The following is a 144,179-nucleotide window of genomic DNA, read 5'->3' as shown; positions in this document are numbered from 1 at the left end:
CGGTTTCCTTCACTTTCCCCATCAATTACATTTGCATAGCTTTCAGCTTTGTGTATTAGAAAGCAAGGCAAATTCACTGTCACGAAAGACAAATTGCACATGGTGTTTCAAACTTAGCCAGGGAAATGAAGGATCGGGCAAATGGCATCAGACCATAATACCCTCATCATCATACATGCAACCAAGTCTGGTTTCATCTCATCTAATAGTATGTTGGTACAGTGGCATGAAGAGAACAACTTCTGTAGAGTGGATTCAATTTGAAGAAAATGAGAATGCTCTTCTTGCATTAGATTATGGAACCAAACATCAACCTTTTTTATAGAGAGAATCATAGACTTCATATTCTAAAATCAAAATTTTTAAAAAACAAGGATATTTTCGTAATTGCCACTTATTTCCCCATCTATATTTTACCTCAAACCAAGTATAGACTTTATAAATCTTACCTAATTTGTTCGGTAAATTTTTTTCCAACCAAATAATTTTTTTTATATTTTTCTACCAAACTCATTTTCCTACCAAACTCATTTTCCTATTAATTACATTTATCTAATATTCAAAAAATTTATGCTCAACCAAATGTAATAAACCAATAAGTTATTAATAATTAACTACTATAATTAATTATTATAATAAATAATGCTTTCAAAACTTATTAATTAAGTGATGCTACATTTTATCTGCATTCCTCCATTCCAGAAATAAGCATTTGTCAAACCTCACGGCCCCACCCCCTCTTCACGCGTGCTCTAATCCAGCGGTCATCATCACACCCGCGATGAACGGAAGTGCATTTCCAAGTGCCATGCGGATCCGATCCAACGGCTCAGATTCTCTTTCATAATCTCCCTCACGCCTTCAAATCACTCCAAACGTATCTTCTTCGCCAAAAATCCATGCGTCTTCATCACAGCTCTTCTCAAATTCATCTTCAATTTCGTTTCTCATCTTCCTCTTCTACACAAACCCTAGGTCTAGCTCTGTCACTGTATTTTTTCCCCATTTTTCTTCCATTTTATATCATCAATTTTGCAAAAGCTGTTTGTTTTTTTGTTTGTTTCGTGCTCAGTGATTCCAGTTTGAAGATCTATTTCTTAAAGGGTCTTTTTTTTCCAAAGCAAAACATATGTATATGCTGAACTTTGCTTTACTTATAGCTCGGGTTTTCTTTTTGAATTTGATTCACTGATTTGGTATTCTGTTAAGTTTTGATGTAAAGTTTGGAACTTTGCTATGTAGTTGTCTGTGAAAACTCATTCAAGTTAATGGGTATGAAAGTTGAATATTGGATTCTGTGCTTGAAATTATTATTCAGGATTTTTTTGAGATCTCTTCGCTGTGTTTTTTTTTTTTTTTTTTAATTTTATTTTCAATTCTTGCAAAATGTGAACTAGGATAATAACTGTTCCTTATCTTTGTTCTTTTTTCTTTATTTTAATTTCTGGGAGCTAGATTGGAGTGAGGTACTCCTCACTTCTCTCGGTTCTTTTGTTATTGATGGTTGCTTTTGCATTTCAATTGAAGCGTTACTTTGACATTTTCAGGGCAGAGTTTTGGGTTTTTCTTTTCTGATAATCTGGAGTGGAGCTAAATCAAGATGCCGTGGGTTTCCTTGTTTGTGGATCACAATAGAAATTGTGTTAGCTTGGTGGTGTTTTTTCATGTGATTCTATAATTTAATTGGCTCAGGTGAGAGATTTTGTCCTGCCAAATCTGCTGCTATAGTTTATAGAATTTTATCTGTAAAATTAGTCCAGGTCATAGATTCTATATTCTAATCTAAATGTAATTAGAACTGTATTATTTTAATGCTTATTTCTTGCTTGGAAAGCAGAAATTATGGAGTCAAGTACAATTATTTTTGATTGATGGAGAACGTCTTATGGGCTCCTATGGCTTATAATTACTGTATATGAAACAATACACTGAATACAGCTGCTATAGTTTCATACTCTGAACATTATGTCTCCTCTTTCTATGCTGAATATCACTTTCACATTAACTCTGATATTCTTTGATGGTTTCTTGCTGCTGCAGGTGAATTCCCATTAGGTTATAAAGAAACTCCTTTATTAGTGTTTTTCCCTTTCATTACCAAAACCCTCGGGGGGATTGAGATGTGCTTTGAAATAGCGATAAAGAGACATAAAGCTGTGGAGGAAGTTGGGCACATTAAGATGAGTGTTGGAGTCATTGCGTACAATCAATTGATGTTAGTTTGCCAGGTAAATATTATTTTCTTCCTTTTTCTCAATTACCACGGAGAAGGTTGTGGGATTTGAACTTCAGATTGCATTTTGTAACTTCCCTCTGATGTTGCCTGGAAGACATTTGACTCTGTACCTTTAGCATGATATAAGAATATTGTGAGAAAGAGGATATATTTTTCTAGTTTCTAAAAGTATTGAAGGCTGAGCTCCATTATCTTGTTATGGCTAATGGCTTTATTAATCAACATGGATTGGAGGTTATTGATTACTTTTTGAAAATACATACTTTTTGAATGGGATGGAGGTTTTCTCTGGTCATATAAATTGTGTCTCTTATAGATTTGACAGTATTGAACACCACTGAATTCACTAATTGTCTCTATAACAGCCAAATCATTTTTGGTTTTTTCCCTGTACTATTACTACTGTTTATACCACATCATTTTCTTCTGCAGGCTGAGTATTTCCGTCAGTTGCTTAAGCCTGTTACGTAGTCTAGCATCGAGGGACATTGGTTTAGGGAGGGTTTACCTTGAATTGGACTCCATCATTAGAAGGCTGCAGAAAAGATGAAGTTTTAATTTGAAAAAGTTTCCATTTCTCGTTAGATGGAAATTGGAATCACCTTAGTACCTGCTGTTTAGTGTTTTCATTCCTTTAGGAACTTCCATCCAGCTTAAGTACAGAATAATAATTACCAGTTGCAGAGGCCAAAGCAGCATTGCTTGCTAGGATCTTAGTGTGGGTGAACAGATATTATAATGCAGACTCATGAATATGTTCTTGCGGGAAAGGTGGTACTTCCTTTGGCAGATGAAGCTGTTGATACTTGTATGCATGCTCCACTTGCTTCTGCCTTTGATGAAGTTTTACCTCCAGGTGTGAGGCAGATAAAGGCCGTTGAAAGATTTAAATTGCTGCCATCTGAGGTTTGCCCTAAGAATTTCATTATTTTTGATCAAACAGATCAACGAAGCAGGATTATGTTCCATCCTGCAATGACCTACAAATTCAATAATCATAACTTAAATGCTCATGCTACTTGTACTCAAAATTTTGAAAAGAATAAACTTAATCAAATGGAAAGAGCATTGTCATCTCATTTTGAAGAGGATTCTAAGGACATTGATGCATTGTTGAGCTTAGAAGTGGATGAACTAGAAGATTTTGATGAGGAAGAAGTTAGCACAGCAAGGACTCATGAAAATTATGAAAGTACATCTGATACTTGTTCCAGTTATTGCTCAAAATCAAGGAAGAAGAGGTTGTCATCGTCTTCCGGACAAAAGTCTTCAGGGACAAGGGGTTACTGCAATAGTGAAAGGAAACACCAGGAGATGAAGAGGATGATGAGGATATTGAGAAGTATTGTGCCTGGTGGAGGTAACCAAATGGATGCTGTTACTGTTTTAGACGAAGCTGTTAAATACCTGAAGTCTCTCAAGGTGGAAGTGGAGCAATTTGGAGTTGGACCATGACAATTTAAGTTGGACATACAAATGCTGTGGCTACAAGTTTAACTCCATTTCCCTCAACTCCATTTGTTACCCTCTTTGAATTATGAACCTTTCCAGCCTCGCTAGCCTACCTAGTTCCCTTTTATGGGAACAGGCATTGCAATGTAATAAGCTGCCACTGACATTTTACTTATTCAGGTCATGTAAGAAAATGCCATCGCAATTCTACTTTCGGTTTGTGTTTGGCAGTGTTGCTGCTTTATTCGTTCTCTGTATGAATGCTTCCTAAAACTCGTAATTTTTATTATGCATGTCATGGGCTATTTGATCATTTTACCCCTCGTTAATTAATTAATAATCATTTTGCTCCTGATTCGAAACTATCTACTAATCTGCCTCTCTTTAATCGACTACCTTGCATTTTTAATCGACTAAATAGTTGTTGGGAGATTTAATCGACTAAATCTCCCTACTTAATCGATTAAAAAATCATACTGACTTGTTTTCTTTTGTTGTCTGTTGGAAGATTTAGTCGATTAAATCTCCCAACAGTCATTTTTGTCTGTTTTGACCATTTAGTCGATTAAAAATGCAAGGTAGTCAATTAAAGAGAAGCAGATTGGTAGATAGTTTCGAATCAGGAGCAAAATGATTATTAATTAATTAATAAAGAGCAAAAGGGTGAAAAAGCCGCATGTCATGTCATGTCACGTATGCTCAATACATTTATATGACCGATAATGTCCTCTGTTTAATCCTTGTTCTCTCAATGTCTCACAGTAACCTTGGTTACATTTAAATTTTTGTAAGATGCCTGCGTGCTACTTTCATTTTTGCATTGGATTTCATCTGACGAGTGCACTCCGTTAAAGCATACTTCTTGCAATGTTGACCTCATCGAGTATTTATAGTGGTCTTAGACCACGTTACCAAGCTAAAAGTTATTATTTAGAAAGAACCCCCAAATTTTTATTGATACTTTACCGACTTAGGCACATTTGGATGAGCTTTCCCAAAAAGTGTTTTTTATATCTTGTTTATTTTAGATGTGTTTTTTTTTTTTACAAAAACTAAAGTTATTTAGATTTTAAAAAAAATATTTGGCTTTTGCCTTTTACTTTAAAAAAAAAAAAACAGATTTTTGACTTTTTTTTATTACTTTTGCTTTAAAAGCAGCAAACAAATTTTTTCTAAAAATAAAAAAAGCTTTTGGAGGGAAAAAATCTTTATCCAAACGGGCATGAGCATGAAGCAATGATAAAATTGCTTCACTTTGACTAAAAAATCATCCGTCCAAATTTCAAAAATAATTTCATTACAGATATACAAGAGTAAGATTAATTGATCTCACCCTGGTCGAGATTTAATAGGAAATAGTTATTTATTTATGCTCAAATTTCTGTTTTAGGTCTGGTCATCCTTTATTGTAAGAAACACAGATCATTGTAATGCATGCATTGAATGTAAGTTGCAATGCTCCTGGCCCCAATTTTGCAGTGTTAGGGACGCATCCCTGAACACTTTTTTCAGTGCTAACCACAGCCTTACATTCAAATTCCATCTAGTTGCCTAACCATGGCCTTACATTTAAATTCCAAACAATACAACCTTTATTTGGCTATTGTTTTGTGATTTACTGAACAAATTATTATTATTTAAATGGCGATTCTAGCATAACTTGAAAATCGTGGATCTGATTATGCATCTAAATGTAAGCTTAATAAGCACCAGCTGAGATAATAATTGAGAGCTAAACAGAAAGGTACAAGCATCTCTTATTTTGGAATTGTAGGTGCCCTGACAAAGTTGAGGGTAGGAGCTAAAGAACATCTCACCCACTACCAAGCACATGGATCAATTAGTATAAAATTGTTCCAACTTAATAAGTCTCGAATTCGAGTCCTGGATATTCAATTGTGTTAAAACTTGATAAGAAAGAGCTTTATTACCCTTGTAATCGTGCTCGGTTCAAATCCAGATTAGTCGATGCCCATTGTCAACTAGATACCAGATGATTTATACAAAAAATAAAAATAAAAAAAATCCATGTGGCCTAATTAAATCTAGGTAATCAAGTAACTAGTAAGTCAGAGCATGACTTTACTCAGGGTAGAAAAAGCTGATCTCAGAACATTGATTCAGCTTGCAAGCAGGACAGAAGAACACGCTCACTTTGCAACACTTACGTTCACATCAGACAAGAGTTCTTCAAACTCTATAAAATAACCAACCACTGCCATAGTAACATTCCAAAATTTGTATAGAAGGAAAGAATTTTTCATATATCAAATTGCTACTATATACATTTAGATTTAAAATGTATATACTGTGGGAATTAGCAACCTTAGGCCCTAAAGCGTTTACATCCACCAGCGTCATTTTCTCTCATCTCCGCTCCAGGATTAAACATATTCTGAATAAATTCCAATACGCTGCCCAAGCTTCAGCAGAACAAGATACATTTGCAAAGGTTAACACACAGTTATATAGGACTCGCTCTTGATGTCTGCAACAATAACAAAGCCTATGTCACTAACACTTCATTATGTAAGTTAGTCTGCAACAAAGTCACAGGTACGGAGAAAACAAGAGAAAATATGCATAGAAAAGATTTGAATTAACTCACAGGAAGCTAGCTCCAACAGGGGAATAAAGGTACAACATGTGTTATAAAGATAAAGAATGACAACAATAAAAACCGGCAAGGTGCGACAAACACACACACATGCGCACGCGCACTAATAAATGAACTAGCAAGAGGTTCACTAAACAGTTTTTTTTTGCCTAATTTATTGACATCAAATATTCTGCATAGGTGTACTACTTATGTATTATGCTCAATCATCATTTAAGTTCACCTTGTGCGATGACACTCATCAGAAACAAGAAGATTGTGTATCTTAAAGTGCTTGAGCAATACATATAAAAAATATATTTTTCTGCTGATGAAGGAAAAGATAAGGAAAGAGAATTCAGCAAATTATGTGAAAGAGTTTGCACATTGTAAATCAAGCTTAAAGACTTCATCATATATGTGTAGTCAGATCAGCAATTGAATACTGCATAGATAATTTATCCAAAGGGAGACTGGGAAGCATGTGATGTAGGACCTGGTTTTGCATGCTTGTTGCCGTAGTCCAGCGCTGAGGATGATCAATTGCAACTGAACTATCAGCAACAAAAGCTAATGTCCTTGATTCTTCTACTATGTCAGCAGCTTCTATAGGTGGTAATTCTCTCATTACCCACAGTACCACTGCTGAAGGTATTGATGAGCCTGGAAAAAGTGTCAGCCTCATTTAAAGGAGATGAAACCACTTCAGAAAGCAATTGCCAATTGTATACTATGTTAACGTTGAATGGAAAACATAAACCAAGTTTTAGACTGCAAGCTATGTAAAACTATTTCAAATACTGTCATCACTCCTGAAAGTGAATGAATAAAGATTCCTGTAACTGAACTATGAGAACTGATAACTACATTAATAGCACATACCTACAAAATAATACAAAATGAGTAAAAGAGAGGTGTAAACATCATTCAGAGGCCGCTGACGCCAGTTATACAGCATCTGTAAGAATAAAATAATAATGTGATGGGAAAGTTCAGGAAATCTCAAACTTTTTATCAAGAAAAAGGACAAAGAACAACTCTTGCACCCAGTTAAATCATACATACAGGAATGTCGGTTAAAAGTTCTACACAGGAGCTTGATGTGAAGCATAGTACAGAGATAGTAGTTAAACCTGCAACCTGAAAATTGAATACTTCAATTATATATTTAAATTTAATGCACAGACATGTAAAAGAGCACAAGCCTGTGTTTCTCAGTCTCTCTCTCTCTCTCTATATAGATTCAAATGAAGCACCTAATTGACGCTTCAGATGAAAACGTAGATAAAGTGCTGGCAGCCGTGGGTGGGCACCCAGCAGCTGGCAGACCACCATGCCCTTAAAAAAAATTAAGGTCACCCAAAAATGCTATTTATTTTTTAATACTCCAGTGGAAACAGCAATGCAGTACCTTCCACATTTCAGATGAAGGTTTCTCTGCTCTAACTTTGCTCATCTTCAAGCATAATAGGATTCCTGTAAGAAAAACACCACGAAATAAATGAAAGGTTTGTCTAAAAAGCCAGGCATCTCACTACTCACTATTCATCAACACTTCAACTAAAAAAATTAAAATTAAAATCGTGACTTGTACTTTTTCAAATTTCCCAAAGCTTGTCATGTAATGAAATTTTATTTTCAAATGGAAATTTCCTCTCCGTGATATTAATGTAGGTTGAAAAAGAGATGAAAACCTTTTCTTTCATCTGTATTCAAGCTGAGTGTAGTTTATGCATTAGCCTAATTTTGCTCAATTGGAGGTAGTGAATGACCATAACTTTAAGACAGCTTAGAGATGTAACATTAGTATGTTATTCTTCCTGTGCTGTTATTGTGTAATTGGGAGCAAAACATTCAAGACATAAAATTCTGTCACAGAACAGAAAGCAACTTTTTGGGTTGCAGGAACCTCAGCCTCTCAGAAGATGGAAAGTTCACCAGCCCCCATTATAGACTGGAGTTTGGAATTTTTCACTCCGTACGATACTATGATATGAATACTAACCAAGCTAGAGCTATCTGTAGATGGTTCAAAGTGAGTATAGATAATGCTTAAAAACTTTTTTTCAACCTGGCAACTAATCTATATTTCCTATTTTCCTTATATTAGCATTAGCTATATAAATTAATAGGCCTGACACATGCCTTTTGACTTTTTAAATAAGCCAGGCCAAACCTATAATGTATCCTATACCAGGCTAATAGGCCAGGCCAGGCCAAAACATTTTGTATAGGTTTGGCCTATTTAGAATAAAGTCTAACCCGACCCAACCCATTTACACCCCCTAAACAAACAAAGTATGTTACCACAACAGCAACCATTTTTTTTTTTTTTTTTTTGATAACATTAAGGGGCGAAGCCCCAGCAACCATTTTTTTAACTGCATATGTTGATTATACAGGGAGACGAACCGGAGCAATGGTAAAGTTGTTCTTTCATGACTGAAAAGTCACGGGTTCAATTCCATGAAACAACCTCTTTGCAATTATGTAAGGGTAAAGCTGCGTACAAGGATTGCCTCCACCTCACACTAGCTAGTTGGGTTTAATGGGAAGTGAATTTTTTTTTTTTTTTATATGTTGATTATAATTTTTGTCTTCTATATTTTTGTTTTTGTAAATAATAAGGAATAATAATCCAAATATAAAAGGAGAGTTTAAAATTGTAAAATGCAGTGTCACATGGCAAGAAACATATGCATTAAGTGGAATCTAAATTCATCTGATTTGACAATAAACATGCCTTCTAGATAATCAGCTGAATAGATTTCCAGGTTCAATAATCGCTTAATAGTGATGCATTTACACATACAAACGCATAAAGTAGTACATTCACCCAAGCAAAAGAATTTAATCAAACTCAAATCAACCGGAACGTAGAATGGAAAACTACTAGAATGGGAGCTGCTCACCATAACACGCTAATGCTACTCCCAACAAAAGCATTCCAATAGCAGAAAGATCTAAATAAACCTGCATAATATTTTCAGTCACCAAACCATGCTTGAAAGCATTTTGAAAGACTATATCAAAGGAACATCCATAATTCATGAACAATCACCATATTTAAAAGACAGATTCTCACACATCTGAACAACTATGGTAGCTAAGCTTGAGTACACTCTAGGCTAATTGAACTGATGATACTAATACGTAAGCACCAGTGCTTCGCCAATACTAGCATTTACTTCATCCAATACTGTATAATGTATTATGTCATGAATTAAATCCTCAGGAAGTCCCTTTAGATCTAAGTCCTATTTAATGGATAGATAATAAAATAAAACGAATATTACTGTGCCCATACCCGAGCTGCCACTTCAGAATCAATGGGATTACTTCCCAGCCCAATCCAGATTGTTACAGCAAATGCCATCACGATGATGAAAATTAGCAATGTAACCTGGTGAATCATGCCTGAGTTATTTGAAGGAAATAATATGTACAGTAAATAGATGACTGTCAAAAGAAAAGTATTAAAATGATACCACAAAAATCAGGACTACATGAGAAGAAATTCAAGAAGAAACATTCATTGTTTCCCATACCAAAATCACAATCTTTTGCCGATTTCCTATACGAGCAAACCGAACAGGAAGGCACTTTCTATGCCTATCCATGCTTCCTAAATTTGATTCGTTTGAAGTCTTTCTTAGCAAAGGTATCTCAGAAAAACTTCCTTCATAGTCATCGTCATCATCTGGTTGATGGCAAAGGTCAACCCTGTAAAAGGGAACCCATGTGCAATGTAGAAATGAATTCATATTTGGCAGAAACAATAATGCAATAGCTTATATAATATAGCACTGCAAAAGGGTACTTTTCAATTCTCATTCAATAAAGCACTGCATTTTCATGTCAATGTTAGCAGGTAACTTGTAGAGTTAGATGATCAAATATATATGCAAGCTGCCAACGGGCTACCACCTCCTCCCTATCCCCCAACCACCACCACCAAAACATACATCTTGACTGCCTTGAATTTTCACAATTTTTTAACTTTTGCATTGTAAAGAACCAATTCAACCCAAAAGTTTAAGCTATTAGCTGAAGGCCATATTAATGATTTTATATTTCTCTAATACACTCTCTCACACGAGAGCCCATTGGACTTGAAGAGTGGACAATGCACAGACCCACCTTTCTGTGCTGAAAAAACTCCATTATATTTTGTTTATTAATAGGATAGGGGGGCGATAAGGATCAAATTTGTGACCACTTGGTCATATAGGCTTTGATACCATGTAAAGAACCAATTCAACCCAAAAGCTTAAGTTGTTAGGTAAATGCCACATTAATGATTTATATTTCTCTAACATAAAATCATGCATGCATCCACAAAAAAAATTACAATAAAGCTTTTGTATCATTAATGTCACTGTTAGTCGTTCTAAGGTTGTGATTTATTTTGTAGCCAAATTTTTTTATCCTAACATGATTTTACATATAGAAAAGGAAATAATAAAATATTAAATTTTCCACCAAAAAAATATTGAATTTTAATATTAGTGTATACTATTTTGGTTGCATAGTATTTATTTGGTGGAGTCTAACATATAATTTCTACTTTTGACGGTATACATATCATATTATACTTTTAAGTTTAACCAAGTTTATGTATAAGTAAACCAACTCTAGAGTCCAGTTTAACCTCTAATTATAAATAGTTAACACAGAATAAAAGTGGTTTGATTCACAAAATGCCAGCAAAAGAAATCAGACACCAACACTACCCATCTCATAGAACCAAACATAAATGACAGTCTGTAACATCTAAGAGGCTATGTAGCTCATACAAAAGTATGCATATGCCATTTTAAAAAAAGCATGCTTGTTTGTGGGTATATACTAATAATAAAGTAGCCTGAGTTGCAGTCTTTTTGCCATAAACAATAATTCACTACTACAGTTGTAAGAAGATGGAAAATGAAAGAAAAGTGATAAACAAACAACATAAGTAAAGACAAATATGAAATCGATAGCAATAGACGCCTAAAGAGCCATTGTAAGTACTTGTTAAATTAATTTTTTTCTAGCAAATACTGTTTAGGTGGTAAAACAAATTTAAATATCTTAACAATAAGCAAGATTACATACCAGAAGGATAAAAGAAGAAGAAATGCTGCAAAAAAAAGTACTTTGGGGAAAGCTGCAAAACAATTTTCAACAGTTCAAACATTTTAATCAAGGATACCACTGCTGTCTAGTCAGTAAAGAATGGAGACATACCCATAAAGATAAAACCACAAGAATGTGACCAACATGTCCATCCCTTGCAAGCAGCAACAAGTGTCAATGCCAAATAAACCAAGTAACCTGAAATTTGAAATTCCAAATTGAATAGCTTGGAAATCAAGAGAAAACAAAGGGGCAGGGGTATATGAATTAGTGCTAGCTCAAAGTTCATTCAGCAAAGCATGCAACTTGCCAAAAGATTATTATCTTTTCTGCATAGAATAACTGCATGCATAAAACAAGGTGATTTTAAATTAGGCTCAACCTACTCTTAGGCTAAAACAGACTTAGACTGCTTGGGTGGGCAGGCAAGCAACACATGAGATCAGCCTTAACAACATTGGAAGGCCAAAATACCAAGTTTTCAATTATGATGAAGAAGCCTAAGCAATGAACTCACCCCAATAAAATTATCTCAAAATTGGTACACCATTTTAATTGCACAGTCAAATTTGTCACAACCTAACCAAAGATACTCAAAGCATATTTTTCTTAGACGAGCAAGATTCTCAATGAACTCCGCCTATGTATGTATACATGCATGCATGGCCCGTCTAGAGGTGGCAAAGTGGGCGCCCCGCCTCGCCCCGCCCCGCCATCAACCCGCCAAAAAATGAGTCAGCCCGCCCCGCTCCGCTTTTGAAAGTGGGCTGAAAAACTCAACCCGCCCCGCCCCGTTTGGCGGGTTGGCCTATGCCCGCTATCAACCTGCCAAAAAATGAGCCCGCCTCGCCCCGCTTTTGAGATGGGTTGAAAAACTCAGCCCGCCGAGCCGAGCCCGTTTTGCCGGCTCTAGGCCCGTCCCAAATCAGGGTAAAGGAGGAGGGTTGACGTCAGGTGTAGTTAGCTGGCCGCAAAAGAAAATAGCTATCTATATGAGCAAGATTCTCAATTGGCTCTGCCTCTCATTGTGCAATAGATAAGGGGTGGGATTAACTGAAACAAGTCTAACACTCGAGTAATTGACCTATTCCATTTATAAATTAACTTCTAATTAATATGAAATAGCATGATTTCCATTATGTAAGTTTTTAATCCACAAGTAGTTTTGGTGAAATATTTATCCTACAAAAAGTTATTAAATGATGAAATTTCAATTTAATTTTACACTATATACTCACAGACATGGAGAGGGGGAGAGAGAGAGATATATATATATATAAGGGAAGTTTAATACTTTGTTGTATTTTTAATTTATTGTATCATTTTTCTTTTAACGTCCTTTTCTTACTGTATTAGGTGTATAGTTAATAATGTAGTACTGGATACAGTGTATAATTCCTTGAGTGGTTGTTAGCTGTCAACCACTCTCTGTTTAGCTTGTTAGGTGCTGAGCCATCATCTCAGTCACCTTTTCTTCTTTATACATATGCACAGAGCCTTTGTACGATTCATTATGACAATTCAATGAAAGTATGGAACTTTCGCAATCTTCTCTCTCTCTCTCTCTCTCTCTCTCTCTTTTCCAGTGACACTCGAATGGTGTCAAGGAAAACAGAAGTCAAGTATCAAGCATATCCGATATCATCCCTCAAAACTTATGCAAATAGTATAAGACGTAATAGAACTACAGTGGAAGTCCTACAGTGGAAGTCTGGTAGAGTAACTCTTAGAAATAAGACCATTTCTGACAAGGTATTATCCAAAACAAAATGCAATAAAATAATGGGCAAAAAATCAAGAACATAATTAGGAAAAACAGGTCAAACTGTTTAAGTACAAAGCTACCCTCAGGCAATTCAAAACTTCAAAATCAGAAGTACTAAAGAACATGAAAACAATTAAAAAGTTATGAAGCTTTCTGATGAAATGGCATAGTTATGTAAAAATCTATCTAAATCCAATCATTATCAACTGTAACAAGAAAGTAATTAATAAAGAATCAGGATGGACTCACATATTGTTTCAAACTATGAAATGCTAAAAGGGTAAACTTAACCATAAAAAATTGAGGAAATGATAATAAATAATTAACACAACCTACACTATGTATATCGTGTTAAGCACATAATAAAAACATTTGAACATCAAAAGTAAAATATAACTAACCCCAATTAGAAGAGCCAATCAATAGATGGAACACCTGCAACCCATCATATTTATATCTCATGAGAAGTTAATATATATAAACAGAAGCAGGTATTGTAGCAAGCAATATGCCTTGAGCAATGAGTGAATGAAAACTAAACATCCATAAAAAATTATATATTCATAAAAACTCAAAGAATAAATAATAGAAGTAACATATTCCTATGCACAATATACAAATTCCTAGCTGTATTGCAATATCCTTCCCCATGTCTATCCTTTCTTGTTATGGGGACAGCTCTAAGATTAGCTATTTCAAAGACACATGGACATTACATTTGAGACCATAATTTGTTGCATTCACCATTTAAGATTCAAATATATATATATAGAGGCAAGATCCTTTGACACCGGTGTCAAATTTGAAATTTGACACCTCATGTGAGAGCCGTTAAATCAAAAAAGATCAATGGTGTCACATGCTTACAAATCAGAGTCGTCGATCTTTTTTGATCTAATGGTTCTCAGATGAGGTGTCAAACTTTAAATTTGACACTGGTGTCAAAGGATCCTATCTCATATATATATATAGGGAAAAACTACTCTTATGCTACATGTGTTACACACCCTTCGATAACTGTGCCACCTTTTTCTTTTCTTTTCTTTTTATTTCTCAGATGGTGGAGCCCACAAATTTATCTCTATGACATGAGATAACTTATCTCCTTTAACATAAGATTAATGAAATCCATATATATGGGACAGGTTACGTTTACAACTTTTTTTGTTTACAACTCTTACAACCTCAACTATGTTCTCCCGGGGGTACACTACCCAGTAGTGTACTCCCGGGAGAACATAGTTGAGGTTGTAAGAGTTGTAAACAAAAAAAAATTGTAAACGTAACCCTCCCCTATATATATATATATATATATATATATAATGCCCCACACCACCAGCAGAATTTATAAAGGAAAAATGGTGAAAAATAGGGCTTTTGAACTCTGAAGCAAGGGTGCCAGATATTTCCTTCTGGGAATTACTAACAGATAGTTACTTTAGTAGTTATAAAAGCATATTCCTCAAGCCTTTACTATAAACACACTGGATCATCGATTCATATTCTAATGCTCTAATGAATGTTGAACTGAAAATCCTCTCAAATCTTGGTAACTGCTGTAGCAAGGACATAATTCTAACAGAAAAGCTATATGCAGTGAGACTAAAGTCCTAACCACTAAGTGTTGGCCATTCATTTATTACTTATTACATTTATAAGTTATAACTTAAACAAGTTCATCCATTCAGAAAAGCTCAGGTCATTGTAGCAGTCTCACATGTATTAGCTTGGAAAATGCACTTACTTTTTGCCGAGTCCAGCCAAGCTGTAAATTCCTCAAGTGAATCCTCAGCAACTAAGGCACCCAAAAATAAAAATAAAAATGACAATGAGTAAAGGCAAAGAACTTCAGTACTTCACACTTTAGCACAAGGAGCTTAATATCTCAAATCAATGTTGCGAGTATTATCCCAAACTCCTAAACTGAATGTTGATCAAGTGCAACTACACAAGTCAACTAGAAAATAGAAATACAATTAAAATTAAGTTAAATTTAACTATGACACCAAGCTACCCAATTTTTCCATGTCAACAGAAATCACTGCTTATTAAACACAGTATACTTCCTATGCTAATTCTTCCTTACTCAAATGGTGTCAATGAAGGTAATCAATTGAATATTAGAAATAACATTTTAAAGTAAAAAAGGCCCAATTGTTAGGCCAAGTACTCAGGGGATTAGAAAACAATATAAAGGCTCAGAATATCAAGTGATTGAATTTGACAAACTGCCATCACCAGCAACATATGGTAAGACATGATAATAGAGAAGTAGTAGTCAAAATTTTCATAATGCATGTTTCAAAATCTCAACCTATTCTCCCAAATTCCACACATTTTCGCACTCCACAATCACCCATTACACATTCCTATTTCCCCACGAATTAGACGAAAAACCCAAATTGCCTAGAACAAAGAAAATGCAAATGCAAAACGAACCTGAAAAGAAGCAAGGAAAGCAATAGTTGCGGCAACAAGAGCGAGACCGACATTGACAGCAAGCAAGAGCCGCGGAAAACAGTGGCCGACTCTGAATTCCGACATGGTCCCAAGTTGTGAGCTGTTTTTTTTTTTGTCCTACCAACCACCAACAACGTGTTTGCGTTCGAAAGACACGGAAAATAGAAGCAGATTGTGTTTCAGTTTTACTCTCATGGAGATCTATGCATGTACGAGAGATTCAGAGTAACAACACCAACGACAACAACTGTGTGTTTGGGTTTCGCTGATTTCGTGGAAGGGCATTGATGGTAAAAATAAGATGAATCTGTGATAAGAGTGAGAGGAATTAAGGTTGTGTTTGTGTGGAGAAAAAACACCTTCCTTCCCTTTCTCTCTCTCTATCTCTCTCTCTCTTTTTTTTTTCTTCTTTTCGTTTTGTTATCTGTCGCTTTTTCAGGCCTTTAAACCCTCATCCCTCCCTTTCTTTCACTCCATGCTTTGACTCTATTAATGTCACGTGTTTTTGTTTTCTTCTTAAAAACACTAATATAAAATAGTGTACCACTTCTTTGCCCGATCAACTATGGTAATCGTAATCGGTGTGCAAATTGACTCAACTCCTTTAGGTGTTTGGTTCAAGTTTTTGGAGAGGATTACCGGTAATCCTTCTTTGGTAAATGTAATTACTACGTTTGGTAGAAGGAATAAATTACGATTCCCGGATATCTAAGGATTACCGGTAATTTGATTTATAAAGAAAAGTCACTATTCAGATTACCAAAAATAATATGGTAATTCGGAATACCAATCAAAATACCAAGTAAAGGGAAAGCACAACAATAAATTTTGAGACAAAAATACCCCAATACACATAAAAATCTAGACCCAATCTATCAATTACAAAAGTAAAAATAGTTTGGGGTTATTTTTGTAAAATAACCTCATATTCCAAGTCATATTTCGTTCTAAACCAAATATGGAATCAGTAATTTTTACCCCATATTCCCGGTAATATTTTGGCGAACCAAACACATCTTTCGTAAGATTCCAAGTAAACTCAATTTCTACTGAATTCCCATTAATCATGATTCCCGGTCACCAAAAAATTTCTCCTGTACCAAACACACCCTTAGGGTTGTTTGGTTGAGGATAAATTTTTTGAATACTAGAGAAATATAATTACTAGGGAAATGGTTGGAAAATGAGTTTAGTAGGAAAATGTAAAAAAAGTTATTTGGTTGACCGAAATATTACCAGGAAAATTTATTTAAACTTGCAAAATCTATGTTCGAGAGAAACTTTGCACCTGTTTTTTCACTTCCCCAGTTATCTCAAAATACCACATCTCAAGTGGTATTCTGTAATAGTGAATTTCATCCAAAAATCAACACAAAAGTCATTTCTCCATCTATCCCATTTGCCTAGTATTTTTTGAAAAAAACTTGAACCAAACGTGGTATTCTCGAATATCCACTTACATTTTCCCATCAATCCCAAAATAGTCCTTCAACCAAACACTACCTTAGGAGATTATAACATACATATTATTAGAATCAAATAATATTACTACCAATATCTTACTATATAAAAAGGAGAACCAAACTTTAGAAAGTTTGCTGACGTGTCACTCTTTTCTTCATTTTCAGTTTTGTGTTCACGTTTGGAGGATAGTTTAAAAAGTTACTTCTTTTGAAAAAAAAATTATTTCGTAAATAAAAAATTTTAAAAAAGAGGGAGAGTCTCTAAAATTATAAAATACTTACTGGCAGACAGATGTATTAATGACCTTCGAAATTTAAATTTGAAATGGGTGGAAAAAATAATTCAAAATATATAGTGGAAGACACATGTATTAATGATCCACTACTTTCTGCATGGGTAGGTGAAAAAGTATTAATATCTTATTGTAGGTGAAAAAGTATTCAAATTCAAAATTTAAACTTAAAGGTGAGAAAAGAGGTCATCATTAATATCCCACTACTTTCGGCATAGGTAATTGTTAACCCCATTAATATCCCACTATTGGGCTTAATTATTAAAAAATAAAATTATTTTGTGTATAAATAGGTTATGTGTTACCGGGTCTTTTCATTTGGTAATTAGCTTTTGTGCATATGTTTCTTCTCTTCTCTGTCTATTTATCTTCCTCATCTTATCAAGTTGTTCTTCTATTAGATGAACATGTAATATTTTTCATTTTTTTTGTAGTACTATTGTAGAATAAAGCTGACGGGATGATTTGGAATCACTAGAATATGTATTTCTATTAAACTAAGATAGAATCACATATACAATATTACACTCTTGTCTAAATATAAATGTAAAATATCAAAGAATGCAAGTCAGTAAAAGTTTTAAATTCAAATTTCAATTATAAATATATTAATTTTCCTTTAAGCAATAATTTACATCTTATCTCCTTGAATAATACCATAAGTAATACCATTTTATGAATTTAAATTAATATAAATATTACTTAATTAAGGGTACCTGAAAATAACATAGCTGAAAACATTAATTTTAAAATTCCCATAATGAGAGTTATACGCTTGAGTTGCACATACCTTGTCTTAGTAAGAAAATAAAAAATATATCATATCATTTTTTTGAATTCAATTAATGGTTAAATTTATTTTCTATTAAACTAAGATAGAATCACATATACAATATTACAATTTTGTCTAAATATAAATGTAAAATATCAATGAATGCAAGTCAGTAAAAGTTTTAAATTCAAATTTCAATTATAAATATATTAATTTTCCTTTAAGCAATAATTGACATCTTATCTCTTTCAATAATACTATAACTAATACCATTTTATGAATTTAGATTAATATAAATATTACTTCAGTTAATAACAAGATAGTTATTCAATTTTTAAATTTTAACTGAATCTTCTTAATTTACATTAATGATCATTTATTACATGGTTGTTAAACTAATTATTTGATTTTTTAAAATTATATTAAATGTTTAGTACTCTAAATTATTATTTTAAAAATTTATTAACAAAATAATCTTCTCAAATCTCAAGATTATAGCATATCTTCTCAAAATATTTCTTGAATTGAAACCGCGTACGAGAGAGAACAAGAAATCCCATAAAAGCACTTAACCCACACTTTTCTAAAAACCCTAACGTACGTTTTCTTTGCTTTGAATCCTTTATTTTCCTTTTCGCTATTCTCTGTTCGTTCCGAAAAAATCACAAGAGTTCGAATTCTGAAAGGATTTCTCTGCGTTTTCACAACTCAGGTTTGCTTCTTCTTTGCACCCCAAAAACTTAGAATACCTATTTTAGGATTCCCCCTCTTCTATGATGGATTATCTGCGAGAGTCTATGTTTTGTGTGATTATATCGATCTTGGTGAAGTTTCATGCGATTCCCTACTGCGAATTAGTGGTTTTGATTTTAGGGTTCCTTTCAATTTATTTATTAGGGTTTTTGGAAGGATTCGCGATACGCTAATTTGGGGATTTAGGGTTGTCGCGATTAACGTGGCAGAACAAGGTTTAATTATTGGTCTTTCTCCCAACTCTGTTATGGGTTTTGTCGTTGACGGACCGGGATCGAGTCGTTCTGCCTTTATCTTTTTCCGTGTTCATCGTTTGCTTTATAGTTATAGGTATTTGTAAGTTTGGTTATGGAAAATTTGGGATGGAAAAGTGTTAGGTTTTTTTATGGGAAAATTATTCCGTGGCTTGTTGTTTATCGATGAGTTAATGGAAGAAAGCATGAGCTATGGAGGATTTTATTGATGGGATTCATTTCTGATTTGGGATGTCATTGGAATGTTTGTTTTTTAGAGTATTATGGCTTTAAAACTGGCGAGGAGGACTGAACGAATCAGTGGTACAACATGTGTGTATTGGCTAGCTGGGAGATGCAATAGAAATCCATGCAGGTTTTTGCACAGTGAAACCCCATCGCCATCAACTGTTTATTATAATGACAATACTGACTATTCTTATCCAAAGAAACCTAAGTATAACTCGAATACGGCAATGGTTAGGAAGAGTGCAGATGGCACAAATGAGGTTTCTAAGAAGCCACCGGGGAAGACCCCTACGTATAACTCCAAGGCAGTCTTGATTAGGAAGAGTGGAGATGGGACACATGCCACTGAGGCTTCTCAGAAGCCACATGTGAAGACCCCTGCGCATAACACAAAGGAAGTGCTGATTATAAAGAGTGTAGATGATACAAGTGTGGCTCAGGCTTCTCAGAAGCCACCTCAGAAGACCCCGAACTATGACTCAAAGGCTGAATTGATTAGAAAGAGTGAAGATGGAGATGGGACCAGCATCCCGGAGGCTTCTCAGAAGCTGTCACGAAGTGTCTGTACGTACTGGATGAATGGAAATTGTGTACACGGTGACCAGTGCTGTAATTTACATTCATGGTTCTATGGTGATGGGATTTCTGCACTAGCAAAGCTTCATGAACACAAGAAGGTACTTTCTTTTAATACCAGCTTTTAGTATTCAATACAACAAACATTTGCATGCATATCTAATTAAGTGCTTCTATAAAAGTCTTTTTTACTCGCCTTGGCTTATGTATTTGGATGGTATCAGAATTAATTAGATTGAACTGGATGTGGCTGAATTATTTTGACTGATATTTTTAATAATTGCTAATTAGAATGTAGTCTTTAATTTTACTATAAGCTATTTAATTCAGGAACTACCTAATCAACCAAGTGTTTGCTGGAGTGTTTTTTTTTTTTTTAGTTTATTCTCCAAGTTTCCTTGGAATGCTAGGAATTGCGTGGCTTCCTTTTATGTTAATATTTTTGGAGTACTTAAACTAAAACTTTTGACAACAGGTTGTCACTGGAATTGCTCTTCCAGTTGGATCAGACAAACTTTATTCTGGCAGCACTGATGGGACAGTTCGGATGTGGGACTGCAATTCTGGTCAATGTGCTCACGTTATAAATCTCGGTGCCAAAGTTACCTCTTTGATCACTGCGGGTCCATGGGTTTTCGTTGGTATCCGGAATTCTATAAAGGTAAGCTCATAGTTTTCAAGTTGTTTCATTTTGCAGTCATGTCTTATATGTATAAGCATTACATGTAAGCTGATTATGCGGTCATGGTTATTGTGAAGGCTTGGAATATCCAGACTGCTTCAGAGTTCACTCTTGATGGACCTAATGGGCAAGTCCTTGCTATGACTTTTGTCAATGATACACTTCTTGCCGGAGCAGAGGTAACTTCCCATGCAGTGGTTTGTTGTTGTTATTTAATACTATTCAGACCTTTTCTTTTTTTCTGTAATTAGTAACTGGATAGATCTGTTCTTTGATGAGGCTTCTATCACACTTATTAACAATTCTTTTATCTCATCTATCAATTCATGTATCATATGATGATTTAAATTGCAGGATGGTGTAATCTCTGCATGGAGATGCAGCTCTGAAAGTAAGACCCCCTTTGAACTGATTGCATCACTAAGAGGCCACACTGAAGCTGTGGTTTGTCTCTGTGTTGGTCGGAATATGCTCTACTCAGGGTCAAAGGACCATAGCATAAAGGTATGTCTGTAGTCTGGCAGTGAGGACTTTCTATTTTTTTTATTAATATATGCATATTATAAATATATTAATAATTGTACTTCGTAAAAATAACTGAATTATATATATTTTAACAATATTTGTACAATAAGTAAAGTATTGAATAAATATTTATTATGAATAAATAATTATAATAATTAATAAATGAGTAAGACTAAAAAACTGAATCAAATAATGTCAAAATGAATGTAGCTCCATGTGGATTTTGTTAAAAAGATGTGATTTCACTAGACTACAGATTCACAAATTTAAAAACGTCTGATGGTCAGTTCTTCATATTGATGTAGACATTGCTAAAATGTTCTTGGTCTTTATGTTGTGTGATGTTCAAACTGACATTATGATGTGTTTTCTTATAGATGGTTTTATATATGTTTGTCATTATAAATCTTAGGTGGTATGCTGTTTTCCTTTGTTAGCCACAATTGCTTGTTGCTTGTTTCTACATGTAGCTTGTCTGAAAGAATTATTTGTTATCTTGTTTTCTTCAGGTGTGGGACCTTGATACATTGCAGTGTGAAAGGACACTCAATGGACATACTGAGGTAGTCACATCCCTTATTTGTTGGGAGCAGTTTTTGTTATCAAGTTCATCCGACTGCACAATTAAGGTTTGGGGTTTCACTAAGGAGGAAACTTTGGAAGTAATATATACACACACACAGGAAAATGTAAGTTGCGTTACCACAATAACATCTTGTGCATAAGTAAATTTTTGATTCTATATCTACATTTAGTTGTATTTTCATTTGTGGAAATCAAGCTGAAATTTTGTTTATAATGGCCATGGAGTTAGTTGATTCACACAATCAATATTTTTGTTTTTGTTATAGGGTGTTCTTGCACTTTGTGGGAGGATTGATGCAGAAGCCAAGCCCATACTGTATTGCTCTTGCAGAGACAATTCAGTTCGCATGTATGATTTGCCATCGTAAGTGAACTTAAATCTGCATCCATTTTTTTTTCTTCTGTAACTGTCATTGTTATGTTATTGTGTTGGGCAAATGTTGCAGCCCCTGACCATGTCTACATTTACAGATTTTCAGAAAGGGGTAGGCTATTTTCGCAAAAAGATGTTCGGTCATTACAGATAGGTCCTGACGGGGTTGGGCTTTTCTTCACGGGAGATGAAACCGGTTTGCTAACTGTCTGGAAATGGTTGGAAGAGCCCAAGGTGCCATGAGAAATGCCCATTTTTTCCCATCAACTGGTCTCTTTTTTACATCAAATGCCCAGTTGCTGCGAGTGATATTTTGCAGGAGGCAGAACAAGATTTAATTCACTTTTTCCTGTACAGTGAGCAATAGTGATTGTAACAAAGAAGTATATAATGAATGAAAATTTCCAATTCCGATGTTCTCTTTCTTCTGGTAGTTAGTTCATTCTTACTAACGAATGTTATTGTCTCCTGCTCTTATAAATAAAGAATCTTTTATGGCTTTTAATTCCCAATTACAAATCCCTTTCTTTGGCCAAGTCAATTACATTTTGGGTGTTGCCACGGATATTATTTGGCACCCTTCGAGCACTTGTTTTATCACTTTTATGTTGCTGAATATTTTCCATTTTAATTATGTGGGTCGTCCACTGTGTAATTCATTTTTAATACAGTGCAAGAGAAATCTCATACATTAGGACTACTTAAAATTAAAACAGTAGCGTGAACCTAATCGGAAGTCATAAAGAGCATAAAAACCTAAAGTCCTTATCTTCTATTAAGCTACCAACCGACTGGGTGTTTGGTATACAGTATTTTTTTGGATTCTCGGGAAATTAAATTTTTTAAATTTTTGGATATTATCATAAACTGAATGTAAATATCATATATTTGAAAATCGAGATTTCTGGACAATTTTCTTTTTCCCTATACCAAACGCTCCCTGGGGGCGTTTGATACGCGGGATTTTGAGGGATTCCCGGGAAACTGAATTTTTCTAAATTTTAAATTTTCAGATATTATCGTAAACTGAATGCAAAAATCATATTTTTGAAAATTGAGATTCCCGGACAAATAAAAATTTCTCTTGTAGCAAACGCCCCCTAAAAGATTTTTAGACGCACAATCCTTTTAGACTAAATGGGGAAGGCCATCATATCAAGCCCTTTTCTTTGGGTCATTCACTAAATTAACAATCACTCTTCACTATTTGATAACGAATGCTCATTAAAAGTATGTCCTGCTTATCCACTCAAGTATATAATTTTTTTTTTCAATTAATTTATCGATCATCTGACTAATTTTTTTTTCAAGTATCGAATATATGGCTTTAGAAGTAAGTGTATGAAATTTTAAATCACAAAATATATTTCTTCAGTGGTAGGAACCGATCTAACGATCACAAATTCTATCCATGGCAAAGGTGTAGATGAATACTTTATATGAATCACTTACAGTAATGCAATCCGGAGTATGTGATGTAGAATAATTGATAATTCTAAAAAATACCTATAAATTTTCACTTAATTAACCAATGATGGATCCTTTCTTGGCAAGGCTCAAGTGAGCTAAGGTAAGGTTAGATCCAATTTTTATGCATATTAATGGAGTTAAATATAAAAAGTTGCGTCTTTGACTCATATCAATTTAAATAAGAAAACAATATACAATTGCACACTATAATAATTTGGAATTAATTTCCTAGGCTAACTGAGTCCTAAAAAACTAAAGAGAGAATTTGAGAAATGACTGTGGTACTTCTGGTTAAAGTGGGATTTACTGGATATTTTAAGAAGGGGTGAAGCATACCCCACTTTCCATGAGGCTGTAGACTTTTTGGCTTCTCTTATTTGATTTTTTTTTTATGCCAAATTGCTTTCATAATTTTGTGTGTGTGTGACGTATCTGCAGATCTTTAAACCTCAGATAGAGAAAATAAGACTAGAATGTATAACACATGATGATTTAATATTAAGAATATTTCAAAGAGTTGAAAAGCAAACTCTGCTAAAGAAATTATTTTATTTGATAGTTAAAATAACAAGTCTCAACTATAAATAAAAAATAATAATTATAAATTGATAAAAAATATAGTTAAATATATTCCACAGAAAACTTCTTAGTAATTTTATTTGGTAATTGTTTCCCTCGTGCAGTATTAGTTGAAAACTTGATTACCTCATATCAATTGAAAACTTGAAGTTGTGTATATATTCTTCCATGATATAAATAACAAAAACTTACATATCTAAAATAGAATATAGTGCTTCGAGTTTAGTTCATATTTTACCGTGTACATTATTATGTGCTTGAGCTATTTTTAATATTTTTGTAAAATTTGAAATATTTTTAATAAATTTTTTTTTTTTTTTTTTGTATATATTATATATAGAATAGGACGTAGCATTTGCTGTCAGTTGATTATGTCTAATACTCCAATTGGTATGTCATATATTACATACAAGTGGTGCAATGAGGATATCACTTGCTAATTAATATACCTTTAATTTTAAAATTTTTTTAATGAAAATCTTAGGCAAATTATAAGAAGTCGTGTATCATTAAATTGTATTAATTAATATAATATATGGGATCAAATGTAAAAGTAATTTTTTTTTGAAAGAAGTACCTATTATGAAGACAACTCAGATATCTCCGTTTCTTCATTTAATTAAATAATTTATACCCATTAATTGAAATTAAATTCTAAATTTATTTGACATGGAAAACTTTAAAAGTATTGATGGAGCAAAATAAATTTAAGAAAAACACATTTAATTTGTGTATTATAGCAATAAATAACGTATGCTTTCTTACTCTATAAAAACTTCTCAAGTCAAATAAAGGTGCATCGCTCTAGAGCTTCCTTACTCTCATCTCTTAGTATAATCTTCGCCAGAATGGAGGGTAGAAAAATCAAAGGAAAACAAAATGAGGGATCAAGAAAATTGAGAAATCAGGCATTCACAAGAAGGGACAGAGTTGAAAACAATTTGTGGTGCTAGTGTTCATATACTCATGTTTTTTCCTTCACTAATAGATTTTCCTGATGGAGAAAACATGACTATATCAAATTTATCCCCACAAAGTGTTTTCAACTCTGTGGCCTTTTTTTGAATGTTGGATTTTTCGCTTTGTGAAAATGATTAAAAAGTCTTCTTCATTCCTTATTTTTTTGATATCCTTTTTTTGTTTTCCTTTACTTTTTTTATCCTTACTACTTTTAGGTCCATGACAAGTCTTGTTCAAAGAACAACACCCTTCAGTTGGTGGCATCCATCATAAGCAGTGGAGGATCACGATCAAACATATGTTGCTAAAGCACGACGGAAGGAACAAATGGGGGCTTTGAACACATGGAATAGCTACGTCTCGTTGGAAGCTGAAATGCAAGATCTTAGTACTGAACAAAAAAAAATTGTGGCACCCCTAGGGGAACTCCAAATGAAATTAAAAACAATTAAATTTCAATTAAATATGGAGAGAATGTTTTTCATGCCTTTGTTGGGAGGAGGATATTTGTGATATGTGAAAATATAGAAAGACTTAAAGGAAAAGATCACTTTTATTTCTACTCAATTATCTTTTTTTTTTTAATTTGAAGCAAAATGGTGGAGAACACACCTATCCTTAACCAATGACTAAGATTATGCCAACACATTTCTCATCTAAAGGCTACAAATAATTTAGAGAGTTTTCCATAACCTCCTAGTCAAAGCATTAATGATGTTGGTGCAACTGTTTCCTATAACACTCATAAGTAGATTATTCAATAAAATGGGCTAAAAACCTCTTAAAGATAATTTTAGAGGTTGGGCCAAATAACTTTGAGTCCAATGAATAAAAAACAAGTTCATTATTCAACACCCCTTTAAATTTGATTTTATAACTCCAAGGAGTTTTCTCACAATGACAAAATTATCATTCATGAGTGGCTTGGTAAAGATTTTTGAAACTTGTTCTTAGGATTTTGCAGACTATGGATGTATGTCTTTTTTTGCAGTGCATATTTGCATTACCTTATATAATGATGTCGTGTATGAATATCCATCTATCATGAAAGACAGACTTCTTTGCTAATGCTTTTACAAATTTATTAATGTTATAAATTTTGATTGGATATTCTTTATGTCTATACAAATCCTTAGAAGATTTCTACGTCAAACAACATGACATACACATTGTATAGCTTTGCCCAAACAACTTCATAAGAGAAATGGGTAGCAGTAGGTTGTTTCTTTGGAATCAATGTCAACGCAGTGTCTCTAATGGATAACACATATCTGGTGGTGCAGTGGCGATATTACTGACTAATGAATAAGCCATTAAATTTTCTTAAGAAATAAATCTAATGAAAATCCAAGGTAAAATGTAACAGGTCGACAATATTGATTAATATAATTTAAATATACGTATGATAAAATATAATAGTTATTGCTTTAAAAAAAATTACATACTATGATGACAACTCAGATGTCTCGAATTCCTCATTTAATGAAACAATTTATACTCATCAATTAAAATTAAATTTTTTATATATGCATATTCAACTCCTTCAACTAGTTCCAAAGGCAAACAACATGATAGACACATGATATAGCTGCGACATAACTGATTTCATGAGTGAAAAGGGTAGGAATGCATAGTGTTTTTGAAATCGAAGTCAACGCAGTGTCTCCCATGAAGAACACATACCCGGTGGTGCCATGAGAAATGTCCATTTTCCCCCATCAACTGGTCTCTTTTTTACATCAAATGTCCAGTTGCTGCAAGTGATATTTTGCAGGAGGCAGAACAAGATTTAATTCACTTTTTTCTGTAGAGTGAGCAAACAGTGATTGTAAAAAAGAAGTATATAATGAATGAAAATTTCCAATTCCAATGTTCTCTTTCTTCTGGTGTTAGTTCATTCTTACTAACAAATGTTATTGTCTCCTGCTCTTATAAATATGTTAAGAAGAATCTTTTATGGCTTTTAATTACCAATTACAAATCCCTTTCATTGGCCAAGTCAATTACATTTTGGGTGTTGCCAATTGCCACGGATAGTATTTGGCACCCTTCGAGCACTTGTTTTATGTTGATGAATTTTTACCATTTTAATTATGTGGGTCATCCACTGTCTAATGCATTTTTAATATCATAAGGTAATACATATAATACAGTGCGAGAGAAATCTCATATGAAGTCATAAAGAGCATAAAAACCTCAAGTCCTTAAGATTTTCAGACGCACAATCCTTTTGGACTAAATGGGGAAGGCCATCATATCAAGCCCTTTTCTTTGCGTCATACACTAAATTAACAATCACTCTTCACTAATTGATAACAAATGTTCATTAACAATATGTCCCTGCTTATCCACTCAAGTATATAATTTTTTTTTCAATTAATTTATCAATCATCTGACAATTTTTTTTCAAGTATCGAATATATGACTATAAAAGTAAGTGTATGAAATTTTAAATCACAAAATATATTTCTTTAGTGGTGGGAACCGATCTAACGATTACAAATTTTATCCATGGCAAAGGTGGAGATGAATACTTTATATGAATCACTTATAGTAATGCAATCCGGCCCTGTAATGTAGAATAATTGATAATTCTAAAAAATATTTATAAATTTTTACTTAATTAGCCAATGATGGATCCTTTCTTGCAAGGCTCAAGTGGGCTGAGGAGGTAAGGTTAGATCCAATTTTTACGCTTATTAATAGATTTAAATATAAAAAATTGCGTCTTTGACTCACATCAATTTAAATAAGAAAGCAATATATAATTGCACACTATAATAATTTGGAATTAATTTCCTAGGATAACTGAGCCCTAAAAAACTAAAGAGAGAATTTGAGAAATGACTGTGGTACTTCTAGTTAAAGTGGGATTTACTGGATATTTTAAGAAGGGGTGAAGCATACCCCACTTTTCCATGAGGCTGTAGACTTTTTGCCTTCTCTTATTTGATTTTGTTGAGACGAATCTGCAGATCTTTAAATCTCAGATAGAGAAAACAAGACTAGAATCTAAATTAAAATAACTACATGAATGCAACAAACACATCATGATGTTTGTAGTAAGTATAACTCCTCCTAAAAACTTTTTAATATAGTCATATACACAATTAACATGTTGAGATGTTGGTTCCTCCTACATAAAAAATAAAGTCAGATTTTTATTAAAATATAATCGAATATAATTAAGTTTTAAATAATTGCAATTGATTCAATTTATATTTTTTGTTTTTTGTTCAAGGCATACTTATTCTATTTTATTTTATTTAAAATAAATAGTACAATATAGGCCGGCTTGTAGGCTTATAGGCCAAACCTTGTGCAAGTGGACCTATGACCTTTTTATTAAACAAGCTTTTTCTAGGCCTAAGTCTGGCATATTTTACGAAATATACTAGGTCAGGTCTGGCCTGAAGTAGGCTGAGCCATAGGCCCCTGTAGGTCGGTCCGGGCCAGTTTCACCTCTATGTGTGACGAATCTGCAGATCTTTAAACCTCAGATAGAGAAAATAAGACTAGAATGTATAACACATTAGGATTTAATATTAAGAATATTTCAAAGAGTTGAAAAGAAAACTCTGCTAAAGAAATTATTTTATTTGATAGTTATAAAAATAACAAGTCTCAACTATAAATAATAATAAAAATTATAAATTGATAAAAAATATAGTTAAATATATTCCACAGAAAACTTCTTAGTAGTTTTATTTGGTAATTGTTTCCATCATGCAGTATTAGTTGAAAACTTGATTACCTCATATCAATTGAAAACTTGATGTTGTGTATATATTCTTCCGTGATATAAATAATAAAAACTTAGATATCTAAAATAGAATATAGTGCTTCGAGTTTGGTTCATATTTTACCGTGTACATTATTTTTTGCTTGAACTATTTTTAATATTTTTGTAAAATTTATTAAATTTGAAATATTTTTAATAAAATTCTTTTTTTGTTGTTGTATATATTATATATAGAATAGGACGTAGCATTTGCTGTCAGTTGATTATGTCTAATACTCCAATTGGTATGTCATATATTACAATCTTTATCCTTGGCAAAGCGAACAAATACTTCTTCATTTAATTTTTTTTTTACTTTATCCAAAAGAATATTTGTTGAAGGGATAAAATATTTGTTGAAGGGATGCATCTCTTTCAAAAATGCTAAGGTAAGAACCTGCACCGTTAATTAAGGTATTTAATTAATTAATTATGCAAAATGAGGAAATAATTCTATAATTGACTCTAGTAATTATTAAGAGGCTTAAATAATTATGCTAAGTGATTAAGAATGCTGAAAGTCGCTTTTCGGAAGAAAAATGCAGATACCGGTTCTGCTAGTCGGTATAAATGCGTGCCGAAAAAGTATCCCGGAAAATTATAATAAGTGCATGATAATTACTAGAATGATATGTAGGACTTGTAAAACGAGTTTCAAGCCCAAATAATGAGAACTGGTGCTAGAAACCAGTACTGGCTTGGAAAAGCGCGTACCGGAAAAGTGCTCAGAAAATTATAAGAAAAATATGATAAATCTTAGAAAATTATGTAGTTTCAGAATCCAAAGTTTGGGATTAAAATGCTAAGCGTAACAATTAAAGTTAATATTGTGTGTTAATTTTTAAGTGGGCCATAAATACTCTTCTTTAGGGCACACAACCCTAGAAAACTGATTCCTACGTGGGTGCATTGGAGGCTGGTCAGCTGGTGCTCTCTCCTTGAGTTCTCTTCTCCATTGTGAGCCAAGTTGTCATCTTTCACTTGGTTTCTTCCTCTTTTCTTGGTAAACACTTGAGGGCTATCATTGTGAGGGTGTGAGAATGCATCATCTGGGTTTGTGACCTCTGGTTGGGGAGTGTTTGTTGCTGACTTTGGAGGTTGGGGGTTGTTGAACCATTGTAGTGGCATTGTGAAGCTTCAAGAAGCTTCTTTGTGAAGAAAGGACCAACCTTTGTGTTGCATTTTCGTACACCTTATTTCCAGAACCTGTAGAGGCAGTGTGGTGAGCTCCATGAGCCATTGATCCTCTGTTTTGAGCTTTGGTGAGTTGTACCTACCTTGAGCTTGTGTTTTAATGGGTTAAAGGTGTGATCTTTGCATGTTTAATGGGTTAATCAAGTAACCAACTGGGGTGCAGACCTTAATCAGTATAAAGATGCATGCTTTAACATAATTAAGTGTTAAAATGGAACCTTGGAAGGATATCTTCACGAAATGCATTTTCTGCATTCTGTCGTGAAATATCCGGATATGTGCCCGATGAATATCCGGATATGTGATATCCGGATATGGGTTTTGAGTATCCGAATATTAGATATCCGGATATGAGATTCTGGATATTCGGATATTGCATATCCGGATACGTCCAGTGAGATATCCGGATATTGCATATCCGGATATGGTCCCGAGGAATATCCGGATATTCTGGGATTTCGAAGAACAGTAGTTGTGCTGTGAGGACAGTAGGCTATTGGGGGTTTGTGGACCCTAGAATGATGAAGTTGAACTTCTGTTTTAATTAAACTAAGTCAGAATCAAGTGATTAAGGACTTATGACTTAGTATGGAGCCTTAAGACGTTAAACGTAAGGAAAGACGTTGTCTTTAAGTTATATGCTTGTGTAGTATTTTTATTGATATAGTATTGGTCCATAACAGATTGTGAATCTGCTGTGTTTGGACCTTGAGCTGTGGACTCTTGGCTTTTGGAGTTAGCTTGCAAGGTAAGCTTTCGTGTCCTCGGTTTAGCCATGTTGTGGTTCCACCATGTCCCATGGGGGTATGGTTTATGCATGCTGTGTACATGCTTTTGGATATTTGATATGTTGATTGAACTTTACATGTAATGGCTTTTAATATGCATGTGTTGTTTCATCTTGACGGGAAGCCTGAGTATGTAGCGCCATACAAGACGGTGTACCGGGGTGAATGCAAGTGGTGCTTGCATGGTGTGTAGGTGATAGATGTATACCTGCACTGTCTCTGGCCAGTAGATTAGTATTGACACACATGACATGATTATCTGCTGCATTGCATGGTTTTAGAAATGATAAATGATAAACTGCTTTTGAACTTATATTGCACATGTAAGTGAGCTTAGGGTGGAAGATCCTTGAGGACTCACTGACTAACTGAGATTTCTAGATTAGAGATCTTACCCCACGTTTGGGGAATGCTTATTTCAGGATCAGGTAGTATGGGTATTGATGCCTCAGGCGGCAGGAGGCCGGAGCTTAGCTGATTATGTTGTTTCTGCTTATTTGCTAGCATGACTGGTTATTGATGCTGATTATGTTTTCCGCCTTTTATCATTATGTTGATGTTGTTAAGACTGATGTTGGGCTTTGATGCCTTATTTGGGTGAGCATGAGACTTGTCCATGTCACTATGCTGTTAGTAATTTTAGATTAGAGTTGTATAAACTGTTAGACGGTCCGGTCTACATTGTTGTAGTTCCGTGACTAGAGCCACACTTATATTATCTATGTTATGAGGTATTTCAGTTAGCTGTTTTATTGCAATTACATACAGACGATGTTTTATTAATTGATTATTAAGCAAGTTGGTAATGTTAATGGCATCATAATTGAAAAGAAAAAGTAATTCCGCATTTTTAATTAAGCGCAGCTTAATACGATATTATGATAACATTACCGGATATATACGGGGTGTTACACTAAGAGAGAAATCTATATTTTAATAATCCAATACAAAATAAATTGTTAAAACTTTTTGGAAAAATAAATGCCTATATATGTTTGTTTCAATAATGGGACACCATATTCTTAACAAATGTTTGTGCATACTTTTTGTGAATGGAAATTTGTAGTGCTTTCTCTTGTAACAAACAACCATACAGAAGTTCGTTCAAAAACCTTCTAAGCCAGATTGATAATAGTAAAAGTTAAAGCCTAATGCCATGCTGTAAAATGGTCTTAATTTCATTTTTAATAGTCTAATTGGTAATATTCATATTAATCTTTAGCAAAGGAACAAATACATACTTCTTGATTTGAAATTATTTTTCCTTTATCCAAGAGAATATTTATTGAGGGGATTAACTTTAATAAGGAAAATACATAATTAATTAAAGCAAACATATTTTTCTGGTTACCTTACTCAATCAAACCCAGAACACCAGCCTTTGTAGGATTGAAACATTTTCCTCCCTCATTTTGAATAATATCTACACCTTCTTTTTCCAGTGAGACTGCAAGTTTGAATAATAGTTTTGTTCCTTTCACTATATATGGCAAGTAGTTGTTCTCTTGTCAATGTTTGCTAGTTACCCGTGAAAACATCAGTAGATCATGTGAAATATTTTTGTCTCATATACTCGGCTTTATCACATACTTTTACAGTTTTACAGGTGCTCGTTTGTCTTTTGCATTTGATTCTCCGGTATATTTATTAATAAATATACTTATTATCAAAAAAATTTAACACTCTTATAATCAATTTAATTATTATTGATTTCCTTTTATTTAACAGTTATAATTTATTGAAAATTAATAATTAATTAAAGGGAGATTATAAATGATAATCATTGATTGACGGAAATCAACGGTGTTAAGATATTGTTGTAATAGGTTGTAAAAAAACAGTTATAAGTATAACTTCCCTCTTAATTAATTATTAATTCTCAAAAAATTACAACCGTTAGATTGACAGAAATATAATATTAAACTTGTGGTAAGTGGATCCGTTCTCATAAAATATAATGTTATTTAATTATTTAAGAAAAAAGTGTTTGTCATTTTAAATGACATAAAATTATGTCATTTTAAGAGAGAGATAGACACAGAATAAATTTTTTATTTAAATTTTAAATTAAAAAAACCACCTATTTTCTCTTTCATGATTTACATTTTCTGTGTCTATCTCTCTCCTAAAATGACATAACTTATGTCATTTAAAATAACAAACATCAAAGCTATTATTTAAGGGATAAAGAAATATCCTTTCGAATGACACAAGCTTGTGTCATTTTAAGTGTTTTACACAAAATACAACCGGTCGTACTTTGCGTAAAATTGAAAAGTTATTTTTTTTTTCTCTCCCCAGTCACATTGTTGACGTGTAAAGTGAAAAAAAATAACTTTTCAGAATTACACAGAATACGACCGATCATACTCTGTGTACGACCTTTCGAATGACACGCACTAAACCCGTTATTTAATTTCATTACCTAATATCTGGGAAGCCACACAAAAAAAAGAAAAGAAAAGAAATTGTGTTCACGTGATTCTCCTGCCTCCATCTATAAAAGGGAGGCTTTAGCATCAAAGGCACCCAAAACACAAATATCAGATCCAATTCTAGGTCACCATGTCTGGCACCATTGGCAACATCGTGGACACTGGTAAGCAACAAAGGAAACAATATATGAAAGCATGTTGTGTTTTCACTCCCATTTCACAAGGTTCGAAGATGTTGCTTTAGCTAAATGGATGTCACTCAATTCACTTCCACTTCAAATTTCATATCATTTTGAATAGTGAATGAGCTTAAAATCTGAGGATTTCAGGGATCCTGAAACCACATTGACCCATTACACATTATCCAATTCATAGCCATACTGCTTGTCTGGCATGCTATCACACTGATTTGTTACTCTGTACTCGTGACTTGTGCTTTATTACCAAGTTTGTGCTTGTCAATTTCATAAAATTTTGCGTTGACGTCTGCCTATTGTATACACCTGGCAGATGCTGAATGGTGATGAGGAAATTGGAAAGCAAGCAACGTGAAGGAAAGTAGTTATAGTGGAAGTGAGAGCAAGGGTGAGGTGTGAAGAAACTCAAAAAGAGAACAAACTGTTATTATTCACATGATATCTCAAGCTCTTTTACATTCTCACATTTATACTATTCTACCTAAAGCTATACACAATCGTCTAACAAAATATGCAACTTCCTAACAAACTCAAACATCATAACAACTAACTCTAATATTCAAATAGCTCCTTCACTTCAGGCTGAGCTGTAACTACCTCCTTCACGTAACATGGTGTGAGAGGTTGGAGTCTATTGTTAATTTTTTGTAATTAGGAGATGGTGTAATGGAAGAGATTAGGAGATGGTGTGAGAGGTGAGATTTTTCCTTTTTTGTATTTCAGAAACTACTGGTGTTCATCTTTCTGTCATAATTCTGCTTACATTTGATCTATTGCTGAAAAACAAGTAGCTAGTTACTCTAGGGTACCATCAAATTACTTGCCAACAATTGCTCATGTGCAAATTAACAAGACTTGTCATATGGTATTAGTTGGCTGCTTTTGTTGACTTAGTGCTTGTAATTGTAAGATGTTTGCAGTAGTATAAACTTTCTCAGGTGAAAACAGTTCAGTGAATGAAATTAAGGTCAGAATAAAAAAAGAGAGGTTAGGTACTGATGGGAAATAAAGTTTCATATTATGGATTGGACACTACACAAGAATTGGATTAATCAATTAAATTGTCCAACCTGTTCTGCCGTATCAATTCTAGTAAGAGGACTAGGCCCAAGCTTCTTTCCTCCTCATAAAACTCCTCCTAATAACTTCCATTTGACTTCTTCTTATACTCTGCATCGTTGCCTCTTCCTCAATGGCAAACCTCCTCACTAGAACATCATCAGTCAAGGACATACCCAGGAATACTCTTCTTTCCTCTGTGCTAAGCCTAGCTTTAGTAATTCTTTCTTGTGCAGTCTGTAATGGTTTTGCCGTGTGCTCAGCAAAGTTAATTTGCCAAAGGCAATCTGTCATAGATCAGTGCATGACATTGAAAGAATGTTGGATTTCTTGGAACCATTAAATGGTAGTTATTTGATTGTAAGGCACCCTACAATTCTCAGTAGGTCTTTTGCTGGCTTTGATAATAAACAAATACTTAAGATACTACTTTTGTATCCGGCTATCATTATGGTGAGCCTATAAAACATGTGTATTGGAGAATAAAAAAATGGCAAGGCTATGGTTCATGGGCCAGACCCAATAGGGGTTCTGATGGTACCTATGCTAAATCAAGGATAAATGAGCTACCTCTGTTACGTTGAGAACATTAAAAGAACAAGAACTTCAACATCATTCTCACAAAGAATAAAAACGTCAATTCATTATTCTCATAAACTCGTATAAGTTACAGCCTCCTAATTACAGAAAAATCAAATAGCAGACTCCAACCTATCACACACTGACAGGGAAATACAGATTCGATCCACAGCACAACAAAATAACGATGACAGTCTCCAAGAGACATTACTAAGGACCCCAAAATGACTCAATAACTATATGTAATGAACAAATTCAATCCAAAAGTTTAAGCGGTTAGGTGAGGCTACATTAATGATTTTATATATTTCAACACGCTCCTCACACAAGAGCCCACTGGGATTGAAGGGTGGACAATGCACAGGCCCACCCATCTATTCCTCACACAAGAGCCCACCACTGGGATCGAATCCGGTACACCGAGTCTCTGTTATCATGTAAAGAACCAATTCAACCCAAAAGCTTAAGCTATTGGGTGAGGTTACATTAATGATTTTATATATCTCAACACTGTACAAACGACAGATTCAGCAACCATTACCCATAGCCAGCTCCCTCTACAAACGATTACCTGTCTGCAGAGTTCCCAATTTCCCTTTCCCAAATTAATTCATATTTTCTTCCCCTCCCTCCCTTGCTCCCCCTCCACTATAACTACCTTCCTTCAAGTTTTCCTGCTCCTCAATATCCTCCGCTCTATTCAGCATCTGCCAGCTGTCCACTCTCTCTTTTCTCATAACTGACTTCATTTTCCTATTGTCTCTCAGGATCACTTCATCTTCTTCACCACTGCATTGGGCCTGACTCCTCTTGGTTATCCTTATGTCTGTTGGGCCTAACACCTCATTGTTATCTTGTTGGATTTGTTGGGCTGAACTTTGTTGGTTTGGACTTTTCTTGAATCTCCTTCTTTTATAACTTCTCAGCGACGGTTGTATTAGCCTATGATGCACGGAGACTGACACGGGACACGATACGACATGCCGACACGTTAATTCTAAAAAATGTCATATTTCGACACGTTGGGACACATTTTGATATTAAATAAAAAATTTAATATATATAATATAGTTTATATTTAATACATTTAAGAGTCCATAATAAGTCATATAACTAATCAAATATTTAAATTTCATAACATAAATATAAATAAAAATAATTTTTGTACTTTGTTAATTTTTCATAACAGAAAAAAATTAATTTATACTTTTTTTTATTTAGTTAATAAAATAAAATTAAGATTTAAAAAAAAAAACGTGTCTGAACGTGTCCGAGCGTTGACTGCGTGTCGAAAAAGGTTGACTGTATGTCCGAAAAACGTGTCAGAACGTGTCGGAGAGTTGACCGCGTGTCCTCAAATGTTGACCGCGTGTTGGACGCGTGTCGGAGCGTATCCGTGTCGGACACGTGTCCGACACTCAAAATTTTCAAAAATTGCTGTGTCCGTGTATTGGAGGTATTAGCCCATCAGGTTCCAATAATGCATGAGGTGTAAATGGTTCTAGGGGTGTTCGCGGTTTGGATTAGATCGGTTTTGAAAGTAAAAATCACCCGATCCAATCCTTTTGGTTTGATCATGTAATCATCCATGCGGTTTAGATTTTTTTTCAAATCCGATATGATCTAATCTAATTTTTTCGATTTGGATTGGATCGGTTTTCGGTTTTTTGAAAATCCTAATATTTGTTTCATGCTTATTGTGCAAATAACATTTTTTTGTATATATTAGCTTTGTAAAAAAAATAAATTTTGAAATACAAAAGCATCAGTAAACGATAATATAATTTTTTGGGGCAATGAGATATGAAGCTCTGCACAGATGAAATTTTGTTGAAGAAATGTGACTAGGTTTTTTCTTGGGTTTAGTTGATGGGTTAATGGATCTTGAGTTTAGAAAATTTTGGGCTATAATTGGGGAAATGACCAAATAGGTAGAGGGAAATTAATATATTGGATCGGTTTGGATTGTATCAGTTTTCATCAACAAATCCGAAAACCGATCCAATCCAATTAAAATTTGCGGTTTTTTTTTTCATTTTTCGATTTACGATTTATTCGGTTATTGATTTTTCGATTCGGTCACCGCGGTTTGAATTGGTTTGGATCGGTTGATGAACATCCCTAACTGGTCCACATCAGAAGAGAGTTGAGGGTTCAGGAAATACACAACAGAATGAGGGAGAGGTGAATCAATGAGTTAGAGGAGAGATAATTTGGCTAACAAACTAGTGAGGGGTGGTTTTTGTATAGTGAGTATGAAGATGGGGTGTTTTAATGGAGAATTTTATATAATAAAGTGGGTTGGGAATATTGGAGGAGCTGATGACAGTTCTCAAGGTAGGTGAAAATTATGTATCGTAGTGTTTTCGTATAACTATAGGAACCAATTTGTACAGTCAGTGTTAGGATAAGATCACCTTTGATCTTATTCTTCAACTAATGAAGACCAAGTCTTTAGGAAGAGTTTGTTAATATCTTGTATCTGTATAGTTTGGTTAAGATAGTTTGTTTGTTCTCCATATAGTATTGTTACGATAGTTTGTTATCGTTTGTTTCAGTTTGTTGTCATTTGTATATATAATTGGCTATCTGCCACAAAGCAATACAACACTTATCATTCAATCCTTTCATACTTTTCTATATGGTATTAGAGCAGCAGTAACGGTCCAATTTCCCATGGCTGATTCAGATTCTTCCGCTGCCAATGACAATACCAATGCAAAACTCACATCAGAAGCAGCCATCGAACCTACCCTTAAACCTTCTGATCCTCGTTCCCCATTTTTCATGCCCACATCTGATAGCCCTGGCTTATTCCTTACAAATGTGGTGTTGAAAGGAGAATCTAACTATGATGTCTGGGCCAAAGCATTTAAAAATGCTCTCCTTTCCAAAAATAAGGTTGGCTTCATCGACGGTTCTATCACCAAACCTGCCAATGATGCATTTGATGAAACCCACGCTTGGACTCTTTGCAATTCCATGATCAACAGTTGGATACACAACACTATTGATCCTTTACTCAAGCCATATATTCATTATTTCCCCACAGCCAAGGCCCTTTGGGATGATCTACGGGAACACTACTCCATTCAAAATGCTCCCAAAATTTATCAACTGAAAGCAAACCTTTTCCAGTTGCGACAACAGGGCATTTCGGTCAGTCAATATTATACCAAACTACGGGGAGCTTGGGATGAACTTGATGCTGCACGCGCACTACCTGATTGCCCTTATGGTGCTCATTGTCCTGTTACTCAACATATCACAAAAGAAATGGCTGATGATCGGGTCTATCAATTCCTCCTAGGCCTGGACAACGCTATGTTTGGCACAATCCGCACACAACTGCTGAACCAACCAAATCTACCATCTCTGAACAAAGCGTATTCCACGTTAGTTCAAGAAGAGACTCAATTCCATATGGCTCAGACTCATGAAACCCGAACTGATGTGCTCAGCTATGCTACAAGAGATATTCAAAAACTCCCTTCCTCCAATGCTGATCCTGTTCGATGCAGCCACTGTGGTAAGCTATACTATGATGTCTCTAAATGTTACCAACTTCATGGCAAACCACCCTATGGTCGGGGTAGAGGACGTGGCAAACCCTATGACAAAAGGAACTACACAATTAGTTCTCCTGCACCACAAACCGCAGCTGCCATACCTACGTTTTCCAACCCGAATTTCGTTCCAAATCTGACTCCTGAGATTCTTCAACAGATTGCCAACATGGTTGTCTCTCCCTCTACACCCTCTGCTAATACTACAACACTTTTTGGTAAGCACATTCCAAATTACACCTGGTTAGTGGATGGTGGTGCTTCTCAACACATGACTGGGAATCTTCAATTAATCTCGAATGTTGAATCCATTCCACCTACTTCCATAGGCTTACCAGATGGTGATCAACTCGTATCAGTTCAACGAGGAATTTTTCAGTTGACATCCAATATTATTCTTCAGGATGTGTTATATGTTCCACAATTAAAATGCAATCTTATCTCAGTTGCTCAATTACTTGCTGATACAAATTGCATTATTTCTTTTACTCACACTGGATGTGAATTGCAGGACCCCACAACGAGGATCAAGATTGGACTGGGTAGATTGCAGGCTGGTGTTTATGTGCATGACTCCTTAAATAAAAGATCCTCCCTTACTGCATGTACTGCTCAAAAACAACAGACTGCAGATATTTGGCATCGTCGCTTGGGTCATCCGTCGTTTCAGTCCTTGCATTTTCTCCCTTTTGTTACAATGAATAAACATAAGGAAATTTCTTCTTCAGTATGCGATATTTGCCTTAGAGCACAACAAACTCGCACTGTATTTCCTGTTAGCATTAATAAAACTACTTCATGTTTTGATCTTATTCATTGTGACATATGGGGTCCATATCAAACTGCTTCTTTAACTGGTGCAAGATATTTTTTAACTATTGTGGATGATTTTAGCCGAAATGTCTGGGTTTATTTAATGAAGACTAAAACTGAAACGTTCCAATACTTATCTCAGTTTCTCTTGATGGTTCGTACTCAGTTCAATGCCAATGTCAAAATAATACGATCCGACAATGGTTCAGAGTTCTGTGCTACTAATCTTCGTAAGGTTTACTCAGACATGGGGATTATACACCAAACATCATGTGTGGACACACCACAACAAAATGGACGAGTCGAACGGAAACACAGACACATTTTGAATGTAGCACGGGCACTACGCTTTCAAGCTCATCTTCCCATTGAATTTTGGGGAGAATGTGTTCTCACTGCTGTTCATCTAATCAACAGGACCCCGACACCTCTTCTTCAAGGACAAACTCCATTTGAACGCCTTTTTAATCGTACACCAAACTACGATCACATTCGTGTCTTCGGATGCCTTTGTTATGCTCATCCACGTCCCAAATCGTCAGACAAGTTTGCTGCAAGGTCAGTCCGATGCCTGTTTCTGGGATACCCTTTTGGCAAGAAAGGATGGAGGCTTTATAACCTTGATACACAGACCATATTTGTCTCTAAAGATGTGGTATTTGAAGAAACCATCTTTCCCTATGAAACCCAAACAGAAACTCCTACCAACATTGAAGTTTCCCAACTGATGCAGTCTCATGTTGAAGCAAAACCAACACCGGCTGCACACGACACATCTTCTTCCACTCAATCAGTTGATTGCGAAATTGCACCACATCCTACAACTCCTGCAGATGTTGACCAACGCTCTTTACCTTTGGTTGCACACTATGAACAGTCCATACTACCAGGCACTGTTACATCAGATAATCTAGTCGACCAACATGAACAGTTTCAAATACCATCAACTACTGCATCAGAAACTTTGGGTCGTGGTCATCGTTCTCGCTATCCTCCCAAATATCTCAAGGATTATACATGCACCAATGTCATAGCACATAATCCAGCAGCCTCTTCTACCTCCTCCAGTCTATCCTCAGGTATTCCTTATCCCATTGCTAACTTTGTTTCTTGTTCTAAATTTTCTCCCGAACATCAACAGTTTCTTGCTGCCATTTCTTCTGGAGTCGAACCTAAATCATTCAAAGAAGCTGTCACAGATGAACGATGGCGTTTAACAATGCGAAAGGAAATTGATGCACTTGAGCAAAACAAAACATGGGAGCTTACTTCTTTGCCACCTGGTAAACGTGCAATCCCTTGTAAGTGGGTCTACCGCATCAAATACAATTCAGATGGTACTGTGGAGCGATTCAAAGCATGGCTGGTAATTGCTGGTAATAATCAAATACCTGGCGAAGATTACTTTGACACATATGCTCCTGTAGCAAAGATGGTTAGTGTGAGGACACTTCTGGCAGTAGTAGTTGCCAAGAAGTGGAAATTATACCAGTTAGATGTTACAAACGCCTTCTTACGCGGAGATCTTAAAGAGGAAGTTTATATGCGAGTTCCTCAAGGCTTCCAGCATCACAAACCCCATCAAGTATGCCGCTTATATAAATCACTCTATGGATTGCGACAGTCCCCCAGAAATTGGTTTGCTAAGTTGCGGTCATCTCTTGAGTCCTACGGTTTTACTCAATCTAAGGCTGATTATACTCTATTCACCTTACACAAGAATGGTCACTTCATCGCTCTTCTCATCTATGTTGATGATATTATCTTGACTGGGGATGATGCAACCACATGCAATGCTGTCAAAACTTTCCTCCACTCATGCTTCCATATCAAAGATTTGGGGATTTTAAAATATTTTCTTGGAATAGAAATGGCTCACAGTTCTTCTGGTCTCTTTCTAAGCCAACGAAAATATGCTCTCGACATATTGGAAGATGCTGGCCTCCTTGCATGCAAACCTTGTGACTTTCCTCTTGAAACAAATCATAAACTTGCTATTACAGAAAGTCCCACTTTCTCGGATCCAGCACGGTACAGAAGGCTCATAGGACGTCTAGTTTATCTGACTATTACCAGACCCGAGTTAAGCTACTCCGTCCATTTTTTATCGCAATTCATGCAGAATCCCACCGAAGCTCAATATGAAGCTGTCTTACGTATTTTGCGATACATAAAAGCTAACCTCGGTCAAGGATTACTGCTTCAATCAGAAAATGACCTTCTTCTTCGAGCTTATTCTGATTCCGATTGGGCTAGCTGTCCACTTACCAGGCGATCAGTCACAGGCTATTTTATTATGTTAGGCACTTCCCCTATCTCTTGGAAAACAAAGAAACAGCCTACAGTGTCACGCTCCTCTGCAGAGGCTGAATATCGCGCAATGGCAGCAGCCACAGCTGAGTTATTATGAATCAAATCGTTCTTAAACTCTCTTGATGTTCCCCATTCACAGCCAATGCTTTTACATTGTGATAACCAATCTGCTATGCAAATAGCTGCTAATCCAGTGTTCCACGAACGCACCAAGCATATAGAAATCGATTGTCATTTTGTGCGAGATCATGTTTTACGAAATACAATCGCTACTTCTTATGTTCGTTCCGATCAGCAGATTGCAGACATTTTTACCAAAGCCCTTGGCATGAAGCAATTCGGTTTTCTTCGCAGCAAGTTGGGCATTTCTTCATTACATGCTCCAACTTGAGGGGGAATGTTAGGATAAGATCACCTTTGATCTTATTCTTCAACTAATGAAGACCAAGTCTTTAGGAAGAGTTTGTTAATATCTTGTATCTGTATAGTTTGGTTAAGATAGTTTGGTTGTTCTCCATATAGTATTGTTACGATAGTATTAGTATTGTTACGATAGTTTGTTATCGTTTGTTTCAGTTTGTTGTCATTTGTATATATAATTGGCTATCTGCCACAAAGCAATACAACACTTATCATTCAATCCTTTCATACTTTTCTATAGTCAGACTTATGCTTTGTAACAAAGTTAATCTAAACTTGCCTGCTCCAGCAGGGAAATTTTAAATATAGGTTCCTCATGGAGAAAACATGACTATATCAATGTTATCCCTATAGAGTGTTTTCAACTCTGTGGCCTTCTTTTGAACGTTGGATTTTTTGCTTTGTAAAAATGATTAAAAAATCTTCTTCATTCCTTATTTTTGTGATCTCCTTTTTTTATCCTTACTACTTTCAGGTCCATGACAAGTCTTGTTCAAAGAACAACACCCTTTAATTGGTGGCATCTATCATAAGCAGTGGAGGATCATGATCAAACATATGTTGCTAAAGCACGAGGGAGGGAACCAATGGGGGCTTTGAACACATGTAATAGCTACGTTTTGTTGGAAGCTGAAATGCAATATCTTAGTACTGAGCAAAAAAAAAAATTGTGGCACCTCTGGGGGAACTCCAAATGAAATTAAAAAAAAAAGAAATTTCAATTAAGTATGCAGAGAATGTTTTTCATGCCTTTGTTAGGAGGAGGATATTTGTGATTGTGAAAATATAGAAAGACTTGGAAGGAAGATATCACTTTTATTTCTACTCAATACTCTTTTTTTTTTTTTTAAATTTGAAGAAAAATGGTGGAGAACACACCTATCCTTAACCAATGACTAAGATTATCACATTTCTCATCTAAAGGCTACAAATAATTTAGAGTGTTTTCCATAACCTCCTATTCAAAGCATTAATGATGTTGGTGCAACTGTTTTCTAGAACACTCATAAGTAGATTATTCAATAAAATGGGCTAAAAATCTCTTAAAGATAATTCTAGAGGTTGGGCCAAATAACTTTGAGTCCAATGGATCAAAAACAAGTTATTATTCCACAACCCTTTAAATTTGATTTTATAACTCCAAGGAGTCTTCTCATAATGACAAAATTATCATTCATGAGTGGCTTCGTGAAGATTTTTGAAACTTGTTCTTAGGACTTCTCTGACTATGATGTATATCTTTTTTTGCACTACGTATTTGCATTACCTTATATAATGATGTCGTGTATGAATGTCCTTCTTTCATGAAAGATAGACTTCTTTGCTAATGATATTACAAATTTATTAATGTTATAAATATATGTTGGAGATTCTTTATGTCTATACAAATCCTTAGAAGATTTCTACGTCAAACAACATGACAGACACATTGTATAGCTTTGGCACAATTGGCTTCTTCAAAAGTGAAATGGGTAGCAGTAAGTTGTTTCTTTGGAATCAATATCAACGCAGTGTCTCCGATGAATGCTACATATCCGATGGTGCAGTGGCGATATGACTCACTAATGAATAAGCCATTAAAATTTCTTAAGAAATAAATTTAATGAAAATCCAAGGCAAAATGTAACAGGTCATGTATCATTAGACAATATTGATTAATATAATTTGAATATACGTATGATAAAATACAACTGTTATACTTTTTAAAAAAAAATTACATACTGTGATGACAACTCAGATATCTCGGATTCCTCATTTAATGAAACATTTTATACTCATGAATTAAAATTTAATTCTTTGCACATATTCAACTCCTTCAACAAGTTCTGAAGGCAAACAACATGATAGACACATGAAATAGCTGTGGCACAACCAATTTTATGAGGGAAAAAGGGTAGGAATGCATAGTTTCTTTGAAATTGAAGTCAACGCAGTGTCTCCCATGAACAACATATACCCGGTGGTGTAATGGAGATATAACTAGCTAATTAATAAACCATTAAATTTTCTTAAGAAATAAATTTAATGAAAATCTAAGGCAAAATGTAAATGTCGTGTATCATTAAACAATATTGATGAATGTAATTTGGATTTATGTATATGTTCAAATGAAACATTTTTTTTATAAAAAAATTACATACAATGATGACAACTCAGATATCTCGGATTCTTCATTTAATGAAATAATTTATACCCACCAATTGAAATTAAATTATTTATGCATATTCAACTCCTTGCAAGTTACTTTGCCAAAACAATATGACAGACACATGATATAGCGCATAACCGACTTCATAAATGAAAAGGGTAGCAATAAGTGGTTTCATTGAAATTGAAGTCAACAACACAGTGTCTTCCACGAAGAACACAAACAAGTGGTGCAATGATGATATTACTTGCTAATTAATAGACCTTTAATTAAAAAATAAAAATTTAATGAAAATCTTAGGCCAATTATAAAAAGTCGTGTATCATTAAATAGTATTAATTAATATAATATATGGATCAAATGTAAAAGTAATTTTTTTTAAAAGAAGTACCTACTATGACAACAACTCAGATATCTCTGATTCTTCATTTAATTAAATAATTTATACGCATCAATTAAAAATAAATTCTAAATTTATTTGACTTGGAAAACTTTAAAAGTATTGATGGGGAAAATAAATTTAAGAAAAACACATTTATTTTGTGTATCATAGCAATAAATAACGTATGCTTTCTTAGTCTATAAAAACGTCTCAAGTCAATTAAAGGTGCATCGCTCTAGAGCTTCCTTACTTTCATCTCTTAGTATAATCTTCGATAGAATGGAGGGTAGAAAAATCAAAGTAAAAAAAAATGAGAGATCAAGAAAATTGAGAAATCAGGCATTCACAAGAAGGGACAGAGTTGAAAACACTTTGTGGTGCTAGTGTTGATATACTCATGTTTTTTCCTTCACTAAAAGAGTTTCTTGATGGAGAAAACATAAGTGTTTTCAACTCTGTGGCCTTTTTTTGAATGTTGGATTTTTTGCTTTGGGAAAATGATTAAAAAGTCTTCTTCATTCCATTTTTGTTTGATCTCCGTTTTTTGTTTTTCTTTACTTTTTTTTTCCTTACTACTTTCAGGTCCATGGCAAGTCTTGTTCAAAGAACAACACCCTTCAGTTGGTGGCATCTATCATAAGCAATGGAGGATCACGATCAAACATATGTTGCTAAAGCACGAGGGAGGGAACGAATGCGGGTCTTTGAACACATGGAATAGCTACGTCTCGTTGGAAGCTGAAATGCAACATCTTAGTGCTGAACAAAAAAAAATTGTGGCACCACTAGGGGAACTCCAAATGAAATTAAAAAAAATGAAATTTAAATTAAGTATGGAGAGAATGTTTTTCACGCCTTTATTGGGAGGAGGATATTTGAGATATGTGAAAATATAGAAAGACTTGAAAGGAAAAGATCACTTTTATTTCTACTCAATTATCTTTTTTTGTAATTTGAAGCAAAATGGTGGAGAACACACCTATCTTTAACCAATGACTAAGATTATGCCAACACATTTCTCATCTAAAGACTACAAATAATTTGGAGTGTTTTCCATAACCTCCTAGTCAAAGCATTAATGATGGTGCAACTGTTTTCTAGAACACTTATAAGTAGATTATTCAATAAAATGGGCTAAAAACCTCTTAAAGATAATTCTAGAAGTTGGGCCAAATAACTTTGAGTCCAATGGATCAAAAACAAGATCATTATTCCACAACCCTTTAAATTTGATTTTATAACTCCAAGGAGTCTTCTCATAATGACAAAATTATCATTCATGAGTGGCTTCGTGAAGATTTTTGAAACTTGTTCTTAGGACTTCTCTGATTATGATGTATATATTTTTTTGCACTACGTATTTGCATTACCTTATATAATGATGTCGTGTATGAATGTCCTTCTATCATGAAAGACAGACTTCTTTGCTAATGATATTACAAATTTATTAATGTTATAAATATAGGTTGGATATTCTTTATGTCTATACAAATCCTTAGAAGATTTCTACGTCAAACAACATGACAGACACATTGTATAGCTTTGGCACAATTGGCTTCTTCAAAAGTGAAATGGGTAGCAGTAGGTTGTTTATTTGGAATCGATGTCAATGCAGTGTCTCCGATAAATGCTACATATCCGATGGTGCAGTGGCGATATGACTGACTAATGAATAAGCCATTAAAATTTCTTAAGAAATAAATTTAATGAAAATCCAAGGCAAAATGTAACAGGTCGTGTATCATTAGACAACATTGATTAATATAATTTGAATATACGTATGATAAAATACAACAGTTATTTTTTTTTTTTAAATTACATACTGTGATGACAACTCAGATATCTCGGATTCCTCATTAATGAAACAATTTATACTCATCAATTAAAATTAAATTCTTTATGCATATTCAATTCCTTCAACAAGTTCTGATGGCAAGCAACATGATAAACACATGATATAGCTGCGGCACAACCGATTTTATGAGGGAAAAGGTAGGAATGCATAGTTTCTTTTAAATTGAAGTCAACACAATGTCTCCCATGAAGTACACATACCTGGTGGTGTAATGGAGATATAACTAGCTAATAAATAAGCCTTTAAATTTTATTAAGAAATCAATTTAATGAAAATCTAAGGCAAAATGTAAAAATATCGTGTATCATTGAAGAATATTGATGAATGTAATTTGGATTTATGTATAGGTTCAAATGTAACATTTTTTTTATAAAAAAATTTACATACATTGATGACAACTCAGATATCTCGGATTCTTCATTTAATGAAATAATTTATAGGCTTATAGCCATCAATTGAAATTAAATTATTTATGAATATTCAACTCATTCTGCAAGTTACTAAGCCAAACAATATGACAGACACATGATATAACGTATAACAGACTTCATAAACGAAAATGATAGAAATAAGTGGTTTCTTTGAAATTGAAGTCAACACAGTGTCTTCTATGAAGAACATATACGAGTGGTACAATGATGATATGACTTGCTAATTAATAAACCTATAAATTTTCTTAAAAAATAAATTAATTGAAAATCTTAGGCAAATTATAAGAAGTTGTGTATCATTAAATAATATTAATTAATATAATATATGGGATCAAATGTAAAAGTAATTTTTTTAAAAGAAGTATCTACTACGACGACAATTCAGATATCTCTGATTCTTCATTTAATTAACTAATTTATACCCATCAATTAAAAATAAATTCTAAAATTAGTTGACTTGGAAAACAATAAAAGTATTGATGGAGCAAAATAAATTTAATAAAAACAGATTTGATTTGTGTATTGTAGAAATAAATAACCTATGCTTTCTTACTCTACAAAAACTTCTCAAGTCAAATAAATATGCATCACTGTGGAGCTTCCTTACTTTCATCCCTTAGTATAATCTTCGTTAGAATAGAGGGTAAAAAAAACAAAGGAAAACAAATTGAGAGATCAAGAAAATTGAGAAATCAGTTATTTGCAAGTAAGTGACAGAGTTAAAAACACTTTGTGGTGCTAGTGTTGATATACTCATATTTTTTCCTTCACTAAAAGATTTTCTTGATGGAGAAAACATGACTATATCAACATTATCCCCACAAAGTGTTTTCAACTCTGTGGCCTTCTTTTGAATGTCAGATTTTTCGCTTTGTGAAAGTGATTAAAAAATATTCTTCATTCCTTATTTTTTTTATCTCCTTTTTTTGTTTTCCTTTACTTTTTTTATCTTTACTACTTTCAAGTCCATGACAAGACTTGTTCAGAGAACAACACCCGTTAGTTGGTGGCATTTATCATAAGAAGTGGAGATCACGATCAAACATATGTTGCTAAAGCACGACGGAAGGAACAAATGGGGGCTTTGAACACATGGAATAGCTACGTCTCGTTGGAAGCTAAAATGCAAGATCTTAGTACTGAATAAAAAAAAATTGTGGCACCTCTAAGGGAACTCCAAATGAAATTAAAAACAATTAAATTTCAATTAAGTATGGAGAGAATATTTTTCATGCCTTTGTTGGGAGGAGGATATTTGTGATATGTGAAAATATAGAAAGACTTAGGAAAAGATCAATTTTATTTCTACTCAATTATCTTTTTTTTTTTTTTTAATTTGAAGCAAAATGGTGGAGAACACACCTATCCTTAACCAATGACTAAGATTATGCCAACACATTTCTCATCTAAAGGCTACTAATAATTTAGAGAGTTTTCCATAACTTCCTAGTCAAAGCATTAATGATGTTGGTGCAACTGTTTCCTAGAACTCTCATAAGTAGATTATTCAATAAAATGGGCTAAAAACCTCTTAAAGATAATTCTAGAGATTGGGCCAAATAACTTTGAGTCCAATGGATCATAAACAAGTTCATTATTCAACACCCTTTTAAATTTGATTTTATAACTCCAAGGAGTCTTCTCATAATGACAAAATTATCATTCATGAGTGGCTTGGTAAAGATTTTTGAAACTTGTTCTTAAGATTTAGCAGACTATGGATGTACGTCTTTTTTTGCAGTGCATGTTTGCATTACCTTATATAATGATGTCGTGTATGAATATCCTTCTGTCATGAAAAACAGGCTTCTTTGCTAATGCTTTTACAAATTTATTAATGTTATAAATTTCGGTTGATATTCTTTATGTCTATACAAATCCTTAGAAGATTTCTACGTCAAACAACATGACAGACACATTGTATAGCTTTGCACAAACAACTTCAAAAGAGAAATGGTTAGCAGTAGGTTATTTCTTTGGAATCGATGTCAATGCAGTGTCTCCAATGGATAACACATATCCGGTGGTGCAGTGGCAATATTACTGACTAATGAATAAGCCATTAAATTTTCTTAAGAAATAAATTTAATGAAAATCCAATGCAAATTGTAACAAGTCGACAATATTGATTAATATAATTTGAATATACGTATGATAAAATATAATAGTTATTGTTTTAAAAAAATTTACATACCATGATGACAACTCAAATGTCCTGAATTCCTCATTTAATGAAACAATTTATACTCATGTTTAAAATTAAATTCTTTATGGGTTTGCTTTTTCTGCAGTTACTGCAGATAAGTTATATGCAGTAAGCTCAATACGACGTCATTTTGGGGTGAAAATCATGGTGTTTTTGTAATTTTAATTTATTTCAGGACTATAATAGTCTTTAAATTTATAATTTTTTAAGATTCCAATACCAAAATGACGTCGTTTTGGGAATAAATGCAGATAACTTATCTGCATTAACTGCAGAAACATTTTTCCCATTCTTTATATATGCATATTCGATTCCTTCAACTAGTTCCTACGGCAAACAACATGATAGACACATAATATAGTTGCGACATAACTGATTTCATGAGTGAAAAGGGTAGGAATGCATATTGTCTTTGAAAACAAAGTCAACACAATGTCTCCCTTGAAGAACATATACCTGGTGGTGTAATGGAGATATAACTAGCTAATTAATTAACCTTTAAATTTTCTTAAGAAATAAATTTAATTAAAATCTAAGGCAAAATGTAAAATGTCGTGTATCATTAAACAATATTGATGAATGTAATTTGGATTTATGTATAGGTTCAAATGTAATAGTAATTTTTGTAAAAAAAATTACATACTATGATGACAACTCAGATATCTCATATTCTTCATTTAATGAAATAATTTATAGCCATCAATTGATATTAAATTCTTTATAAATATTCAACTCCTTCTGCAAGTTACTAAGCCAAACAATATGACTGACACATGATATAGCGCATAACCGACTTCATAAATGAAAAGGGTAGCAATAGGTGGTTTCTTTGAAATTGAAGTCAACAACACAGTGTCTTCCATGAAGAGCACATACAAGTGGTGCAATGACGATATTACTTGCTAATTAATAGACCTTTAATTTTTTTTTAAAAAATTAATGAAAATCTTTGGCAAATTATAAGAAGTCGTGTATCATTAAATAGTATTAATTAATATAATATATGGATCAAATGTAAAAGTAATTTTTTTAAAAGCAGTACCTACTATGACGACAACTCAGATATCTCCGATTCTTCATTTAATTAAATAATTTGTACCCATTAATTAAAAATAAATTCTAAATTTATTTGACTTAGATTGATGGAGAATTTTTTTTTTAAGAAAAACACATTTAATTTGTGTATTATAGCAATAAATAACGTATGCTTTCTTAGTCTATAAAAACTTCTCAAGTCAAATAAAGGTGCATCGCTCTAGAGCTTCCTTAGAATGGAGGGTAAGAAAATCAAAGGAAAACAAAATGAGAGATCAAGAAAATTGAGAAATCAGACATTCACAAGAAGGGACAGAGTTGAAAACACTTTGTGGTTCTAGTGTTGATATACTCATTTTTTTCCTTCACTTAAAGATTTTCCTGATGGAGAAATCATGACTATATACACTTTATCCCCACAAAGTGTTTTCAACTCTGTGGCCTTTTTTTGAATGTTTGATTTTTGCTTTGTGAAAATGATTAAAAAGTCTTCTTCATTCCTTATTATTTTTTGATCTCCCTTTTTTGTTATCCTTAACTTTTTTTTATCCTTACTACTTTCAGATCCATGACAAGTCTTGTTCAAAGAACAACACCCTTCAGATGGTGGCATCTATCAAAAGTAGTGGAGGATTACGATCAAACATATGTTGCTAAAGGAAGAGGGAAGGAACCAAAATGGGTCTTTGAACACATATAATAGCTATTATTTGTTGGAAGCTGAAACACAAGATCTTAGTACTGAAAAAAAATTGTGGCAGCTTTAGGGGAACTCCAAATGAAATTAAAAAAAAAACTGAAATTTCAATTAAGTACAGAGAGAATGTTTTTCATGCTTTTGTTGGGAGCAAGATATTTGTGTTATGTGAAAATTTAGAAAGTATTGAAAGGAAGATATCACTTTTATATCTACTCAACACTATTTCTTTTTAATTTGAAGCAAAATGACGGAGAACACACCTATCCTTAACCAATGACTAAGATCATGCCAACGCATTTCTCATCTAAAGGCTACAAATAATTTAGAGAGTTTTCCATAACTCCTAGTCAAAGCATTAATGATGTAGGTGCAACTATTTTCTAGAACACTCATAGATTTGTCCAAAGTAGATTATTCAACAAAATGGGCTAAAAACCTCTTAAAGATAATTTTTGAGGTTGGGCCAAATAACTTTGAGTCCAATGGATAAAAAACAAGTTAATTATTCAACACCCTTTTAAATTTAATTTTGCATTATGACAAAATTATCATTCATGAGTAGCTTGGTGAAGATTTTTGCAACTTGTTCTTAGGACTTCGCAAATTATGGATATATGTCTTTTTTTGCACTGCATATTTGCATTCCCTTATATAATGATGTTGTGTATCAATGTCCTTCTATCAAGAAAGGCAAATTTTTTTGCTAATGCTATAAATATCGATTGGATATTCTTTATTCCTATACAAATCTTTCAGAAGATTTCTACGCCAAACAAGATGGCAGATAGATGATATAGGTTTGGCACAACCAACTTCATAACTAAAATGGGTAGCAGTAGGTTGTTTCTTTAGAGTTGATGTTAACACAACAAATATTCGGTGGTGCAGTGGCGGTATTACTGACTAATTAACAAGCCATTAAATTTTCTTAAGAAATAAATTTAATGAAAATCCAAGGCAAAATGTAACAGGTCGTGTATTGTTAGACAATATTGATTAATATAATTTGGATTTACATGGGATAAAATGTAAGAGTAATTTTTTAAAAAAAAATTACATACTATGATGACAACTCAGATATCTCGGATTTCACATTTAATGAAACAATTTATACTCATCAATTAAAATTAAATTCTTTATGCATATTCAACACCTTCAACAAGTTCCTAAGGCAAACAACATTATAAACACATGACATAGCTGCGACATAACTGGTTTCATGAGTGAAAAGGGTAGAATGTGTAGTTTCTTTGAAATTGAAGTCAACACAGTGTCTCCCATAAAGAACACATACCTGATGGTGTAATGGAGATATTACTAGCTAATCAATAAACCATTACAATTTCTTAAGAAATAAATTTAATGAAAATCTAAGGCAAAATGTAAAAAGTCGTGTATCATTAAACAATATTGATGAAAATAATTTGGATTTATGTATAGGTTCAAATGTAACATTTTTTTATAAAAAAAAATTATATACTATGATGACAACTCAGATATCTCGGACTCCTCATTTAATGAAACAATTTATACTCATCAATTAAAATTAAATTCTTTAAGCATATTCAACTCCTTCAAAAGTTCCTAAGACAAATAACATGATAGGCACATGATATAGCTGCGGCATAACCGATTTCATGAGTGAAAATTGTAGGAATGCGTAGTTTCTTTGAAATCGAAGTCAACGCAATGTCACCTATGAAGAACACATACCTGATTGTGTAATGGAGATATTACTAGCTAAGTAATAAATCATTAATTTTTTTTTATGAAATAACTTTAATGAAAATCTAAGGCAAAATGTAAAAAGTCGTGTATCATTAAACAATATTGATGAATATGATTTGGATTTATGTATAGGTTCAAATGTAACAGTATTTTTACAAAAAAAATTACATAATATGATGACCATATATCTTAGATTCTTCATTTAGTGAAATAATGTATACCTATCAATTGAAATTAAATTTTTTATGAATATTCAACTCCTTCTGCAAGTTACTAAGCCAAACAATATGAAAAACACTTGATATAGCGCATAACCGACTTCATAAACAAAAAGGGTAGCAATAGGTGGTTTCTTAAGAACACATACTGAGTGGTTCAATGACCATATTACTTGCTAATTAATAAACCTTTAAATTTTCTTAAAAAATAAATTTAATGAAATTCTTAGGCAAAATATTAGAAGTCGTGTATCATTAAAGAGTATTAATTAATATAATATATGGGATCAAATGTAAAAGCACTTTGAAAAAAAATACGATAACAACTCAGATATCTTGGATTCTTCGTTTAATGAAATAATTTATACCCATCAATTAAAAATAAATTCTAAATTTATTTGGCCTGGAAAACTATAAAAGTATTGATGCAACAAAATAAACTTAAGAATAACACATTTAATTTGTGTATTATAGCATTAAATAATCTAGTCTTTCTGAGTCTATAAAAACTTCTCAAGCCAAATAAAGGTGCAACACTTTAGAGCTTATTTACTTTCATCTCTTAGTATAATCTTCATTAGAGTTGAGGGTAGAAAAATCAAAGGAAAACAAAATGAGAGATCAAGAAAATTGAGAAATTAGGTATTTATAAGTAGTTGACAAAGTTATAAACACTTTGTGGTGCTAGTGGTAATATTCTCATGTTTTTTCCTTCACTAAATGATTTTCCTGATGGAGATAACATAACTATATCAACATAATCCCTAAGGGGGGAGAGCTCAGGTTCCAGTAGAGGAAAAGGATGAAGGAGAGTGAATAGTGACATGTTCTAAGTCACTTAAGTTATAAAATATCCCATTAGTTGACTTTGAGCAATAGGTTTCAATAAATTTGCACTTAGTCTCTTGAATTCCTTACTTAATCCAACTTTAATCATTTTATTTTCATGTCATTAAATCCCCTAAATAATTATATTATGATGTCACAATTGAGTTTAGGGCAATTTTTACATAATTATAATTTGGTCCCTAAACTTTACCAAAATAATGATTTGACCCCAAATAATTCTCATAATTATATTTTTGGTCCTAATGACTTGCTTGGCATGCATTGGTCTTTTATTCATAATAATCTCATTTTTAAGTTTTTAGTAGAATATATACGGTAGCATTTTTTACTCGTTAAATTCCAATATTCACACTTTTTCCCAACAAGTGTCTAAAATCTCCAAATTATTATTTTTAATATAATTTCACCACTATTATTACCAAAATAATTTCCAATTAGTCATTTCATTGGTTAGGGTTATTATAATTTGGACCTGAGGTGTCGTGGTTTTTCCCTTCGTCATTTAATGGGTTTTCCATTTTAAAAGTTATTATGTGTCATGTGATTGAATGAAGGTACCTTGAGTTGGTGTGATATCCTATGAGGTAAATGAACGTATGTTGTATAACATGATAAATTTAAAACATATTCAAATCATGTATGACTTCAAAATACCCAAATAAAATGAGATTAAAATTATGATTATGTGTATCTTGTTGGGCCATCATAAACGAGAAAATATAAGGCAAATCGATGGTAGAATTTCTCTCTATAACCTATTCTGAAAATGACATTCTTCTTGTGATTGGAGCATGGTGGAACAATGGCTTAACCCTACTATAAATAGGTTAGAGAAATGATCTAGCTAGAAACCCTAATTTGAAGAGTTTAGGTCCACTTATCATAGAAATCATGGTCATACTGGAGGCAGCCGAGATGCTCAGGAAAAAGACTGGGTCTAAAAATTGCCTAAAGGAGTCCATTTTTGGTTTTAGGGTGAGGATTGTACAGAGGAGGAGAAATGAAATTCCTTCTTCGTAGTTCTTGGGGTGGAGGAAGTAAGAGAAGGTTCGTTTCCTCTGAGCGAGGATGGGGTCGTGCCACTTCAATGAGTTAAGGTAGGAGTGTGCAAGGTCTAACGTATCAGTTCAATGAGTCTTTAGGTCAAAATCACATCTTATTCAACATGACTCCGGTAATAATGCCCTCTATGGGGTCCTCTACCCCTTTAAATGTGCGAGGGGAAGAAATAGGGCCGAGCTCTTTGAATATTCTAGTTATGGGCTCTCATTTAGTTAAAGAATAGGGCCTTTCGATTGAGATTACTGACGAATCTTCAAATTTGTCAAATTCTGACTTTAATCCTTTAGAGCTTTACTTGGCTTCAAGGAGCTCGGACACATCTACTTCTTATGTTGACTCTAATTCTTCTTGTTCTATGTCACCTATGGTGGAGTCTTTGGCTGATGATCAGGATGAATACTCCTGGGTCTCATTGGAAGTCCTCAACATAAGGTCCCATATATCGGCAGCAGACATCGCATAGATTCTTGTGGGGAACATTGCGAGCTAGGTCTTTTACCCGTGGATGAAGATGAGCCCTATTTTTTTTTTACCGAGATTTGTCCACCAAGGTGGGGTTTAATTTCCCTTTATCGAGTTTCAGATGGCAATTTTGAAGTATCTATGGATGCTCCCACTCAACTTCATCTCAACTTCACTTATAATGTTACAATCAAACTCAGGCTCCTAGAACTCATCATCTTTGGCTTCGGCTTTCTTGCCTTTGCCATCTCTATCCCAGTCCCATCTGTTATCTTTCTTCGGACTTCGGCTTTTGCTGTGGCTTCACTGCCCACTCTTATTTCCTTGGGTAATAATGAGGTATTGTTTTAACTTTCCCTCTCTAGTGTGTTTTTCAATAGCATCTCGAATGTCCCAACATTCATCAGTGGTATGCTCATGGCCATCATGGAATGCACAATATTTGGAGCGGTCAAGTACACCCTTATTCTTGATTGGCCTCGGTCTTTCGAAATTCCGAAGCTCGGTTTGTGCTACCTCCTTCCAAATTCAGAACTGGAGATAGTCATAGGTGTGTAACTATCAAACTTGGCTCTTGAGAAACGCTCTTCCGGGTGCTCTAGAGTAAGAGTCGGCCACCTTCCTGGACACCTTTCAATCTTTGTCTTTGCTTCTCTTGTCTGGACTCTACCAACGAGGACTTCAGCATCTATCCTAGCCCTTAATGGTTGCATAGGCCAACTCCATCTCTTCTACATCTAAGTACTTGTTTGACCTTCTTCTAAATTCTTCGAAGTCGTTGACTGGGTTCTTGTATATTGACTTGGCTAGAGGACAATCTCTATTCAGCCCAAAAGCAATCAAGTGTAGATGAACGACCTCGATCAAATTTCATACCTTAAGGGCAGCCTATTTGAAGCGGTCTAAATATTTATTCAGCGTCTGTCCTTCCTTTTGCCGGATTCGACCCAACGAATACGCCAACATGGGGTGGGCTTTATTGTGGCAAAGTTGAAACGGAAGGTTCGTGAAAAGTCTTTGAACAGATCAATTGAATTCCTTGGCAATCTAGTAAATCAGGTCATGGTCGGTCCAGTTAGGGTGGAAGTGAAGATTCGGGCCACAATCTGTCCGCTTATTCCTTTAATGAACATCTTGGTCCTGAAAGCCTCCAAGTGAGCTTTTGGATCCTGACTGCCATTATACATCGGCACATTAGACTTCTTGTATCCCGGTGCGCACACCGAGTTCATGACCCTATTAGTGAATGAATTGTCGTTTTGCTGGTCCCCATTATGATGCAGTTGGGAGTTCCCATTTCTGTCGGGCCCATTATCTTCACCCCTACCGTTTCCTTGACCTCGACCATTACCATGCGCTTCGTCCTAATCGCCTCGTCCATCTTTTTCCATTTTTTATAATATTATTCATCTACTATAATAGATGGAAAAAGAAAAAGAAAAACCGTAAAAAAAAGAAAAAGAAAATAATGAAAAAGAAAAAGGAAAAAGAAAATAGAAAAAAATAAAATACTCGTATAAATGGATGTGTATATTAGACAAACCGTAAAAAATTGAAAGAACAAGAGAGTGGGAGGAGAGAAAAAAATTGTAACCCAAGAAAGTTGGCGTTGAGGTAAATTTGGAAGATCAAAATCATTTTCTTAGTTTTTTTTTATGGTTTTATTCATTTTAGAAATACTGTTAGTTAAATTATTTCTATTTGGTTCTATTCTCTGGTTCTATTCATTTTCTGTATTATATGATTTTAATATTTTATTGTTATGTTTAATCTTTAGAAATGATGTTAGTTAAATTATTTCTATTTGGTACCAAATAAATAATTATAGAATATGTAATTTTTAACTGTGATTCTAGGTAAGAGACGCCTTACTTGGCTTGAGTTTAATTACTTCAGTTAAATATTACATGATTTATATTATACTTATTACTTTTGTTATTTTTTTTCTTATTATAAACATACCTGAGAGAATGATAATTTCTGTTATTACAGCCAGAATAGTTATAGTTAGAAAATTTCAATATGACTAATATTTTTCTCACGTGTGTTTGTTTTGTGCTAACATTTCCAGAGAAACATTATGCCTAGCCTATACTTAACCACTGAGGGATGGACAATTACTATTTATCTCTACGACAATCGCTCAGAATTATATATTATAGTGGAAAACCAAGGAGTAGCGGCTATATTTTATTTAGATAATATAGAAACTTATACATATAGACTATGCTAGATGAGACTCAAGTACTATAAAAATTTATGACTTTAGGTAGTTATGATGTAATATATGTACTAAACTGATGTAACATAGTTTAGGAGGCTTTTTGACCCTTTTGTCCCTCATTAATTAATTAATAACTATTTTGCCCTTTACCCAGGACTATCTATCAATCTGCTCCTTTTTAATCGATTAAGTTGAATATTTAATTGATTAAATGGTCAAAATAGACAAAAATAATTGACTCGAGATTTAATCAATTAAATCTCCCTCTTTAATCGATAAAATCTTCAATAATATTTTTGAACTTAATTCATAAAGTAAACATCAGAAGAAAAGAACCCTTACATCTGCATAGGCACAGACAATCTTGTTTTTTGAACTTCTACAGTAAAACTAGAGCATAAGCTTCACCACCGTTGCAAATATCATAATAGAGTACAACCATATTAATTGTTTGGAAGAGTGACCACTTTGTCACACTTGCCAAAAAAATTTACCAGGTTGTCACACCAACAGTAAATTTTGTCAAAATACCACGCGGCATATTTCGCTACAATGTGTAGCGAAATATGTTTGCAAGTAGTTCGCTACACAGTGTAGCGAAATATGGCATGTCAGGATGCACAGTCAGCAAAAGATGACACGTGTCAAGCAGGCATAAATATAATTTTTTTTGCCAAGCGTAACAAAATGGTCACTGTTTCCTAATTGTTCAACATACATCTTTTCAGGAGGTTTGTTTTCTATTAGTTGTTCTACAGCGGTGATTAATACTTGAAATCCTGTAGCAAAATAGATTCCACAAATCATGAAAATTGTAATTTCTTGTATGACAATGTACGAATATTTTTTACTGATTCCAAAAGAACAAGTTCGTGAAAACTTAAGGTACCAAAATATGTAATTTGAAAAGCAGTAGGATTGTAACCACTAACACTTGAATGTATATTTCGATACGTTGAAGTATTCATTGTATCCAGCACTTCATTAACAAATTAAGTTCAAGTTCTCTCATTCTAGTATGACAAAAAGTTGTGTTGTCAATTTTTTGAGGCAAAAAACAAGCTACATAAGGTGTTAAACTTGGGGCAGATACAGGTCAGACAACATTCTTTCTCATACTAGGATCTTCTGATTTATGCTCCAATGAATAAACAGAACCATCATTGTAATCTTAATCAGGCATCTTTCAACTCAAAGAAATTTTGATATAAATTTTATTTAAATGAAATAGATTTTGTAGCTTGCATCTCTCGGGAGGAGGAAACGCTTTTGATATAAACATTTGAGTAACAACAGAATGAACAGTGTGAAAGTAGGAATATTTTAAGTCAATTTGACGCACCAAGTGTTGCCATGACAGCAGCAAATATAATTACGCCCACAGGCTGCACCCTCAGCTTTCCAATTGGGTATTTGTAGATATTTATATTCTTCATTGCAAGGTGAGTGAATCAAAGTATTCCACCAAAGTTGTTGTACGTTATAGCCGTACGTTTGCTCTTATTATTGAAGATTTAATCAATTAAAGAGGGAGATTTAATCGATTAAATCTCGAGTCAATTATTTTTGTCTATTTTGACCATTTAATCGATTAAAGATTTAAGTTAATCGATTAAAGAGGGACAGATTGGTAGATAGTTCTGGTTAATGGGCAGAATGATTATTAATTAATTAATGAGGGACAAAAATATCAAAAAGCCTAGTTTAAGAGGTAGAATCTGATGTAAAATAGTTTGAAGGTAAAATTTATGTTGGTACCATGTACAAATAACTTAAGAATATTTGTTATATAAATTGATTTTTAAAAATTTATATTCCTTTATTTTTCTTGTTACTAATATTAAGACATAATGTAATATTCTTATTATTAGTAGTTATAGAAGATGTTACATAGATATTCAAATATTTAATGCACAAAGATTCTCTGATTTTGGGAGGGTAGTAGTGAGATCCATCATTAATTAACAATCAATAAATATTTAATAAATTTATCAAAGACTAGTATTCATTAAAAAAACGCATTGTAAAAAAAATTAGAAGTCATATTTAGTTTAGTTTATCAATTGATAATCTTTGAACATAGCTTGCTTCGAAAATAATTAAAGGGCAATTTAATGCACAAAGATTCTCTGATTTTGTGAGGATAATAGTGAGATCCATTATTCATTAACAATCAATAAATGTTTAACAAATTTATCGAAGCCTAGTGTATATTTAACAAAAAAGGCAGTTAAAAAAATAATTTAAAAAGTCATATCTGGTTGAGTTTATCAGTTGATAATCTTTGAAGATCATTTCTTTAATTTATGGATTCATTTTTCTTAAAAAACTCAAAAAGAAATCAAGTTAAAGGCTTATTTAATTAATCAAATGATGGTAACTCAATTAACGCACGAAAGCAACTGAGCAGTAGGAACATGTGTTCGATCCTCTCCAGTATAACCTGTGAAGTGATAAACCGATTTGAATATTAAAAAAAGAGAGTTAAGGCTCGTTTATTTTTCGTTGTTCCCATTTCGAATTGACGTTGGCATGCTTCCCGATTATATTTTATTCATAGATATAAGGACATTTTTTTTTAATTTTAATTTTTTTCCTCTTATTTTATAATATTAAATATATGAACAAAATTAATTTTGGCAATAATTAGTTTGCATTTGAAAATGAAAATTATTTTAAGCGAGATATGCAAAGACAAATGTGACACGCATGGACGCCGAACAACATTCCTATAACTGGCAAAAAAAAATAATTTATTGCTTTTTAATAAATAATTACGTAAATGTAGTCGTTTTAAAATTTTTTATGCAAGTATAGCAGTCAAACACGCTCTACATGGGCGTGACCGATTGGAGAGAGACACTCTCCTTTTGGGCGTGACCAAGGAGAGACACTCTCATATGAGGCTTGTTTCACCAGGTGCTGCCACGTGTCACAAAAGTCAACAGTTTGACTGTAAAACTTTGGAAGTCCATAACTTTTGACTTGGGTGTCCGAATTAGGTAATTATTTTTTGATTCCACATAACTTTTCGAGATCTACGTAATGACACCTCATTTGACATATTTTGTCTGTCTAAAAAAAAAATTGAATTTACAACAAAGATACCATAAGAACGTTTAAACCTAAATTAATAAGAACGTTTAAAAAATAGGAGAAGGCTATAGTTACTACCTCTTTATGAATTTGGATTTTAACTTTCTCCTAATTAAAAAGTGGTTTTCTCTTTATTAATTTGAGTTTAAACATTCTTATAGTGTTATTGTTATAAATTCAATTTTTTTGCGAGAGACAAAATATGTCTAATGAGGTGTCATTACGTAGATCTTGAAAAGTTACGTGGAATCAAATTTTTTTTTTTTTTACTTAATTCGGACACCCGAGTCAAAAGTTATGGACTTCCAAAGTTTTATGGTCAAACTGTCGATTCTTGTGACACGTGGCAGCACCTGTTGAAACACGCCCCACATGGGAGTGTCTCGCTCCTCGGTCACGTCCAAATGGGGAGTGTCTCTCTCCAAACCACTCACGTCCCTTTTGGGCGTGTCTCTCTCTCTCCTGATCACGCCCCATGTGGGCGTGTCTCTTGTATGACTCACGCCCCACATGGACATGTTTCTCTCCATTGGGTCACGCCCCATGTGGGCGTGTTTGACTGCTACACCTGTATAAATAGTTTCAAAACTACTACCTTTTGCGTAATTATTTATTAAAAAAGCAATAAATTAATTTTTTTTCCTCCTATAACATATCAAAGAATGAAAAAACACTTTCATGATCAAAAGAAAAAAAAAATTGGATTTTTTTTTTTTGGATATAAAAATTTGATTGTTTTGTACTTGTCGAAATTCACTCGGGAAATGATAGAGAAAATTATAATGTCAACTTTAAAATTATTCTTTCAAAGTAAATGGGATAAAGACAAAAGGATTATTCTAGTGGTATTCAGTTTTTCCCCCCTTAATACAATTGGTATCTAGATAGAGAAATTGTCAAATATTTATTACTTTCTACCTTGCTTTAAAAATAAATAAAGGGCAATTTAATGCACAAAGATTCTCTGATTTTGCGAGGATAGTAATGACATCCATTATTAATTAACAATCAATGAATGTTTAATAAATTTATCGAAGCCTAGTATTCATTACACAAAAGGCACTTCAAAAAAAGTCACTAGGATTGATCTAGTAGTTAGGAGCTTTGGTAGTTTACATATATTAGGTTATGTGTTTAATTCTCACCATTGTATTAAAAAAAGACACTTAAAAAAAAACAAACAAACAAACAAACTGAGAAGCCATGTCTAGCTGAGTTTATCAAATGATAATCTTTGAACATCATTTCTTTAAGGGAAAAATGTTTCTGCAGTTAATGTAGATAAGTTATCTGCATTTATTTTCAAAACGACGTCGTTTTGGTATTGAAATCTTAAAAAATTACAAATATAATGACTATTATAACCCCGAAATAAATTAAAATTACAAAAATACCATGATTTCTGCCCAAAACGACGTCGTATTGGGCTTTTTGCAGATAACTTATCTGCAGTAACTGCAGAAAAAACGAACCCTTTCTTTAATTTAAAGATTCATTTTTCTTATGTACTAAAAAAAAAATATTCATTTTTCTTAAAAAGCTAAAAAAGAAATTAAGCTAAGGCTTGTTTATTTTTCGTTGTTCCCAATTCGAATTGAGGTTGGCATGCTTCCCGTTGCATTGTTAACTAGAAGCAAGAAAATTTTGCTTCCTGTTAATTGCGTTGGAAAAAGGCCTAAACAAACAAGCTACCATTTACACTATTTACATTCTTATTGCTCGCCTACTATATATATAGGTTCTATACTAGAAAGCTTTCTACTTCTATTAATTGGAAAAAATTTACAAAATATAGTGCTATAGTATCAAATACACTTGAAAGACTAAAATTCAACTTTGATATGCAATGACATAATTAAGCAACTAAACTTTTAATTGAAACACTCATTCAAAAATTAAGAAAGTCAATGTAATTCACACTGCAAAATATTTAGTCATTGGACCCATTATTAATCTCGCATATAGATGATCTGTTCTCTTTTGTATATCTTCTACAGTTATCGTAATAAAATGATCTTTTCCCTTTTAAACGATAATCCTTTCGTATAATATACATATTGATTCACATAAATAAACTCGTTTAGAGCTTTTAGTCGTGTTGTAATAACTGATATCAAAACCAATCCGAACTTCAATGCTTTCTTTTCCTTTAATTTCTCTTTAAAAATTGATACCTTTAGCTCTATTTGCTAATATTTTAACAAATTATCGATTAATATATACTTCAGGTCTCATTTTAAGAGTAAGGAAATTTTGATTATAGCAAAATAGGAATCCATAAAATCAATAAGCAAGTCTTATTATTATTACAAGGTTCAATTAAAAGTAAACTACCAATGATGGGTACAAATATATATATATTACAAGCCAAACATAAGCATATCCTTCGCCATGACCAAGCCTAGCTAGTAACGGTGCCCACAACAAATTTTAGAAGTGATTGTGGCCAGAACCATTGAATGGAGGGAAAGGAAAACCACCATTCTCATCACTTGGATTGTATAAATATGGATCACTTCCACCAACATTCTCATAACCACTTGCACCTGCACGAGTAAGGTTAAGTCATTGCCACTGATTTGTTGGAAGAAAAAGTTAAAAAAAAGAAGAAGATTAATTACCAATACCATTTGGATCATGAAGAAAGGGGTTTGTTCCATAGGCTTCGTAGTTGGCACCGAAGGGAACTTCAGATACGTTACTCCCACTTGCATAAGTAGGATATGGATTGGCTCCATTCATTTGGTCTATGGGAGGCAAAGATACAAGAAAAAGTTATCATTTCCACATAAAATTAGAATAAAAAAACATGAAATAAAATCATTTGACATCATTAATTAAAGCTAAGGCAAAATTATAATTAGAAGAGAAGAGCACTTACCATGAGAAGTACCCCTTCCATACATGATTGAAATTTCATTTTCTAATTTATCTTGGAGTTCCCCAAAAGTTGGCTCCATTTCATTGTTTTGTTCGGTACTAAGGTCTCGAATATTTTTTGACCTCAAAATGCCTTTTAGTTCCTTCTCCCGTGCTTTTGCAACGTAAGTTTGGTCCTGAAGTGCATCACTTTTAAGATTGAGTTGACCTATGTCCACATTTTGGTGATCCTCCACAAGATTATGATAGATGCCACGTTCAGAAGAGAGTTCTTCATTTGAACGAGACCTTGTCATTGACTCAAAAGAAGGATCCCCATAACAAAATGATTTCCCCGTCGGAGAAAACATGAGTATATCCACGTTTGCCCCACAAAGCGTTGTTATCTCTGTGGCCTTCTTCTGAAGGCCAGATTTTCTCTTTGTGAAAGTAACAAAGAGATCTTTTCCATTCTCAATTTTTTTTATATCTCTCTTCTGCTTGCCTTTTGTTTTTTTACCCTCCATTCTAATGAATACTAAGAGATGATGAGTAAGGAAGCTCTGCACAATATTGAGTATTCACTTATAATCTTATTAAGGACAGGTATTTTTCTTCTAGTATTCAAGGCTTTGTATTTTGGGGTATATATATGATACCTAGGCTAGGGGTGGGCGTGGGGATGGGAGATGTAAGAAAAATTATCGACTTAACCCTTAAGTTTTGTATTTGGTTATTGGGTTTTATTATTCTCCTTTTACATAAGATAGTTATCTTATGTTGTAGAGAGAAAATAAGTGAGTCCCATCATTACAAGAAAAAAAAAAAAGAAAAAAAAAAAGATGAGGTGCAAAAATCGAAGTGAGAGAGAATGAGAAAAAGTTGTCTTATGTAAAAGGAGAGTAATATTTCCCTTGGTTATTTATTAAAATCACATTTTGATGATGCAGCATTTTTTGTCTTTAGATGTTTTTATAGACTTATAATACACAATATAATTAAATGTGTTGTTTTTAAATTTATTTTGCTGCATTAATATTTTTATAATTTTCTAGTAAAATAAATTTAGAATTTAATTTTAATTCAAGGGTTTGAATTGTCTCATTAATTGAAGAATCTGATGCATTTGATACTTGTCATATTATTTTCAAACAAAATCACTGGTCCTACATAAATCCAAAATTTTCTTAATTAACATTCTTTAATGATAAATGACTTTTACATTTTGCCATAAATTTTCAATAAATTTATTGCTCAAAGAAATTTAATAGTTTATTAATGAGCTATGCCATTGCAAGGACTCAAAGGAGATTACACAGGAAAAAAAGGGAGAATTCATTAATTATCCATGGCTTTAAATGATATTGAGAAATGCAAATCCCATGTATATCAAAAAATTTACCAAAAAAGTTCATAAACCCATGTGATTTTCTCTTTTCTCACTTCCACCTCTATGTCTTTTTTCTTACCAATTATCCCTTATGATTTTATTCCATCCAAGTTCATCCTTAACATTATTAGTAACCGAACTAACTTGCATATTTTATCCCTATTTTATTTGTTAATTAATCTGATATAAAAATTTTGGGCACCAGAAAGTCTAGGTTCATTATAAAGATATAAAGAACAATCATGTATCCTGTCCTTTTCAAAGGTTTCACATAATAAACAAAATATCCCTAATAAAAATCACAAAAAATGTTGACATTTGGAAATTTGAAAGTAATCACATTTAAACAAATGGATCTTTCTTTGATTATTCCTGAATCAATCCCCAATAGTTTGGCAAGCGACTATAGTTTTATTCTTTTTATGTTATCATAACAATATTATTTATAAGCCACTTATATTATTTTCTTATAATTATATACTACTTTTACATTTTGCCATAAATTTTCAATAAATTTATTGCTCAAAGAAATTTAATAGTTTATTAATGAGCTATGCCATTGCAAGGACTCAAAGGAGATTACACAGGAAAAAAAGGGAGAATTCATTAATTATCCATGGCTTTAAATGATATTGAGAAATGCAAATCCCATGTATATCAAAAAATTTACCAAAAAAGTTCATAAACCCATGTGATTTTCTCTTTTCTCACTAACACCTCTATGTCTTTTTTCTTACCAATTATCCCTTATGATTTTATTCCATCCAAGTTCATCCTTAACATTATTAGTAACCGAACTAACTTGCATATTTTATCCCTATTTTATTTGTTAATTAATCTGATATAAAAATTTTGGGCACCAGAAAGTTTAGGTTCATTATAAAGATATAAAGAACAATCATGTATCCTGTCCTTTTCAAAGGTTTCACATAATAAACAAAATATCCCTAATAAAAATCACAAAAAATGTTGACATTTGGAAATTTGAAAGTAATCACATTTAAACAAATGGATCTTTCTTTGATTATTCCTGAATCAATCCCCAATAGTTTGGCAAGCGACTATAGTTTTATTCTTTTTATGTTATCATAACAATATTATTTATAAGCCACTTATATTATTTTCTTATAATTATATACTACATTTTTAGGTGAAAATTGTAGGAACTGTTGAATTTATGCGGAAGCGATTTAGGACCTAGTACATTGGTATGCTTACTGAATCATCTTCGTTTCACAATTACCTCTTGGTGCGCAGATCTCGTGTAGAATCTTCCCTTGTATGATTCCTCTTCACGAACTGCTCACCTCAGCGCCGCAACACGAACAACCTCCTTGAAGCTGCTGGACTGTGGCAGATCTTCCAGACTATGTCTCAAGAAAAAATGAGAAGTGTGTGGGCACTCTCTCACTTTCAGTGAGATGACCTTACCTCAGCCTCTGCAACCACTAAGCTTGAAGACCAGAGAGACTGATGGCTATAAGTGTAGAATATATATGGGACTATAAGTGTAGAATATATATGGGTTCCAAGAAACTCTAGTCCTAAGCAGAACGAGCTTTAGGTTTCTTGGACTTTTCTTACACACTAGACCCTATTGGGTTTTAATGAAAGAGCAAAATCCAACAATCTCCCGCTTGCTCTTGAGTACAAACTTGAGCCCAAAGCCCAAGTCCATGTATCCCACTAGTCGTCATCAACTAAAATTGTCCCATCCCTTATCTTGAGCCAGCCTGGTGATCTACCATATGTTATTAATCAAGGCTCTTGATAATCAACGAATGATTATCTAATTTGGTGTTATTCTACTAAAAGCCCGAACTTGAACTCCAAGATTAATAACACGAATATGCATCGCCCCTTTGTAGAATGTCTATAATTGATTGATAAATTTTCTGTAACTCAATCAATTATTTATTCCCTTGACTATGATAGTTTCTCTAATGGATTACATGCACTGGCCAGTGTCTTCAATATCCAAGTACCGAAACATATCAAGGGGACATATCCTACAAATTCCATGTTGTTTATCTCATAAATATCGATAATCAAACAATCTCACTCCCAAAATACCGAGTTATTGGCCATCAATAGATCAAACCTCACTCGTTGGTAAATCAAAGAATGAAAACTATTTGATTACCTATTTATAATAAACTCAGGATTAAGAGCAATCACATAACTATAGTTAACTGGAGATTTGATACCTTATGACAGAAAAATAACCTTAATCAAATCTCTCCTTGATCCTTTCAATGTGAATGTTAATTCACACCAATATTTTACAATGATTCGGACAAAACTATTTCATAAAATATTGCAGACTAAAATTCAACTTTGATATGCAATGACATATTAAGCAACTAAACTTTTAACTGAAACACTCATTCAAAAATTAAGACAGTCAATGTAATTCACATTGCTAAATATTTAGTCATTGGACCCATTATTAATCTTGCATATATATATATATATATATATATATATATATATATATATATATATATATATATATATATATGGGTCAGGATATATATATATATATATATATATATATATATATGATCTGTTCTGCCCGAAAGAGACTGGTCTCGTATATATCTTCTACAGTTATCGTAATTAAATTATCCTTCCCCTATTAAAACGATAATCCTTTCGTATAATATGCACATTGATTCACATAAATAAACTCGTTTAGAGCTTTTAGTCTTGTTGTAATAACTGATATCCAAACCAATACGAACTTCAATGCTTTCTTTTCCTTTAATTTCTCTTTAAAAATTGATACCTTTAGCTCTATTTGCTAATATTTTAACAAATTATCGATTAAAACTTCAGGTCTCATTTTAAGAGTAAGGAAAAGTTGATTACAGCAAAATAGGAATCCATAATATATATCTCAAAGCAAGTCTTATTATTATTTCAAGGTTCAATTGAAAAATAAACTACCTATAATGGGTACAAATATATTACAAGACAAACATAAGCATATCCTTCGCCATGACCAAGCCTAGTAACGGAGCCCACAACAAATTTTAGAAGTGACTGTGGCCAGAACCATTGAATGGAGGGAAAGGAAAGCCACCATTCTCATCACTTGGATTGTATAAATATGGATCACTTCCACCAACATTCTCATAACCACTTGCACCTGCACGAGTAAGGTTAAGTCATTGCCACTGATTTGTTGGAAGAAAAAGTAAAAAAAAAAAAAAAAAAAAGATTAATTACCAATACCATTTGGATCACTAAGAAAGGGGTTTGTTCCATAGGCTTCGTAGTTGGCACCGAAGGGAACTTCAGATACGTTACTCCCACTTGCATAAGTAGGATATGGATTGGCTCCATTCATTTGGTCTATGGGAGGCAAAGATACAAGAAAAAGTTATCATTTCCACATAAAATTAGAATAAAAAAACATGAAATAAAATCATTTGACATCATTAATTAAAGCTAAGGCAAAATTATAATTAGAAGAGAAGAGCACTTACCATGAGAAGTATCCCTTCCATACATGATTGAAATTTCATTTTCTAATTTATCTTGGAGTTCCCCGAAAGTTGGCTCCATTTCATTGTTTTGTTCGGTACTAAGGTCTCGAATGTTTTTTGACCTCAAAATGCCTTTCAGTTCTTTCTCCCGTGCTTTTGCAACGTAAGTTTGGTCCTGAAGTGCATCACTTTTAAGATTGAGTTGACCTATGTCCACATTTTGGTGATCCTCCACAAGATTATGATAGATGCCACGTTCAGAAGAGAGTTCTTCATTTGAACGAGACCTTGTCATTGACTCAAAAGAAGGATCCCCATAACAAAAGGATTTCCCCGTCGGAGAAAACATGAGTATATCCACGTTTGCCCCACAAAGCGTTGTTATCTCTGTGGCCTTCTTCTGAAGGCCAGATTTTCTCTTTGTGAAAGTAACAAAGAGATCTTTTCCATTCTCAATTTTTTTTATATCTCTCTTCTGCTTGCCTTTTGTTTTTTTACCCTCCATTCTAATGAATACTAAGAGATGATGAGTAAGGAAGCTCTGCACAATTTTGGGTATTCACTTATAATCTTATTAAGGACAGGTGTTTTTCTTCTAGTATTCAAGGCTTTGTATTTTGGGGTATATATATGATAGCTAGGCTGGGGGTGGGGATGGGAGATGTAAGAAAAATTATCAACTTAACCCTTAAGTATTGTATTTGGTTATTTATTAAAATCACCTTTTGATGATGCAGCATTTTTTGTCTTGAGATGTTTTTATAGACTTATAGGACCTGTTTGGAGCACCTGATAAAGAAGATAGAATATGATAACTTATCTTATCCTACTTCTATCTTTTGTTTGGTGGGTCAATAGGATATGATTAGCTTATCCTATTGTCTCATTTTATTCTATCTAATACATGATTTCTTATCGTATGGGGGGAGCTGGGTTAGGAGTCAACAGAATAGGATACCAATATTGGATAGCCAATATATCCCAACGCTACCCAATATATTTGTATTTATTGCATTATATTTTATTTTTTCTCTATTTTTTCTCCTTCTACATAATCTTATCAGATTGCTAATCAGGTGCTCATCAAACACAGGACATGATATAGACTTATCAGCCTGATATCATATTCTACCCTTATCAACCCCATATCATATCTTACTCTTATCCTATCCTGTCCACCAAATGAGCCCATAGTACATAATATAATTAAATGTGTTGTTCTTAAATTTATTTTGCTGCATTAATATTTTTATAATTTTCTAGTAAAATAAATTTAGAATTAAATTTTAATTCAAGGGTTTGAATTGTCTCATTAATTGAAGAATCTGATGCATTTCATACGTGTCATATTATTTTCAAACAAAATCACTGGTCCAACGTAAATCCAAAATTTTCTTAATTAACATTCTTTAATGATAAATGACTTTTACATTTTGCCATAAATTTTCAATAAATTTATTGCTCAAAGAAATTTAATGGTTTATTAATGATCAATGCCATTGCAAGGACTCAAAGGAGATTACATTTGAAAAAAAGCGAAGAATTCATTAATTATCCGTGGCTTTAAATGATATTGAGAAATGTAAATCCCATGTATATAAAAAAAAATTAGGAAAAAGTTCATAACCTTGTGTGATTTACTTTTTTTTATCACTTATACATCTGTCTTTTTTCTTAGCAATTATCCTCTATATATGGTTTTCTCGAACCGGTCGAAGTATTTGGTCACTGGCTCAACCGAATTTACTGTTCACATATTAAAAATATAAAAATATTACTTATATTAATAAAAATTCACATAAGAAAACTATCAATGAGTTTCAAAATATAAAATGATTTTCAATGATAGCAAATATTATATACTTCTAAGCTTCTAACTCTAGCCCATATCTTCATATTAGATTAAAATTGCAAATATAAGTTAAATGCACCTTTTGTGCTTGACATGATACGGATAAATTAAATCATGTTAACAAATAGTATGCATGAAATATGCACTAAGAAAAAAGTGTCACCGTTATCATGATAACAAATAGTATGCATGAAATATACACTAAAAAAAAGTGTCCACAGTTGAGATGAGATCATGAGACCATCAGTGTTATCACCACTTAACTTCATGAGATCATTATAAGATGCAACTAAATTACATAAACGAACTACACTAATCTAAAATACCTTATTATTTTCACCTTACTTTTAATCATATTCATCATAAAATATGAATATGATTTAATTCAAGAGTTCTTATCAACAAAAAATAAAATTACCAAAAAAGAAGAAGAAGGAATAACCGGTCTAACCCGGGTCAATCGGGTCACCGGGTTTCGGCCGGGTCAACCGGTCCAATCCGAGTTGACTGCAGAAGCGGTCCAACTATCCGTTCGGATCAGGGAACCCTCCGGGTCACCGAGTCCCGGGTCGACCCGGCCGATCCGAGGCGGGTTTTAAAACACTAGTTTTATTTCATCCAAGTTCACCATTAACATTATTAGTAACAAAACTAACTTGCATATTTTATCCCTATTTTATTTGTTAATTAATCTGATATAAAAATTTTGGGCACAAGCTGCAAATAATCAAAGTTTAGGTTCATTATAAAGATATATATAAAGAACAATCATGTATCCTGTCATTTTCAAAGGTTTCACATAATAGACAAAGGGATTGATTTTTCTCATGTTACATGAGATAATTTGAAAATCACAAATTTGAAAATGTTAACATTTGAAAATTTGAAAGTAATCACTTTTAAACAAAGGGATCTTTCTTTGATTATTCCTGAATCAATCCCCAATTGTTTGCCAAGCAGCTATAGTTTTTTTTTATGTTATCATAACAATATTATTTATAAGTCACTTATATTATTTTCTTATAGTTATATACATTTTTAGGTGATAATATATATGGAAAAGTATTTTTACAGTCACTTTTAGATAAGTTTGTCTACAGGCTACAGCTATCCCTTTTAACTAAGTATGACCGGTCATACTTAGTTATAACAATAAAGTTATTCTTTTTTTTCTCTCTCCTCAGACATTGTCGGGTGACGTGGCGGAGAGAGAAAATACAATTTTAAAGTATGACCGATCATACTTAATTTCAAAGGGATAGCTGTAGACAAGGGTATCTAAAGTGGCTATAGAAATATTTTTCTCATATATATATATATATAAACATTTTTTCCATTTTTGAACATAAAAAATAAAATAAATCATGTAAAACAACATGGTGTATAGAAATCATTTCTCAAAATATAATGTTAATATTGAATTGTATATCTTGGGGCCAATGATCTCTGATTGCTTTTTTTTTTTTTTTGTGTGTGTGTAGTTGATGTGATTTTCTTTATTTTGTCACATTTAGCTATAAATTGCCTCGTGTTAAATTTTACAGGCCCCCCTTCCAACAACTGTTGTTCTCCTATCTGTTTTTCACCATTTTCATTTTTAGGGTCAGATTTTATTTTTGATAAACAAAAATTTAAACATAAAATAAAAGTAAAATGTAGTTTAATTACTAACCGTATCAAAAGTGGACTTGGATAAAAAAAAATCACAGAGAGTAATTAATAAGTGTGGGGGTGGGGGGGGGGGGGGGGGGGGGGGGGGGGGGGGGGGGGGGGGGGAGAGGTTATCAACTTTTCCCAAAAATTATTAACATTCTCTCAAATCATATTCTGAAATGACACGTGGCTTTTTACATTTTATCTTGTATTTTAAGCAATTTTATTTCATGTGAGCCTGTAGTTAATGACAACTCAAAATATATTCTTTAGAGACGCTTGAGGTAAGACGTCATTAATACAGCCATTGCAAGGATTAAATGAAATTATGTAGAAAAAAAAATGGAAATCATTAATCTATTACATAATATGCTTGGATTTGCTTCTTCATTTTTTTTGAAAAAATTTCCTTTTATGTTTCACTTTGTTTAGTAAAGAAAATTTTCTTTTTGGATTTTTTTAATAAGAGAAGAGTATTTGTCATTTTAAATGACATAAAGTTATGTCATGTTAACAGAGAGATAGACACAAAATAATTTTTTATTTAAAATTTAAATTAAAAAAAATCATCCACTTTCTTCCTATAATTTTCATTTCTTGTGTCTATCTCTCTCCTAAAATAACATAACTTTATGTCATTTAAAATAAAGAATCATTAATTTTTAATGATTGTGTACATTTATTATGTTTCACTAGAGTAAATTACACTCTCAATCTTAACCATTGATCTCAGTTATATCTAAGGACTCTAATTTTTTAGTATAAGTGAAACAATAATTCAAAAATTAAGAAAGTCAATGTAATTCACACTCTTGAATATTAATTTAGTCATTGGACCCATCTCATATAAATCTTTCATATATATGATATATTCTGTTCCAAAGTGACTGGTCTCATGTATATCTTCCATGGAAATGGATCCTCTCATGTGGAAAAAAAAATGATATGGTCATGTGAGAAGATCACAACCATACAAAGATAAATCAACGGTTATAATTTTGTAATTATTTATTTTAATATTTTTTTCTCTCCTCCTTTATTATCATTGATCCATCTTTGTATGGTTATGATTCTCCACATGACATGGTCATGTGAATTTTCACATGAGAGAATCCAGATCCATCTTCCATAGTTACCATGATTAAACGATCTTCCCCCTTTTAAAGGGTAACTGTTTCGTGTAATATGCATATTGATGCACATAAATAAACTCGTTTATAGCTTATAGTCGTGTTTTAATAACTGATACTCCTAAGGTGTGCATGACAATCATTCTGTTCCCTGACTGTTTCTAAAAAAAAGGTTTGCTTTTTCTGCAGTTACTGTAGATAAGTTATCTGCAGTAAGCCCAATACGACATCGTTTTGGGACGAAAATCATGGTGTTTTTGTAATTTTAATTTATTTCAAGGTTATAATAATCTTTATATTTATAATTTTTAAGATTTAAATACCAAAACGACGTCGTTTTGGGAATAAATGCAGATAACTTATCTGCATTAACTGCAAAAATATTTTTCCCAAAAAAAATTAATTTTTTTCTATTTTTGTGCCTTGGAACAGTTTCTGAGAAAAAAATGTGTTTAATAACATGTGCAATTTTTATTCTGAGAATGAGAATTGTGTTTGATAACACAACAAATAATATAATAAAAAATAATTCCTATTAAGTATAATTTTTTTTCAGATCATCACTTTCCTTTCTATATGGTGTGGTGGTGGCAGCGTAGTGGTGGTAATGGTGGTGATGGTGGCAACAGCAGTAATGGCGATAATGGTGGTGGCGTGGTTATGGTAATGGTGGTGGTTGTGGTAGTGACGGCAGTGGCTGTGGTGATGGTGGCGGCATAGTGGAGGTGGTAATGGTGGCGGTGGTGGTAATGGTGGCGGTGGTGGTGGTGATGGCAGTGGTCGCGACGATAGTGGTGATGGTTGGTGGCGTGGTAGTGGTGGTGACGGTAGTGACTGCGGCAGAGGTGGTGGTTGGTGACGGTGGTGGTGATGGTGTTGTGATGGCAGTGGCTGCAGCTGCGGTGATGATAGTGGTGGTGGTGCGGCATGGTGTGGTTGTGACAGCAGTGACTGCGATGGTGGTGGTGGTTGGTGACGGTGATGGTAGTGATGGCGGTGATGGTGATGGCATTGGTATAATGATGGTGGTAGTGGTGGTTTATGTGTGGTAGTAGTGGCATGGTGGTGGTGGTGATGGCAGTAGCTGCGGTGATGGTGGTGGTGGTGGTTATTGGTGATGGTGGTGATGGCAGTGGCTGCAGCGATGGTGGTGGTGATGGCGATGACGTGGTGATGACATGGTAGTGGTACGTGGTGATGGCAGTGGTTGCGACGATGACGATGGTGGTGGTCGTGACAGCAGTGGCTGCGATGATGGTGGCGATGATTGGTGACGGTGGTGGTGATGATAGTGGCAGTGGCAGTGGTGGCAGTGGTGATGTGTAACACCTCGTATATATCCGGTAATGTTATCATACTATCGTATTAAGCTGCGCTTAATTAAAAATGCGGAATTTCTTTTTCTTTTCAATTATGATGTCATTAATCATTACCAACCTGATTACTTAACCATTTTCAAAACATCGTCTGTATGTATATTGCAATAAACAGCTAACTGGAAATACCTCATCAATTAATTAACATAAGTATGTCTCTAGTCACGGAACTACCACACATAGACCGGACCCACTAGCAGTTTATACAACTCAACTCAAAAGTACTAACAACATGGTGGCATGGACAACTTCCATGCTCACCCCAAATAAGGCAACAAAGCCCAACAACATCAGTCTCAACAACAACAACATAAGCATATAAGTGCAGAAAACATAAACAGCATCCAAATCCAGCATTCATACAGGTCAGCATAACTAACAACAATATCATCAACTAAGCTATGGCCTCCTGCCGCCAGAGGCATCAGTCCCCATACTACCTGAACCTAAAATAAGCATTCCCCAAACGTGGGGTGAGATCTCTAAACAAGAAATCTCAGTAAGGCAAGGGGTCCTCAAAGATCTTCCACCCCAAGCTCACTTACATGTGCAATATAAGTTCAAAAGCAGTTTATCATCATCAGTTCTAAAATAGTGCAATGCAGCAGATAATCATGTCATGTGTGTCAATTCTATTCTACTGGCCAGAGAAATGCAGGATTTATATACGTCTAATACCCACAATTAGTGCAAGACGTTACTTGCATCCACCCCGGATCACCGTCTTGTATGACGCCACATACTCGGGCTTACCGTCAAGATGGAACAACACGTGCATATTAAAAGCCATTACATATAAAGCTCAACAACATTTCTATCCAAAGCATCTAACACAGCATGCATATAACCATACCCCAATGGGACATGGTGGAACCACAACATGGCTAAATCGAGGACACGAAAGTTTACCTTGCAAGCTAACACTCCAAGCCAAGAGTCCAACCAATCCTCAAAGTTCAAATACAGCAGAATCACAATCTGATATGGACCAATAAAAAATCAATAAACATGCACTACAAGCATACATCATAAAGACAACGCCTTTCTTACGTTTTACCTCTTAAGGCTTCTCACCAAGCCATAAGCCCTTAATCCATTAATTCTGACTTAGTTCGATTATTACAGAAGTTCAACTTCATCAATCTAGGGTCCACAAACCCCCAATAGCCTACTGTATGAACAGTACAGCTACTGTTCCTCGCAAACTCAGAATATCCAGATATTTGTCGGGGGCATATCCGGATATCAATATCCGGATATCACTCTGCCAATATCCGGATATCCATATCCGGATATCTAGATCCCCATATCCGGATATCCATATCCGGATATCATATCCGGATATGCATATCCGGAAATTTCGCGACAGAATGCAGTTTTACATTTCGCGAGATATCCTTCCCAAAGATGGCTCATTTCATGCATCCAGAAGCTTAAACATGCGATTTAAGGTGTGTTTAACAATACCCAACGTTAAGTTATCAACTTTAATCCATTACATGCATAAAGGTTCCATCTTTAAGCATTAAACTCATGAACAAAGGTTGAGTATGTTTACCAAGCTTCTCAAAACAGAGAATGGCAGTGAAAAGAAGCTTCCAATACCACTCCACAGAGCAGCAACCAAAGGGCCACGAAAATGCACTACAAGGAGGCACCTTTCTCTTCAAAGAAAGCTTCTTGGAGCCTCCACACTCAAGACAAAGGTTTCAACCTCACAACTCAGAAAACTCAGCACCTTAACCTCCCCAACTGACTCTCTAACTCAGAAACAATCTTCTCAACACCCTCCCAATGCTACACACAAGTGTTTACAAGGAAAAAGAGAAGGAAAATCAAGAGAAAGGTGGAAGCTTGGTCCCAAAATGATGAAGAATGGCAATGAAACAGTGCCAAGCACTCAGCCACCCAAGGAGTCACGTAGGAAAACTGATTTGCCTAGGGTTTTGGGCCAAGCAAGGGTATTTATAGCGATTTACAACTTAAACACACAGTATTAACTTTAATTGCTACGCTTATCATTTTAATCCCAAACTCAGGATTCTTAACCTACTCAATTTTACAAGAATTATCATATTTTTCTTATATTTTTCGGAGCACCTTTTCGATACGCGCTTTTCATAGCCAGTACCAGTTTCTGGCACCAGTTAGAACAAATTTTAACTTGAAACTCGTTTTACAAGTCCTACATATTATTCTAGTAATATTCATGCACTTATTATAATTTTCCGGGATACTTTTTTGGTACGCATTTATACCGACTAGAAGAACCGGTATCTGCACTTTTCGTCAAAAAAGCGACTTTCAACACAATAACCACTTTCTATATTTATTTAAGCCTCATAATAATTATTAGGGTCAATTATAGAATTATTTCCTAATTTCACATAATTAATTAATTAACTTCCTTAATTAACGGTGCGAGTTCTTATACGATGGGTGTAGGTGGTGGCGATGGCATCGTCGTGGTGGTGGTCGTGATGATGGCGGTGGCATCGTCGTCGTCGTGGTGGTTGTGGTAACGACGACATTGGTGGTACAACGACGGCGACGATGATAGTGACTGTGGTCGTGTCGGGATGATGGTTGTGATGATGATAATGATAGTGGTAAAGAGTGATTGAGAGAAAAAAAGTGTTTCTCATTTTGTGCACGAGAACAAAAAAGAAAAAAAATATTATTCTTTTTTTTCTGTTTTCCAGTACAAAAAATAATCTAGTTCATCCCAGGAACAAAAAAATAAACCGATTTTACCAAATGAGTTTTCTATCCATTTCAGTTCTCGAGAACATAAATTAAAAAAAATTAATTATCATGCACACCCCTAATCAATACGAACAAATTCTGTGCTTTCTTTTCCATTAATTTCTCTTTAAAAATTGACACCTTTACCTCTATTTGCTAACATTTTAGCAAATTATCAATTAATACTTATCTATAATAGCTACAGGATTTATTTATTTATTTATTTTATTTTTTATTTTTGGATACAGCATCAGGATTCATTTTAAGAGTAAGGAAAATTTGATGAAACAAAATAGGAATCTATAACATCCCAAACCAAGTCTTCTTATTATTGCAAGGTTCAATGGCGAAATAAAATATCCATGATTGGTACAAAGTTATATTTATAACTTTTTTTTTACAACCTCTTACAACTATATCTTAATACCGTTGATTTCCGTCAATCAATGGTTATCATTTATTGTGAATTAATAATTAATTAATGAATTTAATTTGCGAAAATTATAACCGTTGATTGGCAGAAATCAAACGGTATAAAGATATGGTCGTAAGAGATTGTCAAAAAAAAAAATTGTAAAATAACATTCCTCTGATACAAATATATTAATTACAAGTCAAACATAAGATACTAGTAATGATGCCCACAACAAATTTTAGAAGTGACCGTGGCCTGAACCATTGAACGGAGGAAAAGGAAAACCACCATTCTCATCACTTGGATTGTATAGATATGGATCACTTCCACCAACATTCTCATAACCACTTCCACCAAATGAAAGAGCATGACTGTTACTTCGACCTGCATGAGTAAGGTTAAGTCATTGCCAATGATTTGTTGGAAGAAAAAGTAAAAGAAGATTAATTACCAATAATACCATTTGGATCATCAAGAAAAGGGTTGGTTCCATAGGCTTCGTCGTTGGCACCGAAGGGAACTTCAGATATGTTACTCCCACTTGCATTAGTAGGATATGAATTGCCTCCACTGATCATTTGGTCTGAGGGAGACAAAGATACAAGAAAAACATTTCCACATAAAATTATAATAAATTAATAAAATCCTTTGACATCGTTAATTAAAACTAAGGCAATATTAATCAGAAGAGAATTAGAGCACATACCATGAGAAGCAACCTCTGCATGCATGATTGAAAGTCCATTTTTTAATTTATTTTCCAGTTCCTCGAAATATGGCACCATTTCATTGTTTTGTTCGATACTAAGGTCTCGCATATTCTTTTTCTTCAAAAGACCCTTTAGTTCTTTCTCCCGTGCTTTTGCAACATAAGTTTGATCTTGAAGTGAATCATTTTTAAGATTCAGTTCATCTATATCCAAATTATTGTGATCCTCCTCAAGTTTCTGATAAGTGCCACCTTCTGAAGAGTGTTCTTCATCTGAACTAGACCTTGTCATGGACTCAAAAGAAGGATCCCCATAACTAAACGATTTTCCTGTCGGCGAAAACATGAGTATATCAATGTTTGCTCCAGAGAGTGTTTTCAATTCTGTGGCCTTTTTGTGAATGCCAGTTTTTCGTTTGGTGAAAGTGACCAAAAGATCTTTTTCACTCTCAATTTTCTTAATTTCTCGCTTCTGTTTTCCTTTTGTTTTTTTACCCTCCATTCTAACGAAGATTATACTAAGAGATGAGTAAGGAAGCGTATACACCTGCAGTAATCTTAAGAAGTTTTTATAGACTAAAAAACTTGAGTTAATTTACAAAAAAAAAAAAAAAAAAAAACTTGAGTTATTTAATGCATACACATTGTACTTAAACGTGTCGTTCTTAGATTTATTTTGGTTCATTAATACTTTTATGAGTAAATATTTTGGGTTCCTAACAAAAAACATGGTCCTCACTTTAGTCCCTTACAAAAATAAATTAGTCCGTTAGTTCCTAATAAATTCAAAGTGGACCCATTTTAGTCCTTTTGAGGGACTAATATGGATCATTTTTGAATTTATGAGAGACCACGATTTCAACGAAATAGGTCCACTTTGAATTTGTTAGGGACTAACTGACTAATTTATTTTTGTAAGGGACTAAAATGTTGACCGTATTTTGTGTTAGGGACCAAAAAAGGTATTTACTCTACTTTTATACTTTTAAAGTAAAATAAATTCAGAATTAAATTTTAATTCATGGGTATGAATTATCTCATTAATTGAAGAATCTGATCAGATATCTCACAATTGTCATAATATTTAAAAAAAGTTACAATTACATTTGATCCTATGTAAGAAAAATAAAAATTAATAATTAAAATTCTTTAATGATATATGACTTTTAACATTTTGCCTTAAATTTTCAATAAATTTTTTTTCTTAAGAAAATTTAATGATTTATTAATGAGTCAGTCATATCGCCTTTGCAAGATTTCAAATGAGATTATATATCAAAAAAAGAAAATTTATTTATTATCCATGCTTTAAATGATATTGAGAAATCTAAAAGTATCATGATTATTTTATACTAGTATAAGTTACACTCTTAAAATTATCTGTTGGTTCTATTTTTATGTAATGATTCTGATTTATTAAATATGTGAGCCATTATATGTAAGTAAATTAATTACCAATATTTAATATAAGACTCCTTATACTTAATACCGGTGTAAGAATAATATGATCCAATCAAAAAAATTATTAATTAACATTCTCTAAGTCAAACCATATTGAGAAATGATACATGGCTTTTTACATTTTGCCTTGGATTTTAAATAATTTTATTTCTCTAGAATATTTAATGCTTTCGTGAGCCAGTAATTAATGATAACTCAAAATCTGTTGATTACGTACATTTAAGGTAAGACATTATTAATAAAGCCTATTGCAAGCTTTAAATGAGATTATATAAATAAATAAAAAATTGAACTCATTATTCTATTACCTAATGTGTTTGGATTTTCTTCTTTAATTTTTAAAATTTCCTTTTTCGTTTCGCTTTGTTTAGTAAATAAATCTCCATTTTGGTTTTTTATTTTTTAAATAAAGTTTCTAGCATATTCTTTAATAAATATTTCTTTGCACATCATTTACCTATTTTGTAATGAAAATATTTTTTGTATTTGTTGAACGTACCTGAAATGCATTAAATACACATCACACCTGCCATGTAAGTTAATCACAGTAAAAATTACGATAAATAAAATGTAAATAAATTATTTGATATCAAATAAATATATAAGTCCTTTTTAATATATTATTTTTAAAAAAATTTGGCATGCTTGAAAGTTTATTCAAATATTTACCTTGTAATAATTGTTTTATGTTAATAGACCTACTTTAAATATGATAACGGCCGGACTTAAATTTTTATTTAACTCAGTATATAAAAAAAAGTATTTGCTAACGTCAAATCATAAATTAGTGCAACGTTTAATATATCTTCTCGAGCCATATTTCTCGTCCCATAGCCACAATTTTCATAAATTCTATCAAAACCTATTAAAAATAATTCTTTAGGAGAATTTTTTGATGGGGTTAATTAGCCTTCTCCTTCTCCACTTTCACTTACTAAAGTGAATAAGGTAGAACTAAGAAAAGCTATAAAAATTTGCACACAAAAGGTTTTTACAATTTTATTATGAGTAAATATGTAACTTATTTTTTAAAATTATTATTTAGTTACAGTTTAATTTCTAAGTTTGTTCATTGGGTTATATTTATCTCATTTAATATGAGATAAACCAAATTCTTACATACACATAACAAAGTTTGATCTCATCTCTATTTTTTCTCTCTGATTATTTGTGGGTCTTTCTTGTAATTTATTTTTACTAACATAAGATAACTCATCTCCAACAACATAAGCAAAACATTTCCCTTGTTCATTTGTATGTTTTAGCTATTAAATTTAGGGAAAAACATCTATCCTTTTAAAGGATATAAGTTTATATCATTTTAGATCATAACCGTTGATTTCCGTCCATCAACGGTTATAATCTATTGGGCCAAACTTAATGGGCCAAATTTATTATTAATTAATTAATAATTTTAATCCAATAAATTATAACCGTTGATGGATGAAAATCAACGGTTCGGATCTAAAATGATATAAACTTATATCCTTTAAAAGAATTCCCTTAAATTTATAAAAAATATTTTCTTATGTTATAGGAATTTGCTTATCTCTTGCTTTCCTCTTTTTGATTTTCACATTATTTCTTTTTCTTTTTTTAAATCCGGTGGATCCCTTTTTTTTGTCTCAACAGGAAAATTATTTTCTCTTCGACTGCTAGAGAAAAATAAGACCCTTAAATTTATAAATGAGGAAGATTATATTTACAAATTTTTTGTTTACAAATTCTTACAAACTACACTATGTCTGACTAGTCATACACTAATCAAGAGTAGGGGTGTTCGCGTTCTGGATTAGATCAGTTTTGGAAGCAAAAATCATATGATCCATTACCTTTGGTTTGATCATATAACCATCCATTCGGTTTGGATTTTTTCAAATCCGATCTGATCACATCCAATTTTTTTCGGTTTGGATTGGATCGGTTTTCAGTTTTGTGAAAAATCTAAAATTTATTTCATGATTATTGTGCAAATAACATCTTTTGTGTATATTGGCTTTGTAAATTTTTTTTTTTTGAAATACAAAAGAATTAGTAAACTATAATATTGTTTTTGTTTTTTGCAATGAGATATGAAGCTCTACAAAGATAAAATTTTATTGATGAGATGTGACTAGATTTTTTCTTGGGTTTAATTTCTATCCAATGGGTCTTGGATTTAGAAATTTTTGGGCTATGATTGGGGAAACACCCAAGTAGGTAGAGGGGAATTAATATATTGGATCGGTTTTCATCAATCAATCCAAAAACCGATATAATCCAATTAAAATTTGCGATTTTTTTTCAGTTTTTCGGTTTTCGGTTTATTCGGTTATCGATTTTTCGGTTCGGTTACCGCGATTTGAATCGGTTTGGATTGGTTGATGAACACCCCTAATCATGAGTGTATGACCGGTCATAATTAGTGTAATTTGTAAACAAAATTTGTAAACGCCCCTTATATATATGCTCACAAAATTATACTCTCTAATAAAAGAGTTAAGTATTGTTGTCGTTGAATTCACTTTAAAATTTTAATGATTTTTTTTTTGTATAAAGGGGAAAAGAAAAAACAACTACTCACTAACTATAATACTCCTGGGCCACGCAGTGCCCATGGAGTCCTCCAATACTAAGTCAAAGCACTCAAGAGGAACATGGTCAAACCAAAGGGTATTCCAATCAGCATCAAACCTATTTGTAGCCAACCAGTTAGCTACTTGGTTCCCTTCTCTGTATATACGACATAGATCCACTCTCCATTGTTTAGCCATGAGTATCCTAATCCTGTTCACCAGAGGAAAACAAGGGAGGGAACTGACACATCCCTCTTTCACAATCTGGATTGCCACCATGGAATCTCGTTCTAGGACAATTTGCCTCCTTCCATTCTCCCAGGCCCATTCCAGTCCTATAATAAAGCCCCAGAGTTCAGCCATTAAGGTTGTGCCATAACTCAACTTTCTATGGAATCCTGTAATCCAACTACTCAGCTCATCACGCACAACACCTCCACAAGCTATTTTTGAACCATTGCCTGCAAAGTATCCATCTGTGTTAATTTTTGTCCAGCCAACTGGGGGTGACGTCCAAACTATCAACATATCCTCATAGCCCCTCGAAGCTAAACCAGGAACTGCTAGCATATCGTTTGCCACTTGAATATTGGAGACAAAGAGAGAGGCTTGAACAAAGATATCTTGTGGGCTGACAGAAATATCATTAAAAACCAGATTATTTCTATCCTTCCACATTAACCAACATATCACCCCAAACTTCAGCCTCCAAACTGCATTTTTACTGCTACTGTTTAAGTTACTGCCAAACCAGCTACCCATGTCGCCGTTTAGGAAAGCTCCTAACTCCTTGTTCTCTACCCATAATTTCCACACCTCCCTGGACTAGTAGCAATTTCTGAAGACATGATCATTATCTTCCATTGGATATTGACATCTGGGGCAGGACCCACTCCCAGCCATATGCCTTCGAAATCTTTCTGAATTGTTCAGCAACTTGTTCCCAAATAATAGCCAGAGGAAAAATTTTACTTTATGAGGGCCCTCCCATTTCCACACAAGACTTCATTCTTTGAGAATGGGATTAGCACACTGACCTGATAGGACCTTGTAAGCTGAACTGATGGTAAACTCCCCAGAATTCGAATGACTCCAAAAAACCTTGTCCTTTTCATCAGAGCTAGTTGGGGGGCAAATACACTCCAATAAATCCAAGGCCTCTCTTGATAGGTACTGATTCAACTTACCCCAGTCCTAATTTCCTTCTATTACACAGTCTGCCACTTTTCATTTTTTTATATCATCAGGAATGCTAGTTACAGCAGAATCAATAAGCCTGCAACCAGACAGAATCCATCTACCAAACCAGAAGGCTGTATCTGCACCATTCCCCAGGATAATTCGAGAACCCTCTAGCACATACCCCCAAACCTTCTGTATCCCTTTCCAGATATTAGAACCACTACTGACACTTCTCAGCTGACCAGTAGGATAGGTGTCCACTTTGTATTTGCTTCTTAACACCTGCACCCAGAGTTCATCTCTATTTGCTAAGATCCCAAATCCTAGTTTCATGGAAAATGCCTTATTAACCAGCTTCTGGTCTCTGAACCCCAAGCCACCATCTATTTTAGCACGACACAATTTCTTCCAGCTAACCAAGTGAGTTTTCCTTTGAGTAGGAGAGGATCCCTAAATGAAACTCCTTGTTGCTTTCTCCACTTCATTACACACACCAATAGGAACCACAGCTGCTTGCATAGAATAAGCAGGCATGGCTTGTAGTACGGATTTGGCTAGAATAGATCTCCCAGCTAAGGACAAAGATCTCTGATTCCAAGAAGACAATCTCCCCTGAACCCTATCCAGCACATGTCTGAAAGAATTTTTTGTTACTCTCTTGTGAGGAAGAGGAACTCCAAGATACTTCCCAAGATCAGACACAATCCCTATACCAAGGAAGTCACTAATTTCCTTAGCCCTTCCAAAGGTGACATTTTTAGAGAAATACACTCTAGTTTTTTCTGCACTCACTTTTTGCCCTGAAGCTTCAGAAAAGACTCTTAGAACCTGGTTAATCACATGGGCTTGTTCCAAACCAGCTTCAGCACACAATATGATGTCGTCAGCAAAGAATAGGTGGGAGATAGGAAGGGCATTCTTCCTAAGCATAATGGGTTTCCAGGATTTAGTCCCCACTGTCATGTGAATAAGGTGAAAAGTCTCTCAATACATAGGACAAACAGGTAAGGGGATATGGGATCCCCTTGCCTGATTCCTCTTCCAGGGTTAATGCTCTCAATGACAACCCCATTCCACAGAAGGTTCATAGAGGCAGAAGAAATACAATTGAAGATCAGTTGGGACATAGACTCAGGAATGCCAATATCCCTCAAGGTGTCCTTCACAAAGCTCCAACTCAACCGGTCATAAGCTTTCTCCAAGTCAACTTTAATCATCATCCATCCTTTCCTACCCTTCCTGACCCGCATGGATTGAATCACCTACTGTGCTATGATAATATTATCTGCCCCTTGTCTGCCTTTGATAAAGCTACATTGGTTAGGTGAGATAATCCTAGGCATAAGGTCCCTCAACCTCTCGGCAACTAGCTTAGTAATGGCCTTATAAATAACATTACATAAGCTAATTAGCCTAAAATATCTCATACTTTCAGGACTCTCCTTTTTAGGGATAAGACAAATCAGAGTTCCATTAATCTCCCTCACCTTCTCTGGATTACAGAACACTTCATCAATCAGCCTACAAACAGAATCACCTATGATGTTCCATTGGCTTTGAAAAAATATAGCGCTCAAACCATCCGGCCCTGGTGTTTTAAATTTTCCCATCCTGAAGATAACCTTTCTCACTTCCTCTCTAGTAGGTCTCTTTGCAAGGCTGTTTTTCTCTTCATTAGATAGACCGAGAAAAGCATGCTGGATAGGGAAATACCCATCTTCCTCAGAATCAGCTCTAAACAAATCCTGGTAATAGGAAACTGATATGAGTATAGCATATGATGTTTTCTAACTTAAAAGAAGCAAGGAATTAATCATAAATGTGTGAAAATAGTCTTTAAATGCAAGAAATATTGATTATTCCTTCTCAATCATGCTCTAACTCAAGTTATATGTTTAAATAGCAGGAAACGCCGCAAAAAGAAGCAAAATCAGAGAAACCAAATTACCCGCTGGCGCACGACGCTCGGAGGTTGCGCACGAGGCGCGAGACCGGAGCACGAGGCTCGGTACCTGGCGCAAGAGGCACCAAATCGTTGGGTAGCTTCTGTTTCAGCGGCGCCCTAGGCACTAGTATCGGCGCACGGCGCGCCAACCCAGCGCACGGTGCGCGGGTGGCGGCGCACGGCGCGCTGGAGGCGGCGCCCGTGGCGCCAGTGTTCGACTCAGCTTCTGTTTCTCCCAAGTTTGGGGCGCCAGGCTTGGCGCCCCATGCGTGGGCGATTTAATTTTTACTGCGAATCAGCCAAAATACGGCCCAATTGGAGTGCAAGTGAAAATAGGTTTTCCCAAAACCTAATAAAAGGATCAGAAACAGAGGAAGAAAGAACTTTTTGATAATAAAGAAGAGAAAAACAACAAAGAGAGTGGAGATTCCTTGGAGCTTCTTGGAGATTCAAGGATTCGATCGATCAAGACGGAAGATCTTCATCTTCCCTTTCTCTTCTAGGTTTTAAATGCTACTTTATTTTATTGTTATTTTGTCAGATATGAATATGTCTGGCTATTTTTATCATTGTGGTAAGGGTCACAACCCTTGATGTGAACCCCTTGTACCTTGGTTGAAATTTATGTTTATCTATTTTAATTGAGTTTATCTTTTCTTGTTCTTCATTTTATAATTCTATTGGAATTGATCAATCTAGTAGGATTGCAAGGGTTAGGGTTTTCGATAGGGATGTTGGAATTCTAATTCCTGACAAAGAATAAGATAACTGTTCATGTACGCACTACGGATAGGCTACATGAACAGCGAACGTTAAAGGTTCATTGATTCTAAGGGTTAACTCGAAAATGGGTTTCTAAGGGATTAGGATTCTAATAGAGTTGACAAGGTTAAGATCACTAAGGGATTGGGGCTTAACTAATCATATAAAAGATGATGAATTGTTCGATCAATTGAATATGTAAATGTAAACGTAATCTAAGTTGCAAGGTGGGGATCAGAAAGGTGTTTGTTTCTCTTACCGCAATATTTTCTCAAATATTTTCCCAATCCTTAATCTTTTGTTCTTGCATTCTGAAAACACTTTTGGAATCATTTACATTTTTACTTTAATTGTTTTAGTTTGTTTCATGATCCACAATTGCTCTCAACCTATTTTGATTAATCCAACAAGAGAGGAATAGTTATAACAACTTAGGTGCCTCAATCCTCATGGGACGATATTATTACTCACTCTTTATTACTTGGTACGATCGGTGCACTTGCCGATTTTCCGCAACAAGTTTTTGGCGCCGTTGCCGGGGATTGACTACGCCAAGTTATTTATAACTTTTGATTTTCTTGATTGGATTCTTGTGTTACTAATCTGTTTGCTTGAGTTTATGCGTGGTACAGTTGATCCTAAGACTTTGATCTATGATCCAGAGATAGAAAGGACTGCAAAGAGGATAAGACAACATACCAAGCAAAAGAAGCAAGCAGAGACTTCTACTCCACACTTTGAAGTAGAAACAGAGATGGCAGAGGAAGATCCACCAGCAGCTGAGCTGATGGAATCAGTTTTGGCCCCTCAATTCACAAGGCCAAATTCGAGTATTATCAAACCACCGATTGCTGCTAACAACTATGACATCCAGCCAGCACTCATCACATTGGTGGAGAAAACTCAGTTTGGTGGAGAGGACTATGAAGATCCTCACGACTGCATAGACATATTTTTAAGGATCTGTGATACAACTAAGCACAACGGAGTAACCGACGATGCAATCAGACTCCGATTGTTCCCGTTTGCCTTGACCGGGAGAGCTCTCAAATGGTTAGACCGACAGGCTCCTAACAGTGTCCGCACATGGGATGAGTTAGCAGCCAAGTTCTTTGCTGAGCACTTTTCCATGGAAATGTACAATAAGTTGGTGAATGAAATCACCAATTTTACTCAACAACCAGGAGAGACCTTATGTGCAGCCTGGACTCGATACCAGGAGTTGATCAGAAAGTGCCCACAATATGACTTGCCAGATACAAAGAAGGTTAGAGTTTATTATTATTATTATTTGTTTTATTTCCTTTCCTTTATCTGTGTTTAATTTTTATTTTATGTTTTTCATTTCTACTTAGGGTCGTTGAGACATATTTGGTCTTTGGTCTTGTAATTCTCCAGTACATTGGTCATGTTATTTTCTGCCTGATATTTCACATGTGTGATGTTTATACTTGCGCAGCAGTATTTTCTCCGACTACTTTAGTTATTGCTGAGGACAACAATATTCTAAATCTGGGAATTGGGGGCCGCATACGCATTAATTGAGGTATCACACACAGAGGAACAACAGAAAAGGTTCAGTGGATTCATAGCCATTTCAGGGGAGTTATTGAGTTATTTTAACCTTTCCAGTTTATTTTCTATTTTGTAGTAGTAAATTTTTTTTTCTGCTATGAGAAAGCACGTTTCAGATTTAGATGTGCTACTCGGTTGAAAATGAGGAAGCATTGCATGATATACAGAATTGTCATGACATTGCATAGAGCATGAATAGAGATTGTGATTGCTCGTTTGTTTGATTTCTATGTTAATAATGGATAATGATGCTTAGAATGAAATTAAGAGGAGTCTAGTTTGATACCACAGCTTGTGAGGTTTGTGCTTATACAGTTGAATTTTTTTAGAGTGTCCTCACCACAGTAGTACTCTAGAACTTGATCTAATTCTCTCCAATGCATATGTTGATTGAAGTGATAGAGGCATTTTGTTCTATTAAGCTTATGGCCAAATAGCCACTTGAAAATTTTTCCATTGCTAGCCATGTTGAGCTTGAGACTATTTTTGTTCAATTACCTGATTAAACTGTCTAAACCATTTCCATCAGAACTTACCTTGATTGAGATTGAAATGTCAATAATCAAAAAGTTAGAAGTAATTGAGGTAAGCTCCACTAGAAGTTAAGCAGTTGAAAAGGAAAAGAAAAGAATAGTTCTCAGATGAATTTAAAGAGAAAGAAAAATAAATTGCAAAATTGACAAGCAATGATGAAGGAAAAAGTGAGAAAAAGGAAGGAATCATGAATTCGAATAAAAAGTGGAGCTGAAACTTGAATTGAGAGATGATTGAGTCTTAATGAAAATGGTGTTTCAATCTCAATAATTATTCAGCTACTTTCCAAAAGATTCTAACCTTAAGCCAAGCCAAGTTATAACCTTAAGAAACCTTTTTGATCAATCAGGCATGTGTTGATGTTCCTCATCTTTAGGAACTTGAGAAAAAGATCAAGCTTATGGTAGTACAACAGCTGTGATGAAATGAGTGATGATGAATGACCCCAAACACTGAGTGATGAGTGAATATCATGTCTTGTGAGGGGTAATCAAGTTAGACTCTGACGTTTGAATGTAGTGTTAAGCATCATCTTAAGTTTGACTTGGAAATCATTCATGCTTAGTATAGTAATCTTTATGATTGTCTGTGCAATGCTATGCCTGATTAATTGAACCTTGCTTCCCATGCTTAAATTCAATTTATTGCTGAGGACAACAACATCTAAATCTGGAAATTGTTTGATGTGAGTCTAGCATATGATGTTTTCTAACTTAAAAGAAGCAAGGAATTAATCATAAATGTGTGAAAATAGTCTTTAAATGCAAGAAATATTGATTATTCCTTCTCAATCATGCTCTCACTCAAGTTATATGTTTAAATAGCAGGAAACGCCGCAAAAAGAGGAAAGATCAGAGAAACCAAATTTCCCGCTTGCGCACGACGCTCGGAGGTTGGCGCACGAGGCGCGAGACCGGCGCACGAGGCTCGGTACCTGGCGCAAGAGGCGCCAAATCGTTGAGTAGTTTCTGTTTCGGCGGTGCCCTAGGCGCTAGTATTGACGCACGGCGCGCCAACCTGGCGCACGGTGCGCGGGTGGCGGCGCACGGCGCGCTGGAGGCGGCGCCCGGGGCGCTAGTGTTCGACTCAGCTTCTGTTTCTCCCAAGTTTGCCTGGCACCCCGTGCGTGGGAGATTTAATTTTTACTGCGAATCAGCCAAAATAAAGCCCAATTGGAGTGCAAGTGAAAATAGGTTTTCCCAAAACCTAATAAAAGGATCAGAAATAGAGGAAGAAAGAACTTTTTGATAATAAAGAAGAGAAAAACAACAAAGAGAGTGGAGATTCCTTGGAGCTTCTTGGAGATTCAAGTATTCGATCGATCAAGTCGGAAGATCTTCATCTTCCCTTTCTCTTCTAGGTTTTAAATGCTACTTTATTTTATTGTTATTTTGTCAGACATGAATATGTCTGGCTAGTTTTATCATTGTGATAAGGGTCACAACCCTTAATGTGAATCCCTTGTACCTTGGTTGAAATTTATGTTTATCTATTTTAATTGAGTTTATCTTTTCTTGTTCTTCATTTTATAATTCTATTGGAACTGATCAATCTAGTAGGATTGCGAGGGTTAGGGTTTTCGATAGGGATGTTGAAATTCTAATTCCTGACAAAGAATAAGATAATTGTTCATGTACGCACTAGGGATAGGCTACATGAACAACGAACGTTAAAGGTTCATTGATTCTAAGGGTTAACTCGAAAAGGGATTTCTAAGGGATTAGGATTCTAATAGAGTTGACAAGGTTAAGATCACTAAGGGATTAGGGCTTAACTAATCATATAAAAGATGATGAATTATTCGATCAATTGAATATGTAAATGTAAACGTAATCCAAGTTGCAAGGTGGGGATCAGAAAGGTGTTTGTTTCTCTTACCGCAATATTTTCTCAAATATTTTCCCAATCCTTAATCTTTTGTTCTTGCATTCTGAAAACACTTTTGGAATCATTTACATTTTTACTTTAATTGTTTTAGTTTGTTTTATGAACCACAATTGCTCTCAACCTATTTTGATTAATCCAACAAGAGAGGAATAGTTATAACAACTTAGGTGCCTCAATCCTCATGGGACGATATTCTTACTCACTCTTTATTACTTGGTACGATCGGTGCACTTGCCGATTTTACGCAACAGAAACAACCATTTTAACCAGCACACCAGGATCAGCCTCCCAAATGCCCTGCTCATTCTTTAAGGTGACTATCTTGTTATGCCTTCTTCTAGCTATAGTAGAGGAATGGAAGAACTTGGAGTTCTTGTCACCATATTTAAGCCATTGATTTCGAGATCTCTGAAACCAAATCAACTCCTCCTTCACAAGAATTTTTTGCAACTCCTTCCACTAATTTCTTTGCAGTATTTCAGTATTATGGTCATACCTCCCATATTTACAACTGTCCAGCCCATTCAGTCTAGAATATAACCGGTTCTTTTGTCTAAGATTCTCCTTGAATACATTGAGATGCAAGTTTTTTGCCTTTGTTTCAAAGTTATTCCTAGCCGATAACCAGTTATCATTATGATCACAGCTACTCTTGACCAGCTCACTAAAACTCTGTTCAGTTAACCAGGCAGCCAGGAATTTAAAGCTTCTGGTGCATTTTCCTGCTTCAGAATGACCATCTTTGAGGAGAAGAATAGGTCTATGATCTGAATTGAAGAATGGAAGGTGGGTAATGAACCGGTTAGGCCACTCAATATTCTAATCTTCACTAGTACAAGCCCTATCCAGCCTTTCATGAAGCCTCCCACGCTTCCAGGTAAAATCAAGCCCTTTGTAGCCCATGTCATTAAGGTTACAGTTGTAAAAACACTGTTGCATGTCTGAAATACTACTCCAACAAATCTCTTTTCCCCCAATCTTTTCAGAAGCTAACAAAATAGAATTGAAATCCCCCATTGTTAGCCATGGTTCATTAACCGAATGGCTAATGGTTTCAAGTTCCTCCCAAAGAACTCTCCTCTCAATTCTCCTTGGACTAGCATAAACAAAAGTGATCAGGTCCACCTTCTTAGAGTCCAAGTAATGAACCCGAACATGAACAAATTGGTGATGGGAAATCAGAACCTACAGCTTCACCAAGGTATCATCCCAAAGTAACCAAATGCCTCCAGAAAAACCATCTGGATCTTGCCTGAATTGCTTGGGAAAACCCAGCTGCTTACTAATTTCCTCACCCCTTGAGCCACCAACCTTTACTTCATAGAGAGCCATAATGCTCACTTTAAACCTGAATTTTAAATCACTAATGAGGGTAGGGAAGCTTTTCTTCCCCACCCCTCTGCAGTTCCAGGAAAAAACTGACATAAAAATAGCTAAAATTAAAACTGTACAAGGGATAAACCCAAAACCAAGCTACTTACCTAATGGGAGGGTGGCCCTCCCATCAAAGTGTGTAATCTCGAAAGCCATCCCAATCTGGTCTAGCTACATGCCTTTCGAATGAGTTGATTGATCCTCACATTGGTCTTTTCTAGAGCTGCTACTGCATGTCCCCCCAGCCTTAGTTGGAGCCTCAGGACTAGGTCCTCCTCTTGCTCTGGTTCTGCTAACCCCTTTACCCGGACCTTCAAATACCGAATTGGGTGAAACATTTTCTATTCCAGGTTTTTTGGAGACCACCTTGCTGGTTGACTTGCTCTTGTCTCTCCCTTCCTTGGTAATATTCTTCTTGACCACATTCTCTAGAGATCTAAGTTTCTTTTGGGGACTGGTTCCTGCCATTGTTACATCCTTAGATGTTGAGCCAGCAGTTTTCACAACTCCCTTTGAACAACTGTTGCTCATAGTACAATCCTTCTCTTGCTCACTAGAAATTAGATTAACCTTAGGTTGAGAGTCCTGAACCGTGGTTTCAAGAGAACCAGAATCCTCTGAGATCACCACCTTGTTCACAGGAGTGGGGATCTACTCCCCATCCCCTTCCTTCGTGGGACTAGAAGATTTAGCCTTTTGTTTCCTATTCCTAGGCTTCCTTTGCACCACCATCCAGCTTTCAAAGGCTTCATCCTGCTTAACTTCCATCTTTTCCTTATGAGGAGCTGGACTCATCACATTCACCTGCCCTTTACTGACTTCCTCATGGCCTTTACACCGATCTTGGGCTGCTGGACATTGGTTCTGCCTGTGCCCATATAACCCACACTCAAAGCATATAAGATGTAATCCCTCGTAACCAACCTGATAAACTGTATTACCAATAACAAATTTTGACAGGAAGCTTTTTCTCAAGTCTACTTCCACGCAAATTCGAGCAAAACGACCTCTCTCAGTGATGACATCTCCAAGATCACTTTTCCTTAGAGAATTCCTATCCACCTTGAGAGTACGCCCAAAAATATTCCCAATTCTCCATAGATGACGTGTCGTGTAAAGCTCGATAGGCAGCCCAGGGATTCTAATCCACACAGCTAATCTCTTAAAGCTCTCATCATACGGGTCGAAGAATGACCTCCAGCGCTGGACAACCACATAATGGTCGTTGACAATCCACGGGCCTTCCTCAAGGACATGACGATAGTCATTATCCTCTTGGAATCGCAGCAGCAAGTGCCCGTTATCAAGGTCAATGAGCTCATAAGCACCCATCAAACTCCACAGTCTCTGAAGTCTCATCATGAGGACCCTAGCCCTCATTCTCTTCCCTATAAGCTTGATGATGAGTGCCTTTCTCCATTGCTCACAATCTCTCTTGTGTTCTTCCACAGAGAAAGTATACCTCGGGCAAAGTGGATCATCAGGAACATCCTGAGCCAGCCCTTCCATCAGCTTCGCCTCCTCATCCTCTCGCTTCTGTTTTGAAACCCGATCCTCCTCATCATTGTCTGAATGACCTCCTTGCTCGTTCAATCTTAACAGTTTATCTTTATAAGAGACCACTCTACTGCGAGGGCCAACACTAACCTCTGTCAGCTTCTCACCTGATAACAATGGGGAATGATGATCTGGTTCAGACACAGCCTCACCCTCCTCGTTCATGTTGTCATCCATCGATGCATCATCCATCGCAGCACCTTTGGGCTTCTTACCGCCTCTAGGAGGGGAATCCACCGCCAGATGAACTCTCCCTCTCGACGCCCTTGTCCCATCCTCATCCGTCGGTGCAGATTGGTCATCCATTTCAGTCTCCATCGAACGCTAGTTATTGAAGCTCAACCCTAGCAGAAGGGGAAAATTTCGCGCAAATGGCTCTACGCGCGTTTTTACATTAGTTAAATTTTAACGATTTAATAAAGCAAATCTCTTTCAATTACATCAACATTCCTCCTCCTTATCCCATTTCTTTTAGGGGGTATTTAGTAGAGGAGAAAAAATTTTTTACTAGGAAAATATGATTACTAGGAATATGATAAGAAAGTGAGTTTGGTAGAAAAGTTAAAAAAAAAATTTGTTTAGTAGGCCAAAATATTACCGAAAAAATTAGATTAAATTTTATGACTCTATGTTTGATTAAAGGTAAAATATTGATGGAAAAATAGATTAAAAAGATAAAAATAACCCTTTTATAATTTTTGAAAACATTACTCTCAGATTTATCACAAGTGAAAACCTTCTGCAAATTTGCGATCAAGACACATGATTCCTGACCCTTTTAAAACCTTCTGCAGATTTATCACAAGTGAAAATAACCCTTTTAAAATGAGATTATGTTGCCATTTGTAATCAAAGTCAAACACACGAAGTATTGAAGAGACTCCAAATTTGCATCTCCAAATTTACGTATCAAGGACATTTCCGTCTCCAAATTTGCTCTCCATTTTTTCTTTTCCCACCAAATCAAAATATCACCTTTCATTTGATTTTTTGAAACAGTATTTTTCATCAAATTTTGCAAACAAATCAGTGTACGGGTAAAGCATTTGCATGGTTAATTTTTTTTGAAACTTCTACCAAACATAGTTAAGTTAAAATATCATGGTTATCTCTACCAAAAACTCCTATCAAAATTTACAAAAAAAAAAAAAAAAAAAAACTCCTATCAAATACTCCCTTAAAAACATTGATCAATTTACCATCTTTTAAAAAAATTTATCAAAATATCACATAAATAGTAAAATGTTTCAAAATGTAACGTGTATAAATTTGCTACATCAAGATGTGACATATTTTTATTTACTGTCAAATCAACATGTACATGTGGCATTTTAAAAAAAATTATTGTTTGCGTGCGATATGGTTATGATTTGAGGAATGTTATATTTACAATATTTTTTTTACAACTTCTTACAACTATATCTTAACACCGTTGATTTTCGTCAATCAACAGTTATGATTTTCGCAAATTAAACTCATTAATTAATTATTAATTCACAATAAATGATAACCGTTGATTGACAGAAATCAACGATATTAAGATATGGTTGTAAGAGATTGTAAAAAAAAAAATTGTAAGTATAACCTTTCTCTTTTTGTTTTGAAAAGTGGCAAATTTGTCTTCCTTCCTTTTAATTGAAGCGGTGGGGAGAGAATAATTCTTTGGTGCTACTGTTGCACCAAGATTTAGTGTATTCCATTAATAGAAGCATTACACATTATAGGAGAGATAAAAATCTGGCAAAGAAAAGAAAATTTTAACTAATATATAATATTTTTATTGATGAGATGTACATCTTTTTTTTTTGAAACATGATGAGATGTACATCTTTGATGCAACTGTATCACCAAAAATTTATTCGAAAGTTGGTTTTCTAAATATAGATTCGCATGTGCACAGATTTCAATGTTGTCTCTTAAAGATGATGCGCATATATCCATTCCCTTCAAGGACAATTTCAAATGATACCTGACCTCCTTTATCGAATCCTTTCATTTTTTGAAGCAGCTCGAATCTTTGGGAGATGAGAAATTATTTTTTATTTGAAAATTATAATTCTTAGAAATATAGTAAAAAAATGAGTTTCTCAAAAATATTATTAACAAACTGTTTGATAAATCAAAATATCTATGAAAATGTTAAATTAATTTTCTTGATATTATGTTTGATTGATTGCAAAATATTACTAATATCATGAATTAAGGTTAATTATGTCTTAAAAAAATTATCAAATATTTCCATCATATAAGATTCTCAAAACACCACCTATTTAATGGTATTTAAGATAGAATTTTTTTTCATAAACATGAATTTCGGGAATCGGATTTTTTCGGGAAAAATTTTACAATCCTCCTACTAAGTGTGGGCCACTAAAGCACGGACACGCTGATCAAACAAAATTTTGCGTGTCGGACACGTGTCCGACACGGACACGCTCCAACACGCTCGGACACGCGTCCGACACGTGGTCAACATTTGGGGACACGCGGTCAACTCTCCGACACGTTCCGACACGTTTTTTGGACACGCAGTCAACTTTTTTGGACTCGCAGTCAACGCTAGGACACGCTCGGACACGTTTTTTTTTTTTTTAAATCTTAATTTTATTTTGTTAACTAAATATAAAAGAAATAATTTATAAATTAATTTTTTTCTGTTATGAAATTTGACATGAAAAATTAACAAAGTACGAAAAATTATTTATATTTATATCTATGTTATGAAATTTAAATATTTGATTGGTTATATGACTTATTATGGACTCTTATATGTCTTAAATATAAATTATATTATATATATTAAAAATTTATTTAATATCAAAACGTGTCCCAACGTGTCCAAATATGACATTTTTTAGAATTAACGTGTCGGCGTGTCGTGTCGTGTCGTGTCCCGTGTCCGTGTCCGTGCATCATAGGTGTGGGCAAATCGAATTCCCAATCTAACTTTCCCAAAATTTTAAAATATTTCCTTCTACCAATTACATCCTAAAATCAACAATGCAGAGTTTAACTCTAATGAATTTGTTTCTAGAGAGGTCTTTTTTAGTTTTTCTCCTTCTTATAAACAAAAACTAAGCTAAATAGAATTTTACAAAAGTTCTTGTAAAAAAGAGCTTTTTATAATAAAGAAAAAAGCCAAAAATCAAAAGCTCCTAAGAAAAGCTTTTTTAAAATTATATCAACTTTTTATGAAATGAATAATTTTTAAATAACTTTTAAATTAATTTTTTATTTAATTATTAAACAACTTTTAACTTTATTTTGTAAAATTCTTTTTTTAAGCTTTAATTTAAAAGTAGCTTTTGTTTACCAAAAACAAATAGCTTTTAGCTTTAAAAAAATTTAAAACATTTTATTAATTTAACATTTTTCAATTCAATTCTCTAGGAGGCCTATTAGATCGGGAGAAAACAAATAAAAGTGTCCTGCCCCTATTACTAAATATAATAATTAACGTAGAAGTATTTTACTCTAAACTTTGGAATGGATCAAAGTTTCTTCCATTATATTTATATGTAAGAAAATGTTAATTATTTTTTTATACATGTTAAATATACGGAGAACTTATTAAAATTTGTAAAAAAAGTGTTCATAAAGAAATAGACACGAAACTTTTACATAACACCGTATGTATGCGAAAAGCATGAGAGTATAAAAAAATCAAAAACTAATCTGCCTTTTACGGCTTTTGTTTATTTATTAAAAAAAACTTATTAAAATATTTTAAAGTGTAATTCAAAACATGAAATACAAGTAGCAATTATTGATTGAAAATTAAGAAAAAAAATTCATTCATAACGTAATGTATTTTTCATCTACTTTAATTTTATAAAATTTCAAATTGTTGATTTTCTTTTTTCTTTTTTTTGTAAAAAAATTGTTGATTTTCTATCAAATGACTATCAATATTCTAAAGTTTGTTCAAATACCCAAGTCAATAAAATAATATCAAATAAAATATAATAAAACAAAAAACGGTCTATTTCTTCTCTTACCCAAAAAAAATAAAATAAAGAGCAAAAAACTGTCTATTATTTTTAGGAATGAATCCTCTCGTGTGAAAAAGTGATGTGGTTATGTTATTTGATCACAACTACTCATTTAAAAAATATACATTTTTCTCTCTCTTATCTTATCACCAATGAGTGGTGGTGATCAAATAACATGACCACTTTTTCACATGAGAGGATCTACTCCCATTATTTTTTGGACGGAAACGTGGTGTCCGGAAAATTTTTCAATTTATGGAATAGCTACTCCCCTAAATATGCTCGTGGTATCCCACGCAAATCTCATGATTCGGATGGCATCTTCCCCCTCAAATTATTTGTTGTGAACGTTTAGGTGGTCCCTTAGTGTAAATAGGAGGGTAAATTTAGAAAAGAGAGAAAATAACAGAATAAAAAGAGAAAGTAAAAATTAATGATGTGAGAGGGAGCACCAAAAGATTCAATGGTCCTGAACTATATTAAATATTTCCCTTCCCCCTTGACAGTGTGGTCTCGCCTGTTTCAAAGTTATGTTTATTTGAAGACTAAAGCTTAATTTTGGGTTCCTAACAAAAATACGGTATCCACTTTTATTTCTTATAAAAAAAATTTAGTCTTGAGGTTCCTAAAAAATTCAAAGTTGACTCATTTAGTTGAAATTGTAATCCCTTACAAATTCAAAAAGACCTACATTAGTCTCTCAAAAGGACTAACATGGGTCCACTTTGAATTTCATAGGAACCAGCCGACTAATAATTTTTTTGTAAAGTACTAAAATGAGGACTGTGTTATTTTGTTAGGGATCCAAAATCGACTTTACTCTTATTTGAATTTTCTTGGTTGGCAACCACGAAGCCCAATAACAATGAAATTGAATTTCGTTAGAACTTAGAATAAGTAATTCCGAATTCCAAACTAGACCATTTGCATTTATTTAAACGGGAAAGAATATTATAACAACCAAGTTGTGTTATTATCATGTTACTACTAATCAATCTTACCATTAAATCGATTATGTTGATCCAACGGTTATATTTATTTCCATCTTTGTATGGTCATGATTTCCCAAATTTAAAGTGAAAGCATTAAATATGAAAAATCATAACCATACAAAGGTGGAAATAAATATAAAGTATTAAATTTGGGAAATCATGACAATACAAAGATGAAAATAAATATAACCGTTGGATCCACATAATCGATCTAACAGTGAGATTGATTGGTAGTAAATTGGTAGTAACGCAACTTGATTATTACAATATTCTTCCCCTATTTAAATAAACAAAAATTTTAAGAAGTTATGAATAAAAATTTATTACTTCATATATCAAGAGCCTAGTTTTTTTTTTCATTTTTAGCCTTTAACACTTAAAAAATGTCAAAATTTTAAATATTACGTTGTGTTTTGTGCAACAGCATACACACAAATATACATAAAAGAATTAATCACTTTTTGTTTAATCAAACAATCTATAACCCAATGGGTGCAACTCAGTTGGTTCCTTGGCATTGAGTTAGTGGAGTTGGACATGTGTTCGACTCCCGCTGAATGCATTCTTAGGGAAGGGGCTGAACCTTTAGTCATCACTGATTCCCGCACTCCGGATTAGTCCCATAGCCGGCTCAAAGAGTCGAAGCTTGTAGAGATACCAGAACTCGTCTCAAAGAAGTAATTAGGGTTGGGTAATTCCAAAAAAAAAAAAAAAATCTATATACACACACTCGCTAATTTAAATGAGACAAAAAGAAGAAAGTTGATTGTGGCATATGAAGTTAAGGTAAATAGAAAGGATATATGATTAAATTAATTACAGATTGTCTATTAATGAGAAAATGTTATATTTGAACCGAGATTATAAAGTTTTCATGAACAAATTAAAATCAATCAGGTGGCACAATATTGTTCCCAGCATTCACTTGAGACTCTGTATTTGAATGGAATCAGAACACCAAGAACTATAGTTGTAGGCTTCAGCTTTCGGTAATCGGAAGATCCCAGATATGAAATGCTAGCTGCCTATTAGCATGAATCCATATCCCACTAATTAACTGAAATCTTCTTTAAGCATAAACATGTAGTCTTTAATTACATGATGTGATTAAGTTTTGTAATTATTAAGTTCGTGCATCTTTTGCTTTTAGTTCTTCAAATACAATGCATTTTTGGTCTAATGACTAACCACATGTCAAGAAGGAACTGATTCTCCAAGCCTTTTCGAACTTTATATTGTGACCTGTGATTCTTGTGAAAACCATTTCTGAAAGCGTCTTCGGCTATTACGATTCTCGTGTACATAGGTCTCTATTCTCTAATTATAAGGTTTTTCAAGATAAATATCATATGAAGAAGAATTAAATATGCAAGAAAAGTAACACAGAAAGTTGTAATATATTCTGTATTATTAAGCTTATCTATTAATTTATATATGCTTACATTAATATTTTTTACATAATTATATAATATATTAAGAATTTGTATTAAAAAAACCATCTAACATTCATTTTTTGAAATGTGCTTTTCCTTGTCCAATGATGTGAGAAAAAAGTTACCTCGAGAACATTACAAAATTTGGTCATCCTATCGTATCATTAATTAATTAATAGTTGTGTAGCGTGTTATGTGTGTGAATTATCCCAGCTACCTTCTAGCCAACTGGAATGGAAAAAAGGACTAAAATTTTCTCCAGAACTTTACGAAATTTGGTCATCCTATCGTATAATAAATAATTTGATCACAGGTGATACCTAGACAATTTGAAAAGGAAAAGCACTAATAATTATAATTATTGGTTCAAACGATAAGAAATTTGTTTCTATTATTTACCTATGGGTGGGACAAACTCTTACTATTAAAGAATCAGTACTGGATATATCCAAAAAGAAAAGTGAACTTTTTTTTCCAGATAAACCATAAAAAATGCGTGTGTATACGTGAAATAATATCAATTGAAATGGAGAAGCTTATCCTAAGAAAATTTATATACTAAACGAATTAAATCATAACTGTCATATCAGAACTGAATTTATACTTTATAGAAAAATATAAACATTTAAATATAGGTTAGTCTAATAGTATAAAATCAGAGTGTATGATACATGATAATACCTTAATTTTTTTCATGTGTACAGGTTTTAATCATTTAATTTCATTAAATTAGAATCATTATATGTTACTCTTTATAAGGCGCACAGGTGCAGAGTCAGCCACATGGCACCTAATCATTTCTCATCCCAGCACGCACGTTGGACTTAGACTCCATCAAAACGCGGAGCAGTTATGATTCCACTCTGTCAACTCCTCCCATTTCAAACTTCTCAATGAAGTTCAAACTTCCACGCATGACTATCATATATATAATATTTTTTTGACGACTTGAGATAATAAATTCATCTCAATTTAATTATATATTAGAAATATTACATAATTATAATATTATTATTATTTTCTTTAGACAAGCTTTAAAAAAATGATATAAAAGAAAAAAAAAATATAACTTTAATACATAATTAAAAGATAATTTGAGATAAGTTTATATCGAAAAAAATATTACTCACCCTAGTGTGTATATCTATATATATATATATATATATATATATATATATATATAGGGTTTGTATTTGTCATTTAACATGACACAACAAATTTTTTTATACAAATAACATTTTGTGGGGCCCACACTTTTTGAAGAAAAAAGAAAAAAAAGAAATTACGGCACACAAAACGAATCTCTATAACATTACACAATCACTTTTCCTCCGACATAACTCTTATAAATATATATATATATATGTATGTATATACTGGGCTTATCATTTCTCAAACTGCCGGAGATAAAGTTATTTCTGGCTGCTAAATCATAACCATACAAAGATGGATCAATGGTGATAAATAAAGAGAGATAAAAGGGGAATCATAACCATTCAAAAGTGAATCAATATATAAAAAGAAATAAATAATCAAAATGATATAGTTTTGGGGTGGCCGAAGATAAATTTATCTCAAACAGCTTGAGAAATATTTTTTTCATATATATATATATATATATATATATATATATATATATATTCTTTCTCATCAAGCATCGTTGAGAAAATATATATATATATATATTCTTTCTCATCAAGCATCGTTGAGAAAACCATTTGTCCAAAGAAAAGTACTTAAAAAGCCAAAGTAGAAACTTCCGAACCTCTTATTCTCCCAAATATAACCACAGCCCATTTTTCTCTTTGTTCTTTCAAGGAAAACCCAAAATGCAAAAGACATTGATTGAGCATAGGGACAGGGTGGGGGGCAAGAAGAGAGGGTTCTTCAAGAGGCTGAGAAAAGAGACGTTGAGGTGCAAGTTTCTGTTTTCTGCATTCAAGTGGAAGAGGCTTACTTTGCCGGTTTCTTTCGTCGACGATGTGGTTTTCAAGGTTTTGTCTGTGTTTGAGGCCCTTGTGCTGGTTATCAGGGTCTGCTTTTTCTACCTCTGTTGTGGCTGCAAGTTTTGATTTTCATCATTGTCTCTCTGCTTATTTTTTCATGTAATTACTCTGTAGGAGATTTGTAATCCTTCATTCTAACTACGAACTGAATGCAACCAGGACTTTTAGCTTTTCTATTTTTATTTCTATACTCGATGCTTGCCAAAAAAACACACACACACACATACATATACAAACGGAGTTATGAACTCAATTTAAATTGTATTTACCACTATAGCTAATCGTCTGGTATTACTTTAAATATTGTAGATTTTTTAATATAATTGTTCACATAAATTTTTTGTCCTAAAATTTTCAACAGTTGAAGTTAATTCGAACCCCCTTTGGAAGCAACAAAAGCTGTGTTTTAAAATTGATGTGCCGTAGAGTATTTCTCGTATCTTTTGGATGTTTGTGTGGGTGGAATTTTGGTGGGTTAGATTGGAACCATACAAAGTAATTTTCTTTCTGATCTGTAAATCCATCAATAATTCTTAATTCTGAACATTACAGATAAGTACTTCCTTTACACTGCTTGAAGATAGAGTGGATTAGCATTGGGCTTTGCTTGAATTCTTCTCTCTAATATAATTATCTTTCAAATATTTCGGTTAGAATACTTTTGCTTCTGCATAATTTCTCTTCCAGTTAGCTGTAGACGGCTTCCTACTACAGCGAGCTCTTGCAAATGGAGTTCCAACTTCCAACACAAATTTGAGACTCAAGGATGATTTTTGTTCCTTAAAATATTTTTTTAAGAGATAAAAGTGTTTTTAATTCTGTGTTGAGATGCAACTTTTGTAAAAATTAAAAGTCAGAAAAAAAAAAATCAATTTTTTTAGGAGTTAAAATTAAGGGTGATTGACCTTTTTGTCCCTAATTAAGAAAATTATCATTTTACCTCTGTTTTTAAACTATTTTAAAATTTTATCAAAACTTTACATCAATTTATTTCTATTTGACCGTTGATGGGATAACTTATTTGAGTACATAAGACTTGTACTCGAGTAATTATCGCGTGAGTCAGTTACTCGAGTAACTCATGCCCAGAAGCTTATAACAATGAGTTTCGTCACATTTTTGTTATACACGTTTTTTATCCCAACATCTCAATAGTTTCTCATCTTTATCCTAACCTATCAAATTGACTTTTACCCCAGTATCAAATCATTACACTTAGAATTCAATTTTTTTTTGCAAAAATCTGATTCTAAACCCAAACCCTAATACCAATTTGTGACAAAGATGAGCTCAAGTTCCAACAAATATATTGCAATTGTCTACCACAAAAATAGGAAATTTGAAGATCCCAATGGTGCACACTTTGAAGGCCAAACCAAAACAATGCAAATCAAACGTAGCACTGCATACAACTATCTCAAGAGGAGAATTCATCAAAAATAACCAATGCGTTTTTTTGCTTGATAGTCATTTACGAGACTAAAAATGGGTACTACATTGGTAATGATATGAATGACGATGAAGATGTGGATTGTGACATAGTAGCATGTATTAAGAAGAAAGACGAATGTTTTATTGAGATATATGCTGAAGTTGAGTCTGGTTAGCCATCTTTTTTACCCATGCATATAAGCACTGAATGATATTTTGGTCAAGAAGACAGATTTGTCGGCTCATCTACACCTCCACAAATGTCAAGTCAGATAACATTAGGGGGACAAGAAGATGATGAAGAGGAGGAAATGAACAATGATGAGGATGGAGAACATGAAAAGTGTTATTCCACATGGTGATTGTAACACTTTGTGTGCACCCGATATTAAGCGCATCATAATTAATTAAATTACCGCGGAAGCTTACTTTATAATTCACTACAAATCTTTACCAAGACGTGAATAAACTTTTTCCACTACTTTGAGTATTGCAATCTAGTTCATTTAGCTCATTCTTGCTTAATTTGCTTACTTCATAACTTACGTAATGCTTATTTAATTATGCCAACACTAAACAACCCTCACATTTCTTAAAATTGGGACTGCAAATATTCACCATAAATTCTGATATTGTACTATATTAAATTAGACATCTTGAGTTTTTCAACGACATATTATAAGCCTTAATTGGATCTGTATAACTCAAGATATGTTCGTCGTAAGCCAACTGCTTCAAACCGGACTACCGAAAAATGGGGCAGCAAACTCAGAATTAAACTAGGAACGTTTCACCTCCCAAAAAATTCTAAAATTTTAACTCAAGAAACTAAACTTCTGGGGATTTAATTTGATATATAATATGCCTCATTTGGTTAAAGAACGAAAGAGTTATGGCCATTATAAAAACAAGCCCGAAGTTGTCCACCCAATTCTGAAACTGGACAGTTTCCCTTCTTCCGCAAACTAGGGATGAATCTCAACCCATAAAAATCCCATCTTTTAAGACATAAAAGTAGACATCTTAAGGTTTAATTTGATACCTCGTACGTCCTATTTGATTGAGAATCGAGTGAGTTATAATTTTCCTAAACCTGTACTAACTAGAGAGCAGAAGTTTTGATTACATCTTATTATATCATCTCATAATTATTTTACATGAGATTTTTCGATCTAAATGAGTTTTTACATTAATTAACTTGTACCATTTGGATTTGGGGATGGTTTTTCGGGTTTCATAACATCTACGAATACTCCTATCCAATTAAAGGTACAAAACCAAGGACTTGAATTGGTTCCATAGTACCAAAATGTCATTTATGTTGAAGAATGATGCAAACTTGATTTAGTTGACATCTACTCTTATATTTGGACTAGGGATGACCATTTGTGCATGTAAACTGTTATGGTAGCATCCAGATCCATTTTAAGCGGCCCATTCACAATATTATGCAAAAAATTTAAACACCAATGAACATTAATAAACATAACCATATCATTAATAAAAGTTTATTACAAAAAGGAAAAATACATCAACACCCTAAAACAGATCTATACACATAAAAAAACCCTAAACTCTAATCTGAGCGTGTATCCTCCTCAACATCATCGTCATCAATAGCAGCAAACTCATCCATGCAGGAGCCTGTTTGTATGCAACCTCCAATCGATCAATCTTTTCCTCTAGACTAGTAAATGGACGCTCCATACGATCTCACTTCTGGTCTTGTCTATGCCTAAATCCTCTAAACTTATATGTCAAGCCCGTAAAGTTATGTGTCAAGCCATGGATGGATGACATGATATCGGCAAAGGTGTATCTACCCTTAGGAGTAGGTTGAGGTGGATGGACGTTCGACATAGGCATCTCCCCCGCATCAGCACCACCATCATCAACACCGTCAGCATCAAGAATCTGTGCATTCTCCTCATCCACCCGGACTTCAGGTTCAGGTTATGTTATTCATTGCCACATATCTTTCACCTTTACGATCCTGCATTTCTCCAAGAGACGTTTCCCGAACTTGGTGTTCCAACCCCTAACAGTCTTAAATGTCCTAGTCTTCACCAATACACCAAAATACTCCAATATCCTCTTAACAAGGAACGCAGATGATAATGAACACTTCCTCGAAACACGCTGTATAATACAACATATATAATGCCTCTAGTTGACTTGTACATTGTGATGGATGACCACACATCACAACAAAGTCAGCCTCTAGCACCTTCTCATGATTATGCAATAGCTGGAATAATATATGGGTCATGATGTAAAACAAGATACAGGAAACAACATTAATCAATCCTACACCAAACTGAACCTGATGTCTAAGCCTAACATCACGCCTCCTCGTCTCCTCCATAACATCACCCTGCTTATATCCCTCGATGGTAGCATTATCCTCCCCGTAAAAAAAGTGGCGGTAGCCTCAGCATCAAAGTCGTATCCTAACAACTTCGCCTATATATTAGCTGTCATAATAATGCCAATGCTGCAGATGTGGGATGTCAGCTCACCCTGTATAAAATGACAGTTCTGGTAGAACGCATTCACCATAACCTTAAAATAATGGTATAACATCTCCACAAGTACCCTCAGAGTTGTGCGGTCCAACAGTCTAACAATGGCAAACCCCTCAGTCAAGAAGAAAGTTGAATCCAACAACTTCAGCTCACAAATAGCTCTGCTCATAAACTGTGTCACAAATCGAGCATGGTCTGTGGGATCATTCTCGAACAAGTATCCATATGACATGTCGATAGTCTCCTCCTCAATAGTCCTGGACGAAGAAGACCCATCATGCCTATGCTTGGATTGTCATTTTGTCGTAGGTCTCTTGGAAGGTTGTCTATTAGCCATGAATAATAAGACAAACCTATAAAAACACATGAAAATAAATCATCAACATAATAAAAAAATTTCCCAAAAATAGTTCTGAATCACAACAAAAGAAATCAAAATTTTAAACCTAGACAACCACATACAAGCACCATATACAACCATCAAAACCTAGACTAAAAACAACCATAAATCCAAAAAATTAAATAAAAATCAAGCAACATGGAACTCATTTCGATTAGGGTTCATAACAATTTTTTTCCCCAAATACATACCTAAATCAAAATCCAATCGGATGATCAAAGAGAGATTGATGATGAACAAGGTACCCACCACACGATTTGAGGGAGTTTTCTAGCAATACACACGATTTTGGTTTGGAGGAGAGAGAATACTCAAGTATAGGGTTTTTATTGTATTCCCTTTTTGGCCGAACAAATAATTTTTTTAAAAAAAAAACCTTCGTTTGTAAGTTACTCTAGTACAAGGGTTGGTTACTCAAGAACATGAAGTCAACAATCAAATAAGGGCAAGTCGATCGGTAAGTTATGAAGGTTAACAGTAAAACAGGAATTAATATGATCTATTTAAATAATGTTATAAACCTGAACCAGTGATAAACTCAGTCAGGGTACAGGTTCAACCAGCGGATCATTGGCTGAACAACTTAAATTGAATTTATGTAGAGATATATAATAAATAGGGCAAGATCCTTTTGACCCGGATATATATAAATATATAAATATATATATAAATATAAACATATAAATTTAATTATATTCTTCATATCTAAAATGAGTTAAACAATGTTCACTAAATAAACTCAAAAATTACTCAATCACACTTTTACAAGTTCATGAAGCACAAATAAATGAAAATGCATGCACGCTATTACTATGTCAATTTTAATTGCAACTCAGAATCCGCATAAGTATACCTCTTAATTACATTCAAAAGGTCAGATATTGTAAACTCATATTTTTTAAATTTATCTACATTGAAATAACATATGTCACATTCTCTTAATTTATTGTTTCGCAAATTACTTCAGTATTGGAAGCTGAAATTTGAAGTCATTGTAGAAGAGTATACTACTAACAAATAAAATTATAAAAAAAATTAAAATGGGTTCTACATTATTCTAATAAGATGAAACAATTTTGTACCACCAAAAACAAAAAAAGAAGATGAAACAATTTTGATTTTTTTTTTAAATACATGGCTCGACCGAGTCATCGGGTTTGGCCGAGTTTGATCAGGTCTGATTCATAACCGGTTCGATTCTTAACTCGAATTGATCCGATAATCGATTCGCCGAGTTTGGAGTCTACCCAACTGGCTCGGGCTAGGTTTCACATAGTCTTTTGGTACAAAACTTTAGATGGACTTTTGAATAGTCATTTTGAGTAATTTGTTATCTGGAGTGATTGGTCATTCAAATTTTCACACATTAATACATTCATGAATTTAACCTAATTTTCTTAGAAAAATTAATGTGAAAGATTATTGAGGAGTAATATTTATTATAAAGGAAAATATTAAAGTTATTAATAATTTTTTTTTTGGTGAAGAATAAAAATCATATAATTTCACTTAATAATTAAAATTAACTTTACCATCAACCACTATTAGTTATTTTAATCAGTCAATAACAGTTACCCGATGATTAAAAATGCATGTTGTTGCTCCATAATCAACACTAAGCTAATTGTTGTCAACGATTATCACTAATTTCTAATTAATTAATAATATTCAGTAGATGACTATAATGTAAATAATTATCACTCATCTTTAAATAATTAATAATTATTATTAAAATTTCACTAAAGATAATTTTGACTATTAAAAAAAAATTAAAATATCATTCTTTCAAAATGACAGCATCTATTATCTCCATATCTAATAAATATACGTCTACACAACATTCTGTCCATAAATTTGTGGGAACAAAGTTTCTGATGTTACTTTAGACAACTTTGTCTAATGTTCATCGAAATGAAATCGTTTTGAGGTTGAAAAATTTAAAAATTAAAATGATAAAGACTATTATAGCCCTGAACTAAATTAAAATTACAAAAACACCATGATTTCTGTCCCAAAACGACGTCGTTTCGATGAACATTAGATAAAATTATCTAAAGTAACTTTAGAAAAAGCAAACCTTTAAAACATAGCCTCTTGCATTATAATTAAGAATTGTGATTCAAAATTTTAATTTTATTTCTTATCAATTTAGTATTTCCTTTTCACCTATATTTACTTATTTTAAATTAGAAGACAAAACGTTCATTAATATATTAAAGTGTTATTTTATATTAAAAAATTCTTACGATTACGGACTCTAGCAAATCAGGAATCCAAACAACTATACTTGTATGTTTAGGATTGCCGGTTCGATTCAATGAATCAAATCAAATTTGAAAAGTCATTTAATTTTAAAAAGTAATTCAGTTCTTAAATCGATTTAAAGAAAATAATTCGGTTTTTAAATTGATTTAGAAAAAACAATACAGTTTAATTTGATTCATGATTAGGTTTAATTCATTTGATTTTTATAATTATAATAATTAATATCATTCAATTCAATTCAATTTTTTTATCTCAATCAATTCAAATTAGTAAAATAGTTTTACTCCTAAATTGAATTAATTATGTCTCCAAAATAAAAAAAATATTGAATCAATTAAAGAAATAGTTCACTTCTTATACCAATTTAAAAGATTATAATTTTTTAAAGAAAAATATTTAATATTTTAAATAATACAACTTTATATTATTTTAAGTGCTTTGTTGGATTTTTATTTTCTTCTTCCTCCACAATATTTTCTCTTTCTCTCTTTTTCATTTTGATTTTATGAAAAATAAAAAATATAAAAAAATCATTAAATATATAAATCAAAACACGATTATTTTATTTAAAATAACAAACACTTATTCCCAATTTTTTAATGTGGTTAGGTTGAATTAATTTATTTTCACCTGCGACTAAAATTGCCACACATGTAGTAGCTACCACCGAGGCTAGTTGCTTCTTGGAATGCCAACTAGAGTGGTCATTTTTGTACACACAGCACCCAAATTTAATTACCTCAGCAGTGACCCTCAAAGGAAAAATATCTCATGAATATGACACTTTAAAGCTACCACCATCTTATCTGTTGTGTTCTTCCCTTGTTCTGCTCCTCACTCCAACCTTGCTTTTGTTACTGATAACACCATTAGCCATGCATTCCTTAACATGCATGCCACTTTCTTCTTCTTCTTCTCACACCTTCCTAAAGCCAAACCACAACACTCTATTGGGTACAACTTTGAGACCATCACAACCTTTGAAAAAAACAGCATCCTTTACTACCAGAGCTCTACTTTCATCCACCAAGGAATCTGTCTTGAAGGATTTCCAAGAACGAAGAGCTCTCAAGGTATATAGCAAAACCCTTTTTTTTGCTTTTCTGTTCTATGTTCTCATTCTGTTGATTTTCTTAACCAAAAATGTAGTTTTTCTCTCTGTATGTTTAGTGTCTTTAGCATGTTTATTTTATGTATCTTAAGGCCAATCCTGTTGAGGACAAAAGATATAACCACTTACTTAGGTGTCCTACATAATGATACTAAAATTTTCAGGGATAAGCTGAAAATTTAGAATTTTGAACAAATATCAGATATTAATTAACAGTAATCAACATGTTGTTAGGAGATAAACAATTTTAGTTCTTCCAGAGTTGTGACACATAAGAATTTCTTGTTCTATAATTTTCTAATATACAACCTACAATTTCATGTTTTATGGGATGCATTTTGATAAGTGTTTTAAGGGACGGCATCAATATCAGTTCTTTTCTTCTTCTTTTTAATGATTTCGTTGAATTCATTCATTGAAATCTAATTATGTGTGAGATTTTTTTGGTGTTTTAATTCTATGTATGTTAACAAACCTTTGACTTCTTTTGAAGATTATCTCAGGCTTGCAGAATTTTAATAAAGACAATGTTGCCTCTGTTGTCACTGCTGCAGATAAGGTTCTTTATCCTCTCTTTTTACATTTTCCCCAATTCTTCAGCTCTGTATGTTATGTACTATTCATCCACGGAAAAAGAAGATCTAGAATTCATGCATTGGTTTTGTATCTGATAGCTGATAGATGACTCAAGAACTATGCATATGAATTATTCTCCTCGTTATTAGACTCTGGACATTTAGAATGATGTTGTGTTTGGGAATGGGACTCCTCCTGCGCACCTGCATGAATTTCTAAAATAAATCTTTGACCAAATTGTAAATAGTATTATTTTCTTATGCTTTCTTCTATGAAGTATTTGACATTACAAACTAACATACTAATGTCAATGACTACGTATTGTAATGCCATGTGCTTATAGGGGGGAGCAACTCACGTGGACATAGCATGTGACCCAGAGTTGGTGAAGCTAGCTATCAGCTTAACTTCTTGTCCGGTATATTCACACTCTTGCAGATTTCTTAACCACTCTCTTTAGATGGATTTTGAACTTGTGCATGAGGTATTTCGAAATTGCCTTAAACCATTGCCCATGAAATCCTGGCTAGCGAGGGTAAGGATGAGGAAAATCCTTCCATGCAACCTTACTCTTGCATTTTTGCAAAGAGGTTGTTTCCTTATTTCGAATTCATGATATTTCAGTTAAAAAGGAGCAACTTTACGATTGCTCCAAGCTCGTCCTCTAATTTCCTTGGCTTCTATAAAATTTATTATAGTCATGGGATATCTCAATCATTTACCAAGTTGATGTTGAACATGTATGTTAACTCTAATTTGTATGTACATTTAATTGTAAAAGAATCAATGTCAAACTAGCTATACATTTATGATCATAATTTTTTGGGTATTTCTTTTTAAAATCCCCTTAATTTTCAATCTGTAAGTTCTTACCTCTTACAATTATCAAAGCAATTGAAGCAAGTGACAAAGACTCAAAAGTTGAATTTTCATTTGCGGTACTTACCTACAATAACTCTTAAAAAAAAAATTCCAAAGTGAAGGCTACCTGTATTCAACCAATCATCTTGTGCAATATGCATGTCTAGAGTTAGTTAATTCTAGGAATATAATTATAAAAAGGAATCCAAATAAGATCTCATGATTGTACAGATGATCTTTTGGATGTGCTATACAACCGTATTAATTGAAGAGGTAGCTTTAAACTGCTAGTGACATAAGCAACAAGAAGATATCTGCTCTCTGCACCTACATGTCTTGTTTAACTATATGTTTCCCCATCTTCACTGCCCCTCTACCCAAAGTCAAAGGGTTTTGGAACTATTCTTAAGGAGAGGAAACTTGTGTTATAGTTTTGTTTTCCTTTTAAGTGTTTTCACTTTGTTTATGTTAAAAGGTAATTTCTGAGTCCTTAGGTTTGCTGAACTTTCAAGGAGAAATTCTTTAGTAGACTTTGTTTACACAAGTCTTTGTAGAGCAAACCAATCAACGAATCACACATCATCCTTTTATATTCAATAATTACATAAATCTTCGTGCCAAACAATTATTTTGCATTTTAAGTAATGATGTGTCAATTTGTTATATTGATTTGGTTTGCATAAGGTCTATTCGAGTCTCTTACTTTCAAGGATTTATGTATTATGTCTTCTCATCATCAACCTGTTTAGTCAGACTTTTCATTTCACTAAATTAGCAGTTTAGGTACATTAAATTTGAGACCTCCTCATTCTTCTTGCACATGAAATTGAAATATTTTCAATGGCACTGCCGAGTTTTCATGTATTTTAGCATTTTAGACCAAATGTGGAGGGAAATTAAAGAGGTCGAACTGAAGAACAATTGGCTTATGGAACGTAGCATTCTTAACTCTTGTTTTTGGTAGATGTAAGTGTAGTCAGGAGATTAATATGATGTTTTGATCCTTTTCTTCCTTATACAATTTATGACTCATCCTTCTTGTAGGTTTGTGTTTCTTCTGTAGATCCTGCGACATTTCCAGCTGCTGTTGAAGCAGGAGCACTAATGGTTTGACCTTCTTGTCTAGTTCAATTCCAATGTGTTCCAAATAGATACTGTAGTCATACCATACACAATGAAAGTCAGCATAGCCATAAACGATATTAAAATGGACCTTGTGAGATTTATCATTGACATGATTAATGGCAATGGCAGGTTGAGATTGGAAACTATGATTCATTCTATGAGAAGGGAATAGTTTTTACTCCAGAACAGGTAAAGAGAGTTTTTTATTATTAAATCTTGAGTTTGTGATGTTCGTCATTCCCACATATTACACCCGGAGAAAATGGATTTGGACTTCAACTAGACAAACTTTTTATCTGCAACAAAAGCATCTAATTTGATTTGCTTATGATAAACAAGATTGTTATGATAACCACTAAAACTTAAGGAACAAAAATGCATATTATTTATATATGCATGTGCTTGCCAGTGTATGAGTGTCTGTGTAGCAGGGAGAAGGTAGTGAAGGAATGAAGAGGTTATGGGGATCAGATGCTAATAACAGTAGCAATTTATATTGTGAAGGGACTATGCTATGGATATAATATTGTATTATATTTTGGATCAGTTGGTCAGCACTGATTAGAGAGATATTATTATGTAAGGGTAATCAGAATACAACTGTAAGAGAGTAGAACAAGGGCAATCAGTATTACCTCTGGTAATAGTTAGTTTTTTTTTTTTTTTTGTTATTTTGTATGCAAGGTAATAAGATATTTTGAATGAGTAATCACAATGTTTGACATTTTTCTGCTGTCTCCCCCCTCTCTCTCTCTCTTAGAAATAGTTCCTCCTGAATTTCTCTTACTAACTTTAATTAGTGCTAGTAGCCTATGAAGCACCGATACTTCAAAAATTTTGACGTGTCGTGTCCGACACTTCCCGACACTCCAATACTCATTGTAAAGACTTAAAAAAGGTTCAAAGATTACGTTGCATTGCATTTTGAGTTTCAACTATTAGATTCGTTAGATTACAATTATAATTTTATTGAGTTTAATATAAATATTTGAGATATATTATGTTTCTTTGCAAAATTGATGGGTATTATAAGTTTAGCTTTATTTTTTTGTTATATTGAATACTAAATATAATACACTACATAAATTAAAAATATTATATAATATCAAAACGTGTCGAAATTTAACATTTTTTAGAATTAACGTGTCAGAGTGTGTGTCAGAGTGTCGTGTCGTATCCCGTGTCCTGTGTCGGTGTCAGTGCAACATAGCTAGTAGCATCTTGTCACTAATTTTAATATCAGACTTTAATAGAAGCTTGCACTTGTTCTTTTTTTTTTTTCCATGATCTATCCTTCTGTGCAGATTTTAGGTCTAACAAAGGAGACAAGGAGGATACTTCCATCTGTAGCGTTGTCTGTCACTGTTCCTCACACACTAAGCCTCCCTGATCAGGTTACAAACAGCATTTTGACTTTCACAGTGCATAACTATACTGATGCTATCAATATTTACCTGTATATGTCAATAAAAAATTCTAAAACCTTAACAGGTCAAGCTTGCAGAGTCACTGGAAAAAGAAGGTGTAGATATTATTCAAACCGAGGGAGGAAAATTTTCCAATCCTACAAAGGCTGGTGTTCTGGGTTTGATTGAGAAGGTAACCAGAAAAATATGTTTGCTTTAATTATGTCTTTTACTTATTACCTAAATTTTCATTGCTTGAGAATAAAAAGCTCGACTCGAGGAACGTTAGCTCAATAAAATTGGCATAAACAGCCAAATGAAATGTCCAGAACATTAGCTAAATGATTGAGTGCCTCTGACACTCCACAACATAAATCAGCATTGTTAGGGTCTGAAAAAATATTTAACCTCCTGCATGTGCTCTTGTATGTTACACAACTCAAAACTTGATATGCTAATGGCACTTTATGTTCATGGGCTTGACTGTATTTACACCTCTGGCATTCCAAATAGCTTGTTAATTCTATTTTTCTCAATAGAAAGCGTTCATTCAGAAGCCTCACTTTTATGCCTGAAAGCAATTAAGGATTAATCTTTATATATATCCAATGGATTTTGATCCCAGTTGTTGGATATAAACAAAAAAGGGTAATGATTATTAAACTGGTAAATGATGGTTGATTATGAAAAACCCTTTGTTAAATTATCAAAATTTCTAATCATTGGTCATTGCAGGCAACACCAACTTTAGCAGCTGCATATTCTATATCACGAGCCGTTAAGATCCCTGTCATGTGTGCATCTGGGCTGAGTGCTGTCACAGCACCTATGGCTATCACAGCTGGGGCTTCTGGTGTGGTATGGATTTTTATTAAATTTTCTTACCCTTTTGAATTTTTATAGCAATCATATACCTACTACACCTAGTAATATTCTACCTTTCTGGTGGCTAGTTATTGATCAGTGACTTGGTGTATTTCCTAATCACAGGGTGTGGGCTCTGCAGTTAATAAACTAAATGATGTGGTTGCAATGATTGCTGAGGTTAGAAGCATTGCTAATTCATTGCAGACATCCTTTCAGATATGTACTACACATGAAGTGGAAACTCAAAGACAATAGCTTTATACATGGGATTACGTTGCAAGAAAAAACAGCTGAGGGTAGTGAATAAAACGTGTGAAAGAAATTTTGGATCCTTCCTTAAGAATAAGAATTGCAAGGATCCAACTTTCTTCATCCTTTCTATTTCAAACTTGTTTTAATTCTGATTTTTGTGAAAAAAAAAAATTAAAAGAATTAATGTGTCATTTCTTTTGTTAAATCCTCACTAATTATCAGTTGCAATGATTATCTTATAAGATTTTGAGAACCTAGGTTCCCTAAAATCAAGTAACTCTATCTACTATATCTAATCATATCAATTAATTGTTAGAATTGGTATCTTCACACAGATGCAAGAGACAACCACACAAGTGTATCTATAAAAACTTTCTCTTATAAAACTTGCTTTCTTGCTCTTTGTTGTCTGTCTTGTTTAGAAAGAATACATCTACTTATAGGCTGTAGTTTGCTAAAAAACTTAAATCCTATTAATAGCCATAAAACAGAAACCGTAGAACCCATAACCATTTAACAAAAAACAAAACTGCTAAAAAAAGGGCTAACTCTTAACCATCATTCATTCTTAAAAACAAAACTTCTAAACCCATTAAATGAAAACGGACATTTAACGTTTATCTAATAACACTCCTCCATAAACTTAAATGTTTCTTCCATCTTTCATGCCAATCATTCTTTTGTTGTTTTCTAGCAGTAACGTCGGTAGTGGTTTTGTGAAAATATCTCCGACTTGGTCTTGACTTGCCACATGTAATAACTCCACATTTCCTTCCTTTACTTGATCCTGGATGAAGTGAAATCGGATGTCAATATGCTTGCTTCTCTCATGATTCACCGGGTTCTTGGCTAGCTCTATAGCCGACTTGTTATCAACTCGGATCTCGGTTGGGCCGACTTGTTTTTTCTCCAGCTTGCTTAGTAAGTTCCTGAGCCATACTGCATGACAAACACACCAAGACACAGCTACATATTCAGCTTCACAGGTCGACAAAGTCACAATGGGTTGCTTCTTCGAAATCCAAGTGAATGTCGTGCTGCCCATGAAGAATACATATCCCGACGTACTCTTTCGATCATCTACATCTCCACACCAATCACTATCAGTGTACCCAATCAACTTATAATTTTCGGACCTCGAATAGTGAAGTCCCAATGAAGCTGTCCCTTGTATATACCTCAAGATTCTTTTTGCCACCTTCCAGTGTGAATAACTCGGCTCCTCCATGAACCGACTTACAATCCCAACACTCAGAGAAAGATCTGGTCTTGTGCATGTCAAATAACAAAGACATCCCACCAAACTTCGGTAGTTGCTTGCGTCAACTCGATCTCCACCATCATACTTTGAGAGTTTTGAACCGGGTTCCATAGGAGTTGAAACCGGGTTGCAATTTGCCATCTTAAATCTTTTGAGAATCTCCTTTGTATATGCCTCTTGAGAGACAAAAATACCCAAGTTGTCTTGTCTGACTTCCAGACCAAGAAAATATTTCATCAGACCGAGATCTGTCATCTCAAACTCCCTTGTCATTGTGAAAGGAGTATTTTTTCTGAGTGTGGTGGCTGTGGGAAGTCAGTTTAGTGGCTGTGAGTGGTGGTTTGTGGGCTGAGTTTGTGAACTACCTTGGTGAGGCCTTGTTCATGACTTTTGTGTTGCCAAGTAGTAACCTTTTGGCTTAAAGAACCAACCTTGGTGTGTTTAATTCGTATCTTGGGGAAGTCAGTACCTTAGAGTTGTGTTGGAGGCTCCAAGTCAGTGCCATTTTCGAAGTTTTGAGCATTGGAAGGTATACCATGATCACCCTTGTGTATTTTGATGTTTTTAGCTTGTTTAAGCAATTAAAAATCGTAACTTGAACCATTTGATAAAAGGAATGTGTTTCTGGGTTCATGACATGTTAATAAACATCTGTTTTTGGAGTTCTTGGACTCCAAATCGAGTTTGGATCATTGGAGGTCAATTTTACCTTTAAAACTCAGTTTTCTGTATTCTGTCGAAGAAGTATTCGAATACTTTTCGGGCAGTATTCAAATACTTCCTGGAAAAAGGCAGTAATCGAATACTTCGCGAGACAACAGCGACCTAGTTTAGTAAAATTGCGATATCTCGAGCTTCAGAGCTCTAAATTGAGTGAGGTTTGGACCTATGTGAAGCTAACACATAGGGCTACAACCCTGTAAATTTTCAGATCCATTGGATAAGTGGATTTCTCTCAGTGTATGTTTGAAGTCGAGACCCTATTGCTGGAAGTTCAGCTTGTTGTAGGAACTTTGCAAAAATCATAACCGGAGTTTTACAACTTCGATTGAGGCATAAGATATGTCGTTGGAAATCTTGAGATGTCTAGTTTAACATAGTAAAATCTTAGAAAGAGTTGCAACTGTAGTTTTAAACTAGTAGTCGAATACTCCTTGCAGGAGTATTGGAATACTTTTCTGGGAAGAAACCAGAAAAGTATTCGGATACCTTTGAAGAAGTATTCGAATACTGGAAAGTATTCGAATACAGTGAGGTTTGGTATTCGGATACTGTGGTATTCGGATACTGGGGGAAAAAGTATTCGGATACTTGGTAGTGTTCGAATACTTTCTGGAGAGCTAGAGTATTCGAATACTACTCGTGGAGTATTCGAATACCTCCTGTAGAAACAGCATGAAATGAGTTAAAATGAGTAAGAAAGCCTTAATCACTTAGTGTAATCTTGAGTAATGATTATTGTTGATTAATTATTGCTTAAACAGATAGCGATTGTGCTGTTTGTGGGCCTTGAGCTTGTGTGGACTCTTGGTTTGGATTGTTAGCTTGCAAGGTAAGCTTTCGTGTCCTCGGATTAGTCTGTTGTTTGTTCCACCAACCTCCATGGGAGGGTGGTTTATATGCATGAGATGCTTTTATGAAAATGTTATATGCATGATTTATGTCTGAGATATGTGAATATGATGTTGTTACTTACACAATCAGACAACGACTCTGGTGTGTAAGGCATGTAGTGTGTGAATATGATGTCGTTACTTACACAATCAGACAGCTACTCTGGTGTGTAAGGCATGTAGTGTATGAAAGTGATGTTGTTACTTATACAATCAGACAGCGACTCTAGTGTGTAAGGCATAAGACTGCGACTCTTATGTTAGATGGGTCGCAGACGTGCATAATCTCTATCCTGTTCCCTGGCCAGTTGAACCGCATTTACATACATCACATGATTACTGAGTTAAATGTTTAGCTCGTTGAGCAAGAGATTATACTGTCATGATTTATATGCTTAACATGAACATGCATTGTAATTACTATTTTGAACTTATATTATGCATGTAAGTGAGCTTGGGGCGGAAGAGTCCTTGAGGACCCCTGAGATTTCTGTTTAGAGATCTCACCCCACGTTTGGGGCACCATTTTCAGGTTCAAGTAATGCAAGGGTTGAGACCTCTAGCGGCAGGAGGCCGGAGCTGAGTTGACTGTTGTTTATCTGCTTTATGATGACATGCATGAATGCTGATCTGTTTTACATTTTATGATTATTGTTGTTGAGCTGAGACTGCTGTTGGGCTTTGTTGCGTTATTTGGTTAGCATGGAGATTGTCCATGCCACATTGATTGATTGTCTTATGTCTGTTTCGAGTTGTAATAATGTATTAGAATATTGTGCGGACTGCATATTGTAGTTCCGTGACTTAGATACTCACTTATTTATGATATGAGGTATTTCAGTTAGTTGTCTATTTACAATTACATACAGGCAATGTTTTGAAAAATGATTAAGTAAGCAAGTTGGTAATGATAATGACGTCATAATTGAAAAGAAAAAAATATTCCACATTTTAAAATTAAGCGTAGCTTAATACGATGACATGTTAACAAATCGGATATATACGGAGTGTTACAAAAATAGCCGTGGAGATTGCATCATTAACAATAAACTGTTTTCCGATTATGGTGAATTTTACACACTTCATTTAACTTGGCACACGTACTAGCATGTGACCCGAACTAACGCACTCTTGAAAACATAACCTCTATAATTTATGGCTGCTAGTGTTAAAAAAAAACATAAATAAAAATAAACTATCATTTACTTCATCTATCATCAAATAGATTGAAATTGAATATACAAATTTTCACTAAACCCAAGGTTAATAAAAGGAAAACCATCTACTTAGCATTCAATATCTCAAAATATATGCCCAAACCTGCAATTTTAAACATCTAAATGCTACTAACATTAGTACTTCATAGTTCATACATACATTGACACAGAAAAATGAGAATTATTCACAAGGACAAACCAGAGCTGACTAAAACTGAATATACAACTTTTAGTCAAGTAGTTTCAATTAATACAGAGACAACCTTCGTAGTAAGAAAATAATTACATGGCTTTACTCATCAAACTCTGATTCCTCATCAGTTTCTTCATATTCACCGCTTTCCTGCCAAGCAGTACAAAACAAATTGTATATTTTACAACCGAGCAAATAAAAGTCAGCTCACTAGCCATGAATATGACAAATAGCTTACCATTTTCTTGTTGTATTCTGCCATTGCTCTATCAAATTCTGCACGTTTTTCTGTTGCTATATCATAGTATTGAACCTTCTCCTGCCAGATACTAGTGTTATTAATGTAAAACCAAAAGTGGTTTTTTCTATTTGCTCATATCTAATAGAACAAACTATATGAAAACTTGAAGCTCCATTTCGCCAAGTGATTAAAAACTTCAAAAACTAGTTCTACCCAGTGTTTAAAAATCCGGTCCGGCCATCGACCCGGCTAAGGCCAAGAGTCACGGGGTCACAGGTTCAACCGGGGAGTCAGGGGGTCACATACTGACCCGGTTTTATATATTAAAAACATATAAATAGATATATCCTATATGAAAATATTAAAAAAAAAATCACCAATCATCAAAGATTCAAAATATACTTAACATAATTCACCAATTACAACTACAAGTCAATATTATACAACCTAATTAAAGTATCAAGATACCAAAGTACAAAACTCATATTCTAATGGGGTCACTACACTTACCCGGTTCTGCCTCTTTTGATAAGGTCTCTGACAAACGAAAATTTAAAGGAAGTAAGAATAAGTTTTTGTTTTCCATCGAGAACTGTAAGGATTTCATTTGAAGGGGTAAAATTCTTACCTTTTCTAGAAGATTCACAGCAGTGAGGTGAAGATTGAAAACATTTAGGTCACTAGGAGAGATTAGAACAATTAGATTTAGGTTTGCATGCATTTTTATTTATTTTTTTAATAAAACAATGTTGTTTTATTGAATTTTTTTTTTAAAAAAAAAACATGCAATGACCTCCTTTGACCCCTCTGACCCGGGAGTCACTGAAACCCGACTGGATTTTGAGGGTCGGAGGGGTCGATATGCATATAGGGTCCAACTTGTGACCCCAACTCTCAGAGGGGAGGGGTCAGGGTTGACCCGGGTCAACTCGGGGGGTGGGACGGGGTTTTAAAACACTGGTTCTACCTTGATTCAGAATGAACATCATGATAGAACTAGACCAGGATTTAGGAAATTGAAGAGGAAAATGATATCCAAGATTTTGAGAGCTTAGTCTCTCCCCACAACTCAATTCTAATCTCACCGTGCCTCCCTCTCTGCTCTCTGTTCCTTTTATCCTACTGCTGACCTAGAGTAGCATCCTCCCAAATCTTGAAAACCAAGTAGCTGTCAACATCAACATCAACAACACCTTTATCCCAAACTAGTTGAGGTCGGTAGTAGATGAACCCAAACGAAAGGTACAAAAACTTGAGAAAAAAAAGATAAAAATAAAATTTAAATATATATAATTATATATAAATATAACTTTATCCATAAAAAGCAGTATACAATTAAAAGAGAAAATAAATTATAATAAAATAATATTAAAGATACATAGGACGATAGCAAAGAATAAAAAAAAAAGTTTAATATATATATATATATATGAAATTAAAGAAAGAGGGAGGGAGATGAAAAGGAAAAGGACTAAAAAAGGATCATCTGGAATAAATAATATATTCCCTAAAATCGCGTAACTCTATATGCTATATCTAATTATATCAATTAATAACAGGTAATCTTATCTATCATATCAGTTAATAAGAAGTAACCCCCATCTAATATATCTAACAATATCAATGAACTCTAATTTTTTTTTATAACATCAATGAACTCTAATTACTATTGTCAACAGGGCCTACCCGACTTGATCATTGGGCCCATCCTTCTTTTTTTTAACCTACAATCCTAAATACTTTCCTAAATAGAGGGTTCCTAACACAACAGCAAATGAGTATGGCTACCTACATAATTAATAATGGACTGATGAGTATGTACTGGTATTTTTTATTCCTGCAGAAAAGGGGAACCCATTGGCATGTTTACTCTGTAAATCTAGTCTACATATTGAATATAAAATCATATCCTAACCAAAGTTATATCATTATAAACAGAAAGGGCCTACATGTCCAGCCTACTCAACCATGTCCAGAAAGACATTCCAATGACCAACAAAAATTCAAATGACCTAGAATAAAACAGGTTGTGTCTCTCAAGTACAAGCTCTCTTTATATACCATTCAATGTTCTAGCCAAAAAATAATAATAAAAAAAAAAGAGGGAAAAGAATGCCCAGAAAAATTAAGTGCCACTCTCTCATACACACTGATTATTGACTAAACAGTTAACACAAGCAGAAGTTTCTTCTCAAAAGCTATGTTAACTCAATCGCAAGTCAGACTCCACAATGATGGCAGTTTAAAAAAAATGGTGCAGAACCCCTTCTCTTTTTCTTTTTTCTTTAGCATGTCAGACTTTCATGAGTTACAAGATGATTGCAAAGACACACATAAACTATGTGCAGTAAGGTCTGACATGTATGAAGATGCACAGTTGAGGGTAGATCTGACACCCCAAAGCACAGAAAAGAGAGAAAATGACATTGGTCTAGGGTTTCGGTGGCTGGAATATGTGCAAGGCCAACGGGAAAAAAAGAATCATGGAGTTAACACCATCTTTGCAACAAAAGTTCCAAATTTTAGCGAACTCAATAACAAAATAGTGAAGGAAAGTCACCAAGGATGGTACCTCTCTATACCATGTTGAAATTATAGGATTTTAGGTAGAGAAGGAAGACAAAAGAGGAAGGGAATACTCAAATAATTAAATTATATTGATATTGGTGTGGATGTGATACAAAATACAAAGAACAAACCCCAGTTTATATTAATACTCTGTCCTGATCCTAACTAAATAAGAGAACAAATCATGAAATATAATGAAACTTGGAAATCAATCTTAAAAGATCACCTAAGATAGTTTATTTATTCTAAGATACAATATGATATCATAAGATAGCAAGCCTCAGGCAATGGTAAAGTTGTTCCTTTGAGACTAAAAGATCATGAGTTTGAATTCAGGAAATAGTTTATTTGCAAATATGTAAGGGTGAAGCTACGTACAAGGATTGCACTCATCCTTACCCATGCTAGTCGGGGTTTAGTTGGGAGTGGTTTATACAATATGATATTATGAAATATTTTCTACATATTCTAACAAGAACGAAACATTTTGTGCAAAGCAGTATTACAGGCCTGCAAAGATACCATTTATAATGCCACCAACACCAATACAGCACCAAAATCAAAAGAATACACTCTCATATCAAATCAATGAAGAAATTAAAGATGATTTAGTACGTTTTGTTTCCTACTATACTTTCCCATTTTAATTAATAATGCAGTGCATAGCCAAATTTCATGTACAATGAGATAATTTAAGACTATAGTCTGTACCAGAGTATCTTAAGAATTTAATTGTGCATTAAATCTGAGTTCAACCAAGAATTCCAATCAGAGGACACACCTATGCTACTTCTGCATTACACTAGCTGAATTCCGAAATTGTATATTGATGAGACCTTGGAATGTACCAGCCCAAAAGCTAGCTGAAAGGGTGAGAATGTCTAAGGCCTTATAAACTCCACATTAGTTGCCCATACAACCAATATAGGACTCCAAGTCCCATGCAAATGGAACCCACCATTCCACCACGCTTCCCTAGTGCGTGCCCCCGTGCACACTCCACGTGATGGGTGCTCTGATACCATTGCATGAGACCTTGGGATACACAACCTCAAAAGCTAGCTTAAAAGGTGGGAGTGCCCAAGGCCTTATAAATCCCCCATTAGTTGCCCATACAACCAATATGAGACTCCAAGTCTCATACCTTGCAAATGGAACCCAACATTCCAGTATTGATTGGTCTAAAAGTGAGTGGGTCAGTTAGTTAGTTATTCTAGAATATTCTGTGAGTAGACATGTATCGAGTGAATTTGGAGTGGGACTTGGGGAAGGATCTCTAGGGAACTCTTGGAGCCTAGGGTAGTGTGTTCTAAGGGGGAGTTGAGGTCTTTTAGTTCATCTTTTCTGCAATTATCTTTGTAAGGAGCTTGTCTCCATTTCTGTTTTCCGCAATTTCAGATGAATAAAATTAGGTTCCATCAATTTGGTATCAGAGTACTAACCTCATATGTCATTGTTTTCCACTTCTCTCCACATGCCTTGCCAATCTGAATGAACATAGGAAGGAAGAAAACAAAAATGAATTACATTACTTAGCAGAAAATTAAAGAAATAACAACAACAACAACAATGAGTTGCTATTTGCATAACAAAGTATAAAACCTGCTCAACTTTTGTGTTGTATAGGCCTTTTAGAAATTGGAAAATTGTAAACAATCAACTGTGCAACAAACTTACTTCAAGAGCAATTAAAATTATAAACTAAATTAGAAGAAATATTGATACAATGGATTCTATACATACATCCCGCATTGACTTTACATCTGGATTCAGCCCTTGAAATTCTTTACGAAAATCCTCCCTTAAGAATGAAAAAGAACTTCCAGTAAACAAAATAATTTTGAAGCATCATAAGATTTTCCATACAAGAAAGAAGAAAATGGTTGTTAACTATGGCCACCTTGCTAGGTTTATTATCACAATGCCATATATAAAGTAAACATCAGTATATTGAACAAAGAACAATAAAACAAGTTAGAAGCAAGGAAAGGAAACTATCACAAGAAAATCATGTTTAAATGACTCATGATAATCATGTTTGAAGATGAATGGTTGTCTGGACTCTTGAACTTGAAGTGGTGATGCTTTCAAAAACGACCTGTATATATGCAAACTTTCAACAAATGATTACCTCCACAGCATTATTCCTCTAAAGTCAAATATATTCTACCTTCCAATTCCGCATACATTGAAAAGTGAAAACCCATGAAATACAACAGAATCCCATCAACTTCAGTGATAACATTACCTCCAAAGGCAAATGCTAGGGTCAGTAGGATGACAAAAGAAAGTAAGCATATAACATCAACTATGGGTTATTCATTGTAAAATATAAACCGCTAAAAATGTTGCTACTTTTTGGGAGAGCTTAATATTTCAATATATACAAACAAAGCTATGCAAATGCCAGGCATCTTGGAAATACATACATAAAATGGAGCTAAATTCATACTAAATATTTTCCATAAAGAATTCTAACAAATGGCAAATAAAAAGAGTAGCTAGTAGTACTGACCCCTCATAAAAGATTACAAGTAACCAGCATAAATAAAGAAAAAGGGGAGGCAAAAGTAGCTGTACAAGAAGTAGAAGAAAGCAGTTGGAGGTTTCTTTGGCTTCTTAGCATCAATCTTTTGTTTGTTCTTCTTTTTCTTTGCTTTGGGTTTCTTTCTTGAATCAATCTGCCGCACCGGTCTCTTCATTGCCTCATTTGATTTAATCCTCAACACTAGTTTGCTGAAAAAATCAACAATGTTTTCAATTATTAAGGAATATATTTACATGTAATTATCTTATGCAAGTGCAAGGTTGCGTACAAGTATTGTCCACCCTTGCTGGTCGAGGTTTAATAGGTAGTGGTATTTACATGTAATTATCAAATTTCCTCCCGGAAACACCTAAGGCCAGAGGAGTAAACCTAGAGCCAGTTAAACTTCACACTGGCATCACTTTATTCAGTTTCTGGTCTAAAGTCTAAAGTCATCACTACATCACATCAAAATCAACAACAGAATCCCACCCACTTTTATGTTCTATTTACCTGTTTTCCATCAACTTTGAACAAGTAAATGTTGAATATCGATCTTTCAAATGAATGCAAAACTCTATCCAAAGAAAGAAAAAATATACCAACAATCATTGGTTCAAGTGGTAATGAGCTTATTCCCCTTAATCAGTTCAAGCATTGAGAATGGAGAAAATGATTTTGGAGGCCCACCCTTATATGGGTTCAGTAGTGCTCAAACCGGATTAAGTTGTAAATAATGAACCAGTAGAGAAATCTAAGAAATCCAAAAAGGAAAAAGGAAAAAGTATGCACAAACTACCCTCTTCAATTTCCCAGTACGTGAAACGATATAAAAACTTGCAAAATACAACAAAAAATTACTACACAGTCCCACTAAAATTTTATAATCTATTATCTCCTTCTTCATAGATTCCCCCAGATTACATAGACATATTTAAAAAAATACAAAAACGAGAACTTTACTTTTATTTTGACCATTCCTTCTTCTGGGTTCCATTGGGGACCACAGAGAAAGTAAGTGGAACTGTGAAACCGTGAAGAAAATATGAAGAGCAGAGGAAGAAATGGAGACACGATAATAAAGTGTGATACCATTGACAAAGAGAAATTGAGAAGAAAAGGGTACCCAGAAGACGCAGAGGCAGAGGGTCTCGTGGAGCGTTTAGCAGTAGCAGAGGCAGAAGAAGCGGAGAGAGACCCTTTAGCCTTTTTCGCCATGTTTGATTGAAGCACTTGTTCTGCTCCTGAAGTTCGATAGGTTGAACACACTCCGTCATGGAATCTCAGCCGTTGGATTTAGATCAAAATTGCATTTATAAATAACTTTTTAGAAATTAAAATTAAAGATGGGTTAGTCTGAAACTAGCACTGTAGTTAAATGTTTTTTCTTCTATTTTGTTTGAAAGATTAATAAGGCAAAAAAACAATTTATTACTTTTTTAATAAAAATTACGAATAAGTAGTCGTTTTGCAAAATATTACGAATCTATAGCACCCAAACACGCCCACATGGGGCGTGTTGTCATGGAGAGAGACACGCCCATATGGGGCGTGAGCTATTGAAGGGGACACGCTCAATGTAGGGCGTGAGTGGCAGGAAAGAGACACGCCTCTTATGGGGCGTGAGCTATGATGGTAGACACGCCCAACATAGGCGTGTTCCACTGGAAGGTCACACCCAACTGGGCGTGAGTGACTAAACTGCAGTCTATTTAAACACCCACCCCCCTACACACTCTTCACAACTCTCTCATTGTTATGCTTAAACTCTCTGATAGTTTGCACTTGTTTACTCATATTTTGTTTTATCTTTTTAAATTTTGATTTTAAAAATGAGTGTGAATTCTGATACTATTCGTGTTGTTCTATATTTTAACGGTAGGAAAGAAGAAGGTTGTCGTTGTGTTATTTTTGTAGGGGAGAAAAGGCCATCACGTATTAAACGGAACTCAACGGTTGCTGAGCTGCATCAGAAAATACGTCAAAAATTATGTCTTCAAGACAACCAATTGATCACTCCAGTCACGACAAGATTATGGCAATGTTTATTTCAAAAAAAAAAGATTATGGCAATGTGAACAGTACATTAGCTTGCAAGTGGTCGATGACGAAGACATCGATATGGTAATGGAAGAGTTCTTGAACAAGTCCAGAAAGGATTTCTTAGAATTGTATGTGGATAATACCACCGCGGAGGAAGTTGTTATACCAATGAGGTCAGTTAGGTCTACTTCTCCTCTTAATGCATCCTCATCTGCTGTTAACATGTCTGAGGAAGATGAACATGACCCTACTTGGGTTATGGATGAGGAGTACGACGAAGATGATGAGGAAAATATTGCAATGGAGGATCGTCTTCTTGCAGAGGATACGAGTGCATCGGACAATGACAAAGAATGTGGCAGGTCTGGTACTGAACTTCAACCATGGCATGATTTGGGGGAGTCTCGTATCGTTGTACATCATGACACAACATCGAGTCAAGTACCAGAACATCCTGAAGGTATGCTATCAATTAATATACTGACAATTTGGTTGTTGCAATTTTTGATTAAAAAATAATTCAATTCTATTATTATTACGTAGTACATGTAGGCGATGCATCTGTTGATCCTTTTTGGTCAGAAATTCCACATTACACATATATTGATTGGGATTATCCGAGTGAGGCACAATCATGGACGCAGAGTTCGGGTTCAATCCAGGGTCCATGGCAATTGGGAGAAAAGTTGTTTGTTAACCAACACTTTACATCCAAAAAAGAGGCTCAGATGGAAATCAAGCGCTACCTTATGAAGGAGCATCAAGAAGCAATTGTGGTTGAGAGCACTCCCACAAAATTAAGCATGAAATGTTGTGCACACGTCCAAGGTTGCCCGTGGAGGATCAGGGTAATTAAACCAACGTATGGTGAAAATTGGAAGGTAACGAAATGGGATGGGAATCACAATTGCTTGAATGACCATCTTTCTCAATATCATCGACAACTTGATTCTGACGTTATTGCAGCACTTGTAGTAGGTACGTAATTTCAAATTAAAAAGCTGATTAAAATTGCAGTTGATATACCTGTTGTTCTGTTAATGTTTATATCCAGCTTTTGTAATTCAGAGATGATAAAAAAGGAACCTTCAGTGGCCATTGCGCTCGTTCAGGAGAGGATAACTCATTCATATGGATTCAAAGTTTCATATAGAAAGGCATGGTATGCGAAGCAGAAAGCCATGGCAATGTTATATGGTGATTGGGAGGAATCCTATGCATTTTTACCCAGCTGGTGTGAATATATGCTTCGTTTTTCACTAGGTTCCTTTTACAATATTCAAACAAAGGATTGTTTTGTTGCGGGGCAGTTGGTTCCCGAAAAACGTGTACTTGTTCGTTGTTTCTGGACTTTCAGACAATGTTGTGAGGCATTTAAATTTTGCAAACCAATGATACAAATTGATGGCACTCATCTATACGAAAAATATAAGGGAAAGTTGTTGATTGCCTTGGTGTAACGCCTCACCTCCTCAGGATTGTGTGCTACTGTAAACCAATCAGCATATATCCTGTCTAAGTAAGAAATACGTAGATCGCCTCCGTGAATGTCTGTGCCCGCAACAGGGGAAGTCCCAAAAACCTGTTGTCACATAGCAATCCAATCCAACGCTATAGATCCGGTAACTGCCTGCCCGTCAGTAGGCAAACCAAGTATACCAGCCACGTCCTGTAATGCAACGGTCGTCTCTCCCTGCGTCATGTGAAATGTATGTGTCTCCGGTCTCCAACGCTCAACCAAAGTAGAGATCAAGGGGGTATCGATCTGAAGGAAAAACAACAATTATACAAAAGTCCACATACGGTAATTTAATTAAGTAATTTAAAAATTACATACCTGAATATGACTCATACGTGCCACGTGTATGAACCCAGCCTGTGTCAAATAGTCAGCGACAACATCTGGTATATCACCATGATGGGGTCTCCCTGAAGTTTCCCTCGCCTCGTCTTTAACCCCCTGACCTTATCCTCGTTCCACACAACTTGTGAAACGTGATTGCGCTGTGTCCTCTTACAGAGTACCTCCCACCTATATGGGCCAGGAAGTACATGCGTACAAGGATCGGATGGCTCAAGATCACCATCGGATCCAGAGCGCGAGGACTCTGATGAAGACGAATGGGCCATAATAGGATACTACTACAAATGAAAAAGATGTACCCAAATTACTATTGATATTATATTAATTTACACTAAATAAAATTTAATTACACTTAATTAAATAGCATTTAACTAACTTCAATTGTTATATTAATTTCAATTAAATTAACATCATTGACAATTAATTCATTTAACATTACATTATTCTAAAAATATATTTCAATACATTAAATAATTCAAATTCAATTTAAATTAATATTGCATACGGTATTTTTTTTTACAAACCCTAATTATAATGTGGTTAATTGAAAGGTCAATATGTTTGCAAGTGTCATTCATAAAAAAATATTTATTGTCACAAACTAATTTCTAAGTGTGTAAATAAGTCATAAAACCAATATATACCAATTTAGAAGTAACTAATTAATTTTTAAGTCCATATCTAATACCTAAGTCACATATATATAGACCACGAAGAACACGCCCATCAGGGGCGTGTCTCTCTCCTGCCATACACGCCCTACGTTGTCATGTCCCCTTCAGTAGCTCACGCCCCACATGGGCGTGTCTCTCTCCAAGAGAACACACCTCATGTGGGCGTGTTTGGATGCTATAGATTCGTAATATTTTACAAAACGACTACTTATTCATAATTTTTTATTAAAAAAGTAATAAATTAATTTTTTTTGCCCCTCTTTGAGTATTACATTATTGAAAAAACAACATAACGTAATTATTTTAATTTTTAACTTCTTAAATAATTGCTTTGGTTTATTAACAAGGGGAATATTATTTTCATGTTATATGAGAGTAGTTCTCTAATGCTATAGAGAGAATTTAAATGGGACTCACCATTAAAAAGTAAAAAGAAAGAGAAAAAAAAAGAGGTGCTATTTCCGAAGTGAGAGAACATGAGATAACTATCTCATATAGTATTTTCCTATTAACAAATAAGCAAAAATATTCAACATATTCTTTTGAGAAAAGATTATATGTATAACATATTTTTTCTTATAACCATTTTGTTATTATTGGATCAAAATAATATTATTTTCTATCATCGTGATACACAGCCATCGTTAAGGATTGAGAATTTAAACTCATATTTGGAATGTGTGAACAACAACAAAGCATGATTGTTAAAAAATTAGAGTGTGGGAGGGAAGGGATATATATATATATATATATATATATATATATATATATATATAGGAAAAACATTTCTCAGGCTGCTTGAGACAAATTTATCTCCGGCCATCCCAAAACTACGTCGTTTTGATTATTTATTTCCTTATATGTATTGATTCACCTTTGAATGGTTATGATTCCCCTTTCTCTCTCTCTTCCTTTATCACCATTGATCCATCTTTGTACGGTTATGATTTAGTAACCGGGGATAACTTTATCTCTGGCAGCTTGAGAAATGATAAGTTCATATATATATATATATATATATATATATATATATATATGATGTAGGATCCTTTGACACCGGTGTCAAATTTGAAATTTGACACCTCATCTGAGAACCATTAGATCAAAAAAGATCAACGACTCTGATTTGTAAGCATGTGACACCATTGATCTTTTTTGATCTAACGGCTCTCAGATGAGGTGTCAAAGGATCCTGCCTCTATATATAATATATATATATGGGTATCAAGGAATTTATGAAGCACAGATACTTCAAAAATTCTGATGTGTCGTGTCCAACACTCTAACATACATTGTAGAGACTCAAAAAAAGGTTCAAAGGATCGTTGTGTTGCGTTTTTAGTTCCAACTATTAGATTCGTTGGATTAAGATTACCATTTTATTGAGTTTAATATAAATATTTGGGATATCTTATGTTTCTTTGTAAAATTGATGGCTATTATAAGTTTAGCTTCATTTTTTCGTTAAATTATTAAATGTTAAATATAATATATACAACATAACTTAAAAATATTATTTAATATCAAAACGTGTCCTAACGTATCGAAATTTAATATTTTTTAAAATTAACATGTCAAAGTGTCGTGTCGTGTCGTGTCTCGCTATGATGCACGGACACGGACACGGGACACGACACGCCGACACGTTAATTCTAAAATATGTCATATTTAGACACGTTGGGACACGTTTAGATATTAAATAAAATTTTTAATATATATAATATGATTTATATTTAATACATATAAGAATCCATAATAAGTCATATAACCAATCAAATATTTAAATTTCATAACATAAATATAAATATAAATAATTTTTTGTACTTTGTTAATTTTTAATGTCAAATTTCATAACAGAAAAAAATTAATTTATAAATTATTTCTTTTATATTTAGTTAACAAAATAAAATTAAGATTTAAAAAAATAAAAAAAATAAAAATAAAAACAAAAAAAAAACGTGTCCGACCGTGTCCCCAAATGTTGACTGCGTATCCCAAAATATTGACCACGTGTCGGAGTGTTGACCGCGTGTCCCCAAATGTTGACCGTATGTCGGACGCGTGTCCGAGCGTGTCGGAACGTGTTCGTGTCGGACGCATGTCCGAGCGTGTCGGAACGTGTCCGTGTCGGACACGTGTCCGACACGCAAATTTTACAAAATTTTGCGTGTCCGTGCAACGGAGGTGTCTCGTGTCCGGTATCGATATTGGTGCTACATAGACATGAACAACAACCACAAAGCATGCTTATGGGTCATTATTGGCTTAATAAATAATAATGTATTATTTAATATCATTTAGCATCTGTCAGTTGCGTTTAGATATATTTACATTTTATTAATGGGATCTATTAATAATCAGAATTATCATACACAGTGCACTTATAAAAATTAAAAAAGACTTACTTGATGTTAGTATAATGGAACAGACTATGCAGAATAATGGAAAAATTTGAGCTCACAGAATGTGTCTCCTTAAGACAATTTGTTCCCTCACTGATGCTAAAGGTTGATGGACAAGTGTCTCCCAGGATATAACATATTTCGTTTGAGGAGTGACAGCATTACCAATCGACAGCCCAAACGAACACAACAATATGCCAGAGGAAAGTACACCGAAAATCAGAAATGAGGATGCAAACCGGAAGAAGAAAAAATCCGGCAGAGTAACAGTGCAGAAAATTGGATAAAATTTCTGAAGGTGTCAGGTCTATTTATAGATTCTGACCGGTAATGATGAACCGCCGCCGGCGGCGAATCGCCGTGACTGACGGCCGCGAACGAGTACGACTGGTGACCGGTTCGGGGGAACAAGTACAATCGGTGACCAGTTCGGAAGAGGTAAGAACCGGTCCGGTTCAAAAAATCGGCGGGTAGAAATGTTTGGGTTTTGAAAAAACTAGAGAGAAGCAACAGACAGGGGCATTTTGGATAAAAAGTTAAAAAATTATTTAATAAAAAATTATTTTTATTCACACAACCGAATCGAGAAGGTCAGCCGGACTGACGACGGCAGTGGCGCGCATGCGGTGAACCTAAGTCCACCTAGCTCCTCTCCCCTCCACAAAATTTTGTAGTGCCCTAACGGGCAGTTTAGTAGTGTGAGGTGAGAGCTTATAAACTCTCTCACCTCCTACTAGTTGTCTAATGTGGGACTTCTTAAACCCACACACCTCTTCAACTTCCTTTTTCTCTTTTCTTCCTTAACCCACTTCTTATTCATAACCAATAAATTGTCTATTCAATTTCTATATATAAATTCCACCGGAATATGAATAGGGAAAAATATTTGTTCTTTTAAATGACACAACCTGTATCATTTTACTCTCACAAAGATGTGAGATCCATATTTTTATTTTTTGTACACTTTTCTTCCATAATCTATCTCTTTCTCTATTTAAAATGACATAACTTTACATCCACACACACAATTTTCCCATATGAATATCAATTAAATAAACATGAAAATCCTGTATGTTATTTGAATCATTAATGTGTCTCTTAAAAATTGCCATCACACTCAATTTCTTAAGGAATTATATTTAACATGAGATAAGATATTTCATGTTACACTCACAAGCTCATATGGGACCCATTGTATAGGAAAAAGAGAAAAATTTTTTTGAAGTGAATCCCATATTTTTGTGTGTGTAGGAAAGACTTATTATCTTCTGTCATATGAAGATAATAATTCCCATTTTTTAAACTTCCAAGGTGGTGTTTGGTTGAGGTGAAATTTTTTTTTATTAGGGAAATGTAAATACTAGGGATCTGCAGGGAAAGTGAGTTAGATAGGAAAATTTTAAAAAAGTTGTTTGGTTGGACAAAATTTTACCAAGAAAATTGAATGAAACTCGTGAATATATGTTTGATTGAAGATAAAATATTAATGAGAAAATAACCCTTTTGTATCACAAACCAAAATTTAGCCGGTTTTCTCATAGAAATACCACAGAATCGGAGGGCATCTCAACAATATTTTAACCAGTTTTCCTCGATTGCTGGACAAAGTGAATTGACAGACAAAACTACCGAATGCTTCAACAAAACGTGGGTTCATAACATCTCCCGAAACAAACACAACGCAAGAGGCGTCCAGGAAATAGCTGGGAAACCAGGAAAAGTCATTTACCCCACCCGCGTGAGAGACTAGGACCCACCCATTATCCCCTTCACACATACTCTATATACAAGTGACAATTTTTTAATTAGGTCTCACTGGAAAAAAAATAAATAAAAAAAATCCCTTAGCAGTGTTATTGTCGAAGAAGACTTAGTCAATTAGATCCAGGACATGGCACCTCATGCTCCATCTTCTTCTTCTTCTTATGCTGCTTCATTTCATCCAAAAAGATATGATGTTTTTATTAGCTTTAGAGGCGAGGACACTCGGAGCAACTTCACAAGCCACCTTCGTCATGCTATGCTTCAAAAGCAGATCCAAGTATACATGGATCACGAAATGAACAAAGGAGATGAGATCTCGCCAGCACTTTCCAAAGCAATTGAAGATTCACACATATCGATCATCGTTTTCTCACAAGACTTCGCTTCCTCAAAGTGGTGCTTGGATGAACTCCTTAAAATACTCGAATGCAGGAAAGAGGGACAGGGAGTGATACCTGTCTTCTATAAAATTGACCCATCAAACGTGCGGAAGCAGAAAGGGAGTTACGAGGAAGCCTTCAAAAAACATGAACGAGATTTCAGAAACAACCAAGACAAGTTGACCGAGTGGAAACAAGCTCTGTTTGAAGCAGCCAATCTAGCCGGGTTTGACTCTGGGAAATTCGGGTAAGTATTGTGCTTTTTACAAGTTCATTTTTTCATACGGTGCTTAAAAATTAACTGATACTATATGTCTTTGTTTTCTTTTCGTCTCACTTATAACGATCCATGAATAGAACATTATCAAGGGAGCCTTTGGGAGATGAGTAATTTTTTTTATTCAAAAATTTCAATTTTTTAAAATATGATAAAAACATTCGTTTATGATAATATCCGAAAATTAAAATTTAAAAAAAATTCAGTTTCTCCATAATCCTAAAGAATAACGTGTACCAAACGTCCTTGAAAGCTTTTTTATTTTATAAGGATTCTCCAAATACGTAAAAAACCTTATACACTTAATACTTGTAGTTTAAAGAGGTATTCAACTATAGTTGGTTTCGCTTGTGATAAACTAATTTTTTTGTTAAAATAATAAGAAAAGTTATCTAAAGCCTTCCATTAATATAAAAATGGCAAGGTTTGTCTGTTAACGTTAAGATGTTCTTGATTCTTATAATTAATCACATTTAGATCAAGTGGATCATTCATCTCTGAAACTGCAATTAGAAAATGCTTCTATTAGAAACTGCAAAATGCTTCTATTACAGCCTTCCTCCTTCTAAAAAGTAGAAACTCCATTTGCATTTTATTGATCTGCACCCCCTTTGCAGCCACAATATCCTATGCACAGCTCCCACACACAAGAAATATGGACACCCTCAAAAGTATATGAAAAATGAATTTTAAATAACCCAAACTATCGTTATATAGAAGTAAGATATAAACTAAAATACACTCGTAGCATGAGATTGATGATGAAGTCTTATGTTTCGGTTTTTTATTTTAATTGTTATACAATAATTATCATCCTTTCACTCACTTTAAATTTTATTTGGCACGTGTTAGGGAGGAATCGACACTAATCAAACAGATTGTTGAAGATGTTTCGAAAAAATTGGAATACAAGTACCCACCAAGGGAATCAAAATGCCCCTTTGGCACCGATGAAAACATTGCACCTATTGAATCATTATTAATGGAATTTCAAACCATTGGAATTTGGGGCATGGGTGGCATAGGTAAAACCACCATTGCTAAATGGTTATTTGGCAAATGCTCTTCTCAATATGAAGGATCATGTTTTTTAGAAAATATAAGGGAAAATTTTGAGAAAGGTAAACAGGCACTTCGCAAAGATCTAGTTTCCAAGCTTCTAGAAGAATATGAGAGAGAAATCAATGTGGAATCCGTTGTAGTTAAGAGGAGGCTCTCTCATAAAAGAGTCTTTGTTGTGCTTGATGATGTGAGTACTACAGAGCAATTAGAATATCTGGACGGAGAACTTCAATGCTTTGGATCGGACAGTAAAATCATCATTACATCCAGAGACATGCATGTTCTCCTATGGAAAGGAGTTGATGAAATACATAATGTAAAGAAATTGAACTTGGAGGAATCCCTTCAGCTTTTCAGCTTGAATGCTTTTAAACAGAACTATCCTTTAAAGGGGTACGAAGAGTTATCAAATAGTGCAGTTGCTTATGCTAAAGGCTTGCCATTAGTCTTGAAGGTTGTGGGTTCTTTTCTTCGTTCAAAAAGTAAAAATGAATGGGAGAGTGCATTAGAGAAATTAAGAAGGATTCCTGATGATAAAATTCAAAGTGTGTTGAAATTGAGTTATGATGGATTTAATGACGAAGAGAAGGAACTACGCTCCCTTCTGGAGGCTGAGGAAGCAGCGAAAGGGTCCAATGATGGTACTCTAAACTCATTCAACAATTATGGCACTGGGAAACAATATTTCTCCAATGCAAAGATCAACAGTGGCGCATATTCAGGTGACCGTGCCGCACTATAAATAACAGTGGTGACTTTGTCGATGATGACTTTAACGCCTCAACAACGAACCACAACTATTGATTAAGTATGATATATCTGTTTTTGATATATATTGCCCAATATGATCTACTATGTCATGTTATGCTACTAATAATGAATAGGAGCTACAACTCTACTGATCTGTACTCTGTAAAATAAGAGTAATGATACGAGAGGAGGTTAAGAATATTAGACCTCTGCTTTTATACTAAACCTCTGTTTAGTTGTTCTATTGATAAGGTTTAAGTGCTTCCAGGTTTCCATACTTGGACAAAAGACTAAAGTTCAAAGATTAAGGTGGTGTTTGGTTGCCTTCTTTTCAACAAATTCCTTGCAAATCAAGTATGGTTTTTAGAAACATAATTTTTGTTTGAATAGATTTTCACCGAATTCTCATCTATGCAATTTGTATGGCTTTATCAACTTTTGTTGAGAAAGATAGATATTCGCACCGTTTAGAAACTAAATTTGAGGATAGTTTTTTTGGAAAACCGGGTAATGCACTGTTGATTTTATAAAAATTACCTAATTTTCCCAGTAAATTTTTTCTCCACCAAACAATTTTTTTTTACATTTTTCTACCTATCTCACTTTCCAATCATTTCCTTATCTATTACATTTTCCTAGTATTCAAAAAATTTCTACTCAACCAAACGCCCTATGAAGAAAATAATTATTGAGAAGGCCTCTTCATAATCTCATAATAATGTTTGCGAAATACGTTGTCCACCAAAAAAAAAAAAAGGTTTTTCAATATTTTGATGGGTTCGCTTTTTCTGCGCAGTTGGATGAAAATTATGGTGTTTTTGTAATTTTAATTTATTTCAGGGTTATTATAGTATTTATATTTATAATTTTTTAATTTTTAAATTCCAAAACGACATCTTTTTTAAAGTAAATGTAGATAACTTATCTGGAGTATCTGCACAAATATTTTTCTGTATTTTAATTATATCCTTATACAACTTCGAATGTAGTATACCCAAGCTAATAATATAAATATAATACGTGGATTACGTAATCATATAATTGTTGGATTAACACATTTTAATAAATTTTAAATTAAATTTCTTGAAAGTTGAAATTGAAATCAACCCTGACTTGCTAATACCACGTGCATTTTACACGGTGTCATATTAATATTTATAACCCGTACCTGCACAACATAGTGAAGAATTCTTTATCCAAAACTGATTACACCCTAAAAGCAAGAAGTTGTTTACAAAAAAAAAAAAAAAAAAAAAAAACCAAGAAGTTAATGTTAGTTCTAGGATATTTTTATTGTTAAAAGATGCTATTACTGTATACATAACGTACAATTATACATCTAACCTTCCTTATAGCCACTAGTCAACAACTTGATTATAGCTTTAGTCAGCTACAGCAGAATCTTATACATCAATTGCTTGGTAAAGATTTTATTTTACTTGAATTAAACCACGGACAAAAAATGGAAGAAAGACCACCAAGTGGATCATATGGTAAGAGAGCAGTTATAGTAATTGTTAGTCCCTGTGACACTCAAGAAGGGGGGTTGAATTGAGTGATAGAAGATTTTAACAATTACGTGAAAATATATTTTTAATTTTCTTTACCAAAATTAAATTTAAAAATAAAAGGCACAGAAAATTAACGTGAAAAACCTCCTGAACTCACGGGAGTAAAACAACCACGATCTCAATAATTTCAAGTACAAATTAACCCCAATTTACTCTTGAAATCTAAACCCCAATCTCACAATAGAGATTGCTATTTCAACCTAACCCCTTAGGTCTAAGTTCCCCAATTGTGCCAAGACAATTGCTCCCCTATTGTTAACTCTAACAATAGCTAGAATAACACACACAAAAAAACTTTACTAATACTTCTCAAAAGAATAAAAGATGACACTTTAAATTTTTTTTTAAACTAAGTGCAATCCTCTATAAAAGCCCCCGAGAGAAGTGTCTCTTTTGATCAGCAGAGGTCTTGTATATATAGATAACTTTTGTTTGACCCATTCTTATCTTCTTCCATCAATTTGAAATATCCCACTTTTAGTTGCCTATTTTTTTCTCTCTCTTCATATCATCAGCCATAAAATCTGGGAGCATATCTTGATATTTAAAATCTTGTTGTCAAAGCTGCAACCTTATCTTAATATTCCCTTTCTTCAAATATTATCTTTTAGAATTCAAAATCCAATCCTTTCATCTCAACAATAGATTGTTATCTTTCAACTGTCTTGATTCTTTATCCTCATTCTTTCAACCTTCAAGTGTTTGACTTGGTCCTTCCCAATCGTTGCTGCTGCACACGTAAAAATAGCAAACATTAATCATTATGGTTTCAATTGTTTGTTAGCATCAGAACAACCCAATGCAATAGCCAACAAATTCCCCCTTTTTGATGATGACAAGCAATTGATGTTATAAGGATAAAGTGACAAAATATGGAGTAGCTAGTGATGGTAATGGGAACTGCAAATGGAGTGCTAACATATGAACCATTTTCAGTGCAAAAAGAATTTTCTGTCATGCTAAAAATAATTTATAAAACAGAACCAATTTGGCATGAAATCAGCTAGTGTATATGGATAATACTAATTGTGCAGTACTAGTATTATTCAGCAACTAATGTGCAAAATAAATCAGCAAACTAATGCAGCAACCTCATTTAATCTACTTAGGCATAGGCATAGGCATAGGCATCATATTATTTTCCCCCTCTTGGCATCATCAAAAGAATAGAAAGAATAGGTATGAATATAATGAGGCTGTGAAATAGTAAGTGTAGAAAAGAAAATTGCTTAATTGAGAGGAAAATAGCAAAAAAAAAATTCAAATTTTGAAACACTATCAAGAGACCAAGTGAAGTCAAGACACTATTAAAGTATCAATGGAGAGATATATGAGTAGGCTAAATAGAAAGTTCATAGCAGCATAAAACAATAATTTGGCAAATCATGCTTCTTTTCACTGAAAAGTGCTCTCTCAAGTGTTTTACAGTTAACACACAGAGTTTCTCCATAGGCTTGTATATCATGACCACTTATCAATATCTTAAGATGTAGAAATTCCAAGCAGAATTGAAAACCATAGCGGTTAAAGGTAGGATTTTTTATTTTTGTTGGTAAAGGAAGACAAGGTGTGAAAAGTATGGAGGCAATTGGAGTGGGTTAGCCAAAGGGTACACACTACAAGTCAAAACTAGGCAAAACTATAAATGTTAAGATCCTTTGGTGATGACTTCCTTTCATCAATGGGGCTTTGTCATTGTATTCTTCATATTGACTTATCCGTAGAAACCTTTCAAGCTGCCAAAAGCTCACATATTTGAATTGATCATTAAATCTATGAGCAATTAATACCTTCCTTTCTAGGTGTTCCCCTTGTTTTTTTTTTAATTTGCTCCCGCTTCTTTTTTTCTTTTCTTTTCTTTTTTGAGTGTACAGCTTTGCAGTACCCTGTACATGACTTCAAATAGAACATTTTCCACCAATGCAGTACCCTTTGAGAGTTAGAGAATGGTTCATCAGTGGGACAAGTACCGGAGGAAATGAGATAACAGGGAAAAAATATGGTAGAAATTTTATTTTATTTTTTTTGGGGGGGGGGGGGAGGGGTTAAAGAATGGCTAGAGATGTTCAAAAGAGTAAGGCTCAGTCTCTGAGTTTCAATTCAAACGAGAAATTTCTCAACCATAAGATGTAAGCATCAATTACACAAGTTCTAGATTACTCCATTCTCTCATAGGGTGTTTCTCTCTTCTCATATACTCACATGATACACATGACTAACCAAATAAATTGAGTTATACTCCAATGAATCTCCATTTAGCCAACTAGGGTGGCTGCAAGATACCATGAATAAGAATTATAAGCATCTGATACAGACAGAAACAACAATATGGATAAGGAACCACAATGAACATAATGATCAGTTGTGATAAAAAAGATATATAGGGTTGAGAAGAGATATGAATATGTACTGATCTCAGTGCACAAATATTTAGTAAAAAATCTAAAGGACCATTGAAGTCAATGTTCAGGCATTCAAGGTAAACCAACAATATGAAATTTATCCTTTTCTAGCCAATCATCGGGGTTGCAAGATATGAACTTATGCATAGCTAATCAATCCTAGTTCCAATCTCAACTTTTCAAATCTATCCCTACTCAATGGTTTAGTAAAAATATCAGCAAGTTGATTTTCAGTGGAACAAAAATTCATCTGAATTAATCCTTTTTCAACACAATCCCTTAAAAAATGATGCCTTATGTGAATGTGTTTGGTTCTAGAATGCAGGATAGGATCTTTGGAGATACTTATGGCACTAGAATTATCACAATAAATGGGCATACAACCAACATTAATACCAAAATCAACCAATTGTTGCTTGATCCATAATAATTGAGTGCAACAAAGAGCAGCTGAAACATACTCAGCTTCTGTAGTAGACAAGGCAACAGAATTTTGTTTTTTAGAACCCCAAGTCACCAAGCAAGGACCAAGGAATTGAGCCATACCTGAAGTGCTTTTCCTATGGACAAGATCCCCTGCAAAATCCGCATCACTATATGCTACAAGATCAAAATTAGCACCCCTTGGATACCATAAACTTAATTTATCAGTTCCTTTTAGATATCTTAAGATCCTTTTGACAGATTTCAAATGAGATTCTTTAGGATTGGATTGAAATCTTGCACACAATCCTACACTAAAGACAATGTCAGGCCTACTTGCAGTTAGATACAAAAGGGATCCTATCATACCTCTATACATTTTCTCATCCACATCCTTACCATCTTTGTCGTCAGTCACTCTATTACCAGTGGCCATTGGAGTGTAATGAGGTTTAGAGTCCACCATTCCGTACTTCTTCAAGAGTTCTTTGAGATATTTTTGTTGATGAATCAAGGTTCCTTTTTCTGTTTGGGAAATCTGCAGACCTAGAAAAAAATGTTAATTCACCTATTAAACTCATCTCAAATTCTTGTTTCATCAAACCTGCAAATTCATCACACAAAAGGTCATTAGTTGCACCAAAAATTATGTCATCAACATATATTTGTACAACCAAAAGATCTTTTCCTTTAGTTTTAAAAAACAAAGTCCTATCAACTTTCCCACGTGTGAAACTATTTTCAAGAAGAAATGTAGAAAGTCTTTCATACCAAGCTCTAGGAGCCTGTTTCAAACCATAAAGAGCCCTATCGAGTTTATAGACATAATCTTTAAGGATAGGATCCTCAAAACCAGGTGGTTGTTCTACAAAGACTTCTTCTTGAAGAATACCATTCAAAAATGCAGTCTTGACATCCATTTGGTGCAATTTAAAACCCATGAATGCAGCAAATGCAATTAAGATTCTTATTGCTTCCATCCTTGCAACTGGTGCAAAGGTTTCACCATAGTCAATTCCCTCTTGTTGATTGTAACCCTTGGCTACAAGTCTTGCTTTGTTCCTAGTTATAGAACCATGTTCATCAAATTTGTTTCTAAATACCCACTTAAGTCCAATGATGGTTCTATCCTCGGGTCTAGGTACTAAATGCCAAACCTTGTTCCTCTCAAATTGAAGTAATTCATCTTGCATAGCTAAAACCCAATCTGGATCATTAAGAGCATCAAGATAGTTAGAGGGTTCAATTAAAGATAAATATGCATGAAAAGCACAAAAATTCTTCATTTGAGATCTGGTTTGCACTTCCTTTTCTAAGTTACTCATTATCAGGTCAATGGGGTGTGAACTTTGATGTTTCCATCTCCTAAATTGAGTGTCTCCAGTTGTGGTAGTTGGTGAAACTTCTTCTTGAAGATCTTGAGGAGCAAGTACAGCTGTTGATTCACTTAGAGTTGGTTCTATAGATCCTATTTCAGTGAATGAATTAACCGATATAGGTGATGAAGGATCAATTCTGATTTGAATAGGTACTGCAGGTTCTTTTTCTGCACTTGGTTCACCTATATTTTGACTTATAGGTCTTGTTTCAACATGTCCAGTTCTTGTTGCTCTCCCTTTTGGTTGTATTTCTTCATCATCTATCTCTTGCTCACTCCATTTATCCTTCAAATAATGTGAGGATCTTATCATACCTAACTCAAAATTATCCATTCCCTGCACAATCTTGTCAACATTGTCAGATTCATCAAAAATTATGTGCACACTCTCTTCTACACACATGGTCCTTTTATTATACACCCTATAAGCCTTACTCCTAGATGAATAGCCCAAAAATACTGCCTCATCACTTCTAGCGTCAAATTTTCTTAGGTTATCCTTTCCATTATTATGTACAAAACATTTGCAACCAAAGGTTCTTAGATGCTCAATCGAGGGCTTTCTCCCTTTAAACAATTCATAAGGTGTTTTCTTAAGAATTGGTCTAATCATAGCTCTATTTATGATATAACAAGCAGTATTTAAAGCCTCTGCCCAAAAATTCTTAGGAAGACCACTATCAATAAGCATGGTTCTAGTCATGTCTTCCAAAGTTCTATTTTTTCTCTCAACCACACCATTTTGTTGTGGTGTTCTAGGTGCTGAAAAATTGTGTTCTACACCATGTTCCATACAAAAATTAGTGAAATGTGAATTTTCAAATTCTTTTCCATGATCTGACCTAATTGCAATCAATTTATAACCGCATTGATTTTGTATTCTCTTAATCAACATAACAAATTCAGCAAAGGTCTCATCTTTTGATGCAAGAAATATGGTCCATGTAAATCTAGAGAAATCATCAACAATCACAAACACATAACTTTTTCCGGATCTACTCTTCACGTTCATTGGGCCACATAAATCCATATGAATTAATTCAAGGGGTTTAGAGGTGCTTACAATATTTTTTAATTTGAAAGATGACCGCACATGCTTACGTCTTGCGCACGCATCACAAAACTTGTTGTCTTCAAGCTTGACTGATGGTAACCCTTTAACCAGCCCTTGCAATCTTAGTTTTTTTAACAAAGAAAAACTTGCATGCCCTAATCTCTTATGCCATAAGAGTGGGTCATTCTCAAGAACGCTTAGACAAGTTAGAGAAGTATTACCAATAGAGTTAAGATTCACTTGGTAAGTATTCTTGTTTCTTCTACCTTCTAAGATTATTTCATTGGTGTCTAACTTTCTTATTAAGCAATTATCAGAAGTGAATTCTACCTTGTTTCCTTTGTCACAGATTTGGGAAATGCTAAGGAGATTGTGTTTTAGTCCTTTTACTAAGAACACATTTTCTATAGAGATGAGAGAGATACTGACCAATTTTTCCAACACCAATGATCTCACCTTTGTTGTTATCTCCAAATGTCACATTTCCCCCTTGGAAGGCCTTGAGTGAGAGAAATTTTGACTTATCGCCAGTCATATGCTTGGAGCACCCACTGTCTAGGAACCACCAGTTATTCCCCCTCACTCTAGCCTGCAAAAGAAAATTAATGGTTAATTTTAGGAATCCAAACTTGTTTGGATCCCTTTTTCTCAATGATGGATTTAGTATCATGCACTTTCTTTACCCATATCTGTTTGCATCTATTGCTGCCCTTCTCACCTTTTCTAAGAATATGCATGCAATTTTTCTTGTAGGCTTTTGATCTCAATATACATTCAGTTATAACATGTCCAGTTCTTCCACAATGCATGCATAACTTGTTTTCTAGCAGGTTGACATGTTTGGTTTTGTTATTGCTTGATTTATCATAACCCAAACCATGTCTTGCTCTATTTTTGTTCTTAGTTAGCCAACTTACTGCACTTTCCTTATTCCTACTGTTCTCATCATGGTTCAAAGAAGCATTTAAGGCAATTTCCAATTTTTCCAATAGCTCCAATTTTTCTTTATTTAATACTTCTACAGCACATTTCGATTTTACTATTTCATCATTTATGGACTTGTCAGCATAATTTTTTTTTTGTATTTCAACTTCTTTTAATTTCAATATTAATGAGGCATTACTGTTTTCAAGCTCTTGAACTAAAACCTTGAACATGTGGGTTTTCTCTTTGAGGTTACTATTTTCTAGAACTAGTTCTTTATTAATCTTTGTGACAGACTTGAGTTCTTTTGTTAAAACCCCAAATTCATCCAAGAGACCAACTTTTTCAGAGTACTCAGCCAAACACTTATCAATTAACATTTCAGTTTGCTTAATCAATTGCTTTTTATTTAGATTAAGCAAGGAAGACTTTAGGTCTAGAAAATTTACCTCTTCTGAATCTTCATCCAAATCTGAGTCGCTCCTTCCCATTAGGCATGGATTCAATTTAAATTTTTTTTGTTCGATTTCTTCTTCATCAGAGTAGCTATTTCCCTTAAAACAAAACTTCGCCTTGTCTTTACCATGGTTTGGTCTTCCTTCATTTGAATCACTATGAGCCATTAGACATAGATTTGCCTGAGTTTCTTCTTGATCAGACCCTTCTTCGTTAGTGTCAGATTCGCTCCAAGCAGCGACCATGGCTTTCTTGAAATCCCTTTTAAAGGATCTTTGATGATCTTTAGTGCGCTCTGATTTTTGTTCTTTTTTCTGCTCTATTTCCCAATTAGGGCACTCCTTGATTCTATGGTCTGGTTTACCACACTTGAAACACTTGTCTTCAGATTTGAGAGGATTGGGTTTGTTTTTCACAAATTTCCCTTTCTTTTCTGCATTTTTTGAGAGCTTGTAAAATCTCTTGAACTTACGAGCAAACATTGCCAAGTCATCTTCGTCTCCAGTGTCGCTGTCATCTTCTTTATTTTGGGCCTTTAGAGCAATGCCTTTTTCTTTGTTGGAGGCTTCATGTTTGTGGGAGAGAAGTTGCATTTCATATGTCATAAGTGAACCAGTCAACTCTTCTAAATTAAATATTTTAAAATTTTTTGTTTCTTGTAAAGCGGTAACTTTCGGCATCCAGTCCTCTTGAGGTAGACTTCTCAAAATTTTTCTCACTTGTTCTTCAACCTGAATTTCTCTGCCAAGGGCTGCAAGC

At 34.0% G+C, this 144,179-nt stretch overlaps 11 protein-coding genes and 1 non-coding gene across 13 annotated transcripts; 4 read left to right on the top strand and 8 right to left on the bottom strand.

Moving 5' to 3' along the window:
• The first annotated feature begins 836 nt into the window (after positions 1 to 836).
• On the top strand, positions 837 to 4,091 carry LOC133287573 (transcription factor bHLH144). The gene is made up of 4 exons (XM_061485206.1): positions 837 to 975; positions 1,548 to 1,692; positions 2,041 to 2,228; positions 2,669 to 4,091. Exon 4 carries the CDS (start codon positions 2,975 to 2,977, stop codon positions 3,689 to 3,691), a length of 717 nt encoding a protein of 238 aa, XP_061341190.1. The 5' UTR covers positions 837 to 975; positions 1,548 to 1,692; positions 2,041 to 2,228; positions 2,669 to 2,974; the 3' UTR covers positions 3,692 to 4,091.
• Positions 4,092 to 5,903: 1,812 nt separating this feature from the next.
• Positions 5,904 to 16,091, bottom strand: LOC133287571 (tobamovirus multiplication protein 1-like). The gene is made up of 13 exons (XM_061485203.1): positions 15,607 to 16,091; positions 14,912 to 14,962; positions 13,569 to 13,602; positions 11,514 to 11,600; positions 11,382 to 11,433; positions 9,833 to 10,007; positions 9,592 to 9,687; positions 9,197 to 9,257; positions 7,696 to 7,760; positions 7,350 to 7,424; positions 7,167 to 7,242; positions 6,781 to 6,947; positions 5,904 to 6,176 (listed from the first exon to the last, which is right to left on the bottom strand). The coding sequence occupies exons 1-13, from the start codon at positions 15,709 to 15,711 to the stop codon at positions 6,153 to 6,155; spliced, it is 1,068 nt and encodes a 355-aa protein (XP_061341187.1). The 5' UTR covers positions 15,712 to 16,091; the 3' UTR covers positions 5,904 to 6,152.
• Positions 16,092 to 18,700: 2,609 nt separating this feature from the next.
• On the top strand, positions 18,701 to 22,598 carry LOC133287570 (zinc finger CCCH domain-containing protein 48-like). 2 transcript variants are annotated; one of them, XM_061485202.1, is made up of 8 exons: positions 18,701 to 19,614; positions 19,855 to 20,067; positions 20,442 to 20,627; positions 20,726 to 20,827; positions 21,003 to 21,152; positions 21,683 to 21,862; positions 22,025 to 22,122; positions 22,230 to 22,598. In XM_061485202.1, the coding sequence occupies exons 1-8, from the start codon at positions 19,426 to 19,428 to the stop codon at positions 22,372 to 22,374; spliced, it is 1,263 nt and encodes a 420-aa protein (XP_061341186.1). In that variant the 5' UTR covers positions 18,701 to 19,425; the 3' UTR covers positions 22,375 to 22,598. The 2 variants fall into 2 exon arrangements, with proteins under 2 accessions (XP_061341186.1, XP_061341184.1); XM_061485200.1 differs by having other exon boundaries at positions 18,701 to 20,067.
• Positions 22,599 to 63,112: 40,514 nt separating this feature from the next.
• Positions 63,113 to 64,068, bottom strand: LOC133287602 (MADS-box transcription factor 23-like). The gene is made up of 3 exons (XM_061485241.1): positions 63,564 to 64,068; positions 63,310 to 63,429; positions 63,113 to 63,228 (listed from the first exon to the last, which is right to left on the bottom strand). The coding sequence occupies exons 1-3, from the start codon at positions 64,066 to 64,068 to the stop codon at positions 63,113 to 63,115; spliced, it is 741 nt and encodes a 246-aa protein (XP_061341225.1).
• Positions 64,069 to 67,966: 3,898 nt separating this feature from the next.
• Positions 67,967 to 68,927, bottom strand: LOC133287601 (MADS-box transcription factor 23-like). Its single transcript, XM_061485240.1, has 3 exons — positions 68,423 to 68,927; positions 68,169 to 68,288; positions 67,967 to 68,082 (listed from the first exon to the last, which is right to left on the bottom strand). Exons 1-3 carry the CDS (start codon positions 68,925 to 68,927, stop codon positions 67,967 to 67,969), a joined length of 741 nt encoding a protein of 246 aa, XP_061341224.1.
• An 8,904-nt stretch (positions 68,928 to 77,831) lies between these two features.
• Positions 77,832 to 78,804, bottom strand: LOC133287600 (agamous-like MADS-box protein AGL29). Its single transcript, XM_061485239.1, has 3 exons — positions 78,300 to 78,804; positions 78,045 to 78,176; positions 77,832 to 77,977 (listed from the first exon to the last, which is right to left on the bottom strand). The coding sequence occupies exons 1-3, from the start codon at positions 78,802 to 78,804 to the stop codon at positions 77,832 to 77,834; spliced, it is 783 nt and encodes a 260-aa protein (XP_061341223.1).
• An 8,547-nt stretch (positions 78,805 to 87,351) lies between these two features.
• Positions 87,352 to 87,458, bottom strand: LOC133287622 (small nucleolar RNA R71). The gene has a single exon (XR_009748258.1). It is a non-coding gene; the product is annotated as a small nucleolar RNA R71 (small nucleolar RNA).
• Positions 87,459 to 92,228: 4,770 nt separating this feature from the next.
• Positions 92,229 to 93,452, bottom strand: LOC133287599 (uncharacterized). Its single transcript, XM_061485238.1, has one exon. It carries the CDS (start codon positions 93,450 to 93,452, stop codon positions 92,229 to 92,231), a length of 1,224 nt encoding a protein of 407 aa, XP_061341222.1.
• A 15,496-nt stretch (positions 93,453 to 108,948) lies between these two features.
• LOC133287609 (uncharacterized protein ycf23-like) lies at positions 108,949 to 114,592 on the top strand. The gene is made up of 9 exons (XM_061485248.1): positions 108,949 to 109,251; positions 109,783 to 109,848; positions 110,209 to 110,283; positions 111,771 to 111,833; positions 111,981 to 112,040; positions 113,156 to 113,245; positions 113,343 to 113,450; positions 113,993 to 114,115; positions 114,248 to 114,592. Exons 1-9 carry the CDS (start codon positions 109,054 to 109,056, stop codon positions 114,377 to 114,379), a joined length of 915 nt encoding a protein of 304 aa, XP_061341232.1. The 5' UTR covers positions 108,949 to 109,053; the 3' UTR covers positions 114,380 to 114,592.
• Positions 114,593 to 118,574: 3,982 nt separating this feature from the next.
• Positions 118,575 to 125,279, bottom strand: LOC133287611 (high mobility group B protein 14). Its single transcript, XM_061485251.1, has 6 exons — positions 125,123 to 125,279; positions 124,050 to 124,205; positions 123,213 to 123,270; positions 122,912 to 122,956; positions 118,899 to 118,979; positions 118,575 to 118,810 (listed from the first exon to the last, which is right to left on the bottom strand). Exons 1-6 carry the CDS (start codon positions 125,212 to 125,214, stop codon positions 118,760 to 118,762), a joined length of 483 nt encoding a protein of 160 aa, XP_061341235.1. The 5' UTR covers positions 125,215 to 125,279; the 3' UTR covers positions 118,575 to 118,759.
• A 2,348-nt stretch (positions 125,280 to 127,627) lies between these two features.
• On the bottom strand, positions 127,628 to 128,169 carry LOC133287598 (protein MAIN-LIKE 2-like). Its single transcript, XM_061485236.1, has 3 exons — positions 128,092 to 128,169; positions 127,877 to 127,999; positions 127,628 to 127,804 (listed from the first exon to the last, which is right to left on the bottom strand). The coding sequence occupies exons 1-3, from the start codon at positions 128,167 to 128,169 to the stop codon at positions 127,628 to 127,630; spliced, it is 378 nt and encodes a 125-aa protein (XP_061341220.1).
• A 4,639-nt stretch (positions 128,170 to 132,808) lies between these two features.
• Positions 132,809 to 135,475, top strand: LOC133287612 (disease resistance protein RUN1-like). The gene is made up of 2 exons (XM_061485252.1): positions 132,809 to 133,370; positions 134,253 to 135,475. Exons 1-2 carry the CDS (start codon positions 132,871 to 132,873, stop codon positions 135,202 to 135,204), a joined length of 1,452 nt encoding a protein of 483 aa, XP_061341236.1. The 5' UTR covers positions 132,809 to 132,870; the 3' UTR covers positions 135,205 to 135,475.
• Positions 135,476 to 144,179: the final 8,704 nt, after the last annotated feature.

Source organism: Gastrolobium bilobum, unplaced genomic scaffold (genome assembly GCF_033153095.1).
Source record: "Gastrolobium bilobum isolate Gb01-03AN ecotype WA unplaced genomic scaffold, APGP_CSIRO_Gbil_v1 utg2365, whole genome shotgun sequence".
In the NCBI taxonomy this organism is placed as follows: Eukaryota; Viridiplantae; Streptophyta; class Magnoliopsida; order Fabales; family Fabaceae; genus Gastrolobium; species Gastrolobium bilobum.
This window is presented reverse-complemented; position numbering and strand designations above follow the sequence as displayed.

What these genes read in the sequence shown, in the direction of transcription:
- LOC133287573 (XM_061485206.1), top strand. Translation starts at nt 2,975, where the DNA reads ATGCAGACTCATGAATATGTTCTTGCGGGAAAGGTGGTACTTCCTTTG.
- LOC133287571 (XM_061485203.1), bottom strand. Translation starts at nt 15,711, where the DNA reads ATGTCGGAATTCAGAGTCGGCCACTGTTTTCCGCGGCTCTTGCTTGCT. An exon ending in TTGTGGTTTTATCTTTATGG is followed by an intron (nt 11,434 to 11,513) that starts GTATGTCTCCAT and finishes ATTGTTTTGCAG; the next exon opens with CTTTCCCCAAAGTACTTTTT. An exon ending in CTTCTTCTTTTATCCTTCTG is followed by an intron (nt 10,008 to 11,381) that starts GTATGTAATCTT and finishes TCCCTTTTACAG; the next exon opens with GGTTGACCTTTGCCATCAAC.
- LOC133287570 (XM_061485200.1), top strand. Translation starts at nt 19,426, where the DNA reads ATGGCTTTAAAACTGGCGAGGAGGACTGAACGAATCAGTGGTACAACA. An exon ending in ATACACACACACAGGAAAAT is followed by an intron (nt 21,863 to 22,024) that starts GTAAGTTGCGTT and finishes TTTTTGTTATAG; the next exon opens with GGTGTTCTTGCACTTTGTGG. An exon ending in CGCATGTATGATTTGCCATC is followed by an intron (nt 22,123 to 22,229) that starts GTAAGTGAACTT and finishes CTACATTTACAG; the next exon opens with ATTTTCAGAAAGGGGTAGGC.
- LOC133287602 (XM_061485241.1), bottom strand. Translation starts at nt 64,068, where the DNA reads ATGGAGGGTAAAAAAACAAAAGGCAAGCAGAAGAGAGATATAAAAAAA. An exon ending in TGGAAGGGGTACTTCTCATG is followed by an intron (nt 63,430 to 63,563) that starts GTAAGTGCTCTT and finishes TGCCTCCCATAG; the next exon opens with ACCAAATGAATGGAGCCAAT. An exon ending in CTTTCTTCATGATCCAAATG is followed by an intron (nt 63,229 to 63,309) that starts GTATTGGTAATT and finishes TTACTCGTGCAG; the next exon opens with GTGCAAGTGGTTATGAGAAT.
- LOC133287601 (XM_061485240.1), bottom strand. Translation starts at nt 68,927, where the DNA reads ATGGAGGGTAAAAAAACAAAAGGCAAGCAGAAGAGAGATATAAAAAAA. An exon ending in TGGAAGGGATACTTCTCATG is followed by an intron (nt 68,289 to 68,422) that starts GTAAGTGCTCTT and finishes TGCCTCCCATAG; the next exon opens with ACCAAATGAATGGAGCCAAT. An exon ending in CTTTCTTAGTGATCCAAATG is followed by an intron (nt 68,083 to 68,168) that starts GTATTGGTAATT and finishes TTACTCGTGCAG; the next exon opens with GTGCAAGTGGTTATGAGAAT.
- LOC133287600 (XM_061485239.1), bottom strand. Translation starts at nt 78,804, where the DNA reads ATGGAGGGTAAAAAAACAAAAGGAAAACAGAAGCGAGAAATTAAGAAA. An exon ending in TGCAGAGGTTGCTTCTCATG is followed by an intron (nt 78,177 to 78,299) that starts GTATGTGCTCTA and finishes TGTCTCCCTCAG; the next exon opens with ACCAAATGATCAGTGGAGGC. An exon ending in TGATCCAAATGGTATTATTG is followed by an intron (nt 77,978 to 78,044) that starts GTAATTAATCTT and finishes TTACTCATGCAG; the next exon opens with GTCGAAGTAACAGTCATGCT.
- LOC133287599 (XM_061485238.1), bottom strand. Translation starts at nt 93,452, where the DNA reads ATGGAGACTGAAATGGATGACCAATCTGCACCGACGGATGAGGATGGG.
- LOC133287609 (XM_061485248.1), top strand. Translation starts at nt 109,054, where the DNA reads ATGCATTCCTTAACATGCATGCCACTTTCTTCTTCTTCTTCTCACACC. An exon ending in CACTAAGCCTCCCTGATCAG is followed by an intron (nt 113,246 to 113,342) that starts GTTACAAACAGC and finishes AAACCTTAACAG; the next exon opens with GTCAAGCTTGCAGAGTCACT. An exon ending in CAGCTGGGGCTTCTGGTGTG is followed by an intron (nt 114,116 to 114,247) that starts GTATGGATTTTT and finishes TCCTAATCACAG; the next exon opens with GGTGTGGGCTCTGCAGTTAA.
- LOC133287611 (XM_061485251.1), bottom strand. Translation starts at nt 125,214, where the DNA reads ATGGCGAAAAAGGCTAAAGGGTCTCTCTCCGCTTCTTCTGCCTCTGCT. An exon ending in GGAAAACAATGACATATGAG is followed by an intron (nt 118,980 to 122,911) that starts GTTAGTACTCTG and finishes AGTATCTGGCAG; the next exon opens with GAGAAGGTTCAATACTATGA. An exon ending in CAGAATACAACAAGAAAATG is followed by an intron (nt 118,811 to 118,898) that starts GTAAGCTATTTG and finishes ACTGCTTGGCAG; the next exon opens with GAAAGCGGTGAATATGAAGA.
- LOC133287598 (XM_061485236.1), bottom strand. Translation starts at nt 128,169, where the DNA reads ATGGCCCATTCGTCTTCATCAGAGTCCTCGCGCTCTGGATCCGATGGT. An exon ending in CATCCGATCCTTGTACGCAT is followed by an intron (nt 128,000 to 128,091) that starts GTACTTCCTGGC and finishes GGATAAGGTCAG; the next exon opens with GGGGTTAAAGACGAGGCGAG. An exon ending in CACGTATGAGTCATATTCAG is followed by an intron (nt 127,805 to 127,876) that starts GTATGTAATTTT and finishes TTTTTCCTTCAG; the next exon opens with ATCGATACCCCCTTGATCTC.
- LOC133287612 (XM_061485252.1), top strand. Translation starts at nt 132,871, where the DNA reads ATGGCACCTCATGCTCCATCTTCTTCTTCTTCTTATGCTGCTTCATTT. An exon ending in TTTGACTCTGGGAAATTCGG is followed by an intron (nt 133,371 to 134,252) that starts GTAAGTATTGTG and finishes GGCACGTGTTAG; the next exon opens with GGAGGAATCGACACTAATCA.